Source organism: Cherax quadricarinatus, chromosome 13 (genome assembly GCF_038502225.1).
Source record: "Cherax quadricarinatus isolate ZL_2023a chromosome 13, ASM3850222v1, whole genome shotgun sequence".
NCBI lineage: Eukaryota > Metazoa > Arthropoda > Malacostraca > Decapoda > Parastacidae > Cherax > Cherax quadricarinatus.
The window spans coordinates 3,154,560-3,279,559 of record NC_091304.1 but is presented as its reverse complement, the minus strand read 5'-3'; the positions used below and the strand labels follow the sequence as shown (position 1 = coordinate 3,279,559).

Sequence of the window (125,000 nt, the reverse complement as noted above, 5' to 3'; positions counted from 1 at the left end):
TATTCCACTTGCTGACAACTCTATGACTGAAGAAATACTTCCTAACGTCCCTGTGACTCGTCTGAGTCTTCAGCTTCCAGTTGTGACTCCTTGTCCCTGTGTCCTCTCTCTGGAACATCCTATCTCTGTCCACCTTGTCTATTCCCCGCAGTATATTGTATGTCGTTATCATGTCTCCCCTGACCCTTCTGTCCTCCAGTGTCGTCAGTCCGATTTCCCTTAACCTTTCCTCGTACGACATTCCCTTGAGCTCTGGGACTAGCCTTGTTGCAAACCTTTGTACTTTCTCTAACTTCCTGACGTGCTTGACCAGGTGTGGGTTCCAGACTGGTGCTGCATACTCCAGTATGGGCCTAACATACACAGTGTACAGTGTCTTGAACGATTCCTTATTAAGGTATCGGAACGCTATTCTCAGGTTTGCCAGGCGCCCGTATGCTGCAGCGGTTATTTGGTTGATGTGTGCCTCCGGTGATGTGCTCGGTATTATGGTCACCCCAAGGTCTTTCTCCCTGAGTGAGGTCTGTAGTCTTTGTCCACCTAGCCTATACTCTGTCTGCGGTCTTCTTTGCCCCTCCCCAATCTTCATGACTTTGCATTTGGCTGGATTGAATTCGAGAAGCCAGTTACTGGACCACATGTCCAGCCTGTCCAGGTCTCTTTGCAGTCCTGCCTCATCCTCGTCCGATTTAATTCTTCTCATCAACTTCACGTCATCTGCGAACAGGGACACTTCAGAGTCTATTCCTTCCATCATGTCGTTCACATATATCAAAAATAGCACTGGTCCTAGAACTGACCCCTGTGGGACCCCGCTCGTAACAGGCGCCCACTGTGATACCTCTTCACGTACCATGACTCGTTGCTGCCTCCCTGTCAGATATTCCCTTATCCATTGCAGTGCCCTCCCTTTTACATGCGCCTGATCCTCCAGCTTCTGCACTAATCTCTTGTGGGGAACTGTGTCAAAGGCCCTCCTGCAGTCTAGGAAAACGCAATCTACCCACCCCTCTCTCTCGTGTCTTACTTCTGTTACCTTGTCATAAAACTCCAGGAGGTTTGTGACACAAGATTTGCCTTCCATGAACCCAAGCTGGTTTTCATTTATAATCTTGTTTCTTTCCAGGTGTTCGACCACTCTCCTCCTGATAATCTTCTCCATGACTTTGCACACAATATATGTCAGAGACACAGGTCTGTAGTTTAGTGCCTCGTTTCTGTTTCCTTTCTTAAATATGGGGACTACATTTGCTGTCTTCCATTTCTCAGGTAGTTGCCCAGTTTCAAGGGATGTGTTGAAGATTGTGGTTAGAGGCACGCACAGCATCTCTGCTCCTTCTCTAAGGACCCATGGGGAGATGTTGTCCGGTCCCATCGCCTTTGAGGTGTCAAGGTCACTTAAGAGCTTCTTCACCTCCTCCTCAGTTGTTCGTATGTCATCCAACACTTGTTGGTATATTCCCTCTTGATGTTCCCTTCTGTGCTGTCTTCCCACAGCCCTTCCTGTCTCTACTGTGAAAACTTCCTTAAATCTCCTGTTCAGATCCTCACATACCTCCTGATCATTTCTTGTGAGTTCTCCACCTTCTGTCCTTAATCTGATCACCTGGTCTTTGACTGTTGTCTTCCTCCTGATGTGGCTATACAATAGTTTCGGGTTAGTCTTGATTCTCGATGCTATGTCATTTTCATACTGTCGCTGGGCCTCCCTCCTTACCTGTGCGTACTCATTCCTGGCTCTGCGACTGATCTCCCTATTTTCGTGTGTTCTCTGCCTTCTGTACTTTTTCCATTCTCTATTGCACTTTGTTTTTGCCTCCTTACAAAGTCGGGTAAACCAGGGGCTCGTTCTGGTCTTCCCGTTGTTACTGTTGCCCTTGTGTGTGTGTGTGTGTGTGTGTGTGTGTGTGTGTGTGTGTGTGTGTGTGACTCAACAATCAATATTTGCACCAATAACACATTACAGTTGTGACCGGGTGTGGAAGTGTGAATTGCTCATTACTCTATAATTTGTTCATGATTGTACCCATGTAAAACGTAAGTAACCATTCTTACAGGATTCATTACCATTGTAACTTGTGAGTTCATTACCTTTGTACCTAGTTCAGCTATCAAAACTTTGGGGGCCCAGTCCCTGGACCCATTACGTACCTCTGTAATCTGTAAATACCTTTGTAACTTGTCATGATTGTGACTAGACCTACCTGGAGTTCATTACCTTTGTAAATTGTGAGTTCATTACCTTTGTAAATTGTGAGCTCATTACCTTTGTAAATTGTGAGTTCATTACCTCTGTAACTTGCTCAGCTATCAAAACTTTGGAGTCCAGTCCCTGGTCCAATTATGCATCTCTGTAATCTTTTGACTACCGCCCACAGGATGGGTATGGGGTGCATAATAAACATATTAAACTAACTTAAACTACTATATGGCAAGATGAGCATTGCTATTTAAGCCAAGATCGCAAGTTCTGCCTATTCGGCACGATATATATATATATATATATATATATATATATATATATATATATATATATATATATATATATATATATATATATATATATATATATATATATATATATATATATATATATATATATATATATATATATATATATATATATATATATATATATATATATATATATATATATATATATACATATATAAACATATGCACGCATGTGTGTATGTGGCATAACCTCCCTCACACCTGCACCTGTTATTATATTCGTACAGAAGCGTAGAATCCCTACAAGTCATGCTGCGCCTGGCAAATGGTAGCGAATCAGGTTCGATCCAAGGAAGGGAAAGGTAGCTCCGGTAGCTACTTCACCAAAGCACTCCCCCTCAGAGGGGCCTCACCCTAGCAACACTCCGGATGTATAATATTTAAATAGAGAAAAACCTTCAGCCTGGGGGCCGACCGAGTAATTACTGTGGACTCTAACAACCTGCCACTCCAGCTACTACAAGCCTGCTGCTACAGCCACTACCAACCAGCTGCTCCAGTCACTACCAACCTGCTGCTCCAGTCACTACCAGCCTGCTGCTCCAGTCACTACCAACCTGCTGCTCCAGTCACTACCAACCTGCTGCTCCAGCCACTACCAACCTGCTGCTCCAACCACTACCAACCTGCTGCTCCAGCCACTACCAACCTGCTGCTCCAGCCACTACCAGCCTGCTGCTCCAGTCACTACCAACCTGCTGCTCCAGTCACTACCAACCTGCTGCTCCAGTCACTACCAACCTGCTGCTCCAGCCACTACCAACCTGCTGCTCCAGTCACTACCAACCTGCTGCTCCAGTCACTACCAACCTGCTGCTCCAGTCACTACCAACCTGCTGCTCCAGCCACGACCAACCTGCTGCTCCAGTCACTACCAACCTGCTGCTCCAGCCACTACCAACCTGCTGCTCCAGTCACTACCAACCTGCTGCTCCAGCCACTACCAGCCTGCTGCTCCAGTCACTACCAACCTGCTGCTCCAGTCACTACCAACCTGCTGCTCCAGTCACTACCAACCTGCTGCTCCAGCCACTACCAACCTGCTGCTCCAGTCACTACCAACCTGCTGCTCCAGTCACTACCAACCTGCTGCTCCAGCCACTACCAACCTGCTGCTCCAGCCACTACCAACCTGCTGCTCCAGCCACTACCAACCTGCTGCTCCAGCCACTACCAACCTGCTGCTCCAGTCACTACCAACCTGCTGCTCCAGTCACTACCAACCTGCTGCTCCAGTCACTACCAACCTGCTGCTCCAGTCACTACCAACCTGCTGCTCCAGTCACTACCAACCTGCTGCTCCAGCCACTACCAACCTGCTGCTCCAGCCACTACAAACCTGCTGCTCCAGTCACTACCAACCTGCTGCTCCAGTCACTACCAACCTGCTGCTCCAGTCACTACCAACCTGCTGCTCCAGCCACTACCAACCTGCTGCTCCAGCCACTACCAACCTGCTGCTCCAGCCACTACCAACCTGCTGCTCCAACCACTACCAACCTGCTGCTCCAGTCACTACCAACCTGCTGCTCCAGTCACTACCAACCTGCTGCTACAGCCACTACCAACCTGCTGCTCCAGTCACTACCAACCTGCTGCTCCAGCCACTACCAACCTGCTGCTCCAGCCACTACCAACCTGCTGCTCCAGTCACTACCAACCTGCTGCTACAGCCGCTACCAACCTGCTGCTCCAGCCACTACCAACCTGCTGCTCCAGCCACTACCAACCTGCTGCTCCAGTCACTACCAGCCTGCTGCTCCAGCCACTACCAACCTGCTGCTCCAGTCACTATCAACCTGCTGCTCCAGCCATGACCAGCCTGCTGCTCCAGTCACTACCAACCTGCTGCTCCAGCCACTACCAACCTGCTGCTCCAGTCACTACCAACCTGCTGCTCCAGCCACTACCAAACTGCTGCTCCAGCCATGACCAGCCTGCTACTCCAATCACTACCAGCCTGCTGCTCCAGTCACTACCAGCCTGCTGCTCCAGTCACTATCAACCTGCTGTTCCAACTGCTACCAACCAGCTGCTCCAGCCACTACCAACCTGCTGCTCCAGTCACTACCAACCTGCTGCTCCAGTCACTACCAACCTGCTGCTCCAGTCACTACCAACCTGCTGTTCCAGCCACTACCAACCTGCTGCTCCAGTCACTACCAGCCTGCTGTTCCAGCTACTACCAGCCTGCTGCTCCAGTCACTACCAACCTGCTGCTCCAACCACTACCAACGTGCTGCTCCAGCCACTACCAACCTGCTGCTCCAACCACTACCAACCTGCTGCTCCAGCCACTACCAACCTGCTGCTCCAGCCACTACCAACCTGCTGCTACAGCCACTACCAACCTGCTGCTACAGCCACTACCAACCTGCTGCTACAGCCACTACCAACCTGCTGCTACAGCCACTACCAACCTGCTGCTACAGCCACTACCAACCTGCTGCTACAGCCACTACCAACCTGCTGCTACAGCCACTACCAACCTGCTGCTCCAGCCACTACCAACCTGCTGCTACAGCCACTACCAACCTGCTGCTCCAGTCACTATCAGCCTGCTGTTCCAGCTACTACCAGCCTGCTGCTACAGCCACTACCAACCTGCTGCTACAGCCACTACCAACCTGCTGCTCCAGCCACTACCAACCTGCTGCTCCAACCACTACCAACCTGCTGCTCCAGTCACTACCAACCTGCTGCTCCAGTCACTACCAACCTGCTGCTCCAGCCATGACCAACCTGCTGCTCCAGCCACTACCAACCTGCTGCTCTAGCCATGACCAACCTGCTGCTCCAGCCATGACCAACCTGCTGCTCCAGCCATGACCAACCTGCTGCTCCAACCACTATCAACCTGCTGCTCCAGCCATGACCAACCTGTTGCTCCAGCCACTACCAACCTGCTGCTCCAGCCATGACGAACCTGCTGCTCCAGCCATGACCAACCTGCTGCTCCAGCCATGACCAACCTGCTGCTCCAGCCATGACCAACCTGCTGCTCCAGCCACTACCAACCTGCTGCTCCAGCCATGACCAACCTGCTGCTCCAGCCACTACCAACCTGCTGCTCCAGCCACTACCAACCTGCTGCTCCAACCACTACCAACCTGCTGCTCCAGTCACTACCAACCTGCTGCTCCAGTCACTACCAACCTGCTGCTCCAGTCACTACCAACCTGCTGCTCCAGTCACTACCAACCTGCTGCTCCAGTCACTACCAACCTGCTGCTCCAGTCACTACCAACCTGCTGCTCCAGCCATGACCAACCTGCTGCTCCAGCCACTACCAACCTGCTGCTCCAGCCACTACCAACCTGCTGCTCCAGCCACTACCAACCTGCTGCTCCAGACACTACCAACCTGCTGCTCCAACCACTACCAACCTGCTGCTCCAGTCACTACCAACCTGCTGCTCCAGTCACTACCAACCTGCTGCTCCAGTCACTACCAACCTGCTGCTCCAGTCACTACCAACCTGCTGCTCCAGCCATGACCAACCTGCTGCTACAGCCACTACCAACCTGCTGCTCCAGCCACTACCAACCTGCTGCTACAGCCACTACCAACCTGCTGCTCCAGTCACTACCAGCCTGCTGTTCCAGCTACTACCAGCCTGCTGCTACAGCCACTACCAACCTGCTGCTACAGCCACTACCAACCTGCTGCTCCAGTCACTACCAACCTGCTGCTACAGCCACTACCAACCTGCTGCTACAGCCACTACCAACCTGCTGCTACAGCGACTACCAACCTGCTGCTCCAGCCACCACAAACCTGCTGCTCCAGTCACTACCAACCTGCTGCTCCAACCACTACCAACCTGCTGCTCCAGCCACTACCAACCTGCTGCTCCAGCCACTACCAACCTGCTGCTCCAGTCACTACCAACCTGCTGCTCCAGTTACTACCAACCTGCTGCTCCAGTTACTACCAACATTCTGCTCCAGTCACTACCAACCTGCTGCTCCAGTTACTACCAACCTGCTGCTCCAGTCATTACCAACCTGCTGCTCCAGTCACTACCAACCTGCTGCTCCAGCCATGACCAACCTGCTGCTCCAGCCACTACCAACCTGCTGCTCCAGTCACTACCAACCTGCTGCTCCAGCCATGACCAGCCTGCTGCTCCAGCCACTACCAACCTGCTGCTCCATCCACTACCAACCTGCTGCTCCAGCCACTACCAACCTGCTGCTCCAGTCACTACCAACCTGCTGCTCCAGCCATGACCAACCTGCTGCTCCATCCACTACCAACCTGCTGCTCCAGCCACTACCAACCTGCTGCTCCAGCCACTACCAACCTGCTGCTCCAGCCACTACCAACCTGCTGCTACAGCCACTACCAACCTGCTGCTCCAGCCACTACCAGCCTGCTGCTCCAGTCACTACCAACCTGCTGCTCCAGTCACTACCAACCTGCTGCTCCAGTCACTACCAACCTGTTGCTCCAGTCACTACCAACCTGCTGCTCCAGCCACTACCAGCCTGCTGCTCCAGTCACTACCAACCTGCTGCTCCAGCCACTACCAGCCTGCTGTTCCAGCTACTACCAACCTGCTGTTCCAACCACTACCAACCTGCTGCTCCAGCCACTACCAACCTGCTGCTCCAGTCACTACCAACCTGCTGCTACAGCCACTACCAACCTGCTGCTACAGCCACTACCAACCTGCTGCTCCAGTCACTACCAACCTGCTGCTCCAGTCACTACCAACCTGCTGCTACAGCCACTACCAACCTGCTGCTCCAGCCACTACCAACCTGCTGCTACAGCCACTACCAACCTGCTGCTCCAGTCACTACCAACCTGCTGCTACAGCCACTACCAACCTGCTGCTCCAGCCACTACCAACCTGCTGCTCCAGCCACTACCAACCTGCTGCTCCAGTCACTACCAGCCTGCTGCTCCAGTTACTACCAGCCTGCTGCTACAGCCACTACCAACCTGCTGCTCCAGCCACTACCAACCTGCTGCTACAGCCACTACCAACCTGCTGCTATAGCCACTACCAACCTGCTGCTACAGCCACTACCAACCTGCTGCTCCAGCCACTACCAACCTGCTGCTACAGCCACTACCAACCTGCTGCTCCAGCCACTACCAACCTGCTGCTACAGCCACTACCAACCTGCTGCTCCAGCCACTACCAACCTGCTGCTCCAGTCACTACCAGCCTGCTGCTCCAGTTACTACCAGCCTGCTGCTACAACCACTACCAACCTGCTGCTCCAGTCACTACCAACCTGCTGCTACAGCCACTACCAACCTGCTGCTCCAGCCACTACCAACCTGCTGCTCCAGCCACTACCAACCTGCTGCTCCAGTCACTACCAGCCTGCTGCTCCAGTTACTACCAGCCTGCTGCTACAGCCACTACCAACCTGCTGCTCCAGCCACTACCAACCTGCTGCTACAGCCACTACCAACCTGCTGCTCCAGCCACTACCAACCTGCTGCTACAGCCACTACCAACCTGCTGCTCCAGCCACTACCAACCTGCTGCTACAGCCACTACCAACCTGCTGCTCCAGCCAGTACCAACCTGCTGCTACAGCCACTACCAACCTGCTGCTCCAGCCACTACCAACCTGCTGCTACAGCCACTACCAACCTGCTGCTCCAGCCACTACCAACCTGCTGCTCCAGCCACTACCAGCTACAGCCACTACCAACCTGCTGCTCCAGCCACTACCAACCTGCTGCTACAGCCACTACCAACCTGCTGCTCCAGCCACTACCAACCTGCTGCTCCAGCCACTACCAACCTGCTGCTCCAGTCACTACCAGCCTGCTGCTCCAGTCACTACCAACCTGCTGCTACAGCCACTACCAACCTGCTGTTCCAGCCACTACCAACCTGCTGCTACAGCCACTACCAACCTGCTGCTACAGCCACTACCAACCTGCTGCTCCAGCCACTACCAACCTGCTGTTCCAGCCACTACCAACCTGCTGCTCCAGCCACTACCAACCTGCTGCTCCAGTCACTACCAACCTACTGCTCCAGTCACTACCAACCTGCTGCTCCAGTCACTACCAACCTGCTGCTCCAGCCACTACCAACCTGCTGCTCCAGCCACTACCAACCTGCTGCTACAGCCACTACCAACCTGCTGCTACAGCCACTACCAACCTGCTGCTCCAGTCACTACCAACCTGCTGCTCCAGCCACTACCAACCTGCTGCTCCAGCCACTACCAACCTGCTGCTACAGCCACTACCAACCTGCTGCTCCAATCATGACCAGCCTGCTGCTCCAGCCACTACCAACCTGCTGCTCCAGCCACTACCAACCTGCTGCTCCAGCCACTACCAACCTGCTGCTACAGCCACTACCAACCTGCTGCTCCAGCCACTACCAACCTGCTGCTCCAGCCACTAACAACCTTCTGCTCCTGCCACTACCAACCTGCTGCTCCAGTCACTACCAACCTGCTGCTACAGCCACTACCAACCTGCTGCTACAGCCACTACCAACCTGCTGCTCCAGTCACTACCAACCTGCTGCTACAGCCACTACCAACCTGCTGCTACAGCCACTACCAACCTGCTGTTCCAGCTACTACCAACCTGCTGTTCCAACCACTACCAACCTGCTGCTACAGCCACTACCAACCTGCTGCTACAGCCACTACCAACCTGCTGTTCCAGCTACTACCAACCTGCTGTTCCAACCACTACCAACCTGCTGCTACAGCCACTACCAACCTGCTGCTACAGCCACTACCAACCTGCTGTTCCAGCCACTACCAACCTGCTGTTCCAACCACTACCAACCTGCTGCTACAGCCACTACCAACCTGCTGCTACAGCCACTACCAACCTGCTGCTACAGCCACTACCAACCTGCTGCTCCAGTCACTACCAACCTGCTGCTACAGCCACTACCAACCTGCTGCTACAGCCACTACCAACCTGCTGCTCCAGTCACTACCAACCTGCTGCTCCAGTCACTACCAATCTGCTGCTCCAGTCACTACCAACCTGCTGCTCCAGCCACTACCAACCTGCTGCTACAGCCACTACCAACCTGCTGCTACAGTCACTACCAACCTGCTGCTCCAGTCACTACCAACCTGCTGCTACAGTCACTACCAACCTGCTGCTACAGTCACTACCAACCTGCTGCTCCAGTCACTACCAACCTGCTGCTACAGCCACTACCAACCTGCTGCTACAGTCTCTACCAACCTGCTGCTCCAGTCACTACCAACCTGCTGCTACAGTCTCTACCAACCTGCTGCTCCAGTCACTACCAACCTGCTGCTACAGCCACTACCAACCTGCTGCTCCAGTCACTACCAACCTGCTGCTACAGCCACTACCAACCTGCTGCTCCAGTCACTACCAACCTGCTGCTACAGTCTCTACCAACCTGCTGCTCCAGTCACTACCAACCTGCTGCTCCAGCCACTACCAACCTGCTGCTCCAGTCACTACCAACCTGCTACTCCAGCCACTACCAACCTGCTGCTCCAGTCACTACCAACCTGCTGCTCCAGCCACTACCAACCTGCTACTCCAGCCACTACCAACCTGCTGCTCCACCCACCACCAACCTGCTACTCCAGCCACTACCAACCTGCTGCTCCACCCACCACCAACCTGCTGCTCCAGCCACTACCAACCTGCTGCTCCACCCACCACCAACCTGCTACTCCAGCCACTACCAACCTGCTGCTCCACCCACCACCAACCTGCTGCTCCAGCCACTACCAACCTGCTGCTCCACCCACCACCAACCTGCTACTCCAGCCACTACCAACCTGCTGTTCCACCCACCACCAACCTGCTGCTCCAGCCACTACCAACCTGCTGCTCCACCCACCACCAACCTGCTACTCCAGCCACTACCAACCTGCTGCTCCACCCACCACCAACCTGCTGCTCCAGCCACTACCAACCTGCTGCTCCACCCACCACCAACCTGCTACTCCAGCCACTACCAACCTGCTGCTCCACCCACCACCAACCTGCTGCTCCAGCCACTACCAACCTGCTGCTCCACCCACCACCAACCTGCTACTCCAGCCACTACCAACCTGCTGTTCCACCCACCACCAACCTGCTGCTCCAGCCACTACCAACCTGTTGCTCCACCCATCACCAACCTGCTACTCCAGCCACTACCAACCTGCTGCTCCACCCACCACCAACCTGCTGCTCCAGCCACTACCAACCTGCTGCTCCACCCACCACCAACCTGCTACTCCAGCCACTACCAACCTGCTGCTCCACCCACCACCAACCTGCTGCTCCAGTCACTACGAACCTGCTGCTCCAGTCACTACCAACCTGCTGCTCCACCCACCACCAACCTGCTGCTCCAGTCACTACCAACCTGCTGCTCCACCCACCACCAACCTGCTACTCCAGCCACTACCAACCTGCTGCTCCACCCACCACCAACCTGCTGCTCCAGCCACTACCAACCTGCTGCTCCAGTCACTACCAACCTGCTGCTCCAGCCACTACCAACCTGCTGCTCCAGTCACTACCAACCTGCTGCTACAGCCACTACCAACCTGCTGCTCCAGTCACTACCAACCTGCTGCTCCAGTCACTACCAACCTGCTGCTCCAGCCACTACCAACCTGCTGCTCCAGCCACTACCAACCTGCTGCTCCAGCCACTACCAACCTGCTGCTACCAGCCACTACCACTACACTACCAACCTGCTGCTCCAGTCACTACCAACCTGCTGCTCCAGCCACTACCAACCTGCTGCCACTCCACCTGCTGCTCCAGTCACTACCCACTACCAACCTGCTGCTCCAGCCACTACCAACCTGCTGCTCCAGTCACTACCAACCTGCTGCTCCAGTCACTACCAACCTGCTGCTCCAGTCACTACCAACCTGCTGCTCCAGTCACTACCAACCTGCTGCTCCAGTCACTACCAACCTGCTGCTCCAGCCACTACCAACCTGCTGCTCCAGCCACTACCAACCTGCTGCTCCAGCCACTACCAACCTGCTGCTCCAATCACTACCAACCTGCTGCTCCAGTCACTACCAACCTGCTGCTCCAGTCACTACCAACCTGCTGCTCCAGTCACTACCAACCTGCTGCTCCAGTCACTACCAACCTGCTGCTCCAGCCACTACCAACCTGCTGCTCCAGTCACTACCAACCTGCTGCTCCAGCCACTACCAACCTGCTGCTCCAGTCACTACCAACCTGCTGCTCCAGCCACTACCAACCTTCTCCAGTACTAACATTCTCCACTGCCAACCTTCTCCAGTACTAACATTCTCCACTGCCAACCTTCTCCAGTACTAACATTCTCCACTGCCAACCTTCTCCAGTACTAACATTCTCCACTGCCAACCTTCTCCAGTACTAACATTCTCCACTACCAACCTTCTCCAGTACTAACATTCTCCACTGCCAACCTTCTCCAGTACTAACATTCTCCACTGCCAACCTTCTCCAGTACTAACATTCTTCACTACCAACCTTCTCCAGTACTAACATTCTTCACTACCAACCTTCTCCAGTACTAACATTCTCATCTGCCAACCTTCTCCAGTACTAACATTCTTCACTACCAACCTTCTCCAGTACTAACATTCTTCACTACCAACCTTCTCCAGTACTAACATTCTTCACTACCAACCTTCTCCAGTACTAACATTCTCCACTACCAACCTTCTCCAGTACTAACATTCTTCACTACCAACCTGCTGCTCCAGTCGCTACCAACCTGCTGCTCCAGCCACTACCAACCTGCTGCTCCAGCCACTACCAACCTGCTGCTCCAGTCACTACCAACCTGCTGCTCCAGCCACTACCAACCTGCTGCTCCAGTCACTACCAACCTGCTGCTCCAGCCACTACCAACCTGCTGCTCCAGCCACTACCAACCTGCTGCTCCAGCCACTACCAACCTGCTGCTCCAGTCACTACCAACCTGCTGCTCCAGTCACTACCAACCTGCTGCTCCAGCCACTACCAACCTGCTGCCACTACCAACCTGCTGCTCCCACTACCAACTGCTGCTGCCACTACCAAGTCACTACCACCCTGCTGCTCCAGCCACTACCAACCTGCTGCTCCAGTCACTACCAACCTGCTGCTCCAGTCACTACCAACCTGCTGCTCCAGTCACTACCAACCTGCTGCTCCAGTCACTACCAACCTGCTGCTCCAGCCACTACCAACCTTCTCCAGTACTAACATTCTCCACTGCCAACCTTCTCCAGTACTAACATTCTCCACTACCAACCTTCTCCAGTACTAACATTCTCCACTGCCAACCTTCTCCAGTACTAACATTCTCCACTACCAACCTTCTCCAGTACTAACATTCTCCACTACCAACCTTCTCCAGTACTAACATTCTCCACTGCCAACCTTCTCCAGTACTAACATTCTCCACTACCAACCTTCTCCAGTACTAACATTCTCCACTGCCAACCTTCTCCAGTACTAACATTCTCCACTGCCAACCTTCTCCAGTACTAACATTCTTCACTACCAACCTTCTCCAGTACTAACATTCTTCACTACCAACCTTCTCCAGTACTAACATTCTCCACTACCAACCTTCTCCAGTACTAACATTCTCTAGTACCAAGATTGTCTAGTACCAACATGGTCTAGTACCTACATTCTCCCACACCATCATTCACCGCTACTAACATTCTTCACTACCTATAAATCATTCTTCCGACCATCATTACTTGCGTGAAGTATGACCCCTACATGTTTAACGCTTCCCTCTGAATGTAATAAAAGTAATAATGACGGTAATATACGTACAATATCTTGTCAGTTTACGTCACTGATCAGTTAGTTAGACCAGGATATTATTGACTCTATGTAAACTTCAAATAAGAACGAAAATCTTCGAGTATTTCACTGCTCGACTCGCCTGTACCTGTCAAGACTAGCCTCACCTGTACCTGTCAAGACTAGCTTCACCTGTACCTGTCAAGACTAGCTTCACCTGTACCTGTCAAGACTAGCTTCACCTGTACCTGTCAAGACTAGCTTCACCTGTACCTGTCAAGACTAGCTTCACCTGTACCTGTCAAGACTAGCTTCACCTATACCTGTCAAGACTAGCTTCACCTGGACCTGTCAAGACTAGCTTCACCTGTACCTGTCAAGACTAGCTTCACCTGTACCTGTCAAGATTAGCCTCACCTGTACCTGTCAAGATTAGCCTCACCTGTACTTGTCAAGATCAGCCTCAAATGTACCTGTCAAGATTAGCCTCACCTGTACCTGTCAAGATTAGCCTCACCTTTACCTGTCAAGACAAACTTCAGCTGCACCTGTCAAGACTAGCTTCACCTGTACCTGTCAAGATTAGCCTCACCTGTACCTGTCAAGATTAGCCTCACCTGTACCTGTCAAGATTAGCCTCACCTGTATCTGTCAATATTAGCCTCACCTGTACCTGTCAAGATTAGCCTCACCTGTACCTGTCAAGACAAACTTCAGCTGCACCTGTCAAGACTAGCTTCACCTGCACCTGTCAAGACTAGCTTCACCTGTACCTGTCAAGACTAGCTTCACCTGTACCTGTCAAGACTAGCTTCACCTGTACCTGTCAAGACTAGCTTCACCTGTACCTGTCAAGACTAGCTTCACCTGTACCTGTCAAGATTAGCTTCACCTGTACCTGTCAAGACTAGCTTAACCTGCACCTGTCAAGACTAGCTTCACCTGTACCTGTCAAGACTAGCTTCACCTGTACCTGTCAAGACTAGCTTCACCTGCACCTGTCAAGACTAGCTTCACCTGCACCTGTCAAGACTAGTTTCACCTGGACCTGTTAAGACTAGCTTCACCTGGACCTGTCAAGACTAGCTTCACCTGTACCTGTCAAGACTAGCTTCACCTGTACCTGTCGAGACTAGCTTCACCTGTACCTGTCGAGGCTAGCTTCACCTGTACCTGTCAAGACTAGCTTCACCTGTACCTGTCAAGACTAGCTTCACCTGTACCTGTCAAGACTAGCTTCACCTGCACCTGTCAAGACTAGCTTCACCTGCACCTGTCAAGACTAGCTTCACCTGTACCTGTCAAGACTAGCTTCACCTGTACCTGTCAAGACTAGCTTCACCTGTACCTGTCAAGACTAGCTTCACCTGCACCTGTCAAGACTAGCTTCACCTGCACCTGTCAAGACTAGCTTCACCTGTACCTGTCAAGACTAGCTTCACCTGTACCTGTCAAGACTAGCTTCACCTGTACCTGTCAAGACTAGTTTCACCTGTACCTGTCAAGACTAGTTTCACCTGTACCTGTCAAGACTAGCTTCACCTGCACCTGTCAAGACTAGCTTCATCTGTACCTGTCAAGACTAGCTTCACCTGTACCTGTCAAGACTAGCTTCACCTGCACCTGTCAAGACTAGCTTCACCTGTACCTGTCAAGACTAGCTTCATCTGTACCTGTCAAGACTAGCTTCACCTGTACCTGTCAAGACTAGCTTCACCTGCACCTGTCAAGACTAGCTTCACCTGTTCCTGTCAAGACTAGCTTTACCTGCACCTGTCAAGACTAGCTCCACCTGCACGTATCAAGACTAGCTTAGCCTGTACCTGTCAAGACTAGCTTCACCTGTACCTGTCAAGACTAGCGTCACCTGTACCTGTCAAGACTAGCTTCACCTGTACCTGTCAAGACTAGCTTCACCTGTACCTGTCAAGACTAGCTTCACCTGCACCTGTCAAGACTAGCTTCACCTGCACCTTTCAAGACTAGCTTCACCTGTACCTGTCAAGACTAGCGTCACCTGTACCTGTCAAGACTAGCTTCACCTGTACCTGTCAAGACTAGCTTCACCTGTACCTGTCAAGACTAGCTTCACCTGTACCTGTCAAGACTAGCTTCACCTGTACCTGTCAAGACTAGCTTCACCTGTACCTGTCAAGACTAGCTTCACCTGTACCTGTCAAGACTAGCTTCACCTGCACCTGTCAAGACTAGCTTCACCTGTACCTGTCAAGACTAGCTTCACCTGTACCTGTCAAGACTAGCTTCACCTGGACCTGTCAAGACTAGCTTCACCTGCACCTGCCAAGACTAGCTTCACCTGTACCTGTCAAGACTAGCTTCACCTGTACCTGTCAAGACTAGCTTCACCTGGACCTGTCAAGACTAGCTTCACCTGCACCTGCCAAGACTAGCTTCACCTGTACCTGTCAAGACTAGCTTCACCTGTACCTGTCAAGACTAGCTTCACCTGTACCTGTCAAGACTAGCTTCACCTGGACCTGTCAAGACTAGCTTCACTTGCACCTGCCAAGACTAGCTTCACCTGGACCTGTCAAGACTAGCTTCACCTGCACCTGCCAAGACTAGCTTCACCTGTACCTGTCAAGACTAGCTTCACCTGTACCTGTCAAGACTAGCTTCACCTGCACCTGTCAAGACTAGCTTCACCTGCACCTGTCAAGACTAGCTTCACCTGCACCTGTCAAGACTAGCGTCACCTGTACCTGTCAAGACTAGCTTCACCTGTACCTGTCAAGACTAGCTTCACCTGTACCTGTCAAGACTAGCTTCACCTGCACCTGTCAAGGCTAGCTTCACCTGCACCTGCCAAGACTAGCTTCACCTGCACCTGTCAAGACTAGCTTCACCTGCACCTGCCAAGACTAGCTTCACCTGCACCTGTCAAGACTAGCTTCACCTGCACCTGTCAAGACTAGCTTCACCTGGACCTGTCAAGACTAGCTTCACCTGGACCTGTCAAGACTAGCTTCACCTGTACCTGTCAAGACTAGCTTCACCTGCACCTGCCAAGACTAGCTTCACCTGGACCTGTCAAGACTAGCTTCACCTGCACCTGTCAAGACTAGCTTCACCTGCACCTGTCAAGACTAGCTTCACCTGCACCTGTCAAGACTAGCTTCACCTGCACCTGTCAAGACTAGCTTCACCTGTACCTGTCAAGACTAGCTTCACCTGTACCTGTCAAGACTAGCTTCACCTGTACCTGTCAAGACTAGCTTCACCTGTACCTGTCAAGACTAGCTTCACCTGCACCTGTCAAGACTAGCTTCACCTGCACCTGTCAAGACTAGCTTCACCCTGTCAAGACTAGCTTCACAAGACTGCACCTGTCAAGACTAGCTTCAGACTAGCTTCACCTGCACCTGCCAAGACTAGCTTCACCTGTACCTGTCAAGACTAGCTTCACCTGTACCTGTCAAGACTAGCTTCACCTGACTAGCTTCACCTGCACCTCAAGATTAGCTTCACCTTCACCTGCCAAGACTAGCTTCACCTGTACCTGTCAAGACTAGCTTCACCTGTACCTGTCAAGACTAGCTTCACCTGTACCTGTCAAGACTAGCTTCACCTGCTTCACCACCTGTCAAGACTAGCTTCACCTGCACCTGCCAAGACTAGCTTCACAAGACTGCTTCACCTGCACCTGCCAAGACTAGCTTCACCTGCACCTACCAAGACTAGCTTCACCTGTACCTGTCAAGACTAGCTTCACCTGCACCTGCCAAGACTAGCTTCACCTGGACCTGTCAAGACTAGCTTCACGTGCACCTGTCAAGACTAGCTTCACCTGGACCTGTCAAGACTAGCTTCACCTGGACCTGTCAAGACTAGCTTCACCTGTACCTGTCAAGACTAGCTTCACCTGCACCTGCCAAGACTAGCTTCACCTGCACCTGTCAAGACTAGCTTCACCTGGACCTGTCAAGACTAGCTTCACCTGTACCTGTCAAGACTAGCTTCACCTGTACCTGTCAAGACTAGCTTCACCTGTACCTGTCAAGACTAGCTTCACCTGTACCTGTCAAGACTAGCTTCACCTGGACCTGTCAAGACTAGCTTCACCTGTACCTGTCAAGACTAGCTTCACCTGCACCTGTCAAGACTAGCTTCACCTGCACCTGTCAAGACTAGCTTCACCTGCACCTGCCAAGACTAGCTTCACTTGTACCTGTCAGGACTAGCTTGCACCTGCCAAGACTAGCTTCACAGGACTAGCTTCACCTGTACCTGTCAAGACTAGCTTCAGACCTGTCTAGCTTCACCTGCACCTGCCAAGACTAGCTTCACTTGTACCTGTCAAGACTAGCTTCACCTGTACCTGTCAAGACTAGCTTCACCTGGACCTGTCAAGACTAGCTTCACCTGCACCTGCCAAGACTAGCTTCACCTGTACCTGTCAAGACTAGCTTCACCTGTACCTGTCAAGACTAGCTTCACCTGTACCTGTCAAGACTAGCTTCACCTGGACCTGTCAAGACTAGCTTCACCTGCACCTGCCAAGACTAGCTTCACCTGGACCTGTCAAGACTAGCTTCACCTGCACCTACCAAGACTAGCTTCACCTGTACCTGTCAAGACTAGCTTCACCTGCACCTGCCAAGACTAGCTTCACCTGGACCTGTCAAGACTAGCTTCACGTGCACCTGTCAAGACTAGCTTCACCTGGACCTGTCAAGACTAGCTTCACCTGGACCTGTCAAGACTAGCTTCACCTGTACCTGTCAAGACTAGCTTCACCTGCACCTGTCAAGACTAGCTTCACCTGCACCTGTCAAGACTAGCTTCACCTGCACCTGTCAAGACTAGCTTCACCTGTACCTGTCAAGACTAGCTTCACCTGTACCTGTCAAGACTAGCTTCACCTGCACCTGTCAAGACTAGCTTCACCTGCACCTGTCAAGACTAGCTTCACCTGCACCTGTCAAGACTAGCTTCACCTGCACCTGCCAAGACTAGCTTCAAATGTACCTGTCAAGACTAGCTTCACCTGTACCTGTCAAGACTAGCTTCACCTGGACCTGTCAAGACTAGCTTCACCTGCACCTGCCAAGACTAGCTTCACCTGTACCTGTCAAGACTAGCTTCACCTGTACCTGTCAAGACTAGCTTCACCTGTACCTGTCAAGACTAGCTTCACCTGGACCTGTCAAGACTAGCTTCACTTGCACCTGCCAAGACTAGCTTCACCTGGACCTGTCAAGACTAGCTTCACCTGCACCTGCCAAGACTAGCTTCACCTGTACCTGTCAAGACTAGCTTCACCTGTACCTGTCAAGACTAGCTTCACCTGCACCTGCCAAGACTAGCTTCACCTGTACCTGTCAAGACTAGCTTCACCTGTACCTGTCAAGACTAGCTTCACCTGCACCTGCCAAGACTAGCTTCACCTGCACCTGCCAAGACTAGCTTCACCTGTACCTGTCAAGACTAGCTTCACCTGTACCTGTCAAGACTAGCTTCACCTGTACCTGTCAAGACTAGCTTCACCTGTACCTGCCAAGACTAGCTTCACCTGCACCTGTCAAGACTAGCTTCACCTCCACCTGTCAAGACTAGCTTCACATGCACCTGCCAAGACTAGCTTCACCTGCACCTGTCAAGACTAGCTTCACCTGCACCTGCCAAGACTAGCTTCACCTGCACCTGTCAAGACTAGCTTCACCTGCACCTGCCAAGACTAGCTTCACCTGCACCTGCCAAGACTAGCTTCACCTGCACCTTCCAAGACTAGCTTCACCTGCACCTGCCAAGACTAGCTTCACCTGCACCTGCCAAGACTAGCTTCACCTGCACCTGCCAAGACTAGCTTCACCTGCACCTGCCAAGACTAGCTTCACCTGCACCTGCCAAGACTAGCTTCACCTGTACCTGTCAAGACTAGCTTCACCTGTACCTGTCAAGACTAGCTTCACCTGTACCTGTCAAGACTAGCTTCACCTGTACCTGTCAAGACTAGCTTCACCTGTACCTGTCAAGACTAACTTCACCTGCACCTGCCAAGACTAGCTTCACCTGCACCTGCCAAGACTAGCTTCACCTGCACCTGCCAAGACTAGCTTCACCTGTGCCTGTCAAGACTAGCTTCACCTGCACCTGTCAAGACTAGCTTCACCTGCACGTGCCAAGACTAGCTTCACCTGCACCTGTCAAGACTAGCTTCACCTGCACCTGTCAAGACTAGCTTCACCTGCACCTGCCAAGACTAGCTTCACCTGCACCTGTCAAGACTAGCTTCACCTGCACCTGTCAAGACTAGCTTCACCTGCACCTGCGAAGACTAGCTTCACCTGCACCTGTCAAGACTAGCTTCACCTGCACCTGTCAAGACTAGCTTCACCTGCACCTGTCAAGACTAGCTTCACCTGCACCTGTCAAGACTAGCTTCACCTGCACCTGCCAAGACTAGCTTCACCTGCACCTGTCAAGACTAGCTTCACCTGCACGTGTCAAGACTAGCTTCACCTGCACCTGTCAAGACTAGCTTCACCTGCACCTGTCAAGACTAGCTTCACCTGCACCTGCCAAGACTAGCTTCACCTGCACCTGTCAAGACTAGCTTCACCTGCATCTGCCAAGACTAGCTTCACCTGCACCTGCCAAGACTAGCTTCACCTGCACCTGCCAAGACTAGCTTCACCTGGACCTGTCAAGACTAGCTTCACCTGGACCTGTCAAGACTAGCTTCACCTGCACCTGTCAAGACTAGCTTCACCTGTACCTGTCAAGACTAGCTTCACCTAGTGCACCTGTCAAGACTAGCTTCACCTGCACCTGTCAAGACTAGCTTCACCTGCACCTGCCAAGACTAGCTTCACCTGCACCTGTCAAGACTAGCTTCACCTGCACCTGCCAAGACTAGCTTCACCTGCACCTGTCAAGACTAGCTTCACCTGCACCTGCCAAGACTAGCTTCACCTGCACCTGTCAAGACTAGCTTCACCTGCACCTGTCAAGACTAGCTTCACCTGCACCTGTCAAGACTAGCTTCACCTGCACCTGTCAAGACTAGCTTCACCTGCACCTGTCAAGACTAGCTTCACCTGCACCTGTCAAGACTAGCTTCACCTGCACCTGCCAAGACTAGCTTCACCTGCACCTGTCAAGACTAGCTTCACCTGCACCTGTCAAGACTAGCTTCACCTGCACCTGTCAAGACTAGCTTCACCTGCACCTGTCAAGACTAGCTTCACCTGCACCTGTCAAGACTAGCTTCACCTGCACCTGTCAAGACTAGCTTCACCTGGACCTGTCAAGACTAACTCACCTGCACCTGTCAAGACTAGCTTCACCTGCACCTGCCAAGACAAGACTAGCTTCACCTGCACCTGTCAAGACTAGCTTCACCTGCACCTGCCAAGACTAGCTTCACCTGCACCTGTCAAGACTAGCTTCACCTGCACCTGCCAAGACTAGCTTCACCTGCACCTGTCAAGACTAGCTTCACCTGCACCTGTCAAGACTAGCTTCACCTGCACCTGCCAAGACTAGCTTCACCTGCACCTGTCAAGACTAGCTTCACCTGCACCTGTCAAGACTAGCTTCACCTGCACCTGCCAAGACTAGCTTCACCTGCACCTGTCAAGACTAGCTTCACCTGCACCTGCCAAGACTAGCTTCACCTGCACCTGTCAAGACTAGCTTCACCTGCACCTGCCAAGACTAGCTTCACCTGTACCTGCCAAGACTAGCTTCACCTGCACCTGTCAAGACTAGCTTCACCTGCACCTGTCAAGACTAGCTTCACCTGCACCTGTCAAGACTAGCTTCACCTGCACCTGTCAAGACTAGCTTCACCTGCACCTGTCAAGACTAGCTTCACCTGCACCTGCCAAGACTAGCTTCACCTGCACCTGTCAAGACTAGCTTCACCTGCACCTGCCAAGACTAGCTTCACCTGTACCTGCCAAGACTAGCTTCACCTGCACCTGTCAAGACTAGCTTCACCTGCACCTGTCAAGACTAGCTTCACCTGCACCTGTCAAGACTAGCTTCACCTGCACCTGCCAAGACTAGCTTCACCTGCACCTGTCAAGACTAGCTTCACCTGCACCTGTCAAGACTAGCTTCACCTGCACCTGTCAAGACTAGCTTCACCTGCACCTGTCAAGACTAGCTTCACCTGCACCTGTCAAGACTAGCTTCACCTGCACCTGTCAAGACTAGCTTCACCTGCACCTGTCAAGACTAGCTTCACCTGCACCTGCCAAGACTAGCTTCACCTGCACCTGTCAAGACTAGCTTCACCTGCACCTGTCAAGACTAGCTTCACCTGCACCTGCCAAGACTAGCTTCACCTGCACCTGTCAAGACTAGCTTCACCTGCACCTGTCAAGACTAGCTTCACCTGCACCTGTCAAGACTAGCTTCACCTGCACCTGTCAAGACTAGCTTCACCTGCACCTGTCAAGACTAGCTTCACCTGCACCTGCCAAGACTAGCTTCACCTGCACCTGTCAAGACTAGCTTCACCTGCACCTGTCAAGACTAGCTTCACCTGCACCTGTCAAGACTAGCTTCACCTGCACCTGTCAAGACTAGCTTCACCTGCACCTGTCAAGACTAGCTTCACCTGCACCTGTCAAGACTAGCTTCACCTGCACCTGCCAAGACTAGCTTCACCTGCACCTGTCAAGACTAGCTTCACCTGCACCTGTCAAGACTAGCTTCACCTGCACCTGCCAAGACTAGCTTCACCTGCACCTGTCAAGACTAGCTTCACCTGCACGTGTCAAGACTAGCTTCACCTGCACCTGTCAAGACTAGCTGCACCTTCACCTGCACCTGCCAAGACTAGCTTCACCTGCTTCACCTGTCAAGACTAGCTTCACCTGCACCTGCCAAGACTAGCTTCACCTGCACCTGTCAAGACTAGCTTCACCTGCACCTGACAAGACTAGCTTCACCTGACTACCTGCTGTCAAGACTAGCTTCACCTGCACCTGTCAAGACTAGCTTCACCTGCACCTGACAAGACTAGCTTCACCTGCACCTGCCAAGACTAGCTTCACCTGCACCTGTCAAGACTAGCTTCACCTGCACCTGCCAAGACTAGCTTCACCTGCACCTGTCAAGACTAGCTTCACCTGCACCTGCACCTGTCAAGACTAGCTTCACCTGCACCTGTCAAGACTAGCTTCACCTGCACCTGCCAAGACTAGCTTCACCTGCACCTGTCAAGACTAGCTTCACCTGCACCTGTCAAGACTAGCTTCACCTGCACCTGCCAAGACTAGCTTCACCTGCACCTGCCAAGACTAGCTTCACCTGCACCTGTCAAGACTAGCTTCACCTGCACCTGCCAAGACTAGCTTCACCTGCACCTGTCAAGACTAGCTTCACCTGCACCTGCCAAGACTAGCTTCACCTGCACCTGCCAAGACTAGCTTCACCTGCACCTGTCAAGACTAGCTTCACCTGCACCTGTCAAGACTAGCTTCACCTGGACCTGTCAAGACTAGCTCACCTCACAAGACTAGCTTCACCTGCACCTAGCTTCACCTGTCAAGACTAGCTTCACCTGCACCTGTCAAGACTAGCTTCACCTGCACCTGCCAAGACTAGCTTCACCTGTACCTGCCCTCAAGACTAGCTTCACCTGCACCTGTCAAGACTAGCTTCACCTGCACCTGCACCCAAGACTAGCTTCACCTGCACCTGTCAAGACTAGCTTCACCTGCACCTGCCAAGACTAGCTTCACCTGCACCTGTCAAGACTAGCTTCACCTGCACCTGTCAAGACTAGCTTCACCTGCACCTGTCAAGACTAGCTTCACCTGCACCTGTCAAGACTAGCTTCACCTGCACCTGACAAGACTAGCTTCACCTGCACCTGTCAAGACTAGCTTCACCTGCACAAGACTCACCTGCACCTGCTTCACCTGCACCTGTCAAGACTAGCTTCACCTGCACCTGCCAAGACTAGCTTCACCTGCACCTGCCAAGACTAGCTTCACCTGCACCTGTGCACCTGTCAAGACTAGCTTCACCTGCACCTGCCAAGACTAGCTTCACCTGCACCTGTCAAGACTAGCTTCACCTGCACCTGTCAAGACTAGCTTCACCTGCACCTGCCAAGACTAGCTTCACCTGCACCTGCCAAGACTAGCTTCACCTGCACCTGTCAAGACTAGCTTCACCTGCACCTGCCAAGACTAGCTTCACCTGCACCTGTCAAGACTAGCTTCACCTGCACCTGTCAAGACTAGCTTCACCTGCACCTGTCAAGACTAGCTTCACCTGCACCTGTCAAGACTAGCTTCACCTGCACCTGTCAAGACTAGCTTCACCTGCACCTGCCAAGACTAGCTTCACCTGCACCTGTCAAGACTAGCTTCACCTGGACCTGTCAAGACTAGCTTCACCTGTACCTGTCAAGACTAGCTTCACCTGTACGTGTCAAGACTAGCTTCACCTGTACCTGTCAAGACTAGCTTCACCTGTACGTGTCAAGACTAGCTTCACCTGTACCTGTCAAGACTAGCTTCACCTGTACCTGTCAAGACTAGCTTCACCTGGACCTGTCAAGACTAGCTTCACCTGGACCTGTCAAGACTAGCTTCACCTGGACCTGTCAAGACTAGCTTCACCTGCACCTGTCAAGACTAGCTTCACCTGCACCTGTCAAGACTAGCTTCACCTGGACCTGTCAAGACTAACTCACCTGCACCTGTCAAGACTAGCTTCACCTGTGCCTGTCAAGACTAACTTCACCTGGACCTGTCAAGACTAGCTTCACCTGGACCTGTCAAGACTAGCTTCACCTGCACCTGTCAAGACTAGCTTCACCTGGACCTGTCAAGACTAGCTTCACCTGGGCCGTTCAACACTCACCTCACCTGTTCGTTTTACAAACAATAATCACAGCATTTCACCTGTTCTCAACACAACCACCTGTCCTTGCTACCAGCACAACAACCTGTCCTTGCTACCAGCACAACAACCTGTCCTTGCTACCAGCACAACAACCTGTCCTTGCTACCAGCACAACAACCTGTCCTTGCTACCAGCACAACAACCTGTCCTTGCTACCAGCACAACAACCTGTCCTTGCTACCAGCACAACAACCTGTCCTTGCTACCAGCACAACAACCTGTCCTTGCTACCAGCACAACAACCTGTCCTTGCTACCAGCACAACAACCTGTCCTTGCTACCAGCACAACAACCTGTCCTTGCTACCAGCACAACCACCTGTCCTTGCTACCAGCACAACAACCTGTCCTTGCTACCAGCACAACAACCTGTCCTTGCTACCAGCACAACAACCTGTCCTTGCTACCAGCACAACCACCTGTCCTTGCTACCAGCACAACCACCTGTCCTTACTGCCAGCACAACCACCTGTCCTTGCTACCAGCACAACAACCTGTCCTTGCTACCAGCACAACCACCTGTCCTTGCTACCAGCACAACCACCTGTCCTTACTGCCAGCACAACCACCTGTCCTTGCTACCAGCACAACAACCTGTCCTTGCTACCAGCACAACCACCTGTCCTTGCTACCAGCACAACCACCTGTCCTTACTGCCAGCACAACCACCTGTCCTTGCTACCAGCACAACAACCTGTCCTTGCTACCAGCACAACCACCTGTCCTTGCTACCAGCACAACCACCTGTCCTTGCTACCAGCACAACAACCTGTCCTTACTGCCAGCACAACCACCTGTCCTTGCTACCAGCACAACAACCTGTCCTTACTGCCAGCACAACCACCTGTCCTTGCTACCAGCACAACCACCTGTCCTTACTGCCAGCACAACCACCTGTCCTTGCTACCAGCACAACCACCTGTCCTTACTGCCAGCACAACCACCTGTCCTTGCTACCAGCACAACCACCTGTCCTTGCTACCAGCACAACAACCTGTCCTTGCTACCAGCACAACCACCTGTCCTTACTGCCAGCACAACCACCTGTCCTTGCTACCAGCACAACCACCTGTCCTTACTGCCAGCACAACCACCTGTCCTTGCTCCCCGCCCAACCCCCTGTCCTTGCCAGCACAACCACCTGTCCTTGCTACCAGCAGAACCACCTGTCCTTACTGCCAGCACAACCACCTGTCCTTGCTACCAGCACAACCACCTGTCCTTGCTACCAGCACAACCACCTGTCCTTGCTACCAGCACAACCACCTGTCCTTGCTACCAGCACAACCACCTGTCCTTGCTACCAGCACAACCACCTGTCCTTGCTACCAGCACAACCACCTGTCCTTACTGCCAGCACAACCACCTGTCCTTACTGCCAGCACAACCACCTGTCCTTGCTACCAGCACAACCACCTGTCCTTGCTACCAGCACAACCACCTGTCCTTGCTACCAGCACAACCACCTGTCCTTGCTACCAGCACAACCACCTGTCCTTACTGCCAGCACAACCACCTGTCCTTACTGCCAGCACAACCACCTGTCCTTACTGCCAGCACAACCACCTGTCCTTGCTACCAGCACAACCACCTGTCCTTGCTACCAGCACAACCACCTGTCCTTACTGCCAGCACAACCACCTGTCCTTGCTATCAGCACAACAACCTGTCCTTACTGCCAGCACAACCACCTGTCCTTACCGCCAGCACAACCACCTGTCCTTGCTACCAGCACAACCACCTGTCCTTGCTACCAGCACAACCACCTGTCCTTGCTACCAGCACAACCACCTGTCCTTACTGCCAGCACAACCACCTGTCCTTGCTACCAGCACAACCACCTGTCCTTGCTACCAGCACAACCACCTGTCCTTGCTACCAGCACAACCACCTGTCCTTGTTACCAACACAACCACCTGTCCTTGTTACCAACACAACCACCTGTCCTTGTTACCAACACAACCACCTGTCCTTGTTACCAACACAACCACCTGTCCTTGTTACCAACACAACCACCTGTCCTTGTTACCAACACAACCACCTGTCCTTGTTACCAACACAACCACCTGTCCTTGTTACCAACACAACCACCTGTCCTTGTTACCAACACAACCACCTGTCCTTGTTACCAACACAACCACCTGTCCTTGTTACCAACACAACCACCTGTCCTTGTTACCAACACAACCACCTGTCCTTGTTACCAACACAACCACCTGTCTTTGTTACCAACACAACCACCTGTCCTTGTTACCAACACAACCACCTGTCCTTGTTACCAACACAACCACCTGTCCTTGTTACCAACACAACCACCTGTCCTTGTTACCAACACAACCACCTGTCCTTGTTACCAACACAACCACCTGTCTTTGTTACCAACACAACCACCTGTCCTTGTTACCAACACAACCACCTGTCCTTGTTACCAACACAACCACCTGTCCTTGTTACCAACACAACCACCTGTCCTTGTTACCAACACAACCACCTGGCCTTTGTACCAACACAACCACCTGTCCTTGTTACCAACACAACCACCTGTCCTTGTTACCAACACAACCACCTGTCTTTGTTACCAACACAACCACCTGTCCTTGTTACCAACACAACCACCTGTCCTTGTTACCAACACAACCACCTGTCCTTGTTACCAACACAACCACCTGTCCTTGTTACCAACACAACCACCTGTCCTTGTTACCAACACAACCACCTGTCCTTGTTACCAACACAACCACCTGTCCTTGTTACCAACACAACCACCTGTCCTTGTTACCAACACAACCACCTGTCCTTGTTACCAACACAACCACCTGTCCTTGTTACCAACACAACCACCTGTCCTTGTTACCAACACAACCACCTGTCCTTGTTACCAACACAACCACCTGTCCTTGTTACCAACACAACCACCTGTCCTTGTTACCAACAGAACCACCTGTCCATGTTACCAACAGAACCACCTGTCCTTGCTACCAGCACAACCACCTGTCCTTGTTACCAACACAACCACCTGTCCTTGTTACCAACACAACCACCTGTCCTTGTTACCAACACAACCACCTGTCCTTGTTACCAGCACAACCACCTGTCCTTGTTACCAACACAACCACCTGTCCTTGTTACCAACACAACCACCTGTCCTTGTTACCAACACAACCACCTGTCCTTGTTACCAACACAACCACCTGTCCTTGTTACCAACACAACCACCTGTCCTTGTTACCAACACAACCACCTGTCCTTGTTACCAACACAACCATCTATCCTTGTTACCAACACAACCACCTGTCCTTGTTACCAACACAACCACCTGTCCTTGTTACCAACACAACCACCTGTCCTTGTTACCAACACAACCACCTGTCCTTGTTACCAACACAACCACCTGTCCTTGTTACCAACACAACCACCTGTCCTTGTTACCAACACAACCACCTGTCCTTGTTACCAACACAACCACCTGTCCTTGTTACCAACACAACCACCTGTCCTTGTTACCAACACAACCACCTGTCCTTGTTACCAACACAACCACCTGTCCTTGTTACCAACACAACCACCTGTCCTTGTTACCAACACAACCACCTGTCCTTGTTACCAACACAACCACCTGTCCTTGTTACCAACACAACCACCTGTCTTTGTTACCAACACAACTACCTGTCTTTGTTACCAACACAACCACCTGTCCTTGTTACCAACACAACTACCTGTCCTTGTTACCAACACAACTACCTGTCCTTGTTACCAACACAACCACCTGTCCTTGTTACCAACACAACTACCTGTCCTTGTTACCAACACAACCACCTGTCCTTGTTACCAACACAACTACCTGTCCTTGTTACCAACACAACTACCTGTCCTTGTTACCAACACAACTACCTGTCCTTGTTACCAACACAACTACCTGTCCATGTTACCAACACAACTACCTGTCCTTGTTACCAACACAACTACCTGTCCTTGTTACCAACACAACTACCTGTCCTTGTTACCAACACAACTACCTGTCCATGTTACCAACACAACTACCTGTCCTTGTTACCAACACAACTACCTGTCCTTGTTACCAACACAACTACCTGTCCTTGTTACCAACACAACTACCTGTCCTTGTTACCAACACAACTACCTGTCCTTGTTACCAACACAACCACCTGTCCTTGTTACCAACACAACCACCTGTCCTTGTTACCAACACAACCACCTGTCCTTGTTACCAACACAACCACCTGTCCTTGTTACCAACACAACCACCTGTCCTTGTTTACCATGTTACCAACACAACCACCTGTCCTTGTTACCAACACAACCACCTGTCCTTGTTACCAACACAACCACCTGTCTTTGTTACCAACACAACTACTTCTTTCCAACACAACCACCTGTCCTTGTTACCAACACAACTACCTGTCCTTGTTACCAACACAACCACCTGTCCTTGTTACCAACACAACTACCTGTCCTTGTTACCAACACAACCACCTGTCCTTGTTACCAACACAACCACCTGTCTTTGTTACCAACACAACCACCTGTCCTTGTTACCAACACAACCACCTGTCTTTGTTACCAACACAACCACCTGTCCTTGTTACCAACACAACCACCTGTCCTTGTTACCAACACAACCACCTGTCTTTGTTACCAACACAACCACCTGTCCTTGTTACCAACACAACCACCTGTCCTTGTTACCAACACAACCACCTGTCCATGTTACCAACACAACCACCTGTCCATGTTACCAACACAACCACCTGTCCATGTTACCAACACAACTACCTGACCTTATTGCCAACACAACCACCTGTCCTTGTTACCAACACAACCACCTGTCATTGCTACCAACACAACTACCTGACCTTATTGCCAACATAAGCTTACTCTAGGACCTTTCCTTTTACGTGACCTCTGACCTCGTGGTGGTCACCGCGTGACCAGTCATTGGAAGCTTGTTTTGCCAATCATTTATGTGGTAAATAAATTTATCAAATCTTATTGCCTGGGTAGCGTTAGCCATGTATAAACGTAAGTAACCATTCTTACAGTATTCATTACCTTTGTAACTTGTGAGTTCATTACTTTTGTACCTAGTTCAGCTATCAAAACTTTGGGGGCCCAGTCCCTGGACCCATTACGTACCTCTGTAATCTGTAAGTACTTTTGTAACTTGTCATGATTGTGACCAGACCTACTTGGAGTTCATTACCTTTGTAAATTGTGAATTCATTACCTTTGTAAATTGTGAGTTTATTTCCTTTGTAATTGTTTACCTGGAGTTTACCTGGAGAGAGTTCCAGGAGTCAACGCCCCCGCGGCCCGGTCTGTGACCAGGCCTCCTGGTGGATCAGAGCCTGATCAACCAGGCTGTTACTGCTGGCTGCACGCAATCCAACGTACGAGCCACAGCCCGGCTGGACAGGTACCGACTTTAGGTGCTTATCCATTACCTCTGTAACTTGCTCAGCTATCAAAACTTTGGAGTCCAGTCCCTGGACCCATTATGTACCTCTGTAATCTTTTGACTACCGCCCACAGGATGGGTATGGGGTGCATAATAAACATATTAAACTAACTGGGTAGCGTTGAAAACGGGTTGGGTAAATATTCCGTTAGTGGGATAAGAACATAATTAGGTAACGCGACTCAACAGTGATACATGAACTCTGACCTCTCACGTGGCATCTCACGAGCTTGACCTCAAATGTTCCTGGTTGACTTGTAAGGCGGTGTACCAGTATATGGTTTTGTTTACTTGATGAAGTCCAGCCCTGGATGAAACGTTACGGTAACAGAGATTTTGCAACATAGGGTTTTAAAATATCCTTGGCTGGTGGTGCAATGACTCGTGTAGTCGACAGGTTTCAAAGTTAATTAAACCAACTTAACAACAGTGCCTGTTTTCAAGTGGATACACACTAATGGCAAGCAATAAGACACTTTTGTTTAATGAGTCACTGCATAAGGTCATAGCTAATATTCCCATACAATGTGGATATATTAGCTATAAATTAACTTAAGAGGAAATTGTTGTCAAAGTCACTTTAAGTGCTCAGTCGTATAATATTATATACTGTAACCCGCAGATAAAAAATCCCTCTGCTTTTACAAATGAGTTTTCTTCCAGGACGGGAATGGCTATTTTCAACGTTATATCACAAAGGTTGAGTGGATATGAGGACGTCAGCATGCTAGGAAAAAAAAAATAAAGGAACACAATGCTTGTAGTGAATTACTAATTTGTCAAGCAAGGCAGCACTGCCTGGGTGAAGAAGTGATGTATATTGTGAAGTGCCAGATGCCAAGCAACATTAATGCAATACTCTAATATACTGGATTAATATCTCAGTCGAATGACGGATGCTGACACGTCAGAGAGTGTAACTATTAGAGGCAGAATTCATAATCATAGCATTTGCATACACATTTTACATTCACTTATGTGTATGGTATATATACCAACCTAACATTCTTGTATGCGAGGAGACTGGAGAAAGTTACAGACAAGCTCGTACAGTCTCATATGAATTCAGGCTAGGCACATGTGTGAGTAGCTGGTGTTGGATCAACACCTGTGCACCACAACACCAGTGTTCCAGTATAATGAGGCTACACCTCACCACACTTGTTTCGGTGAATGCTGCACATCCTCTGGAGCAATGCTGTGAATATTTGACACTCACAAACTCTGGTAGGACTATGAGAATATTTTCAAGGTATAATGTGGTTGCAGAATATCTGTTGCACTGTTCAAGAGGTGTAAATTCCTTGAAAGTTCGGCTCCATTTAAGCGTGTGTTTTTGTTCCTTTACGCAGACGCTGCAACTAGAGTACTGTGAGTCAGGAGGAGACTCGTCTCTTAGTAAGCTTTTACTTGTCAGACGTAACGATATCCTAGCCTAATTCTGGCGATTACGTCTTCACCACACACACACACACACACACGCGCGGGGCCAGGAGCTTGGACTCGACCCCTGCAACCTCAACTAGGTGAGTACACCACACACACTTACTAATTTGTTCACTTCTTTTTTCGTTTATCCTTTGCTTCCTGTGCTATTTCCAGGTTCTTATGTCCTCCCTTCCTTTTTTTTTTTTTTTGCCTCTGCATCTGTGTTTAAACTAATGTCTCTGTTTGTCTTTGTTATTTCCGATTTTTTTGTGTGTGTATGAAGTTCTCTGCCTTTGGACACTTTCCAGCAAGATTCGCCTTATCTCATCCACTGATTTTCCTGTCAGTTGTTTCCCACTGCAAGTTCCCTCCCCTTGCAAAGTTGATAAAGTCTGGCTTCTCATGCACTCCACTTACCATTCTTTTCTCTACGTATTTTTACAAAGTACTCCAAGTTCGGTACTGTACTGTAGTGGCTAGCACCCACGGGGTTCTCATATTCTATTTATCTTATGTGAAATGTACCTGTGGTAAGTACTTGGTCCTGTCTTGCTGGCTCATTTCTCTCTCTTTCTTTGGTCATATTCTTAACATTTTTACAAATAGGCACCTCCATCAAAGGTTCTTAATATGAGGAAGGAGCTTGGTATTTCTAGTATCAGTGATAGGATTGTTGAGATTAACACTATACTCGGTATTAAAATGTTAAGAAATGAACCAGACACTGTCACAATGAATCTTACTAAGTGTCTCAAAATACACACAGATCTAAATGGATTGTGAAAACGTGCAATTGCATTAAGTTTTATAACTTGCACGAACTATATCACTGTAGACAACAAGAGCATTTCACCCCTCCATGGAAGATGTGTGCATTTAATATTACATACCTGCAAGTCCCTCCCAAGAAGCTCATTACTAATAATCCCTTCCTTAAACCACTTGTTAAAGCAACTGCTCAAGAAAAAATTTCTCGCCTAGCTGGTAGTAATAAATTATCACAAGTTATATACACTGATGGATCTGCTCTTGTTGCCACCTCCATAGTTAATAACGATAATAAATTTGTTGAACTAGGCATAAGAATTAACAACTGGGCGTCTACATTGCAAACTGAATTGTTTGCAATCCTAATGGCGCTAAAGCTACCTTATGACACTGAGCTTGACTCTATCATCATTACTGATTCTGTGTCATCACTGAAGGCTCTTAACTCATGTAATGACTCCAAACATGCTCATTGGAGAAGCCAGGTATAGATACTCAAAAATCCGGGACAAAGGAATTAATGTACAATTGCTATGGATCCTATCACACACTGGATTACTCCTTCATGATACAGTTGATATGTTAGCCAAGAAGAGTACTCAGAAGGAGAATGTAGAATATAACTTTGGTTATATTATTCCTAATGCTAGACACAGATATCTGTGTCTAGCATTAGGAATAATATTAGGAAAGAAGTAAATAATGAAAATGATAGTTGTGGAAAATTACATTTACCTGGATGAATCTCATTAGATACATACAATTAAATGGTAACAAAGATAATTATTATTCATCAAAGTTACAGAGACAAGTTGGAATTTTTAGGACACCTAGGTCGCAAAAAATGTTCCCCTTCGATACCTACCATAATCTATCTCTCCACAAGTTGCTCAAGACCTATATTAATTGCAAATGAAATGTACATCACCAGGAATTCTGGTAAACATTATTTTAAATTTGTGGACTGTATGTTAAAATTAATAAATGATTACATATACACATTTATATAACAGAAGGAGCTGCTAGAAAAATGACGGGATGGATAATGAGAACCTTCAAAACTAGAGATGCAAAGCCCATGATAACACTCTTCAGGTCACTTGTTCTATCTAGGCTGGAATATTGCTGCACACTAACAGCACCTTTCAAGGCAGGTGAAATTGCTGACCTAGAAAATGTACAGAGAACCTTCACGGCGCGCATAACGGAGATAAAACACCTCAATTACTGGGGGCGCTTGAGGTTCCTAAACCTGTATTCCCTGGAACGCAGGCGGGAGAGATACATGATTATATACACCTGGAAAATCCTAGAGGGACTAGTACCGAACTTGCACACGAAAATCACTCACAACGAAAGCAAAAGACTTGGCAGACGATGTAACATCCCCCCAATGAAAAGCAGGGGTGTCACTAGCACATTAAGAGACCATACAATAAGTGTCAGGGGCCCGAGACTGTTCAACTGCCTCCCAGCATACATAAGGGGGATTACCAACAGACCCCTGGCAGTCTTCAAGCTGGCACTGGACAAGCACCTAAAGTCGGTACCTGACCAGCCGGGCTGTGGCTCGTACGTTGGTTTGCGTGCAGCCAGCAGTAACAGCCTGGTTGATCAGGCTCTGACCCACCAGGAGGCCTGGTCACAGACTGGGCTGCGGGGGCGTTGACTCCCGGAACTCTCTCCAGGTAAACTCCAGGTAACACTCACCAATTTGTCTGGAGATTACTGTGTATCATACTCAAACTCCTCTGTCTAAATATATAGAGAAAACTGGCCAGAATCTCAACATAAATAGACTTATCTGAGGTTCCTGGAGGTGTCCTGTCCATCTGCTTAATGCTCAAATTATGCAGGACTGCACATCCAACAATTTCAGCTCCTATTTGAGAGGTTTTAAGCCCAATATAACCCCTAGAGCGACGAAAATTAAGCACATTACATTAACGTGCCTGTACCACATTAAAAAAAAATTGGCCTCTCCCCCTCCTCGTCAGCGCAGGCGCAAAGCTTCCTTGTCAGTTCACTTCTTTAAAATACACTTTTAATCAGGTTTATTTACACAGCATAATTTTGGGAAATTAATTTCCACAATAGTTATAGGAATGTAGTTAGAAGCCTGAGTAGATCTATAGCCCATTATGATAACATGAACGTAGATAAGAATATTTATGGAGAAACTTACAATGTGAACAGACTGACTGATGTTGTAGTGGCCAGACTTAGGCTTGGTTACAAGTACTACTGGCAGTTTGGGAGACACACAGATGATGATCAAACTAAATGTAAATTATGTGGCCAGGCATATGGTCACTGTCTTGAACACTATGTGTTCAATTGTCCACTTATTGAGAAATACAGAAATAGACAGTATAATATCCTATGTGACATGTCAAGATATCTTATTAATGAAAAAAATATACCAGATATACTAATTAAATTTCCTAAATTTGTTTTAACAGATAAGTGAACTGTAGATATAAATCCATATGTACTATAACTTAAATTGCCAGGCATACCATCTAAAGGGGACAAAAAGATACAAAACATCCAGGCCATGGGAAAACCTGGGTAGCCACAGCCACTCAAGAGGGAGAGGTTTTTTAGTGCCAGGAAGGAAAAAAAACTGGCAGGAAATGGCAGAAATCGTACACCAAATCCAGTCATTCCTGGAGTGGAACCACAGTCGATGGCCTCCACTCCAAACCAACAGATACAGATACTAATGCCGGAAAAAAAATCCCCCCCCCCAGTACCAACAATACCACCAGTCCGATAACATTCTTCTTTGCAAATATACAGGGTCTAAAGCCAGCAACAAACAACAAAATACCTTTCATCCGTGGACTGCTTGCAGAGGCAAAGGCAATGTTCGCGGCTTTCACTGAGACCCACATAAAGGATCACTTGGACAACGAAATATGGATCCCAGGTTACAACCTATACAGATGTGACAGAGTGAACAGGCAAATGGGGGGGGGGGGGGGTTTGGCCTGTACATTGCAGAGTCACTTGTTTGCACAGAACTGCTTAATGCCTCAAATGATGTAGTGGAAGTTTTAGCAGTAAAGGTCGAGAACCAAAACCTAGTCATTGTGGTAGTCTACAAGCCTCCGGATGCAACATCCCAGCAATTCCAGGAACAGCTGTTAAAAATTGACCACTGTCTGGAAAATCTTCCAGCTCCTGCACCCAACATCTTGCTCCTGGGGGATTTCAACTTAAGGCACCTAAAATGGAGGAATATAGCAAATAATATTGTTGCAGTAATAACACCAGGAGGCAGCTCTGATGAAAACTCACACTCACACGAGCTTTTAAATCTCTGCACAAAATTCAATTTAAACCAGCAAATAATAGAGCCTACTAGATTGGAGAATACACTAGACCTCATCTTCACTAACAATGATGATCTGATAAGAAATGTCACCATATCAAAAACAATATACTCAGATCACAACATAATTGAGGTTCAGACACGTATGCGTGGAGCCCCAGACCGACATAATGAGACTAGTCACGAGGGAGCATTCACCAAATTCAACTTCAATAACAAAATCATAAAGTGGGACTAAGTAAACCAAGTCCTAAACGATATAAGCTGGGAAGATATACTAAGCAACACAGACCCCAACTTATGCCTAGAACAGATTAACTCGGTGGCACTCGATGTATGCACAAGGCTTATTCCTCTAAGAAAAAGGAGGAGTAGATGTAAAATAGAAAGAGACAGGCGCTCCTTTTACAGGCGACGGAAAAGAATAACAGAGCGGCTAAAAGAGGTCAATATATCTGAAATGCGTAGGGAGACACTGGTCAGAGAAATAGCAAGCATCGAACTTAAGCTAAAAGAATCCTTTAGGAGTCAGGAATCGCGGGAAGAACTAAAAGCCATAAATGAAATCGAAAGAAACCCAAAGTATTTCTTCTCCTATGCCAAATCAAAATCGAGAACAACGTCCAGTATTGGGCCCCTACTTAAACAAGATGGGTCCTACACAGATGACAGCAAGGAAATGAGTGAGCTACTCAAGTCCCAATATGACTCAGTTTTTAGCAAGCCGCTAACCAGACTGAGAGTCGAAGATCAAAATGAATTTTTTATGAGAGAGCCACAAAATTTGATTAACACAAGCCTATCCGATGTTATCCTGACGCCAAATGACTTCGAACAGGCGATAAATGACATGCCCATGCACTCTGCCCCAGGGCCAGACTCATGGAACTCTGTGTTCATCAAGAACTGCAAGAAGCCCCTATCACGAGCCTTTTCCATCCTATGGAGAGGGAGCATGGACACGGGGGTCGTCCCACAGTTACTAAAAACAACAGACATAGCCCCACTCCACAAAGGGGGCAGTAAAGCAACAGCAAAGAACTACAGACCAATAGCACTAACATCCCATATCATAAAAATCTTTGAAAGGGTCCTAAGAAGCAAGATCACCACCCATCTAGAAACCCATCAGTTACACAACCCAGGGCAACATGGGTTTAGAACAGGTCGCTCCTGTCTGTCTCAACTATTGGATCACTACGACAAGGTCCTAAATGCACTAGAAGACAAAAAGAATGCAGATGTAATATATACAGACTTTGCAAAAGCCTTCGACAAGTGTGACCATGGCGTAATAGCGCACAAAATGCGTGCTAAAGGAATAACAGGAAAAGTCGGTCGATGGATCTATAATTTCCTCACTAACAGAACACAGAGAGTAGTCGTCAACAGAGTAAAGTCCGAGGCAGCTACGGTGAAAAGCTCTGTTCCACAAGGCACAGTACTCGCTCCCATCTTGTTCCTCATCCTCATATCCGACATAGACAAGGATGTCAGCCACAGCACCGTGTCTTCCTTTGCAGATGACACCCGAATCTGCATGACAGTGTCTTCCATTGCAGACACTGCAAGGCTCCAGGCGGACATCAACCAAATCTTTCAGTGGGCTGCAGAAAACAATATGAAGTTCAACGATGAGAAATTTCAATTACTCAGATATGGTAAACATGAGGAAATTAAATCTTCATCAGAGTACAAAACAAATTCTGGCCACAAAATAGAGCGAAACACCAACGTCAAAGACCTGGGAGTGATTATGTCGGAGGATCTCACCTTCAAGGACCATAACATTGTATCAATCGCATCTGCTAGAAAAATGACAGGATGGATAATGAGAACCTTCAAAACTAGGGAGGCCAAGCCCATGATGACACTCTTCAGGTCACTTGTTCTATCTAGGCTGGAATATTGCTGCACACTAACAGCACCTTTCAAGGCAGGTGAAATTGCCGACCTAGAAAATGTACAGAGAACTTTCACGGCGCGCATAACGGAGATAAAACACCTCAATTACTGGGAACGCTTGAGGTTCCTAAACCTGTATTCCCTGGAATGCAGGAGGGAGAGATACATGATTATATACACCTGGAAAATCCTAGAGGGACTAGTACCGAACTTGCACACGAAAATCACTCACTACGAAAGCAAAAGACTTGGCAGACGATGCACCATCCCCCCAATGAAAAGCAGGGGTGTCACTAGCACGTTAAGAGACCATACAATAAGTGTCAGGGGCCCGAGACTGTTCAACTGCCTCCCAGCACACATAAGGGGGATTACCAACAGACCCCTGGCAGTCTTCAAGCTGGCACTGGACAAGCACCTAAAGTCAGTTCCTGATCAGCCGGGCTGTGGCTCGTACGTTGGTTTGCGTGCAGCCAGCAGCAACGGCCTGGTTGATCAGGCTCTGATCCACCAGGAGGCCTGATCACAGACCGGGCCGCGGGGGCGTTGACCCCCGGAACTCTCTCCAGGTAAACTCCAGGTAAACACCTGTTAACCCTTTTGGGGCCTAGTTGTCCTCGGTAGTATAGTGGTAAGTATCCCCGCCTGTCACGCGGGAGACCGGGGTTCGATTCCCAGCCGGGGAGGAAAATGTTTCAGTGGCCCGGTGGCCTGGTGGCTAAAAGCTTCCGCTTCACACACGGAGGGCCCGGGTTCGATTCCCGGCGGGTGGAAACATTTCGACACGTTTCCTTACACCTGTTGTCCTGTTCACCTAGCAGCAAATAGGTACCTGGGTGTTAGTCGACTGGTGTGGGTTGCATCCTGGGGGACAAGATTAAGGACCCCAATGGAAATAAGTTAGACAGTCCTCGATGATGCACTGACTTTCTTGGGTTATCCTGGGTGGCTAACCCTCCAGGGTTAAAAATCCGAACGAAATCTTATCTCTATCTTATCTTATTGTGGAAATTTATTTGGTCCCTAAAGTTCCACAGGACAGATACGACGTACGAAGGGGTCCCAGCATAGCCGTAATGGGAAACTGACCAGGAGGTCTTTGCTGAGCAAAGTGCAGACTGCCTTCGATCCTTTGGGTTTGTTGACACCCATCACCATTCGAGGGAGGATGCTAGTGCAATAGACCTGGGAGCTGAACCTAGGTTGGGACGACCCACTGCCAGAAACGGTCTGCCAGGAGTGGGATCTGGTTAGCAAAGATCTAGCGGAATTGCATGAGTTCACATTCCCCAGGTCCATCGGGTGCACCGGGCGGGATTATGACTTGCACGTCTTCTGTGATGCCTCCTCCAGGGCCTATGGGGCAGTAGCGTATTTGGTGGCCGGGGACCAAGTCAATCTGGTCACCAGTCGTGCGCGGGTGACATCCCTGAAGGATTGCTCGATCCCAAAGCTAGAGCTCACGGCGATGTTGCTGGGAGCAAGACTGGGTAAGTACGTAGAGGAGGTGTTGAGTAATTTGAGGGTGACACACACCTATGTATGGACAGACTCGGAGGTGGCCTTACAGTGGGTCCAGAACGACAGGTCTAAGCTCCCCTATGTCAGGAATCGGGTAAAGGAGATACGGGAACTACAGTCAACGTCAACGATTCTGTACGTGCCTACAGATCAAAACCCAGCCGACCTGATAAGCCGAGGGGTGACACAAAAAGCTGAGTAAAAGCGAGATTTGGTTCAAAGGCCCAGACTGGTTACCGGCAAGGGATTGCTGACCGGAACAGAAATTCAGGGAGACAACCAGCAGCATAGTACACTTTGCGGGGGAACCCGACACTGAATTATTTGACCCCAGGCGCTACTCCTCTTGGAGGAAACTTATAGGAAGCTGCATGACAAGGTAAGCCAAGGTCGACAGTTGTCTCTCGTGGGTCCCAGAGAATATTGGATAAGGCAGTACCAAAGGGAGAGGTTTCCAGGAGTGCTGGAAGTACTGGCGACCAAGCAGCAGGTTATGGGGTCAGGAAGTGTGTCCAACGACGACTCAGGGAACGGTAAATTGGTTCACTCTTTGGGATTGTTCCTAGATCATGCGGGGCTAATAAGATGCAGGGGACGAATACAAAATTCTGAGCTCAGCTATGGGGCCAAACATCCCGTGCTACTGGGAAAGGAGGGATGGGCGTCAGAGCTATTGATACAAGATGCCCATCAGAGGACCTTACATGGGGGTTTGGAGATACCCTCACCTGCCTACGTCAGAATTACTGGGTACTGAAGGGTCGAGCTGCCGTCAAAAGGGTGCTAAAGAGTTGCACGGTCTGCCGGCGGTACGATGGGAGGACCCTACCATACCCAGGTCCACCACCGCTGCCTCAGGAGTGGGTACATAGTGACAGGCCCTTTGAGACTGTGGGAATAGATTATACTGGGGCTATCACATTGAAGAACCCAGGAGACGATAGGGTGGGCCCTCAGAAAGTATATGTCTGCCTGTTTACTTGTGCCACTACTCGAGCTGTGCATTTGGAGTTGGCAGAAGATATGTCAACAGAGACTTTTGTGAAGTTGTTCAGGAGGTTTACAGCCAGATTCTCGTGCCTACGATTGATTATCTCGGACAATGGCACAAGCTTTAGGGCGGCCGATAAGGTTTTCAGGAATCTTAGGGACGAGAACACCTGAAGAGAATAGAGTGCGAGTGGAGGTTCATAGCTCCCAGGGCGCCTTGGCAAGGGGGATTCTATGAATGCCTGATGGGCACAGTCAAAAGGTGCATTCGGAAGGTCTTGCACGGCAGGAGAGTGAGCTTTGATGAACTGAGGACAGTGTTAGTTGAGATAGAGGCAAGAGTCAATAACAGGCCTCTGACCTACATACAAAATGGGATTGACGACCAGGAAGCTCTCACCCCCAATCACATGCTGTTTGGAAGGAGGATTAAGCCCTTCCCTGCAATTTTGAGTCAGTCTTCCAAGGAGCTGGATTATTATGGGCCAGATGGTCCCCCCATCAATGAAGAACTGCATAGGAGTCACAACAGACTGGTGAACATCCTGGACAAATGGAACCAGGTGTGGCGCAGGGATTACTTGACAACCTTGCGGGAACATTTCTATGGTGCCGACCCCGAGGCAAATAAGATGATGCTAAGTGAAGGGGACCTGGTGCTAGTAGAATCCGAGGTGCCCAGGGCATACTGGCCTCTTGGCCTGGTAGTGTCGACCCACCCAGACAAGGCTGGGTGGTTGAGAATGGTGAAGGTGAGAATGAATGGTGTCAAGACTATAAGACCCATCAACAGGCTTTTACCTCTTGAGGTCCACACGGTGGGACTGGGACATGAGAAATTAGACAAGAGGCTGACCAAGCTGAGTGGCTGGACGACCCGTCGAATGGCGCTCAAGTCCAGGGCCCACTGGGAGGGCCTGCGGGAGGCAGACTTGATCTAGACTTAGCGCCTACCTTCGCCGGCGGGAGGATGTGGAAATTTATTTGGTCCCTAAAGTTTCACAGGACAGATACGACGTACGAAGGGGTCCCAGCATAGCTGTAATGGGACGGCTGAGCTGGGTGGCCCTTAAACCCTCCCAAACAAACAGCATTCTCTCTAGTTGGCGGGGATTGTTGGTAAGCTTATTTAATTTATAGATTTACCCTTCAGGGAAGGAGTAGGTAGTTTTACTGGTAGTACACTAATATTAGGATCATTGAGGCAACTGTAGACAATAATAATGTAGACCTAAGACCTTAACATAGGTAGTAATAGGCCGATAATGTAGGCAAACACTAGGATAAGTTAGCTAGGGAGAACTGGCAGCCCTAGTTTGAACGAAGAGACGAGGGTCTGGAAGAGAGACCAGCTCATTCTTCTTAAGACAGACACCAACTGGACAAGACGTGCCGTGATCAGCAGACGGCACCCCCCACGTGTCTTCACATTTGAGACCTGGGGAAATCTGGTAGAGGCACCTCGATGTACCGTAGATGACCTCCGTCAGGCCCATACAGTAAGACAAGACCTCCACTTTATCTCGTAGATTTCTGGCCAGTGTCTGGGGAGATTGTGAGTGAGTTTGATCTGTGGGCCTGTGTTGCAGCTGGCAGAGCATGCCCAGTAAGTACCAGTGTCTCAAGGCAGTCTGGAAGCTAGTGTCCGTGTCTGCATAGTTATACTAGGGGATACATACCCTCTTGGATATAGGAATTTCTGAGGTGCAGGCAGGACACTAATAACGATTGAATATTGCAGGAATTAAGGCTCCCGGTTGCACGTGGTTTCTGAGGGGAAGTCCAGAGGGGCTAAGGCTAAGCTTAGGGAAGTTGAAGATCAGGATATATGCTGCAACACCAAGTAAGTTAGTCCTCTATACGTGCATGCAGGCGAGTTTCTTGCAGCATCAATCATTTGTGAAAATCTGTCCTATAGGCCACTTGTGAGGCTGAGGTGTCGGAGCTCGGAGCTCGGTCGGAGCTAGTTATCTGTTTACATTAATGTTTTATCACTGATTTCATCATTGCTTAGTAGCAGCGCTGTATAGTCCTTGTGGCTTAGCGCTTCTTTTTGATTATAATAATAATAATAATCATTGCTTAGTTAATCTTAAGTTAATTTTAAGCCAGCCCGTAATGCTATGCATAGTATAAGTGGCTTTGGCATACTGCTCATATCTGTATTTTTTTTGCACCTCTGTATGTGTGCACAAATTGGAAATAAATAAATAAATAAATAAAAAGAGTTTGCCAGGATAGGCGACTCACTTTGGAGGCAGTCCACACAAATTTTCACACTTATCTTGCCCGAAATGTCTCGGCATAATAATGGTTATCTTTGTACTTAGCAAATCAAAATTGTAATTACACATTGTAACCTTTACAAAGAAATAAACTTTATTTATTTATTTATTTGGTTCCTAGGCCTTTTGTGTATCTATATGCTCTTGGGCTACCGTCCACAGGTTGGATATGAGGTACACAATAAACTAGCCACTTCGGTGGCAAAATGTAAATATTTTTCACTTATGAATATCAGGTTAGGTGTAGCCTTAACGGTTGGTTAAATGGGCTTTAAACCCAATTAACCAACGGGTTGGTTAGGAATTGGCAGCGCGTGCACAAATCAGGACAAGCTGGCAGCGCGTGTATGGATTCGGACGAGTTAGCTGACGTAAACAAACTTGCTGTACCTACCTGTTTGGTTACTGAACTCAGGTGGGAGTGTGAACGTAGCTCTCTGTTGGGGCTTGGCAAGGGGGTCCACCCGATCTAACTGGACACTTCAAGTTTCTATCTCTATTTACAAAGGAACTTTTGTTACTTTTCTCTCATCTCTCAGCCTTGGGCAAAAAAAAAAAAAAATTCTCGTACCATCAAGAAACTGGGCAGTTTTCGGCCTATGGTGTCAGTGGCCCTGATAAACCCAACAAGGAAGAAAAGTACCTGCCTGTTAATGTGTGCGGGGGTCGAGTCTTGGTCCTGAACGTTATAAAAGGTGATGTGTTCACTTGCTGTCCCTTCAAGGGGTGTTCTTTGTTGGTGGTGAAGTGCTCTTGATTTAAGAATTGGGGAAGATTAGTCCCTTTATTTCCTTGGTTTCAACCATGTGTAATATCCCCACATTGGATGTTTATTACATTAGATGGGATATATAGGGCCTTTGTCTTGGAATTATTAATTCTAGCTTATACGACTACCCTAAATGTTACTCATAAATATGGAATTCTTCTTGTAAAAAAATATACCTTCTTTTGTAACCATGGCAATAATTTCAAGGACCCCAATGGAAATAAGTCTGACTTTTAGGTGTTATCTAAAATAATTTACAGTTACATGTAAGTAAGTTTATTTAGGCACAGGTACACATAAGTACAGTTATCATACATAGTGTAAATCACCTAGGATAACCCCAAAAAAAGTCAGTGACTTACTTTCATTAGGTCCTTTACTTAATTGCTTACTGTGTAAAACAATTATAATAATTTAAAATCGTGTTATGTATCTAAATAAGCCTATTTATTTGGAAATATTCATACTGAAGGAACTCTGGATATTCAACAAGTTTATTTAGGTACAATTTTACACAATTTTTGGATAATTTCAATTGCCCTGCATAGTAACATACATAACTTATTTCCATTGATTGTAAGATAAGATTTTGTTGGGATTTTTAACCCAGGGGAGGGTTAGCCACTCAAGATATTCCAGTAAAGTCGGTATGTCATCAATGACTGTTCTTAGTCCCATTGGGGTTCATTCTCAGCATGAAATCCCAACAGTTGACTAACACCCAGGTACCTACTTAATGCTAGGTGAATAGAGGTAGCAGGTACAATGAAACATAGTAAATGCCAGAGACCAATACCTGGTCCCTCAGTGTGTGAGCTGAGGATGTATGATATGACTTCATGTTTTTATTTCACTGTGATGAGGATTTCTACATATGACAGCAAATTGGTAATGAAAGCAAGGTGGTAATGATAGCAAGGTGGTAATGATAGCAAGGTGGTAAAAACTGCAAATTGTTAAAATTAGCAGCCAATCAGTTCTATAGCAACCAGTTATTAAAATGAAAGAGATCTCACCAACATTACCAAGTTGCTGATTGATTGCCAATATTTTCCTACTGGCAAAGAGTTCTCTCATATTTAAATTTATTTATTTATTTATTTATTTATTTGAACATGATACAGAGAAGTACAAGGAATACAATTTTTAAGTGCAGCATGCCAAAGCCCCTTGTATGCAGGCTTAAAATTAACTTAAGATTAACTAAGCAATGATATATTCAGTGGTACAAAAATTATTGTAAAACAGATAACAATTTAGTACAAATGAGTATTACAAATACAGGTCATATGGTCATTTACTGTGTTGCTCTGTAATCAGTAGAATGGAGTATTCTGTTAAGTAATGAGGTTAAATAGTAAGAGTTTGATTGGGTCACAGGTTGACATTTATGAGATACAATAATGAGATACATATATGAGATTCAGTTTATGAGATACAATTATTCAGTATTTATTTAGTTGTGGGTGAGTAAGTGATTTTTGAGAAGAGACTTGAATTTATAAACAGACAAGTGTTTCTTTTATATTCACAGGTAATGAATTCCAGATTTTAGGGCCTTTTATGTGCATTGAGTTTTTGCATAGCGTGAGATGGACACGAGGAACATCAAAGAGTAAAAACTATTGCTAGGCACAACAGTAACCTAATACAGTATTACCTGACTTAGAGGAAAAAGATTTTGTTCTGAATTTTTAACCCTGGGTAACCTAATATAGCCAAGATGTCGTCAAACTCTGTCTTATTTCCATGGGGATCCTTTAATCCTCTAGCCCAGGATGTGACTCGCACTAGTCACCAAACACCCAAGTAACTTGCTGCTAGGTGAAGAGGGGCAGCAAGTGTAAGGAAACATACCTAACATTTCTGTTTGTCTGAGGATGAAATGCCAGTCCTTCAGTGTATGAGCTAAGGCCACTGACAAGGCGCCATGAACCACACCAAACTTAAAAATAAATTATGCTGTTGGATAACTCTGGGTTATACTTGAACAAATCAAAGAAGCTACCGGTTGGATAACTTGCTGACATCAGTTAATTGATAAGTTTGATTTTGCCAGAAACCACTCCTGAATAAAGTGCAGTGGACCCCGGTTTTCGTCATGCGGAAATCATACAATTCGGATTTCAAGCACTTTTTTTTGGCGAAATTTTCCCCTGGGTTTTGTACATCCGCTCGGAAATCATCCATATAAGATGCATCCACTCACCCGGGACACCGCTTCTAACGTGTACCAGACTCAGTTTGCCTCTGCCTCTCGTTGAGTTAGCAGTACTCCTTGTGTTCATCCATTGTTTTTTGTGCTTGTTTATTGATTGTGACTGTGAAATAAGCCCCCATGGGGCCAAAGAAGGTTCAGAGTGCCTGCTCTTTGGTAAAGAAGGTGAGAAACACGATAGAATTCAAGAGTTGCAAAGTTTTGTGGAGAAATACCACTACCACCCTCTACAAAGGTAGAGGGTGGTAGTGATTGTGGTAGAGGGTGGTAGTGATGGTGGTAGAGGGTGGTAGTGATGGTGGTAGAGGGTGGTAGTGGTGGTAGTGGGTGGTAGTGATGGTGGTAGAGGGTGGTAGTGATGGTGGTAGAGGGTGGTAGTGATGGTGGTAGAGGGTGGTAGTGATGGTGGAGGAGGGTGGTAGTGGTTGTGATGGTGGTAGAGAGTGGTAGTGATGGTGGTAGAGGGTGGTAGTGATGGTGGTAGAGGGTGGTAGTGATGGGGGTAGAGGGTGGTATTGATGGTGGTAGAGGGTGGTAGTGATGACAAACAATCGAAGATATCGAGAAGTTGTTGGTGTGGGTGAACGAAAAACAGTTAGCAGGAGATAGTGTTGTGGAGGCGATAATTTGCTAAAAGGCAAGGCAGTTGCATACAGATATCATAAAGAATATGCCAACAAGAGTCTTCAATAAATGTAAAACTGATTTAAATGTTCATTTATCCATTAAAATTAGTGCTTTATATTTATTTCTCATTGTTTTCTGTATGTAAAACTATAGTTATTCTCTATAAAATGTATTTTTTGTTAATATTTTTGGATGTCTGGAATGGATTAATTAGATTTACATTATTTCTTATGGGAAATATTACTTCGGTTGTCGTCCATTTCGGATTTTGGCTGACCTTCTGGAACAGATTAAGGATGAAAGCTGGGGTATTACTGTATCGTAACTTTTGTATGCTCAAAATCATTTGGCTAAGAGCCTATGTTTTTTTTAGTGTCTTTTAAATTGTAAAAATTAAATAAAAATCTTGCTGTGCTACTATCTTTCAATCAGAGGTGAATATTTATGTAAAGGTTCTGCTTTTTTGCATAGACTGAAACAATTATACATGTTGTGAACATTTAGAATGGTTGTTCCTCTACCTGATGTTCAGGTGTGCTGCATTGGATAATGTGCATATCACTTGGTCAGTCAGAGTTAGCATCATGGGGTCTGAACAGCAACTGGATAGGTGATCACTTGATAACCATCTCAGTGTTTCTAATGTTGGTATTAGAACTCTTCTTCATTAGTCTGTATGTCTTCATTTCATTCTTGAAAATGTATAAAGTATGTCATAAAGTACATGTATGTTGTAATATGTCGGTAAATTCATCTCATAGATTTTTATGTATTCCAGATAACCATGGAGACTACAAGAAAAGAATCGCTATTTTTCTCCTATTTTAAGATCACAGCAGTTGTTGCCCTTTATTGGTAGGTATTACAGCCTCTCCTAACTTAGCAATGTATGTACTCGTTTACTGATGCCTCGGACTTACAACGGGCTCTCTGACCAGTATTTATACCTAAATAATGTATATTAGAGCTGATTTCCTCTATTCTGTTTATTTCAGTATACAGTACACTACTGTATAAACATTTAAAAATATACCAGAAATGTTATAAATGGTGCAAAGATGACATTAAAACAACATCAAAGATGGTTGACACAAGCCCACTACCATTATAGTATGCTCCTCACCTAGCAACGAATTTGTTTAACCATGTGGTTTTAGGAACAAAACTCCGTCATTAAGTGAGGAGAGGCTGTACTCTTCTTTAAAGTGATTTGATGTAATTTATCATTCAGTGGCAAAGGAGTTAATGATGTTGCTGAATATTATTATTTTGCAGTTTATTTTTAAACAGTGAACATGAGCAATTTTATGACTAATTACTGGTCTTATTATATGCCATAGATACATTATTCTTCATGACTTTTTTTTTTTTTTGTATCCATTTCTTCAAAGAATCTCATGATTCTTTCTTTGTTCTTCATGATTAAGTCAAGAGTATAGTTCAACACCATTTGAATTTACATTATCCTCCATCATAAATCCGACATCATTAGGACCTGTAGTGTGCCGGATTGCTGAGGTTGCCGGATTACAGAGTGGTTAGGTTAGAAAACACTTAATAAAATTAACCAACTTGACTTAAAAAAGTTCATTGAACATCGGCAAAAATCGAACATTTCCTCTACTTTAAGCTCAATTTCAAGGTACTTTTCATCATGAAAGCAATCAAAATCATGTCTTATTTCTGTAATATATCTTCCATTCTATCAAATGAGACCCAAAAAACGAGAATACAACCATAAAAACCAAGCGAAAATATACCGCAAAGAGGTGGCTAATGGCTGAGAAGTGAACTCCCTTATTTATCGTCCATCTTTTTTACTTTTGTTGTACATTAAGAAGCATCTTTCCATCATACATTGCCCAAGTTTCAATAAGACAGCCCAACAAACAACTGAGAAAAAAAATATTTACCAAAAATCATATATGGCAAGCCCAAGCCAGGTACTGGAAATAAGTCGCTTTGTCTGCCTTTTTTGGGTTATCCCAGGTTCTCTGTACATACACTGCTATGTATGATAATCTATGTAACTGTATTTGTGTATACCTGAATAAACTTATTTATTTACTTACTTCTAGTCTGTTGACTGAGTACAAGAAACCGCCCATTCATGTATTTCAACCACCCAGTATAGTGGTCAGAAATTGGCAATTTGCCAATTTCACACAAATTTCAACAGATGCCAATTTCAAAATAGGGTCCAGAATAAACAATGCAGACATTCCTGGCACTAAAATAACATTTTCTCTGTTCATTAGTCATGGCTCCAAGCCCCTCTTATATTACTCTTGCTTTCCATTTGGAATTTTTATTCACAAAAAAATAGAAGATTTACTGTTATGCAGACTGCTGCATTATTGTAATAAATGTATAAATATTGTCAACCCATTCTAGACTCCGTATTGGAATTTGGACTGACAGGCAGACAAGTATTGGACGGTGACGTCATTTGTTTACTCTTGAGCTTCGCTAAAGAATAGAACATTTTCTCTACTGTGAGCTCAATTTCAAAGTACTTTTCGTCATGAAAGCAATCAAAATCATATCTATTTCTGTAATATATCTTTCATTCTATCAAATGAGACCGAAAATACGAGAATATAACCATAAAAACTACACAAAAATATACAGCTAAGTGGCCGCTAATGGCTGAGAAGTGAACTCCGCTGTTTATTGTCTGATTTCTTTCATTTTTGGTGTACGTTAAGAAGTATCTTTCCATCATACATTGCCCAAGTTTCAATAAGATAACCCAACAAACAATTGAGAAAATAATAATAATAATATCTATTCACTACACGTATGTACATGTACATGGTATACAGGCCTAGCTGACATCAGTGACATACTACTATATAGAAAGCCACTTGTTATGCAGAGTATTTTAAGCAAATTAGGTCAGTGTCCCAGGATAACACCCACACCAGTTGGCTAACACCCAGGTACCCATTTACTGAAGGGTGAACATAGACAACAGGTGTAAAGAAACACCCCCAATGTTTCTACCCTGGCTGGGAATCGAATATTTACCCAAAATCATTTATGGCTAACCCAAGCCAGGTACTGGAAATAAGCCATGTTGTCTGACTATTTTTGGGTTATCCTAGGTTCTCTACACATATGCTGCTATGTGTGATAATCTGTATAGGGAAAATAACTTTTTTGTTTCAAGTTTATGGTGCAGTACGAGTGTATATCACAGTTAGCCTTGTGCTATACTCTAATAAAAGCCCCCAAGACAGGGATAGGAGAATGAACATAAGAACATAAGAAAGGAGGAACACTGCAGCAGGGCTGTTGGCCCATACTAGGCAGGTCCTTTACAATCCTTCCCACTAACAAAATATTTGCCCAACCCAATTTTCAATGCTACGTAAGTCTCACTCAAATCCAACCCCTCTCAACTCATGTATTTATCTAACCTAAATTTGAAACTACCGACGTTTTAGCTTCAATAACCCTACTAGGTAGACTGTTCCACTCATCAACTACCCTATTTCCAAACCAATACTTTCCTATATCCTTTCGAAATCTAAACTTATCCAATTTGAATCCATTATTGTGGGTTCTTTCTTGAAGTGATATCCTCAAAACCTTATTTATATCCCCTTTGTTAATACCCATCTTCCACTTATACACTTCGATCATGCCTCCCCTCATTCTTCGTCTTACAAGTGAATGTAGTTTAAGAGTCTTCAACCGTTCTTCATATGGAAGATTTCTAATGCTATGTATTAATTTGGTCATTCTATGCTGAATGTTTTCAAGCAAATTTATCCTATGGTATTTGTATACCATATTCTCTTCATACCTCCGTCGAACTGCTCGGTATTATGCCAAATATTATTCATTCCGGAGTATTTAACATGTTTTATGTTATTTATATTGTTTATTATGTCATATTAGATCAATTGTGATAGGCAATAAGTTGTAGTGTTGATATTAGCATAGTAATAAAGCATATTCTCCTGCATCACGAGACTGAGCTCATGGCAACAACAGTGGCTTCAAAGCCAGTGTACTGTGTAGGTGCTTTACACAGCGAGAAGCATTTCTTTTATTCATTGGAACCATGGCTAGGGCTAAAAGTAAGCAGGTTATAACAAATGGAGAAAAAGAAATTAGAATGACTTACGCAGCAAGTAGCGCCACCAAACAGTACCAGCAGGTTGGTGTGGCAACTCTGGAAATTTGAAATTATGCTAGCCAAAATTAGTGCCGGAAAACTGAAGGAACCGAATAACTGATTGCCGGATTTGTGATGGCGGACCTGTATGTATATTCTGTATTCATGGAAGAAACCACAATAAAATGCATGACTGCAAATATGAAAAAAATACGACAGTGAAAAAAGGAAATAAAATCTGAGTGCTTCCATGTGTTTACATGTATCTATCTGAAGATACGATATGTGTCAGCATATGAAAGCGCTCAGGTTTTATTTCTTATTTTCACTGTGGTATTTTTCATATTCTTTATTCATAGTGGTTACATTCTATTTCACATTTGTTTTATTTGTTCTCTTCCATACCCAGTATCTTATTTCATATACAGTATTGAACTGCTCATTAAGATATTAATAGACATGATAATGCACAAGAGTAGTATTCTTCAGAGATTATTTTATTATTTTAATAAATAAATTATCTTTGATACTGAAAGGTATTTAAGATGTGCTGGCTCCTCAGGTGTCCCTTATTTTATGCTATTCATGTAGTCCCAGTCCATGACAGTTGTACTAAGTGCAATCAGGCCATACACACTTAATTCCTCATGAGAATCTCCAATAGGCTTTGTCAGCTGCACCCTTCAGGAAAAGTTCCTTGATGGCAGTGATAGATTTTTGATCCAAGGAATTGATGATAAATTAGACACATGTGCAACTCTTGGGTATCCTTATTGAGGAAACGTTTCGCCACACAGTGGCTTCATCAGTCCATACGTAGGAGAAACTTGAAGAACAGGAGGAGAATGAGGTAATCAGTCCCTCAACCTTGAGTCGATGTGTTCAGTCCATCAATCTTGAATAGAATACGGCATATGAGCGGAGAAGCAGCTTATAAACCGTATGGCAGGAGAGGTGCAGCAGTAATAGGTGGTGTCACATTTGTTCAATGTAGAAGTAGGTCGTGCCCAAGAATTAGGCAAGCGAAGAATTCCTCATTCTCCTCCTGTTCTTCAAGTTTCTCCTACGTATGGACTGATGAAGCCACTGTGTGGCGAAACGTTTCCTCAATAAAGATACCCAAGAGTTGCACATGTGTCTAATTTATCAACATGTCGGTTCTCTGAACCATTCATCTACAAACCTGTCAGACACTGCAACTTCTTGGAATCTTAATACTTAGGAATTCTTCGCTTGCCTAATTCTTGGGCACGACCTACTTCCACATTGAACAAATGTGACACCACCTATTACTGCTGCACCTCTCCTGCCATACGGTTTATAAGCTGCTTCTCCGCTCATATGCCGTATTCTATTCAAGATTGATGGACTGAACACATCGACTCAAGGTTGAGGGACTGATTACCTCATTCTCCTCCTGTTCTTCAAGTTTCTCCTACGTATGGACTGATGAAGCCACTGTGTGGCAAAACGTTTCCTCAATAAAGATACCCAAGAGTTGCACATGTGTCTAATTTATCAACATGTCGGTTCCCTGAACCATTCATCTACGATCCAAGGAATTGTACATACCCTTCCTTGAATCAAACCTGATTACCTTTCATTCTCACAGGTGCTGTGTGACTCCACTGGGTATGAGTTTAACTCTCCCCCATGACTATAATAATAATAATAATTATTATTATTATTATTATTTGTGAACTGCACTGATTGCATATGGTGAAAGTAGAGTAAATCAAATCAACAGAATTATTAATAAAAATAGGACATCACATAGAAGCCAGTCTGCATGAAGCAAGGGACATCTATAATAAATTAGATTATTTTGCAGTTTAACCTTCTTATAAGCTATTGCTAAGAATATTTTATTCTTGTTCATAAAAAAAAGTAGTACAGTAGGACCCCATATCCTTGTGGGATGCATTCCAAGGACCTGCCGTGGATAGTATCCCATGGATAGTAGCGAACCCTATACGTAAGTTGTTTTTCGTTTACATACATACCTATTATAAAGCCTAATTGATAAATTATGCACAATAGGTGGAGAATTATAACTTTCACCATCACTACATTTGCACTTTTAAGCCATTAACCAAAATTAAAATTATTTTTGGGCCACTGTAAACCACGGATAACTGAAACCACAGATAACGGACCCACAGATACAGGGGTCCTACTGTAATTGGTTGTAGTGTAAAAAATAGCATTCCATTATAATCAAATCAATGTTGTTTACAGTGTTGTTGCCAATAAGAAAATGTTCCGTATTTATTCAGTACTGCTGTTTACAGGACAGTGTCCATAACATTGGTATTTGTAAACAAGACACTCCTAGGTGGCTCGTCTATGGGAGACAAAGATGCTCCGTTATTTGTAACTTGGTTCCAGTGCATTGTAACTACTGCTGCGTGCCTGTTCTTCGCATACACCACAAAATTATTTCCTAGTATAATTAATTTCCCTGAAGTTGGAAATATAGAAATACCAAAAGCTAAAAAGGTATGTAAAGTGTTTGATTTGCTTATTTTGTTTACAATTCTGTATTTTCATAAATTTAATTAATAAATGCTATTATAATCCATATTCCTTCCCATATTTTATAATATAAAAATGCAATACTTTATTTTCCAAGAAGATACATTTGTGCTACAAAGATTTATTACATGGAAAAAGTCCATTATTATACATGTCATTTTGGGCATGCCCTTATGAAGTGCTGAAAAGCCCACTCTTTTAGTATTCAGTCATCTGCAAGTGAAGAAACATAAATAATGTACCAGAAAGCACAATAAGGGAAACAGGTAAAAATGAGATTTTTTGTTTCATGCAAATTGACAGTTGTGTGAGAAATAAGGTTATACAGGATAAAAAAGACCAGTGTCTTGGGGAAGGTACAAAAAGGAAAATGTAAGCATGTGACAACCACTTACTCTTTCTGACTGAATTATGAGAGACTCTTAATTAATTAGGGACTACATGTGGAATTAACTGAAAATGAATAGGTAATATGAGACATTTTAAAGGATGTAAGATATCACAAGATGACATTATACATGGGGTTGAGTGGAACAGGAGAATTGCTACATGATGTTTTGAAAGGTGAATGGCCACCATTATAAAAAACTAGCAAGGAGAGCATAAAAAATAAAACTGAAGGGACTAGTGACAAGTGATCAACTACCAGGTAGTTTTTGTGGTCTGTTTCCTCCTGCAAGAGGTGGGGGAAACCAGGCTTGTGTTTGTGCTATCTGCCTTCATTTTTATCACTGTTCTTATCAGATGCTATCCTATGTTCTCTATGGGCTTCTTCTTTACTACAACTTTTAAACTCAGATATAGACTTGAATTTGTTACTCTCAAGCGCTGTGGCCCAGTGCAAGAAGAAACAGGCAGGTTTTTCTTGGTTTTCCCTATATGTTTCATACTGTCCTCACTAGATCATATCATATATAACTTTGACAAAGACTTTCTCTTCACTACTGTACTGTACTAGAGGTTTTTGAGTGCCAGGGGCTTGTGTGAGTGTGTTAGATTAAAGTGAGTGTAGATAAGTGGTTTAAAATACTTGATGTGCTGTTGGAGTGTGAGTTGGGTAACAATTATGTAGGAATAAAGGGAAGCTGATTAGCTGAACTTGAGTTCTGGAGATGGGAAGGGCAGTGCCTGCACTCTAATGGAGGGGTGGAGATTTTGTAGTTGAAGAGTCATCTGAATTTAGATGTCAGCATACTTCTGGCAAGATAGGGATTGAATAAATGATAGTGAATGTGTTTTCTTTTTGAGTCACCCTACCTTGGTGAGAGTTGGCATGATCTTGGATTACTGTTACTTGTGAATTTTTCTTTTATTTGCAGATATTGCCCTTGACTTGTGTGTTTGTGGGAATGATCTCCATGAATAATTTATCCCTCAAGTATATGGGTGTTGCCTTTTATTTTGTAGGACGCTCACTCACCACTATCTTCAACGTCATCTTCACATACATGATTTTGGGTGAATAAATTATTATTGTATTAAGAGTATTTCATTATCTAAAGCACATTTATCTGAAGGTACAGTACCACATTATATAAAGGCATGGAACCTATTGATATTAATGTTCATTTTATCTCCTTTTCAACAGGATTTGACACTGATTCCTTTCTTTATTTGATATGCTATTGTATCTGTAGGGTATGTTAGCTCTTTAATTATAATATTGAAGCAGACAGAACAGTAGCATTTAAAAATGTGTACAGTATTGTATGTCAAAATAAATGTAGAGTATAATTATAGTGGTACCTTGAGTTTCGAACAGCTCCCAACTCAAGCAGTTATGTAAGTGTATTTTTGTAAGTGCTATTGTAAGTGTATTTTTGGGGGTCTGAAATGGACTAATCTAATTTACATTATTCCGTTTGGGAACAAATTCGTTCAGTATTGGCACTTGAACAGCCTTCTGGAACGAATTAAGTTCGTAACTCAAGGTACCACTGTATTTATTACTTTTTTATTTATAGATGTTGGGTGTTTGGCAGTAGAATGCACTTATGAAATATTGTCCCAGATTTAGGTAGGAAATTGGCATATACCTTGTTGTGCTTATTAGGTATAACTTGTGAATTTGGTTTATAGTAATAATTGTTTTGATAAGCAAGCTATTTATGTGAAGTATTTCTTTTCTGTGCTCTGGCATTGCAAAAATAGTGTGAAAATCACAAATTCGTGCAGATGTATATTATTATTCTGAGCACCTCTGCAAAAGCAGTGATAATGTGTGAGTGTGGTGAAAGTGTTGAATGATGATGAAAGTATTTTCTTTTTGGGGATTTTTTTTCTTTTTTGGGTCACCCTGCCTCGGTGGGAGACTGCCGACTTGTTGAAAAAAAAAAAAGTATATTATTAGGGTTAAAATTATACTAACTAAATTTAACAAGGTAAGGTGAAGTTCCTTAGTCCTGGATATGGGAAATACAATGCCTGCACTTTAAAGGAGGGGTTTGGGATATTGGCAGTTTGGAGGGATATGTTGTGTATCTTTATATGTATATGCTTCTAAACTGTTGCATTCTGAGCACCTCTGCAAAAACAGTGATTATGTGTGAGTGAGGTGAAAGTGTTGAATGATGATGAAAGTATTTTCTTTTTGGGGATTTTCTTTCTCTTTGGGTCACCCTGCCTCAGTGGAAGATGACCGACTTGTTAAAAAAAAAAAAATCTAGTTGTAGCTACAGTTAGAGTAAGAGGTAGATGGGACAAGAGGAAAATGGCAATGGTAAGTAAGAAAGAGGTGAAAGTTTATAAACTAAGGGAGGAAGAAGTTAGGGTGAGATATAAGCAACTATTGGTAGAAAGACGGGCTAGTGCAAGTATGGGTAGTGAAGGGGTTGAAGAGGGATGGGATAGTTTTATAAATGCAGTATTAGAATGTGGGGCAAAAGTTTGTGGCTATAGGAGGGTGGGTGCAGGAGGAAAGAGGAGTGAATGGTGGAATGATGAGGGAAAAAGGTAGCTTATAAGAGGTTTTTACAAAGCAGAAGTGATATAAGAAGGGCAGAGTATTTTTTTTTTTTTTTATTTAACAAGTCGGCCGTCTACCACCGAGTCAGGGTGACCCAAAAAGAAAGAAAATCCCCAAAAAGAAAATACTTTCATCATCATTCAACACTCACTTCACTCACACATAATCACTGTTTTTGCAGAGGTGCCCAGAATACAACAGTTTAGAAGCATATACGTACGTATAAAGATACACAACATATCCCTCCAAACTGCTAATATCCCGAACCCCTCCTTTAAGAGTGCAGGCATTGTACTTCCCAATTCCAGGACTCAAGTCCAGCTATATAAAAATAACCGGTTTCCCTGAATCCCTTCACTAAATATTACCCTGCTCACACTCTAACAGATCGTCAGGTCCCAAATACCATTCGTCTCCATTCACTCCTATGGATCATGCTCATGCACGCCTGCTGGAAGTCCAAGCCCCCTCGCCCACAAAACCTCCTAGGTTCTCTACACATATGCTGCTATGTATGATAATTCTATGTAACTGTATTTGTGTATACCTGAATAAACTTACTTACTTACCCTGTCTTCCTTCCCCTACAGATTTAAACACTTTCCATGTCATTCTACTTTGATCCATTCTCTCTAAATGACCAAACCACCTCAACAACCCCTCTTCAGCCCTCTGACTAATACTTTTTTTAGCTCCACACCTTCTCCTAATTTCCACACTCTGAATTTTCTGCATAATATTTTCACCACACATTGCCCTTAGACAGGACATCTCCACTGCCTCCAACCGCCTCCTCGCTGCTGCATTCACAACCCAAGCTTCATACCTGTATAAGAGTGTTGGTACTACTATACTTTCATACATTCCTTTCTTAGCCTCCATAGATAACGTTTTTTGTCTCCACATATACCTCAACGCACCACTCACCTTTTTTCTCTCATCAATTCTATGATTAACCTCATCCTTCATAAATCCATCCGCCGACACATCAACTCCCAAGTATCTGAAAACATTCACTTCTTCCATACTCCTCCTCTCCAATTTGATATCCAATTTTTTCTTTATCTAAATCATTTGATACCCTCATCACCTTACTCTTTTCTATGTTTACTTTCAACTTTCTACCTTTACACACACTCCCAAACTCATCCACTAACCTTTGCAGTTTTTCTTTAGAATCTCCCATAAGCACAGTATCATCAGCAAAAAGCAACTGTGTCAATTCCCATTTTGTATTTGATTCCCCATAATTTAATCCCACCCCTCTCCCGAACACCCTAGCATTTACTTCTTTTACAATCCCATCTATAAATACAGTGGACTCCCGGTTTACGATCAGCTCCCAATGCGACTAGTTAAGTAAGTGTATTTATGTAAGTGCGTTTGTATGTGTATGTTTGGGGGTCTGAAATGGACTAATCTAATTCACAATATTCCTTATGGGAACAAATTCGGTCAGTACTGGCACCTGAACATACTTCTGGAATGAAATAATATCGTAAACCGGGGGTCCACTGTATATTAAACAGCCATGGTGATATTACACATCCCTGTCTAAAACCTACTTTTACCGGGAAGTAGTCTCCCTCTCTTCTACACACCCTAACCTGAGCCTCACTATCCTCATAAAAACTCTTTACAGCATTTAGTAACTTACCACCTATTCCATATACTTGCAACATCTGCCATATTGCTCCACTATCCTCTCTATCATATGCCTTTTCTAAATCCACAAATGCAGTAAAAACTTCCCTACCTTTATCTAAATACTGTTCACATATATGCTTCAATGTAAACACTTGATCTACACATCCCCTTCCCACTCTGAAACCTCCTTGCTCATCCGCAATCCTATATTCTGTCTTACCTCTAATTCTTTCAGTTATAACCCTACTGTACACTTTTCCTGGTATACTCAGTAAACTTCTTTCTTCTTTCTTTCAACAAACCGGCCGTATCCCACCGAGGCAGGGTGGCCCAAAAAGAAAAACAAAAGTTTCTTTTTTTCAATTTAGTAATTTATACAGGAGAAGGGGTTACTAGCCCCTTGCTCCTGGCATTTTAGTCACCTCATACAACACGTATGGCTTACGGAGGAAGAATTCTGCTCCACTTCCCCATGGAGATAAGAGGAAATAAACAAGAACAAGAACTAGAAAGAAAATTGCAGAAAACCCAGAGGGGTGTGTGTATATACAGTGGACCCTCGACTAACGCTATTAATCTGTTCCTGAGAGCTCATCGTTAGTCAGAATAATCGTTAGTCAAGTTAATTTTCCCCTTAAGAAATAATGGAAATCAAATTAATCCGTGCAAGACACCCAAAAGTATTGAAAAAAAAATTTTAACACATGAAATATTAATTTTAATACACACAAACTGAAGAAGACATGCACAGTTACACGACACTTACCTTTATTGAAGATCTGGTGATGATTGATGGGATGGGAAGAGGGGAGTGTGTTGATGGTCTTAGTGTTTAGAAGGGGAATCCCCTTCCATTAGGACTTGAGGTGGCAAGTCCTTTTTCGGGGTTACTTCCCTTCTTCTTTTAATGCCACTAGGACCAGCTTGAGTCACTGGACCTCTGTCGCACAACATATTTGCCCATAGAGGCCTGTACCTCCCGTTCCTTTATGACATTCCTAAAGTGTTTCACAACATTGTCAGTGTCACCGTTAAACACTTGTTCAGGTTTCAGTCCTTCACTGTCTTTGTACTCCTTGAATTCCTGCACATATTTTTCAGCTGCTTTTTGGTCCAAACTGGCAGCCTCACCATGCCTTATCACACTATGTATGCCACTACGATTCTTAAATCTCTCAAACCAACCTTTGCTGGCCTTAAATTCACTCACATCACCACTAGTTGCTGGCATTTTTCTAATTAAATCGTCATGCAGCTTCCTAGCCTTTTCACATATGATCGCTTGAGAGATGCTATCTCCTGCTATCTGTTTTTCGTTTATCCATACCAATAACAGTCTCTCAACATCTTCTATCACTTGCGATCTCAGTTTCGAAAACATAGTTGCACCTTTGGCAAGAACAGCTTCCTTGATTGCCGTTTTCTTGGCCACAATAGTAGCGATGGTTGATTGGGGTTTTGTGTACAGCCTGGCCAGCTCGGAGACATGCACTCCACTTTCATACTTAGCAATGATCTCTTTCGTCATATCCATAGTAATTCTCACCCTTTTTGCTGTAGGGTTGGCACTAGAAGCTTTTTGGGGCCCATGGTGACTTATTTTGCAGGTGCAATCACTAAAAAGGCTGTGATAATATGAAATGTTCCGATTGTATGCTTGGAAGCGACCGCGGTGGCTGGCTGGCTTGTAAACACTGGCCAGAAGTGGACGCGTCTCAGACGGAACGAATAGTGTTGGTCGAGTTTTTTAGCGCTAATCGAGGCAAAATTTTTTTGCGATAAAATGTATCGCTAGTCAGATTTATCATTAATCGATGCGATCGCTGGTCGAGGGCCCACTGTACATGCTTGTACATGTATGTGTAGTGTGACCTGAGTGTAAGTAGAAGTAGCAAGACGTACCTGAAATCTTGCATGTTTATGAGACAGAAAAAAGGACACCAGCAGTCCTACCATCATGTAAAACAACTACAGGCTTTCGTTTTACACTCACTTGGCAGGACGGTAGTACCTCCCTGGGCAGTTGCTGTCTACCAACCTAGTACCTAGGACTTGGTAAATTTCTTCCTCTATAATTTTTACAATCTCTTTCGTCCCCCTTCCCTTTATATAAAGGGGCTATACATGTTCTCCACCAATCCCTAGGTACCTTCCCCTCTTTCATACATTTATTAAACAAAAATGCCAACCACTCCAACACTATATCACCCCCTGCTTTGAACATTTCTGTCATGATCCCGTCAGTTCCAGCTGCTTTACCCCCTTTCATTCTACGTAATGCCTCACACACCTCCCCCACACTAGCATCCTGCTCTTCTTCACTCCTAAAAGATGGTATACCTCCCTGGCCAGTGCATGAAATTACTGTCTCCCTTTCTTCGTCGACATTTAAAAGTTCCTCAAAATATTCTTGCCATCTACCCAAAACCTCCATCTCCCCATCCACTAACTCCCCTACTCTGTTTTTAACTGACGAATCCATTCGTTCCCTAGGCTTTCTTAACTTGTTTATCTCACTCCAAAATTTTTTCTTATTTTCATTAAAATTTCTTGACATTGCTTCTCCCACACTATCATCTGCTCTCCTTTTGCACTCTCTCACCACTCTCTTCACCTTTCTTTTACTCTCCATATACTCTACTCTTCTTATAACACTTCTTTGTAAAAACCTCTCATAATCTAACTTTTTCTACCTTATCACACCCTTTACTTGATCATTCCACCAATCACTCCTCTTTCCTCCTGCACCCACCCTCCTATAACCACAAACTTGTGCCCCACATTCTAATACTGCATTTTAAAAACTATTCCAACCCTCTTCAACCCCCCCACTACTCATACTTGCACCAGCCCACCTTTCTGCCAATATTTGCTTATATCTCACCCGAACTTCCTCCTCCCTAAGTTTATACACTTTCACCTCCCTTTTACTTGTTGTTGCCATTTTCCACTTTTCCCGTCTACATCTTACTCTAACTGTAGCTACAACTAAATAATGATCCGATATATCAGTTACCCCTCTATAAACGTGTGCATCCTGGAGCCTACCCATCAACCTTTTATCCACCAATACATAATCTAACAAACCATTTTCATTATGTGCTATATCATACCTTGTATATTTATTAATCCTGTTCTTCATAAAATATGTATTACTTATTACCTAACCTCTTTCTACACATAGCTCAATTAAAGGCTCCCCATTTTCATTTACCCCTGTCACCCCCACATTTACCTACTACTCCCTCCACAACATATTTGCCCACTTTAGCATTGAAATCCCCAACCACTATTACTCTCACACTTGGTTCAAAACTCCCCATGCATTCACTCAACATTTCCCAAAATCTCTCTCTCTCCTCTACACTTCTATCTTCTCCAGGTGCATATACGCTTACTATAACCCACTTTTCACATCCAACCTTTATTTTACTCCACATAATCCTTGAATTAATACATTTATAGTCCTTCTTTTCCTGCCATAACTTATCCTTCAACATTATTGCTACTCCTTCTTTAGCTCTAACTCTGTTTGAAACCCCTGACCTAATCCCATTTATTCCTCTCCACTGAAACTCTCCCACCCCCTTCAGCTTTGTTCACTTAAAGCCAGGACATCCAGCTTCTAATTCATAATATCCACAATCATCTCTTTCTTATCATTTGCACAACATCCATGCAGATTCAGACTTCCCACTTTGACAGTTTTCTTCTTATTCTTTTTAGTAATTATTACAGGAAAAGGGGGTTACTAGCCCATTGTTCCCGGCATTTTAGTTGACTTTTACAACACGCATGGCTTACGGAGGAAAGATTCTTATTCCACTTCCCCATGGATATAAAAGGAAAAGTGATAAGACCAAGAACTATTAAGATAAAATCAAAGAAAGCTCAGATGAGTGTGTATAAATAAACATGTACATGTATGTGTGGAAATTAGGAGGTGTGGAGTTAATAAAAGTATTAGTCAGAGGGCTGAAGAGGGGTTGTTGAGGTGGTTTGGTCATTTAGAGAGAATGGATCAAAGTAGAATGACATGGAGAGCATTGAAATCTGTAAGGGAAGGGAGGCGGGGTAGGGGTTGTCCTCGAAAAGGTTGGAAGGAAGGGGTAAGGGAGGTTTTGCGGGAGAGGGGCTTGGGCTTCCAGCAGGCGTGAATGAGCATGTTCGATTGGAGTGAATGGAGACGAATTGTATTTGGGACCTGACGATCTGTTGGAGTGTGAGCAGGGTAATATTTAGTGAAGGGATTCAGGGAAACCGGTTATTTTTATATAGCTGGACTTGAGTCCTGGAAATGGGAAGTACAATGCCTGCACTCTAAAGGAGGGGTTCGGGATATTGACGGTTTGGAGGGATATGTTGTGTATCTTTATACGTATGTGCTTCTAAACTGTTGTGTTCTGAGCACCTCTGCAAAAACAGTGATTATGTGTGAGTGAGGTGAAAGAGTTAAATGATGATGAAAGTACAGTGGACCCTCGCCTAACGATGGCATCGCATAACGTTAAATCCGCCTAGCGATACATTTTAACGCAAAAATTTTGCCTCGCCTAGCGCTAAAAAATTTGCTCAATGCGATTCGTCCGAGACGCGTCCACGTACAGCCTGAGCCAGCCTCACTTGTTCCGTGAGTGGCAGTGTTTACAAGCCAGCCTCCGCGGTCACATCCAAGCATACAATCGAAACATTTCGTATTATCACAGCGTTTTTAGTGATTTCACCTGCAAAATAAGTGACCACGGGCCCCAAGAAAGCTTCTAGTGCCAACCCTACAGGAATAAGGGTGAGAATTACTATGGATATGAAGAAAGAGATCATTGCTAAGTATGAAAGTGGAGTGCGTGTCTCCGAGCTGGCCAGGTTGTATAGTAAACCCCAATCAACCATCGCTACTATTGTGGCCAAGAAAACGGCAGTCAAGGAAGCTGTTCTTGCCAAAGGTGCAACTTTGTTTTCGAAACAGATCGCAAGTGATAGAAGATGTTGAGAGACTGTTATTGGTGTAGATAAACGAAAAACAGATAGCAGGAGATAGCATCTCTCAAGCGATCATGTGTGAAAAGGCTAGGAAGTTGCATGAGGATTTAATTAGAAAAATGCCAGCAACTAGTGGTGATGTGAGTAAATTTAAGGCCAGCAAAGGTTGGTTTGAGAGATTTAAGAATCGTAGTGGCATACATAGTGTGATAAGGCATGGTGAGGCTGCCAGTTCGGACCACAAAGCAGCTGAAAAATATGCGCATGAATTCAAGGAATACATAGACAGTGAAGGACTGAAACCTGAACAAGTGTTTAATTGTGACGAAACAGGCCTGTTTTGGAAGAAAATGCCAAGCAGGACCTACATTACTGAGGAGGAAAAGGCACTCCCAGGACATAAGCCTATGAAAGACAGGCTTACTCTGTTGATGTGTGCCAATGCTAGTGGTGATTGCAAAGTGAAGCCTTTATTGGTGTATCACTCTGAAACTCCCAGAGCATTCAGGCAAAAGAATATCCTCAAGGCTAATTTGTGTGTGCTGTGGAGGGAAAACAGTAAGGCATGGGTCACTAGGGACTTTTTCTATGACTGGTTACACCATGCATTTGCCCCCACTGTGAAAAGTTACCTAATTGAAAATAAATTTGACCTTAAGTGCCTCCTGGTATTAGACAATGCTCCTGGTCGTCCTTCAGACATGGCAGAGTGACTTTCTGCAGACATGAGCTTCATTAACGTCAAGTTTTTGCCTCCTAATACCACTCCTCTCCTGCAGCCCATGGACCAGCAGGTCATTGCAAACTTCAAAAAACTGTACACAAAAGCTCTGTTTGAAAGGTGCTTTGTAGTGACCTCAGAAACTCAATTGACTCTAAGAGAGTTTTGGAGAGATCACTTTAATATCCTCAATTGTGTAAACCTTATAGGTAAGGCTTGGGAGGGAGTGACTAAGAGGACCTTGAACTCTGCTTGGAAGAAACTGTGGCCAGAATGTTTAGACAAAAGGGATTTTGAAGGATTTGAGGCTAACCCTGAGAAGCGTATGCCAGTTGAGGAATCAATTGTGGCATTGGGGAAGTCCTTGGGGTTGGAGGTTAGTGGGGAGGATGCAGAAGAGTTGGTGGAGGAGAATGAAGAACTAACCACTGATGAGCTGCTAGATCATCTTCAACAGCAAGAGGCCAGACCTGAGGAAACTGGTTCAGAGGAGGGGAGAGAGAAATTGAAGAAGTTGCCTACTTCAAAGATTAAGGAAATATGTGCAAAGTGGCTTGCAGTGCAAACCTTTATGGATGAAAATCACCCTCACACAGCTATTGCAAGCCGTGCTGGTGACTATTACACTGACAATGTTGTGAAACACTTTAGGAAAGTCATAAAGGAACGAGAGGTACAGGCCTCTATGGACAGATATATTGTGCGACAGAAGTCCAGTGACTCTCAAGCTGGTCCTAGTGGCATTAAAAGAAGAAGGGAAGTAACCCCAGAAAAGGACTTGCTACCTCAAGTCATAATGGAAGGGGATTCCCCTTCTAAACACTAAGACCATCCACACACTCCTCCTCCCATCCCATCAATCATCACCAGATCTTCAATAAAGGTAAGTGTCATGTAACTGTGCATGTCTTCTTCAGTTTGTGTGTATTAAAATTAATATTTCATGTGGTAAAAAATTTTTTTTTTCATACTTTTGGGTGTCTTGCACGGATTAATTTGATTTCCATTATTTCTTATGGGGAAAATTAATTCGCCTAATGATAATTTCGCCTAACGTTGAGCTCTCAGGAACGGATTAATAGCGTTAGGCGAGGGTCCACTGTATTTTCTTTTTGGGGATTTTCTTTCTTTTTGGGTCACCCTGCCTCGGTGGGAGACGGCCGACTTGTTAAAAAAAAAAATGTATGTGTAGTGTGGCCTAAGTGTAAGTAGAAGCAGAGTATATGGAGAGTAAAAGAAAGGTGAAGAGAGTGGTGAGAGAGTGCAAAAGGAGAGCAGATGATAGAGTGGGAGAGACACTGTCAAGAAATTTTGCTGAGAATAAGAAAAAATTTGGAGTGAGATTAACAAGTTAAGAAAGATTAGAGAATGAATGGATTTGTCAGTTAAAAACAGAGTAGGGGAGTTAGTAGATGGGGAGCTGGAGGTATTGGGTAGATGGCTGGAATATTTTAAGGAACTTTTAAGTGCCAATGAAAAAAGGGAGGCAGTAATTTCATTTACTGACCAGGGAGGTATAACATCTTTTAGGAGTGAAGAAGAGCAGGATGTGAATGTGGGGGAGGTGTGTGAGGCATTATGTAGAATGAAAGGGGGTAAAGCAGCTGGAACTGACGGGATCATGACAGAAATGTTAAAAGCAGGGAGAGATATAGTGTTGGAGTGGTTGGTATTTTTGTTTAATAAATGTTTGAAAGAGGGAAAGGTACCTAGGGATTGGCAGAGAGCATGTATAATTCCTTTATATAAAGGGAAGGGGGAGAAAAGAGATTGTAAAAATTATAGAGGAATAAGTTTACTGAGTATACCAGGTAAAGTGTACGGTAGGGTTATTATTGAAAGAATTAGAGGTAAGACAGAGAGCAGGATTGCAGATGAGCAAGGAGGCTTTGAAATGGGTAGGGAATATGTAGGTCAGGTGTTTACATTGAAGCATATACTCTGTGAACATTATTTAGTTAAAGGTAGAGAAGTTTTCATTGCATTTATGGATTTAGAAAAAGCATATGATAGAATAGATAGAGAAGCAGTGTGGCAAATGTTGCAAGTGTATGGAATAAATGCTGTAAGGAGTTTTTATGAAGATAGTGAGGCTCGGGTTAGAGTGTGTAGAAGAGAGGTAGATTATGTACTTCCCAGTAAAAGTAGGTCTTAGACAGGGATGTGTGATCTCACCATGGTTGTTTAACATATGTATTTATAGATGGAGTTGTAAAAGAAGTAAATGCTAAATGCTAGGTTGTTGGGGAGAGGGGTGGGATTAAATTATAGGGAATCAAATACAAAATAGGAGTTGACAGTTTATGAAGGATGAGGTTAATCATAGAATTGATGAAGGAAAAAAGTTGAGTTGTGTGATGAGGTATCTGTGGAAACAAGGAATGTTATCCATGGAGGCAAGGAAGGGAATGTACAAGAGTATAATGGTACCAACACTTATATGGCTGTGAAGCATGGGTTGTAAATGCTGCAGTGAGGAGGTGGCTGGAGGCAGTGGAGATGTGTCTAAGGACAATGTATGTGGTGTAAATATTATGCAGGGAATTCATAGTGTGGAAATTAGGAGGAGGTGTGGAGTTACTAAAAGTATTAAAGGGCTGAAGAGGGGCTGTTAAGGTGGTTTGGTCATTTAGAGAGAATGGAACAAAGTAGAATGACTCGGAGAGTGTATAAATCTGTAAGGGAAGGAAGGCGGGGTAGGGGTTGTCCCCGACAAGGTTGGAGGGAGGGGGTAAAGGAGGTTTTGTGGGTGAGGGGGTTGGACTTCCAGCAAGCATGTGTGAGCGTGTTAGATAGGAGTGAATGGAGACTAATGGTTTTTGGGACCTGATGAGCTGTTGGAGTGTGAGGAGGGTAATATTTTGTGAAGAGATTCAGGGAAACCGGTTAGCCAGACTTGGGTCCTGGAAATGGGAAGTACAATGCTGGCACTTTTAAGAAGGGGTTTGGGATATTGGCAGTTTGGAGGGACATCTAAGCTGTCATATCTGAGTGCCTCTGCAAAGACAATGATTATGTTTACCTGGAGTTTACCTGGAGAGAGAGTTCCGGGGGTCAACACCCCCGCGGCCCGGTCTGTGACCAGGCCTCCTGGTGGATCAGAGCCTGATCAACCAGGCTGTTACTGCTGGCTGCACGCAATCCAACGTATGAGCCACAGCCCGGCTGGTCAGGTACTGACTTTAGGTGCTTGTCCGGTGCCAGCTTGAAGACTGTCAGAGGTCTATTGATAATCCCCCTTATGTATGCTGGGAGGCAGTTGAACAGTCTCGGGCCCCTGACACTTATTGTATTGTCTCTTAACATGCTAGTGACACCCCTGCTTTTCATTGGGGGGATGTTGCATCATTTGCAAAGTCTTTTGCTTTCGTTGTGAGTGATTTTTGTGTGCAAGTTCGGTACTAGTCCCTCTAGGGTTTTCCAGGTGTATATAATCATGTATCTCTCCCGCCTGCATTCCAGGGAATGCAGGTTCAGGAACTTCAAGCGCTCCCAGTAATTGAGGTTTTTTATCTCCGTTATGCGCGCTGTGAAGGTTCTCTACATTTTCTAGGTCAGCAATTTCACCTGCCTTGAAAGGTGCTGTTAGTGTGCAGCAATATTCCAGCCTAGATAGAACAAGCGACCTGAAGAGTGTCATCATGGGCTTGGCCTCCCTAGTTTTGAAGGTTCTCATTATCCATCCTGTCATTTTTCTAGCAGCTGCGATTGATACAGTGTTGTGGGCCTTGAAAGTGAGATCCTCCGACATGATCACTCCCAGGTCTTTGACCTTGGTTTTTCGCTCTATTTTGTGGCTGGAATTTGTTTTGTACTCTGATGAAGTTTTAATTTCCTCGTGTTTACCATATCGAAGTAATTGAAATTTCTCATCGTTGAACTTCATATTGTTTTCTGCAGCCCATTGAAAGATTTGGTTGATGTCCGCCTGGAGCCTTGCAGTGTCTGCAATGGAAGACAGTGTCATGCAGATTCGGGTGTCATCTGCAAAGGAAGACATGGTGCTGTGGCTGACATCCTTGTCTATGTCAGATATGAGGATGAGAAACAAGATGAGAGCAAGTACTGTGCCTTGTGGAACAGAGCTTTTCACTGTAGCTGCCTCAGACTTTACTCTGTTGACTACTACTCTTTGTGTTCTGTTTGTGAGGAAATTATAAATCCATCTTCCAACTTTTCCTGTTATTCCTTTAGCACGCATTTTGTGCGCTATTACGCCATGGTCACACTTGTCGAAGGCTTTTGCAAAGTCTGTGAACATTACATCTGCATTCTTTTTGTCTTCTAGTGCATCTAGGACCTTGTCGTAGCGATCCATTAGTTGAGACAGACAGGAGCGACCTGCTCTAAACCCATGTTGCCCTGGGTTGTGTAATTGATGGGTTTCTAGATGGGTGGCGATCTTGCTTCTTAGGACCCTTTCAAAGATTTTTATGATATGGGATGTTAGTGCTATCGGTCTGTAGTAATTTGCTAATGCTTTACTGTATGTATGAGTAATGATGAAAGTGTTGAATGATGATGAAAGTTTTTTTTCTTTTCGTTTTTTTTTTCTTTTTCGAGTTACCCTGCCTCGGTGGGAAATGGCTGACATGTTAAAAAAAACATATCTGCATAAAAATATACAGCCTCTCCTCACTTAACGACTGAATTCCATTCCAAAGACCACGTCACTAAGCAAGGAGCATACTATAATTGTAGTGGGTTTGTGTCAGCCATCTTTGATATTGTTTTAATGTCACCTTTCCACCATTTATAACATTTTTAATATATTTTTAAATGTTTATACGGTAGTGCACTGTATATTTTAAACAGAATAGAGGAATTCAGCTCTAATATACATTATTTAGCTATGCACACTGGTCAGAGAGCCCGTCGTAAGTTCAAGTCATTGGTAAACAAGTATGTATGTCACTAAGCGAGGAGAGGCTGTATAATACAAAAATTAATAAAAACAAGTTAGTACATTCTTGTGATGATAATAATAATAATAATAATAATAATAATAATAATAATAATAATAATAATAATAATAATTTTTTTTTTTTTTTTTTTTTTCAACAAGTCGGCCGTCTCCCACCGAGGCAGGGTGACCCAAAAAAGAAAGAAAATCCCCAAAAAGAAAATACTTTCATCATCATTCAACACTTTCACCACACTCGCACATTATCACTGTTTTTGCAGAGGTGCTCAGAATACAACAGTCTAGAAGCATACACATATAAAGATACACAACATATCCCTCCAAACTGCCAATATCCCAAACCCCTCCTTTAAAGTGCAGGCATTGTACTTCCCATTTCCAGGACTCAAGTCCGACTATATGAAAATAACCGGTTTCCCTGAATCCCTTCACTAAATATTACCCTGCTCACACTCCAACAGATCGTCAGGTCCCAAGTACCATTCGTCTCCATTCACTCCTATCTAACACGCTCACGCACGCTTGCTGGAAGTCCAAGCCCCTTACCCACAAAACCTCCTTTACCCCCTCTCTCCAACCCTTTCGAGGACGACCCCTACCCCGCCTTCCTTCCCCTATAGATTTATATGCTTTCCATGTCATTCTACTTTGATCCATTCTCTCTAAATGACCAAACCACCTCAACAACCCCTCTTCTGCCCTCTTGCTAATACTTTTATTAACTCCACACCTTCTCCTAATTTCCACACTCCGAATTTTCTGCATAATATTTACACCACACATTGCCCTTAAACAGGACATCTCCACTGCCTCCAACCGTCTCCTCGCTGCTGCATTTACCACCCAAGCTTCACACCCATATAAGAGTGTTGGTACTACTATACTTTCATACATTCCCTTCTTTGCCTCCATAGATAACGTTTTTTGACTCCACATATACCTCAACGCACCACTCACCTTTTTTCCCTCATCAATTCTATGATTAACCTCATCCTTCATAAATCCATCCGCCGACACGTCAACTCCCAAGTATCTGAAAACATTCACTTCTTCCATACTCCTCCTCCCCAATTTGATATCCAATTTTTCTTTATCTAAATCATTTGACACCCTCATCACCTTACTCTTTTCTATGTTCACTTTCAACTTTCTACCTTTACACACATTCCCAAACTCATCCACTAACCTTTGCAATTTTTCTTTAGAATCTCCCATAAGCACAGTATCATCAGCAAAAAGTAACTGTGTCAATTCCCATTTTGAATTTGATTCCCCATAATTTAATCCCACCCCTCTCCCAAACACCCTAGCATTTACTTCCTTAACACTTAATATATTAAACAACCATGGTGACATTACACATCCCTGTCTAAGACCTACTTTTACCGGGAAATAGTCTCCCTCTTTTCTACACACCCTAACCTGAGCCTCACTATCTTCATAAAAACTCTTTACAGCATTTAATAACTTACCACCTATTCCATATACTTGCAACATCTGCCACATTGCTCCTCTATCCACTCTATCATATGCCTTTTCTAAATCCATAAATGCAATAAAAACTTCCCTACCTTTATCTAAATACTGTTCACATATATGCTTCAATGTAAACACTTGATCTACACATCCCCTACCCACTCTGAAACCTCCTTGCTCATCCGCAATCCTACATTCTGTCTTACCTCTAATTCTTTCAATTATAACCCTACCGTACACTTTTCCTGGTATACTCAGTAAGCTTATTCCTCTATAATTTTTACAGTCTCTTTTGTCCCCTTTCCCTTTATATAAAGGGACTATACATGCTCTCCGCCAATCCCTAGGTACCTTCCCCTCTTTCATACATTTATTGAACAAAAGTACCAACCACTCCAACACTATATCCCCCCCTGCTTTTAACATTTCTGTCATGATCCCATCAGTACCAGCTGCTTTACCCCCTTTCATTTTACGTAATGCCTCACGTACCTCCCCCACACTTACATTCTGCTCTTCTTCACTCCTAAAAGATGGTATACCTCCCTGACCAGTGCATGAAATTACTGCCTCTGTTTCTTCCTTAACATTTAAAAGTTCCTCAAAATATTCTCGCCATCTACCTAATACCTCCATCTCCCCATCTACTAACTCCCCTACTCTGTTTTTAACTGACAAATCCATATTTTCCCTTGGCTTTCTTAACTTGTTTAACTCACTCCAAAATTTTTTCTTATTTTCATTAAAATTTCTTGACAGTGCCTCTCCCACTCTATCATCTGCTCTCCTTTTGCACTCTCTCACCACTCTCTTTACCTTTCTTTTACTCTCCATATATTCTGCTCTTCTTATAACACTTCTGCTTTGTAAAAACCTCTCATAAGCTACCTTTTTCTCTTTTATCACACCCTTTACTTCATCATTCCACCAATCACTCCTCTTTCCTCCTGCACCCACCCTCCTATAACCACAAACTTCTGCCCCACATTCTAATACTGCATTTTTAAAACTATTCCAACCCTCTTCAACCCCCCCATTACTCATCTTTGCACTATCCCACCTTTCTGCCAATAGTCGCTTATATCTCGCCCGAACTTCCTCCTCCCTTAGTTTATACACTTTCACCTCCCTCTTACTTGTTGTTGCCACCTTCCTCTTTTCCCATCTACCTCTTACTCTAACTGTAGCTACAACTAAATAATGATCCGATATATCAGTTGCCCCTCTATAAACATGTACATCCTGGAGCCTACCCATCAACCTTTTATCCACCAATACATAATCTAATAAACTACTTTCATTACGTGCTACATCATACCTTGTATATTTATTTATCCTCTTTTTCATAAAATATGTATTACTTATTACCAAATTTCTTTCTACACATAGCTCAATTAAAGGCTCCCCATTTACATTTACCCCTGGCACCCCAAATTTACCTACTACTCCCTCCATAACATTTTTACCCACTTTAGCATTGAAATCCCCAACCACCATTACTCTCACACTTGATTCAAAACTCCCCACGCATTCACTCAACATTTCCCAAAATCTCTCTCTCTCCTCTACACTTCTCTCTTCTCCAGGTGCATACACGCTTATTATAACCCACTTTTCACATCCAATCTTTATTTTACTCCACATAATCCTTGAATTAATACATTTATAGTCCCTCTTTTCCTGCCATAGCTTATCCTTCAACATTATTGCTACTCCTTCTTTAGCTCTAACTCTATTTGAAACCCCTGACCTAATCCCATTTATTCCTCTCCATTGAAACTCTCCCACCCCCTTCAGCTTTGTTTCACTTAAAGCCAGGACATCCAGCTTCTTCTCATTCATAACATCCACAATCATCTCTTTCTTATCATCTGCACAACATCCACGCACATTCAGACTTCCCACTTTGACAATTTTCTTCTTCTTATTCTTCTTATAATAATAATAATAATAATAATAATAATGAAGAGATTCAGGGAAGCCAGTTAGCAGGAGTTGAGTTATGGAAGTGAGAAGTATAATGCCTGCACTCTGAAGGAGAGGTGGGGATATTGCAGTTTGGAGTGGTGTCTGAACTGTAGTACTGGTACACCTTTGGTAAGACAGTGAGTGTGTGAATGATGGTGAAAGTGTTTCTTCTTTTTTGGGTCACCTTGCCTTGGTGAGAGACAGTTGGTGTGTTAAAAAACAGTAATACTGTAATAATAATAATAATACAGAGAGAGAGTTTTACTATTGAAAGGTGTAAAAAGATAAAAAGAAAGAGAGTCAACCTTGTATAATATATATATATACAGTACATATATAAATTTGATGATTGGTTGTACATAGAGGGCAAAGGCTTATACCTGTGAAAGGTTGCAAATAGTAAAGCAAGAATTGAAAACTCACTTATTTATTTTTTTATTATTGGCACACTGGCCGATTCCCACCAAGGCAAGGTGGCCCGAAAAAGAAAAACTTTCACCATCATTCACTCCATCACTGTCTTGCCAGAAGGGTGCTTTACACTACAGTTTTTAAACTGCAACATTAACACCCCTCCTTCAGAGTGCAGGCACTGTACTTCCCATCTCCAGGACTCAAGTCCGGCCTGCCGGTTTCCCTGAATCACTTCATAAATGTTACTTTGCTCACACTCCAACAGCACGTCAAGTATTAAAAACCATTTGTCTCCATTTACTCCTATCAAACACGCTCACGCATGCCCGCTGGAAGTCCAAGCCCCTCGCACACAACCTAATTTACCCCCTCCCTCCAACCTTTCCTAGGCCGACCCCTACCCCGCCTTCCTTCTGCTACAGACTGATACACTCTTGAAGTCATTCTGTTTCGCTCCATTCTCTCTACATGTTCGTACCACCTCAACAACCCTTCCTCAGCCCTCTGGACAACAGTTTTGGCAATCCCGCACCTCCTCATAACTTCCAAACTGTGAATTTTCTGCATTATATTCACACCACACATTGCCCTCAGACATGACATCTCCACTGCCTCCATCCTTCTCCTCGCTGCAACATTCATCGCCCATGCTTCACACCCAAATAACAGCGTTGGTAAAACTATACTCTCATACATTCCCCTCTTTGCCTCCAAGGACAAATTTCTTTGTCTCCACAGACTCCTAAGTACACCGCTCACCCTTTTCCCCTCATCAATTCTATGATTCACCTCATCTTTCATAGACCTATCCGCTGACACGTCCACTCCCAAATATCTGAATACATTCACCTCCTCCATACTCTCTCCCTCCAATCTGATATCTAATCTTTCATCACCTAATCTTTTTGTTATCCTCATAACCTTACTCTTTCCTGTATTCACTTTTAATTTTCTTCTTTTGCACACCCTACCAAATTCATCCACCAATCTCTGCAACTTCTCTTCAGAATCTCCCAAGAGCACAGTGTCATCAGCAAAGAGCAACTGTGACAACTCCCACTTTATGTGTGATTCTTTATCTTTTAACTCCACGCCTCTTGCCAAGACCCTCGCATTTACTTCTCTTACAACCCCATCTATAAATATATTAAACAACCGCAGTGACATCACACATCCTTTTCTAAGGCCTACTTTTACTGGGAAATAATCTCCCTCTTTCCTACATACTCTAACTTGAGCCTCACTATCCCCGTAAAAACTCTTCACTGCTTTTAGTAACCTGCCTCCTAGATAAGATAAGATAAGATTTCGTTCGGATTTTTAACCCCGGAGGGTTAGCCACCCAGGATAACCCAAGAAAGTCAGTGCGTCATCGAGGACTGTCTAACTTATTTCCATTGGGGTCCTTAATCTTGTCCCCCAGGATGCGACCCACACCAGTCGACTAACACCCAGGTACCTATTTGCTGCTAGGTGAACAGGACAACAGGTGTATGGAAACGTGTCGAATGTTTCCACCCGCCGGGAATCGAACCCGGGCCCTCCGTGTGTGAAGCGGGAGCTTTAGCCACCAGGCCACTGGGCCACACACCTATACCATACACCTGCAACATCTGCCACATTGCCCCCCTATCCACCCTGTCATATGCCTTTTCCAAATCCATAAATGCCACAAAAACCTCTTTAGCCTTATCTAAATACTATTCACTTATATGTTTCACTTAAGAGATTAAAATCAAGCTTGTTGTGTGTTCTATTGGTTAATTTGTTCAATCTCTGACATTTTCTGTTTTTATTTTTTATAGGCCAGAAGACATCCATGTCAGCTATATTATGTTGTGGTGTAATCATAGGAGGTTTCTGGCTTGGTGTAGACCAGGAAAATCTTGCAGGTATTTTTCTCATTGTATTTGGTGCTACATTATATTTAATTACTGTACTTCTGAACTGAGGAGTGAATACTCATAAAACTTGAAACTAAATTATACGAATATTTTACTTTGTGATTTTTGGGTGGGGTCTTTCATATCACTTATAGTTGTAAGGTAACTGTTTATTGTAGACCCCCCTAGCTTGTCCTACTGTATGTAGTTCATTCAAGTTATTTATTCTGTACATATTTCATATCTATGCAAATATTTTTAAGCTTCCAGAATGGTTCATCTATTTCCCTCTTTAAGTCATTCTCTTAATGTACTCTATAACTTTTTGTGCTTATTTCTCTAAGTTGATAAATATAATTCATTTTTTCGATTATTTTAAAGGATCGGTTAATATGTTTTCAATTAGCACACCAATTAACGGGAACATAACTAGTGTACCATATGAATTAAAGGTACATTGTACAATTTTTAGTTTGAGCATTGTTCTGCATAAGCACATTAACATTCAGATTTCTTCAGCTGGCTCAATAAAGAATTTAGCAGGGTTGGATGCTCCTGCCTTATCAAACTTTGCTTCATTTTACAAGCTTTGACTTTTACAATTTTGTTTCATTTTCTAGGCTCATTATCTCCCCTGGGAATAATATTTGGACTTCTTTCTGGGGCTTTTGTATCCCTCAATGCGATTTATACCAAAATGGTGAGTATATTAATGTGGTTTGTCCTTTATATCATAATTTTTTTAACTTTCTGTTCAGAAATATTAAAAAAAAAAAACACGCACACGCACACGCGCACACACACACACACGCGCACACACACACACACACACACACACACACACACACACACACACACACACACACACACACACACACACACACACACACACACACACACACACACATACACACACACACAGGAACAAGCACTTTTAAGCTGTAGTACACACGCAAACACACACATACACAGGATTTCATACCGTCTTGTGAACTGACCATCTGAACCTCGCTCCTTCTCTCTCTCTCCCTCTCTTCCTATCCTAGGTAGAGACCTATCTCTCTCTACCTATCTCACTCTTTACCTATATCTCTCTCTCTACCTATCACTCTCTACCTATCTCTCTCTACCTATCTCTCTCTACCTATCTCTCTCTACCTATCTCTCTCTACCTATCTCTCTCTCTCTCTTCCCTCTCCCATCTCTCCCCTCTAACATCTCTTCCCTCTAACACCTCCCCCCCTCTAACATCTCTCCCCCTCTAACATCTCTCCCCTCCCATTATCTCTCCCCTCTCCCTTTTCCCATCTCTCTCCCCTCCTTCCCTCTCTCTCTCCCTAGCCTCTCTCTCCCCACTCCCTCTTCCATCTCCCCCCCTCTTTCCCCCTTCTCCCCCTCTCTCCCCCCTCTCTCTACCCCACTCTTTGCCTTCTCTTTCTCTCTCTCCCTCCCCTCTCCCTCTCTTCTCCCTCTCTCTCTCCCTCTCTCTCTCTCTCCCTCTCTCCCTCTCTCCCTCCCTCCCTCTCTCCCTCTCTCCCTCTCTCCCTCTCTCCCTCTCTCTGTCTCTCCCTCTCTCTGTCTCTCCCTCTCTCTGTCTCTCCCTCTCTCTGTCTCTCCCTCTCTCTGTCTCTCCCTCTCTCTGTCTCTCCCTCTCTCTGTCTCTCCATCTCTCTGTCTCTCCATCTCTCTGTCTCTCCATCTCTCTGTCTCTCCATCTCTCTGTCTCTCCATCTCTCTGTCTCTCCATCTGTCTCTCCATCTCTCTGTCTCTCCATCTGTCTCTCCATCTCTCTGTCTCTCCCTCTCTCTCTCTCTCTCCCTCTCTCTCTCTCTATCTCTCTCTCTTTCTCTCTCTCTCTCTCTCTCTCTCTCTCTCTCTCTCTCTCTCTCTCTCTCTCTCTCTCTCTCCCTCCCTCTCTCTCTCTCTCTCTCTCTCTCTCTCTCTCTCTCTCTCTCTCTCTCTCTCTCTCTCTCTCTCTCTCTCTCTCTCTCTCTCTCTCTCTCTCTCTCTCTCTCTCTCTCTCTCTCTCTCTCTCTCTCTCTCTCTCTATCTCTATCTCTCCCCTCTCTCTACTCTCTCTCTCTCTCTCTCTCTCTCCCCTCTTTATCTCTATCTCATTTCCCCTCTTCCCCATTTTTTTCCCTTCTCACTCTCCCCTCCTTCCCTTCCCTTCCCTTCTCTCTTTCTCCCCCTCTCTCCTCCCTCTCCCCCTCTTTCCCCTCTCTCTCTCTCCTTCTACCTTTCCCTTCTCTCTTCTCTCACAAAAAAAAAAAAAAAAAAATGGTGGGGACTCGCAGGAACCAAGGATCAGATGAAAATGGTTCTGGTAGAGAGGAGTGGGTGGAGGAGCAGTGGAAAAGGATGGAACAAGAGTGGGAGAGAAAATTAGGAGAGCTTTCTGAAAAAATGGAGAAAGAGCTCTCTGTGAAATTGGAAAAGAGGTTGGAGAAGGAGACAAAGAATTGGGAGGCACAAGTCGAAACTGCAGTAGCCAAGATAAGGGTCCTAGAAGTTGAGATAAATAGGCTGAAGCGAGTTACAGGGGCAGTGACCAGAGAAGACACAGCATATGAAGCTGTGAGGCCGAACAGGAAGGAAGGAATTATGAATTATGCTAAGGTCATATCAGCCTGCCAAGGAGTGAAAGGGAAGAACAGCTGGTTGCAGATGGAGAGGGTGATAGATCGAATGCTGAGGCACAACCATGCTATCAAGAGCCACTGGAAAAATCAAGGGAGAAACTGACCACTTACAGGCAGGATCCAGAGTCACAGAGGGTGAGGCAATGGGAGGAGGAGCTGTATAGCCCTTGTGGCTTAGCGCTTCTTTTTGATTATAATAATAATAATGGGAGGAGGAAAGGGCAAAATCAGTGATTATCCATGGGCTTCAGGAGAGAGAGGAAAGGACACACACTGAAAGGCAGCAGGAAGAAAGAAAGGAGATTGAGAAAATCATCACGGAAATAGGTGAAGAGATGGACGAGATTGTAAATTTTCAGAGAATAGGGGGGTACTTGAAGGGGAGAAACCGACCAATCAAGCTGATTCTCAGGATGGAAACAGTGCGGAACAGGATCCTCCAAGAGAAACCACGATTGAAATACTCGGAAGAGTACAAGAGGGTGTTCCTAGACAGAGACAGAACACAATCAGAATGACAGCAGCTGAGGGAGAGGACAAAAAAGCGAAAGGAGCTAGGAAAAGAGACAAGGCTGGAACCAGATGAGGTCAATCAGAGCAGAACAGAACAGCAAGGGCAAGCACACACACAACTATTCTCAGAACCATACAACCTATCACACCATCCCAACACACACTACAATCCATACCCACAGCCTCCACCCAACACGGAGCTATAGAATCCCACAGTATGCTACCAGGTCTCCCACCCTCACAGGCCCCTCAAACCACAGTGTTGGAAAGGAAACTGAAGGTATGGTACACAAACGCTGATGGAATAACAAATAAGTGGGAGGAGTGGCATGAAAGAGTCAAAGAGGCATCACCGGACATCATAGCTCTCACAGAAACCAAGCTTACAGGTATGATAACAGATGCCATCTTTCCAGCGGGATACCAAATCCTGAGGAAAGACAGAGGGAACAGGGGGGGTGGAGGAGTGGCATTGCTGATCAAAAATTGCTGGAATTTTGATGAGCTGGAGAGAGCAGACAGCGGAGAAGAAAGTGATTACATAGCGGGAACGCTTCACTCTGGAGGTCCCAAGGTGGTAATAGCAGTGATGTATAACCCACCACAGAACAGCAGGAGGCCAAGGCAAGAGTACGATGAGAGCAATAGAGCGATGGTTGACACACTGGCTAGAGTGGCCAGAAGAGCTCATGCATGCAGGGCAAAGCTCCTGATCATGGGTGACTTTAACCACAAGGAGATTGATTGGGAGAACTTGGACCCACATGGGGGCCAAGATACATGGAGGGCTAAGATGATGGAGGTTGTACTGGAAAACTTCATGTACCAACACGTAAGGGACACTACAAGAGAGAGAGGAGAGGATGAACCAGCAAGGCTGGACTTAGTATTCACCCTGAGTAGTGCAGATATCGAGGACATCACATATGAAAGACCCCTTGGGGCCAGTGACCATGTGGTTTTGAGCTTTGAATACACAGTAGAGCTACAAGTGGAGGGAGAAGCAGGAAGGCCAGGACGAATGAAGCCAAACTACAAGAAAGGGGACTACACAGGAATGAGGAACTTCCTGAATGGGGTTCAGTGGGACAGAGAACTGGCAGGGAAGCCAGTTAATGAGATGATGGAATGTGTAGCAACAAAATGCAAGGAGGCTGAGGAGAGGTTTGTACCCAAGGGTAACAGGAATAATGAAAAAGCCAGGATGAGCCCATGGTTTACCCAAAGGTGCAGGGAGGCAAAAACCAAGTGTGCTAGGGAATGGAAGAAATATAGAAGGCAAAGGACCCAGGAGAATAAGGAGAGCAGTCGTAGAGCCAGAAACGAATATGCACAGATAAGAAGGGAGGCCCAAAGACAATATGAAAATGACATAGCAGCGAAAGCCAAATCTGACCCGAAACTGTTGTACAGCCACATCAGGAGGAAAGCAACAGTCAAGGACCAGGTAATCAGGCTAAGGAAGGAAGGAGGAGAGACAACAAGAAATGACCATGAAGTATGTGAGGAACTCAACAAGAGATTCAAAGAAGTGTTCACAGAGGAGACAGAAGGGGCTCCAGAAAGACGGAGAGGTGGGGCACACCACCATGTGCTGGACACAGTGTACACAACCGAGGAAGAAGTGAAGAGGCTTCTGAGTGAGCTAGATACCTCAAAGGCAATGGGGCCAGATAACATCTCCCCATGGGTATTGAGAGAGGGAGCAGAGGCGCTATGTGTATCCCTAACAACAATATTCAATACATCTATTGAAACAGGGAGATTGCCTGAGGCATGGAAGACAGCAAATGTAGTCCCAATCTTTAAAAAAGGAGACAGACATGAAGCATTAAACTACAGACCAGTGTCACTGACATGTATAGTATGCAAAATCATGGAGAAGATTATCAGGAGAAGAGTGGTGGAACACCTAGAAAGGAATGATCTCATCAACAGCAGCCAACATGGTTTCAGGGACGGGAAATCCTGTGTCACAAACCTACTGGAGTTCTATGACATGGTGACAGCAGTAAGACAAGAGAGAGAGGGGTGGGTGGATTGCATATTCTTGGACTGCAAGAAGGCGTTTGACACAGTTCCACACAAGAGATTAGTGCAAAAACTGGAGGACCAAGCAGGGATAACAGGGAAGGCACTACAAATGATCAGGGAATACTTGTCAGGAAGACAGCAGCGAGTAATGGTACGTGGCGAGGTGTCACAGTGGGCACCTGTGACCAGCGGGGTCCCACAGGGGTCAGTCCTAGGACCAGTGCTGTTTCTGGTATTTGTGAATGACATGACGGAAGGAATAGACTCTGAGGTGTCCCTGTTTGCAGATGACGTGAAGTTGATGAGAAGAATTCACTCGATCGAAGACCAGGCAGAACTACAAAGGGATCTGGACAGGCTGCAGACCTGGTCCAGCAATTGGCTCCTGGAGTTCAATCCCACCAAGTGCAAAGTCATGAAGCTTGGGGAAGGGCAAAGAAGACCGCAGACGGAGTACAGTCTAGGGGGCCAGAGACTACAAACCTCACTCAAGGAAAAAGATCTTGGGGTGAGTATAACACCAGGCACATCTCCTGAAGCGCACATCAACCAAATAACTGCTGCAGCATATGGGCGCCTAGCAAACCTCAGAACAGCATTCCAACATCTTAATAAGGAATAATTCAGGACCCTGTACACCATGTATGTTAGGCCCATATTGGAGTATGCGGCACCAGTTTGGAACCCACACCTAGCCAAGCACGTAAAGAAACTAGAGAAATTGCAAAGGTTTGCAACAAGACTAGTCCCAGAGCTAAGAGGTATGTCCTACGAGGAGAGGTTAAGGGAAATCAACCTGACGACACTGGAGGACAGGAGAGATAGGGGGGACATGATAACGACATACAAAATACTGAGAGGAATTGACAAGGTGGACAAAGACAGGATGTTCCAGAGATTGGACACAGTAACAAGGGGACTCAGTTGGAAGTTGAAGACACAGATGAATCACAGGGATGTTAGGAAGTATTTCTTCAGCCACAGAGTAGTCAGTAAGTGGAATAGTTTGGGAAGCGATGTAGTGGAGGCAGGATCCATACATAGCTTTAAGCAGAGGTATGATAAAGCTCACGGCTCAGGGAGAGTGACCTAGTAGCTATCAGTGAAGAGGCGGGGCCAGGAGCTTGGACTCGACCCCCGCAACCTCAACTAGGTGAGTACGACTAGGTGAGTACACACACACACACACACACACACACACACACACACACACACACACACACACACACACACACACACACACACACACACACACACACACACACACACACACACACACACACACACACACACACACACTCACACACACTCACACACACACTTACCACGTGCCACTTACCACAATCTTCAACACATCCCTGGAAACTGGGCAACTACCTGAGGTATGGAAGACGGCAAATGTAGTTCCCATTTTTAAAAAAGGAGACAGAAAAGAGGCACTAAACTATAGACCTGTGTCATTGACGTGTATAGTATGCAAAATTATGGAGAAGATTATCAGGAGGAGAGTGGTGGAGCACCTGGAACGGAACAGGAGTATAAATGCCAACCAGCACGGATTCACGGAAGGCAAATCTTGTGTCACAAACCTTCTGGAGTTTTATGATAAAATAACAGAAGTAAGACAAGAGAGAGAGGGGTGGGTTGATTGCATCTTCTTGGACTGCAAGAAGGCCTTTGACACAGTTCCTCACAAGAGATTAGTGCAGAAGCTAGAGCATCAGGCGCATATAACAGGAAGGGCACTGCAATGGATCAGAGAATACCTGACAGGGAGGCAACGAGTCATGGTACGTAATGATGTATCACAGTGGGCACCTGTGACGAGCGGGGTCCCACAGGGGTCGGTCCTAGGACCAGTGCTATTTTTGGAATATGTGAACGACATGACGGAAGGGTTAGACTCAGAAGTGTCCCTGTTTGCAGATGATGTGAAGTTAATGAGGAGAATTAAATCTGATGAGGACCAGGCAGGACTTCAAAGAGACCTGGACAGACTGGACACCTGGTCCAGCAAATGGCTTCTCGAATTTAATCCTGCCAAATGCAAAGTCATGAAGATAGGGGAAGGGCACAGAAGACCACAGACAGAGTATAGGCTAGGTGGCCAAAGACTGCAAACCTCACTCAAGGAGAAAGATCTTGGGGTGAGTATAACACCGAGCATGTCTCCGGAAGCACACATCAATCAGATAACTGCTGCAGCATATGGGCGCCTGGCAAACCTGAGAACAGCATTCCGATACCTTAGTAAGGAATCATTCAAGGCACTGTACACCGTGTATGTCAGGCCCATACTGGAGTATGCAGCACCTGTTTGGAACCCGCACTTGATAAAGCACGTCAAGAAACTAGAGAAAGTACAAAAGTTTGCGACAAGGTTAGTTCCAGAGCTAAGGGGAATGTCCTATGAAGAAAGATTAAGGGAAATCGGCCTGACGACACTGGAGGACAGGAGGGTCAGGGGAGACATGATAACGACATATAAAATACTGCGTGGAATAGACAAGGTGGACAAAGACAGGATGTTCCAGGGAGGGGACACAGAAACAAGAGGCCACAATTGGAAGTTGAAGACACAAATGAGTCAGAGAGATAGTAGGAAGTATTTCTTCAGTCATAGAGTTGTAAGGCAGTGGAATAGCCTAGAAAATGACGTAGTGGAGGCAGGAACCATACACAGTTTTAAGACGAGGTTTGATAAAGCTCATGGAGCGGGGAGAGAGAGGGCCTAGTAGCAACCGGTGAAGAGGCGGGGCCAGGAGCTAGGACTCGACCCCTGCAACCACAAATAGGTGAGTACAAATAGGTGAGTACACACACACACACACACACACACTCACACACACTCACACACACTCACACACACACACACACACACACACACACACACACACACACACACACACACACACTCACACACTCACACACTCACACACTCACACACTCACACACTCACACACTCACACACTCACACACTCACACACTCACACACTCACTCACTCACTCACTCACTCACTCACTCACTCACTCACTCACTCACTCTCTCTCTCTCTCTCTCTCTCTCTCTCTCTCTCTCTCTCTCTCTCTCTCTCTCTCTCTCTCTCTCTCTCTCTCTCTCTCTCTCTCTCTCTCTATATATATATATATATATATATATATATATATATATATATATATATCTTCTTCTTTCTTTCAACATACCAGCCGTATCCCACCGAGGCGGGGTGGCCCAAAAGAAAAAACTAAAGTTTCTCTTTTTAAATTTAGTAATATATACAGGAGAAGGGGTTACTAGCCCCTTGCTCCCGGCATTTTAGTCGCCTCTTACAACACGCATGGCTTACGGAGGAAGAATTCTGTTCCACTTCCCCATGGAGGTAAGAGGAAATAAACAAGAACAAGAACTAGAAAGAAAATAGAAGAAAACCCAGAGGGGTGTGTGTGTGTATATATATGCTTGTACATGTATGTGTAGTGTGACCTAAATGCAAGAAGAAGTAGCAAGACATACCTGAAATCTTGCATATATATATATATATATATATATATATATATATATATATATATATATATATATATATATATATATATATATATATATATATATATATATATATTATTATTATTATTATTATTTTATTATTATTATCACACTGGCCGATTCCCACCAAGGCAGGGTGGCCCGAAAAAGAAAAACTTTCACCATCATTCACTCCATCACTGTCTTGCCAGAAGGGTGCTTTACACTACAGTTTTTAAACTGCAACATTAACACCCCTCCTTCAGAGTGCAGGCACTGTACTTCCCATCTCCAGGACTCAAGTCTGGCCTGCCGGTTTCCCTGAACCCCTTCATAAATGTTACTTTGCTCACACTCCAACAGCATGTCAAGTATTAAAAACCATTTGTCTCCATTCACTCCTATCAAACACTCTCACACATGCCTGCTGGAAGTCCAAGCCCCTTGCACACAAAACCTCCTTTACCCCCTCCCTCCAACCTTTCCTAGGCCGACCCCTACCCCGCCTTCCTTCCACTACAGACTGATACACTCTTGAAGTTACATATAAACATTGCATGTTTTCATATACTATGTAATGTGTTTCTTTGGGCCCATGGTTGCTTATTTTGCAGTTGTACTCGATCAATAACCACAAAAAACAATGGATTATAGCAAAATGTTTGGATGAATGAGCACAAGCTTCCTCACTTGCCCAGAGACAAAGCCAAACTGACTCGCAAGCGGCCCCAGCCGGCGGATGGATGCCTCCCAAATGGCCGATAACCGAATTAATGGCCGATAACCGGGCGCCGAAAAACCGGCTGATAACCAAGTTGGCCGATAACTGAACCAGCCAATAACCGGGGGTCCACTGTACATACATTCTTTTTACTAAAATGTAATAATTATAATGTACTCATATTATCAGACATCTGAATCATTAAAAAATTTTGATTTGAGAAATTGTTCTGTATTGACAGTATACAATAAAATGAAGCTTACAATAAAATATATTTATATAAATGGTACATGCTTATTACCGTCCTTCCTAGTAGAGAAAGTCAAATGTTTTAAGACCTGGTAGAATATAGAAGCTGCAAAAAAATATAAAACTAAATGCATTTTTTCATCACAGGTTCTTCCTACTGTGGATAGTTCCATATGGATGCTGTGCTACTACAACAACTTCATGGCAATTTTCCTCTTCTTGCCTCTTATTGCCATCACTGGAGAAATACCTGCTGTTTTAAGCATAATTAATGAAGGCAGCTTAAAGTATTGGGGCCTAATGACTGTTGGAGGGCTTTTTGGCTTTGCCATGGGATATGTTGCTGGTCTACAAATACAGGTAATGTTTAAATTTTTTATTAATCATATTTTCTGTTTTGGGGGGATGATGGAGATGGCTATTTCTTATCAGTGATACCAGACTGGTACTTGTATATTTATGTGTATTATTACAAATTTTCAGAAATTCCAAAACTACTTATTTAGAATACAGTATAAAAGAGGAGGCGGTTAGGGAAAGATATAAACAGGTATTGGAGGATAGATGGGCTAATGAGAGCATAGGCAATGGGGTCGAAGAGGTATGGGGTAGGTTTAAAAATGTAGTGTTAGAGTGTTCAGCAGAAGTTTGTGGTTACAGGAAAGTGGGTGCGGGAGGGAAGAGGAGCGATTGGTGGAATGATGATGTAAAGAGAGTAGTAAGGGAGAAAAAGTTAGCATATGAGAAGTTTTTACAAAGTAGAAGTGATGCAAGGAGGGAAGAGTATATGGAGAAAAAGAGAGAGGTTAAGAGAGTGGTGAAGCAATGTAAAAAGAGAGCAAATGAGAGAGTGGGTGAGATGTTATCAACAAATTTTGTTGAAAATAAGAAAAAGTTTTGGAGTGAGATTAACAAGTTAAGGAAGCCTAGAGAACAAATGTATTTGTCAGTTAAAAATAGGAGAGGAGAGTTATTAAATGGAGAGTTAGAGGTATTGGGAAGATGGAGGGAATATTTTGAGGAATTGTTAAATGTTGATGAAGATAGGGAAGCTGTGATTTCGTGTATAGGGCAAGGAGGAATAACATCTTGTAGGAGTGAGGAAGAGCCAGTTGTGAGTGTGGGGGAAGTTCATGAGGCAGTAGGTAAAATGAAAGGGGGTTGATGCGATAAAGATAGAAATGTTAAAAGCAGGTGGGGATATAGTTTTGGAGTGGTTGGTGCAATTATTTAATAAATGTATGGAAGAGGGTAAGGTACCTAGGGATTGGCAGAGAGCATGCATAGTTCCTTTGTATAAAGGCAAAGGGGACAAAAGAGAGTGCAAAAATTATAGGGGGATAAGTCTGTTGAGTATACCTGGTAAAGTGTATGGTAGAGTTATTATTGAAAGAATTAAAAGTAAGACTGAGAATAGGATAGCAGATGAACAAGGAGGCTTTAGGAAAGGTAGGGGGTGTGTGGACCAGGTGTTTACAGTGAAACATATAAGTGAACAATATTTAGATAAGGCTAAAGAGGTCTTTGTGGCATTTATGGATTTGGAAAAGGCGTATGACAGGGTGGATAGGGGGGCAATGTGGCAGATGTTGCAGGTGTACGGTGTAGGAGGTAGGTTACTGAAAGCAGTGAAGAGTTTTTACGAGGATAGTGAGGCTCAAGTTAGAGTACATAGGAAAGAGGGAAATTATTTCCCAGTAAAAGTAGGCCTTAGACAAGGATGTGTGATGTCACCGTGGTTGTTTAATATATTTATAGATGGGGTTGTAAGAGAAGTAAATGCGAGGGTCTTGACAAGAGGCGTGGAGTTAAAAGATAAAGAATCACACATAAAGTGGGAGTTGTCACAGTTGCTCTTTGCTGATGACACTGTGCTCTTGGGAGATTCTGAAGAGAAGTTGCAGAGATTGGTGGATGAATTTGGTAGGGTGTGCAAAAGAAGAAAATTAAAAGTGAATACAGGAAAGAGTAAGGTTATGAGGATAACAAAAATATTAGGTGATGAAAGATTGGATATCAGATTGGAGGGAGAGAGTATGGAGGAGGTGAATGTATTCAGATATTTGGGAGTGGACGTGTCAGCGGATGGGTCTATGAAGGATGAGGTGAATCATAGAATTGATGAGGGGAAAAGGGTGAGTGGTGCACTTAGGAGTCTGTGGAGACAAAGAACTTTGTCCTTGGAGGCAAAGAGGGGAATGTATGAGAGTATAGTTTTACCAACACTCTTATATGGGTGTGAAGCATGGGTGATGAATGTTGCAGCGAGGAGAAGGCTGGAGGCAGTGGAGATGTCATGTCTGAGGGCAATGTGTGGTGTGAATATAATGCAGAGAATTCGTAGTTTGGAAGTTAGGAGGAGGTGCGGGATTACCAAAACTGTTGTCCAGAGAGCTGAGGAAGGGTTGTTGAGGTGGTTCGGACATGTAGAGAGAATGGAGCGAAACAGAATGACTTCAAGAGTGTATCAGTCTGTAGTGGAAGGAAGGCGGGGTAGGGGTCGGCCTAGGAAAGGTTGGAGGGAGGGGGTAAAGGAGGTTTTGTGTGCGAGGGGCTTGGACTTCCAGCAGGCGTGCGTGAGCGTGTTTGATAGGAGTGAATGGAGACGAATGGTTTTTAATACTTGACGTGCTGTTGGAGTGTGAGCAAAGTAACATTTATGAAGGGGTTCAGGGAAACCGGCAGGCCGGACTTGAGTCCTGGAGATGGGAAGTACAGTGCCTGCTCTCTGAAGGAGGGGTGTTAATGTTGGAGTTTAAAAACTGTAGTGTAAAGCACCCTTCTGGCAAGACAGTGATGGAGTGAATGATGGTGAAAGTTTTTCTTTTTCGGGCCACCCTGCCTTGGTGGGAAGCGGCCAGTGTGATAATAAAATAATATAATGCAAAATAGAATAAATACATGGAACATTGACACTTGCTGAGGACTGATGGATTACTGATTATAAACTTGTCACCTACAAGTATTCAGAACAACAGATGTTTATAAATTCAGTTGCTGGGGATAAGGAAATTCATTGGTCAAATTAAATGTTTTTCTACTGCATTAAAAATAAAATAACTCTGTTAGTGGCCTTCTTACATGTCACAGGAAAGATTTCATAATGTGCCTCTTTTTTAGTAGCAGTGTGTTTATTGCTTCTAGATATTTTGATCTACTGTGGTTAAAATAAGATCATCTGTGGAGCTAGATCCACCAGGATCTCAGGTCTCCTTGAACTGTATTCCCAAATAAAATGGCATCCTCACAGTGATAGTGTTTTAAATGTGGTGATTTAGATTTTGATTTCACAGGTTGGGGTTTGTAGAAGAGAGTGAGATTATTTTTCAGTAAAAGTAGGTCTTAGACAGGGATGTGTGATGTCACTATAGTTGTTTAACATATTTATAGTTGGGGTGGTGAAAGAAATGAATGATAAGGAGTTAGGAAGAGGTGTGGTATTGATAATTGTGAATCTGGTGTGAAGTGGTAGTTGTCATATTTGCTTTTTGCAGATAAGATTTGTTCATATTTTTAACCATAAGGGTTAGCCACCCAGGATAACCCAATGAAGTAAGAGCATTGTCAGGAACTGTGTTTTATTTTCACTTGGGGTTCTTTAAAACCTGTTTTATTTTCACTTGGGGTTCTTTAAAACCCTTTGACTGTCGCAGGCCCCTTTCTAAAACTGTCACTCTATGTCACAAAATTTTTGGGAAAAAAAAACAATTATTTTTTCTTATGAAATGATAGAGAATCTTTTCCTAATGGTAATGACACCAAAAGTTCATAATTTGGTCGAAAACTCACGGAATTATGCTACCGCGAAGTTAGCAGTCTCGGCGACATATACGTATCAGTGATTTCGCCGACTTTGAGCCCTGTTTTTAGCCAATTCTGTTGTTCCAGTTGACCAAACTCATAGCTATTTCTTTAGAACTCCATTTTATCTATCAGTTGAGTACAAGAAACCGCCCATTTACCAATTTGAACTACCCAATAAAGTGGTCAGAAATTGGCAATTTGGCCAATTTCATGCAAATCAAAAAAGATGCCAATTTCAAAATAGGGTCCAGAATAAACAAGGTAGACATTCTTGGCACTAAAATAACATATCCTCTGTTCATTAGTCACATCTCTAGGCCCCTCTTATATTACTATTGCTTTCTATTTTGATTTTTTATTCATACAAAAAAATACAAAATTTACTGGTATGCAGACTACTGCATTATTTTAAAAATGGTATAAATAATATCAGTGCACTAGTGAAAGAATATTAGACTCCCCAGTTGACGTGTATTGGACGTGTGGTGTGATTTGCTTACTCTTGAACATTGGTAAAAATCGAACATTTCCGCTATTTTGAGCTTAGTTTCAAGGTCGTTTTCATTGTGAAAGTAATGAAAATCATCTCTATTTCTGTAATATGTTTTCCATTTTATCACCTAAGACCATGAAAACAAGAATACAACGATAAATACTATACGAAAATGCACCTCAAAGTCGGCGTTTTAATCCAAAAAAACGATCAGAGTTTTTTTTTTCTCATTACGCACTGTGTGCTGCAGGATTTTTTTTATGTGGTGCACACTGACCACACAGACCCATTCTCTCACATGTGGGCCTACCAGGTTTCTCCTGCTTGATTTGAAGCCGCTAGAATTCATGAGTATATATACATCAGAAACAGTGGCGCGTAAGACGTATTTATACGGCGTAAACAGTCAAAGGCTTAATTTTGTTCCCCCCAGGATGCAACCCAGAACAGTCAGCTAATACCCAGGTACCTACTTACTGCCAGGTCAAGAGAGACAGTAGTTGTAGGGAAACATGCCCAATGGGGATTAAACCATGGACACTCATTCAGTATGTGAAGCAAGTGTGTTGCCAATCAAGGCATAGTTCTTTTGCAAGATTAGAAAGCGAGGTTGCAAAGATTGATAAACGAATTTGGGAGGATGTGTAAAAGAAGGAACGTAAAAGTAAACATAGAAAATGGCAAGGTGATGAGAATATCAAAGAAATATAGGCATTGAGAAATTAGATGTTAGATTGGAGGGAGAGAGTAAGAGGAAGTAAATATGATCAGATATTTGGGAGTGGACTTATTGGCAGATGAAGTGAACCGTAGAATTGGCGAAGGGAAAATGGTGCATGGCGCAGTGAGGCATCTATGGATATAGAGACCTTTATCCATGGAGGCAAAAAGGGAAATGTACCAGAGTATAGTGCTTTATATACAGTTTATACACAGTGGGAGAAATTGCTTTCTATGTTTTCCTGTCATTTTCCTTTACTCAGGATGGGGCTCAAAGTGTTGAAATTTATCAGCCTGAGCTGGCAGTCTTCATTAGAGGTTTTGAATGTTAGGGGATTGGACATGCAACAGGTTTGTGTTCATGCGTTAGATAGGAGTAAGTGGAGGTGAGTGGTTTTAATGATTTGATGCCCTGTTGGAGTGCGAGCAATGTAACATTTATGAAGGGTTTAAGGGAAACTGGTTAGCCAAACTCAAGTTCTAGAGGTGAGAAGTAAAATGCCTGCACCCTGAAGGAAGGATGGGGATGTAATGTCAGCATCCTTCTGTCAAGGCAGTGATTGAATGAGTGACAGTGAAAGTGCCTTCTTCATCAGGTCACCCTTACCTCAGTGGAGATGGACAGATTATTTATAAAAATTATTAATGGTAGCTTTCATCTATTTTATCTTAATAAATAATAAATGTCACATGGTGAATGACAGTTGATGTAAAAAAAAATTCCCAGTGTTATTTACTTAAATTACTCTCACACATAGAAGATTAACAAAGACATAAACTATTTACTCTGTCGTACAGTCTGTGTACACATTTGCAGTTTTTTTTATTGCAGTTTACACTTGATTAAAAACTAATTCCTTCTAATTTTTCAACTTTTTTTTTCTAGGCATCTGAAGTAGGATTTTTCAATTTTTTAAACATTAATTTAACCTAGTTTTTCAGAATTTTGAGCTTTGGTGTAGAATTCCATTCTGTTCAGTATTATATTCTGTAGCACATTTTCAGCATTGCTTTACAGAAACAGGCAACATGAAATAGGTAGAAGGAAGATTAGAAAGATGGTTGTATTATGATTTTTTTTACACAAATCAATTTTACAGGTTAAGAGCTGTTATCCTACTTCAACTCATTTCATAGCTCAGTTCTATCTATGGTATACATGTACTACCACCCTCCAGGATGTGTCAGATACCTACTTACTACTAGGTGAGCAGGGGCAACAGGTGTAAGGTAACATGCCCAACGTTTCCATGTGTATCGGGGATCAAACCACAGACACTCAGTGTGTGTGAGCTGAGTGCACTTGCTAACTGACCTATGGGACTCTCATATTTCTTAACCAGATAACTTGTACCTCAGTTATGATTGCTCGTTATATTATTCCAAAGTTTGATCCTCCATATGCTAATCAAGAGAAGCAATCAACATTATGCCAATAAAATTTGTGCTTTATTATTTTCAGGTTACATCCCCACTCACTCATAATGTCAGTGGAACTGCCAAAGCATGTGCTCAGACAGTGATAGCAACCTGGTGGTACTCTGAGATGAAAGCATTACTCTGGTGGGCCAGCAATTGGGTAGTCCTTGGAGGATCCTTGGCATATACATATGTCAAGCAACGAGAAATGCGAGCTGTGCACAGTACTGCAAAACCACAGCAGTCTGGTAAAGAGAAAATTTGAAAGTCTGGGTTTAAAAAACTAATAAAAAAAGAGGTTTTGATGCTTTTTGACTTTGTGAATGAGCCACAAGATGAGAGTTGCTGATACTGTGGAAGTAGCTAAGACCTGGTGATGTTTCCTCAGATGTACAAACTATATTTGTAAGACCAGACTAGTTATCCTTTTTCTGCTGTTCTCATGGCTTCAACTAAAAAAAGTCACTTGTGTTCACTACTTTTCACAACTGATTAGATTTCATGGTGTGAAATATGCACATTGTTGCACATTTTAATAACGTCTGGTTTGATGTGATGTGCATGTTGTGTGCACATGTGTGTTAATACATGTGTGTGGGTGGGTGAGTAGTTAAAGAAGGAAAGCTTTTTCCATTGTGTTATGTCTTCCATGATTAATATGTGTGTAAAGGTAGAAAGTTGAAAGTGAACATAGATAAGAGTAAGGTGATGAGGGTATCAAATGATTTAGTTTAAGAAAAATTGGATATCACATTGGAGAGAGGGAGTATGGAAGAAGTGAATGTTTTCAGATACTATTTGGGAGTTGATATGTCAGTGGAAGGGTTTATGAAGGATGAGGTTAACCATAGAATTCAAGTACCTTGAATCTTCACTAATAGCTGTTTCTAAATACAATTAAACAAAACAAAGGCAGCTTCACCATCTCTGAAGTCTTAGCAAGAATCCTCCTGAAAACAGTAAACTCTGCCATCACATAGTCTCTCCTGTTAATACTACACAAGCACATTACAGAGAATGAACATTGAAACAGGCCTTCTCTATCCAGCCTCCAATAGAAATATTTGTCTAACCAATTTTTATGTTTCCCAAGTAATAGCTTTTATATCCTTTACTCATGTGCAAGTTAATTGTTCTAACATATTGTATTACTACTACTACTACCACTAGTATTGCACCTCACTCTGAGCCTATATATACCCTCTGTGTCCATGTACTGTTTGTAATGGCTTGACAGCGAAATGTTGCCACAGTAAAATGTCACATTAGTTGCACTTGTGTCCTTTTAAATTAAAAGATCAAAACACAATTCACAATCACAAGCTTGTAGCAGAGAAATTGGACTGGACATGTATGAAGTACAAATGCTCTGATGGTTCGGTGGTGTCGGGGTGGCTGGGGATGGCGGGAGGTTTCCCCAGCTGAACCACAACAAGGCAGCTGCTTGAGGAAAAGGGAAGTTTTTTTTTTTCTTCCCGCAAACTGACCTGTGTTAAATTCATCATACGACGTGTTACGTAAAATTGTGCCTCAATTCTTCAATCGTGCTATACCCAAATCATGCCAAATAAACTCGTGCTAAATGACAGTCTACTGTATTTACTGTTATTATTGTGATGAATGGTTTGAAAAACCAACAAGTTGAAGATTGAGACACTTATGCAACATATGGGAATCTTTATTCAGAAAACGTTTCGCCACACAGTGGCTTCATCAGTCCAATACAAGGAAGAAAGGCTTAAGCATAGGAGGAATTTGAGGTAATCAGTCCCTCAGCCTGGAGTCGATGTGTTCAGTCCATCAATCTTGTAGAATGTCATTCTACAAGAATGTCATTCTACAAGAATGTCATTCTACAAGATTGATGGACTGAACACATCGACTCCAGGCTGAGGGACTGATTACCTCAAATTCCTCCTCTGCTTACGCCTTTCTTCTTTGTATTGGACTGATGAAGCCACTGTGTGGCGAAACGTTTCCTGAATAAAGATTCCCATATGTTGCATAAGTGTCTCAATCTTCAACTGTTATTATTACAACTAGTGTATTTTTGTAAGACAGATAGAGCATGAATATGAAAATCAGAGGTGAGAATAGTGAAGTTGGGTTATGCCTGAAGCAGGTTTGTGGGTAGGGTAGAATAATAAATTATAACAACTTGGAAAGATGTGTAGATAAAAGGTGTTTGTTGTGGTAAGGTCACACAAGATAGAGAAGTGTGTTATGGTAGTAAGGTTGTGCCTGATAGAGGAGTATATGTTATGATGGTAAGGTCATGCATGATAGAAGGGTGTATGTTATGGTGGTAAGGTCATACAATAGAGAAGTGTGTTATGGTGGTAATATCATGCGTGATAGAGGAGTGTATGTTGTGATGATAAGGTCATGCATAATAGAGGAGTGTATATTATGGTGGTAAGGTCACACGAGATAAAGAAAGTGTGTTTTGGTGGTAAGGTAACACAAAATAAAGGAATAGTGTACTATGAAGTTAAAGTTAGGTTTTATTAGTGAATGATGGAAGTGCTGAAGAAATCTAGAGTGAATTTGAGAGTAAGAAGAGGAGAGTGCTGAGCAGGTGGACAGTTAAGGTTAGTTTGTGAGAAACAAGGATATGCATTTGAGCAACCATCAGGAGCTATGAAGCAATTTGCCAGGAGGGCATGAGTGACACTGGCAGTTTGACAGTGCACGTAAAACACTGAAGTCTAGAATTACAGAGACACAGCTGTGTAATATATTGCTAGTGTTTGGTACAGTAGTACAGTATTAGTTAATTGTGAAGATAAGGAAAACTGGGTGCCTAAGCATCTTTTTAGCTTATAAATAGCTTGTGGGTGATTCCTTCACTTCATGAAAGTGAGAAAAGGATGTAATGATGACGATGGCCCAGTGTTTTCTCGTAATAATTTAAAGTCGTATGAGGTTCAGAAATGAGATTGACATAAAAGAATGGGTTCCTTTAATAGACTTTACTAAGAAGTGGCCAGTGAAAATATTACTGACTAGAATTTTCTAGCACCACACCTTATAGTTATTGTTATCCATCTGCTGCTTTGTACATATAGTACAGTGGGCCCTCGACCAACAGCTTTAATCCGTTCCAGAGATCTAGCCTTTAGTCGAATTAGCCTTTAGTCGAATTAATTTTCCCCATAAAAAATAATGGAAATCCAATTAATCCATTCCAGACAGCCAAAAGTATTAAAAAATCTACATGAAATATACATTTCCCTACACAGAAAACAATGAGACATGCCCAATACATACATAAATAAATACTAAAATGACACTTACCATTATTGAAAAGTAATGTTGAGTGATGAGACACTGTTTTTCTTGAGCACTCTAGGATTTTCAGAGTGATACATGAGTAGAGGCTTCACTTTGCAATCCCCACTAGCATTACAACAAAACATGAGAGTTAACCTGTCTTTCATAGGCTTGTGTCCTGGGAGTGCCTTTTCCTCCTGAGTAATGTAGGTCCTGTATGGCATTTTCTTCCAGAACAGGCCTGTTTCATCACAATTAAACACTTGTTGGGGTTGGAATTTTTCAGCTTTGCCATGCCTTATCACACTGTGTATGCCACTACGATTCTTAAATCGTGTGATGAATGGTTTGAAAAACCGACAAGTTGAAGAATGAGACACTTATGCAGCATATGGGAATCTTTATTCAGGAAACATTTTGCCACACAGTGGCTTCATCAGTCCAATACAAAGAGGAAGGTGTAAGGAGAGGAGGAGTATGAGGTAATCAGTCCCTCAGCCTGGAGTCGATGTGTTCAGTCCATCAATGTTGTCCATCATCTACAAGATTGCTGGACTGAACACATCGACTCCAGGCTGAGGGACTGATTACCTCATACTCCTCCTCTCCTTACGCCTTCCTCTTTGTATTGGACTGACGAAGCCACTGTGTGGCGAAACGTTTCCTGAATAAAGATTCCCATATGCTGCATAAGTGTCTCATTCTTCAATTCTTAAATCACTCAAACCAACCTTTGCTGGCCTTAAATTCACCAATATGAGCACTAGATCCAGTCATTTTTTCTTGTTCACCTGGGTGTTACTCGACTGGTGTGGGCTGCATCCTGGAGGACAAGATTAAGGACCCCAATGGAAATAAGTTAGACAGTCCTCGATGACGCACTGACTTTCTTGGGTTATCCTGGGTGGCTAACGCTCTGGGGTTAATTGTTTCTCAGTATTCTCGATAAGCCACACCAACAACAGTCTCTTCATATCATTGAGTAGTACAGCTGACCGTGGTGCAGCAGCAGCCTATGGTGGTGCAGCAACAGCTGATGGTAGTGCAGCAGCAGCAGCTGTAGCTGACAGTGGTGCAGCAGCAGCTGACCGTGGTGCAGCAGCAGCTGACCGTGGTACGATAGTATTTCTCACCCTTTTTACCACAGGGTTAGCACTAGAAGCTTTCTTGGAACCCATGGTGGCTTATTTAGCAGTTAAAAGCACTAAAAACACTGGAATTATACAAAATATATTGCAGGTACACATGGAATCAATCGCAACGGCTTGTAAACATTGGCACACTGGCTATACATCGAGTCTTGGAGTGGCTGGGCCCGCTCAGGCCGCATGCCGTTAGATGAGTTTTTCGTCGTTGGTAGAGCCAATATTTTGATGCCAAAAAGCACCGTTAGTCGAATTTGCCGTTAGTCGATGCTGCCTTTGGTTGAGGGTCCACTGTATTCCTTCAATAATCATCAGATATTTAATAAGTCTCTTCAAAATCATTTGCATTCAAATTACATAAAACTAATTGCCATCTCACTTGATCTAGACAGTTTTTCCTTCCTATGTAAACATATAAGTGACTAAACCTACCCTGGTAAATATTTGTACATATCATTCACTACTGTGTACTCTAGATATACACCATCCTCAATACTATTTCTAATACAGACCTAAAACTCCTTTGATAGTTGTAACAAAACACAACATAGCACAAGAAACAGACATCTCTTTGATATCCCATGAATACAGTATTACTTATAAGTAAAATTGCCTTGTAGACACTGCACAGTGCCCAAGCATATCGAGCAGCCTATATGAAGAAACTAAAACTACAAAAATATTCAGTTTCAAAAGATATGTCAAAAAACAAAGCCCAAAATGTAATGCAAGTGCACAGTGTACAGTACATGTGTATGTTTTTCCCTGTCTGAATAAAAATTAAAATCCATTAGTAATAGATGTGGCTAAGTATGCTAGATATGATCTTGTCTGAAGTTATGTCGCACACTGTGTTGTTTCTCAAATCTTATGAAATGTTTAACTTTATATAGTTTTTAAACTTAAAACAATATTTTTATTTTGCTGTAATGGTTTACGATCACTTACAGTTATCACAAATTTGTAATACTGACCGAATATTAGTCTTAGTTTTAACTCTACACCAAATACTGTGCAGGCATAATTATTACTGTATTATTAATTTTAATTAATGCTAATATTATTATGGTGAGTGGTGCGTATATGTGGAGTCAAAAAACGTTATCTATGGAGGCAAAGAAGAGAATGTATGAAAGTATAGTAGTACCAACACTCTTATAATGGGTATGAAGCTTGGGTTGTGAATGCTGCAGCGAGGAGGCGGTTGGAGGCAGTGGAGATGTCCTCTCTAAGGGCAGTGTGTGGTGTAAATATTATGCAGAAAATTCGGAGTGTGGAAATTAGGAGAAGGTGTGGAGTTAATAAAAGTATTAGTCAGAGGGCTGAAGAGGGGTTGTTGAGGTGGTTTGGTCATTTAGAGAGAATGGATCAAAGTAGAATGACATGGAGAGCATTTAAATCTGTAGGAGAAGGAAGGCGGGGTAGGGGTCGTCCTCAAAAAGGTTGGAAGGAAGGGGTAAGAGAGGTTTTGTGGGCGAGGGGCTTGGATTTCCAGCAGGCGTGCATGAGTGTGTTCGATAGGAGTGAATGGAGACGAATGGTATTTGGGACTTGACGATCTGTTGGAGTGTGAGCAGGGTAATATTTAGTGAAGGGATTCAGGGTAACCGGTTATTTTTATATAGCCGGACTCAAGTCCTGGAAATGGGAAGTACAATGCCTGCACTCTAATGGAGGGGTTTTGGGATATTAGCAGTTTGGAGGGATGTGTTGTGTATCTTTATACGTATATGCTTCTAAACTGTTGTGTTCTGAGCACCTCTACAAAAAAGTGATTATGTGTGAGTGAGGTGAAAGTGTTGAATGATGATGAAAGTATTTTCTTTTTGGGGATTTTCTTTCTTTTTGGGTCACCCTGCCTCGGTGGGAGACAGCCGACTTGTTGGAAAAAAAAAAGAAATTATGGTATTATAAAAAAAATTATTGCTAGGCATTAATTCTTCAACAAATAGTTAGCATCCTCTGGGTTTAACAGAATCCCATAAACAATTGCTGTCCTGCCCAGGTACTGATATTGAATTGCAATAATATATTGCTTGGACACTTATCATTTATCATATTTTATTTCAAGGGTTTGTTAGTAAAATTTTAATTTATGCAAGAATTGTAGTTGCACTTTTTTAAATGTATGATTTTTATATATGTATTCATAAGCAGAAATAGTTAGATGCAAAACAGTAATGTCAATCATAGAATATATTGTATAAAGGTTTATTTTATCAAACAGCTAGAGAATACAGAATTCTTTAAGAGCACCAGCAAGGATTCAACTATCGAAAATCCTGCTTCACAAACAGGATTATGGGGATCAAGCAAGACAGAGATGGATGGGTATATTGCATATACAGTTGTCTCTACAAATTCAAAGGCTTTTTATGTGCAGGTTATAATATCCAACAGTTTTACTGATGAGCAACCTATGAACAGATGAATAAGATACATGCATCACCATGGTATCATTACATTGAAAAGTTTTGCCTGTGTGCCAGGCTCCTTCAGTCAAATGCTGAAGTGACTAATATACTGAAGACAGTTGAAGAAGGGGGTATGAGGTGTTCACTCCTTTCAGATGCCTCCAGATATGGTATTAGTCACCTATATATATGATTGAAGAAGCCTGCTGTGCAGAAAAAAAATTCATATATGGAGATACCATACATGTATTTTCACACGTTATTTTCACTTACTCATCAGTAATTTATACCATTAATATAAAAAAGTTTGTGAGTAGTGTCACTAAGCCATGGGTTTCTTAGCAGTACACATATCTATTTTTTGAGGAATAGCACACAACTCCTAAACTGATAACTAATACATAGATTTGTGATGATGAAATTTGGTATTATTCATTGTTTTAAGTTTTGTAGCTTATGTAGGAACACCTGCACCTAGACTGCATGAAAATCATTGATACAATCTGGGTACAGTCATCCCTACATAAGCCACAAAACTAAAAACCACAAATGCAAAATTACATCTGCATCACAAATCAGATATACGTATTGTACAAGCTCAAGCGATAGGAAGGTACTAGTAACCTCATCATAGGAACATAAAGACATTTCTCACTGCCTCATGAAGTGAATATAAGTAGCAGCCAGGGAAATCTCAAATCTTGTTATCTGTTAGTGGTTCTAGAGATTATCTTCTCACATTCTAGTCTCAGATTGAAATTGTTTTAGAATATGATCTCAAAAGCAAATTAGCTGTTTGCAATGGTGAGAAGATGACCATTAATTTTGGTAAGGCAGACAGGATAAATTAATAATATTGGTGATGGATGGGAAGTCCATATTTTACCTAATGCTATTCAGTCTGTCTCCTTCAAGGGGAAGGGTTCCTTAGTGCTAGTGGAGGGGGCTTTATCTGAGGCATTAGAGCTATGTGCCACATTCTTAGATCAAACCTACTAATTGCTTATAAAATGTTATTAAGGTTTATTAATTTTTCTCGATATCCTGTTATTATCATACACATACACAAAAGTGCAATAAAGCTTACCTTGGTCATGCAGAGGAGTCAGGCTCCAGCCTTTCACCAACTTGTTTAAATATTGAAAGCTCAGAGAGGAGATAATAATGATGATATAAAGCAACATCTGATTTAAAAAAAAAAAGGGGGAAATTTTGTTTCTTCCACATAGATTTTTAGTAAACAAACATGCAGACAAGAAAAGCTATCATAGCTGGCCAAAAATGTTGCAGTCCAGGTTTGATGCTGAAGTATCTGATAAAATCTTCACTTGTTATTCAGTAATATCTGTAGTGTGGGTTGAAAGTATAAGAGCAGAATTCATATAAGATACCAACACGACTCACGAAATCGTAATGACACGATTGCAAACAAACCATACCATGGGCGGGGATAGAACCCACGATCACAGAGTCTCAAAACTCCAGACCGTCGCTTTAGCCACTGGACCAGCTAGCCACAATAAGATTCGTCCAACTAGGTATATTTCTACACCATAGGAAGTTTAGCATAGGCACCACTGTGACCACAAATGCAAGTTTTTACAGACGAATCTCCAGCTAGTGTGGCCGTGACGAACTCTAGCTCAAGTCCCCTCAAAGCCGTTAACATGACTTACGACATTGTAATGACATGATTGCAAACAAACCATACCATGGGTGGGGATAGAACCCGCGATCAGAGTCTCAAAACTCCAGGCCGTCACGTTAGGTAGCCACAATAAGATTCGTCCAACTAGGTATATTTCTACACTACTTCTACTTGCATTTGTGGTCACAGTGGTGCCTATGCTAACCTTCCTATGGTGTAGAAATATACCTAGTTGGACGAATCTAATTGTGGCTAGCTGGTCCAGTGGCTAATGCGACGGTCTGGAGTTTTGAGACTCTCTGATCGCAGGTTCTATCCCTGCCTGTGGTATGGTTTGGTTAAGATACCAACACATTTCAGAAAAACACAATTTCAAATTATTTTACCACCGGAACAAGTTATGGCTATTAAAAAACTCAAGACTTCAAGTATTAACCCTCAAAATATTGCTGGTAACAAAAATACATTTTAAGCTAACTTGTTTTGAGTTCTCTGGTTTATAAATTCCACTTGAGTTGTTGAAGAAAATATTTTCCAGTGAGAACATCATCAGTTAAACGAAAAGTGCATTTTTTGTGCATTTGGTAAATACAGTGGACCCCCGGTTAACGATATTTTTTCACTCCAGAAGTATGTTCAGGTGCCAGTACTGAACGAATTTGTTCCCATAAGGAACATTGTGAAGTAGATTAGTCCATTTCAGACCCCCAAACATACACGTACAAATGCACTTACATAATTACACTTACATAATTGGTCGCATTCGGAGGTGATCGTTATGCGGGGGTCCACTGTACAGTGGACCCCCGCATAACGATCACCTCCGAAGGCGACCAATTATGTAAGTGTATTTATGTAAGTGCGTTTGTACGTGTATGTTTGGGGGTCTGAAATGGACTAATCTACTTCACAATATTCCTTATGGGAACAAATTCGGTCAGTACTGGCACCTGAACATACTTCTGGAGTGAAAAAATATCGTTAACCGGGGGTCCACTGTATTTTGTTACACCCAATTTCCTATTTGATGTAAAGGGGCACAGCCCTTCCTTTTTTCATGATGCCTTATTTTTAAATAACTTAAAATGTGGTAAGTTTAAGTACTTAAAATGTGGTCATTTTAATTAAGACCACTTTTAAAGCCTTAGTCTGGCTGTGATATTGAAAAGCAGAGAGAAGAGGACTTCTCTGTAACCTGAGAATTGACTGTTGGAATCATTGTTTGACATACTGTATGTAATTGCTTGGGTACATGTACCATAAAACTTATCTGTTTTTTTAATACACTGTGCATCCAATTAATTCAGTCTTAGGTGTCAAAGTTTATTTGGTAAGCATTCAATAAAAACTTTTATGAATGTTTAGTTGATTTAGTTGTACATTTAGTTATCATTTATATCTCTTAAAGATTAATTTATGGTATCTGCTTGTTAAACTATGTGTACAATTTATTACTCTTCCTAAAGTTTTAAATTTTTTCAGATTTATCACAGAAAAATGAGGAAGAACTCAAGTGTTAAGATGTGGAGATAGTGTCATCATATGTTCAGTCAGAAGTGCAGCTTGTTCACCTGTCAAGTCATTTTTAGTTTTCTTTCTTTCTTTCAACGCACCAGCCGTATCCCACCGAGGCAGGGTGGCCCAAAAAGAAAAACAAAAGTTTCTCTTTTAACTTCAGTAATGTATACAGGAGAAGGGGTTACTAGCCCCTTGCTCTCAGCATTTTAATACTCTATTGAATTTCCTAGTTGTATAACCATTTTCTGGCAGAAACATATTCTTTTAAGGACAATAGAAACTTTTTTTTTTTTTTTTTTTTCAACAAGTCGGCCGTCTCCCACCGAGGCAGGGTGACCCAAAAAAAAGAAAGAAAATCCCCAAAAAAGAAAATACTTTCATCATCATTCAACACTTTCACCACACTCGCACATTATCACTGTTTTTGCAGAGGTGCTCAGAATACAATAGAAACTTACAGAAGTTTATTTTTTACTTAGCCATATTAATTTGGACATTCATTTTAAATATAAAAACTATGCAAGGAACAAGATGTCAAGATTACAAACAAGTATGAACATATCCAGATTCAGTGTTACTGATATGTAGTGAGTTTTTTGGGGGGTAGGTCATAATAGCATTTTAACCTTTTGAAATTTTGGAAAATAGATAATTCCCATATCACTATCACTCATTCCCCCACGCGTCCCTGAAGAGAGTTCCGGGGGTCAACAACCCCGCGGCCTGGTCTGTGACCAGGCCTCATGGTGGATCAGGGCTTGATCAGCCAGGCTGATACTGCTGGCTGCACGCAATCCAACGTACGAGCCACAGCCCGGGTGGTCAGGTACTGACTTTAGGTGCTTGTCCAGTGCCTGCTTGAAGACAGCCAGGGGTCTATTGGTAATCCCCCATATGTATACTGGGAGGCAGTTGAACAGTCTTGGACCCCTGACACTTATTGTGTTGTCTCTTAACGTGCTAGTGACACCCTTGCTTTTCATTGGGGGTATGTTGCATCGTCTGCCGAGTCTTTTGCTTTCGTAGTGAGTGATTTTCGTGTGCAAGTTCGGTACTAGTCCCTCTAGGATTTTCCAGGTGTATATAATCATGTATCTCTCTCCCGCCTGCATTCCAGGGAGTACAGGTTCAGGAACTTCAAGTGCTCCCAGTAATTGAGGCGTTTTTATCTCCGTTATGTGCGCTGTGAAGGTTCTCTGTACATTTTCTAGGTCAGCAATTTCACCTGCCTTGAAAGGTGCTGTTAGTGTGCAGCAATATTCCAGCCTAGATAGAACAAGCAACCTGAAGAGTGTCATCATGGACTTGGCATCCCTAGTTTTAAAGGTTCTCATTATCCATCCTGTCATTTTTCTAGCAGATGCGATTGATACAATGTTATGGTCCTTGAAAGTGAGATCCTCCGACATGATCACTCCCAGGTCTTTGACGTTGGTTTTTTGCTCTACTTTGTGGCTGGAATTTGTTTTGTACTCTGATGAAGTTTTAATTTCCTCATGTTTACCATATCGGAGTAATTGAAATTTTTCATCGTTGAACTTCATATTGTTTTCTGCAACCCATTGAAATATTTGGTTGATGTCCGCCTGGAGCCTTGTAGTGTCTGCAATGGAAGACACTTTCATGCAGATTCGGGTGTCATCTGCAAAGGAAGACACGGTGCTGTGGCTGACATCCTTGTCTATGTCAGATATGAGGATGAGAAACAAGATTGGAGCAAGCTTTTCACCGTAGCCTCCTCAGACTTTACTCTGTTGACTACTACTCTTAGTGTTCTGTTAGTGAGGAAATTATAGATTCATCTACCAACTTTTGCTGCTATTCCTTTAGCATGCATTTTATGCGCTATAGCACGCATTTTATGCGCTATTACGCCATGGTCACGCTTGTCAAAGGCTTTTGCAAAGTCTGAATATGTTACATCCGCATTCTTTTTGTCTTCTAGTACATCTAGGACCGTGTCGTAGTGATCCAGTAGTTGAGACAGACAGGAGCAACCTGCTCTAAACTCATGCTGCCCTGGGATGTGTAACTGATGGGTATCTAGATGGATGGCGATCTTGCTTCTTAGGACCCTTTCAAAGATTTTTATGATATGGGATGTTAGTGCTATTAGTCTGTAGTTCTTTGCTATTGCTTTACTGCCCCCTTTGTGGAGTGGGGCTATGTCTGTTGTTTTTAGTAACTGTGGGACGACCCCAGTATCCATACTCCCTCTCCATAGGATGGTAAAAGCACATGATAGGGGCTTCTTGCAGTTCTTGATGAACACAGAGTTCCATGAGTCTGGCCCTGGGGCAGAGTGCATGGCCATGTCATTTATCACCTGTTCAGAGTCACTTGGCATCAGGATAACATCAGATAGGCTTATGTTTACCAAATTCTGTGGCTCTCTCATAAAAAATTCATTTGGATCTTCGACTCTCAGTCTGGTTAGCAGCTTGCTAAAATCTGAGTCATATTGGGACTTGAATAGTTCACTCATTTCCTTGCTGTCATCTGTGTAGGACCCATCTTGTTTAAGTAGGGGCCCAGTACTGGATGTCGTTCTCAACTTTGATTTGGCATAAGAAAAGAAATACTTTGGGTTTCTTTCAATTTCATTTATGGCTTTTAGTTCTTCCCGCGATTCCTGACTCCTATAAGATTCCTTTAGCTTTAGTTCGATGTTTGCTATTTCTCTGAGTAGTGTCTCCTTATGCATTTCAGATATATTGGCCTCTTTTAGCTGCTCTGTTATTCTTTTCCGTCGCCTGTAAAGGGAGCGCCTGTCTGTTTCTATTTTACATCTACTCCTTTTTCTTGAAGGAATAAGCCTTGAGCATACATGGAGTGCCACAGAGGTAATCTGTTCTAGGCATAAGTTGGAGTCTGTGTTACTTAGTGTATCTTCCCAGCTTATATCATTTAGGACTTGGTTTACTTGGTCCCACTTTATGTTCTTGTTATTGAAGTTGAATTTGGTGAAGGCTCCCTTGTGACTGATCTCATTTTGTCGGTCTGGGGCTCCGCACATACATGTCTGAACCTTGATTATGTTGTCTCACACCTGTCCAACCCATTCCCATGCTCTTTCTACTAACATACCTCTAATACACCATTCTAACTTGGTTTCACATGTCTCCAGATCCTTTCTCCAACATGCATTCATGCTCCTTAAGGCATGCTCTCTTCTTCACTGTCAGCAATTGGAAGATAGAGGAGGACAGTAGGGAAATAATTCTTGCGTTTGTTTCTCTAGTAAGATATACTGGGATAGGGAATGTGCTATCAGGGACCAGGGATACCTTCATCAGCTGCACTGGCAACTTAATCATATCTGTGTAATTTATTATGATATGGTCATGGAGACAAATTGTTTTTTGGGACTTACTGAGCTGTTGGGGTGTGAGCAGGGTAATATTTTGTGAAGTGATTCAGGGGAACTGGTTAGCCAGACTTGAGTCCTGGACGTGGGAAGTACAATGCCTGCACTTTAAAGGAGGGGTTTGGGATATTTGCTGTTTGGAACGACATCTGAACTGTTGCATCTGAGCTCTTCTGCAAAGACTGATTGTGGGTGAATGATGGTGAAAATGTTTCTTTCTTTTTTGAGTGGGAGATGGCCAGCATGTTAAACATTTTTTTTAAGTTATGGTAATTACTACTTTATGATGATTTAATTATTTTTTCTTCTTTTTTTTTAGTTAGTTTCTTTGTGGTGGTTTTGTAGGTTAGATTAGATAGGAATTGCTGTTCAAATAACCAAGGGTAGATTAAATTAGGTTTGGTAAGATCTGTTGTATGACAAGCTGTGGCTACTAAGCTAGGATAGCTGCTAAGCAGGCCTAATGTTCACTGCATGTTTGTAATTAGGCCTTTCCATGACTGTTCCCTTTGATTTTGTTTATTAACTTTTTCACTGTCTGTCACCATGAACTACGTCATTAAGGTCTGTGTCATGAGCTCAGCTCACTCAGATGCTGTGAGGCTGTTAGTGGTAAATTTTAGCCTAGATATGAAAGAATGGGTTGGTGAGTGTGCCAGTATAAAAAAATTCCTACTTCATGCTGTGTGTGATGGGAAAAACAAAACTGTGAGGTGTGTATAATATAATAATAATATAATATCTTCATTTCTACAAGTACATATACAAGGTATACAGGCCTATCTGACATCAGTGACATACTACTACATATATAGAAAGCCACTTGTTATGCAGAACATTTCAGCAAATTAGGTCAGTTTTGTCCCAGGATGCGACCCACACCAGTTGACTAACTCCCATGTACCCATTTTACTGATGGGGAACATAGACATCTGGTGTAAAGAAACACTCTGGGAATCGAACCCAGACCCTTGCCATGTAAAGCAAGAGCTTTGGCCACCAGGCCACGATATAAAATGGTTTAAAATAGCGATGGTGTTATTGGCTGTTTTTTAGTATCATTCGATAGATTGGAAGAGATACTGCTGCAATAGAGATTTTTGTGATTGGTTTCAGGATTGGAAATAGCTTGAAATTGAGCTCAAAGTAGTGGAAATATTAAATTTTTGCCAATATTCCAGAGGACAGGTAAGGCCACTCTACAACCTCCAGTCTATTTTATGGGTTTTTAATAGGTTTGATTCAATTATTGGGATGCTGTAAACCATGACTAATCCTTTCTGGTTATACTTTATTATATGAGAAATAGAGTAAATCTTCTGTTTTTGTTTGAATAAAAATTCAAAATGGAAGGCAAGTGTAATATAGGAGAAGTCTGGGGACGTGACTAATGAACAGATTAAATGTTGTTTTAGTGACAGGAATGTTTACATTGTTTAGTATGGACTCTATTTACAAATAAGTATTTCTTAATTTTGTATAAAATTGGCCATATTACCGACTTCTGTGCTCAGTCAATAGAACAGAAAGCATACTAGCAAAATAGCTAAGGATTTAGTCAAATGGAACAATGGAATTGGCTTTTAATAGGACTCAAAGTGGACAATTACTGATGCATAAATTGCGCCTAGACCGCTAACTTTACGCCTGTGATTCCATAAATTTTCTGTCAAAGTTTGTACTTTAGGTGTTATTACCTTCAGAAAATGATTCTCTACCACTTCAGAAGAAAAAATATATTTTTTTAAAAAGTGGACACAGAGCAATATTAATTTTGGGGGTCTGGACAGTGAAAGCATTAATGTATATATATATATTTTATGGCATCACTGTATGTCTTGTGTTATTTAGCCTGGTCATTATGGCTAAGTTGTTGTTCTTCATTTCTACCAACACTTTCATGATCACTCACTCCATCACTGTTACCAGAGGCATGCCAATACTACAGTTCAAAACTGCAAATATCCACACCGCTCCTTCAGAGTGCAGGCACTGTACTTCCCACCCCTAGGACTTAGGTCTGGCTAACTGGTTTCCCTGACTCCCTCCATAAATGTTACTTGCTCATTAAGCCATAAAAATTATTTGTCCCCATGCAACCCACACAAGCCTGCTGGAGGCTCAGGCCCCTAGGACTCAAGAACTCCTTTACTCCCTCCCTCCAACCTTTCCTGGAATGATTTCTACCCCTCCTTCCTTCTGCCCTAGATTTGTACACCCTCTTGGTCATCCTTTACTGCTCCATCCTCTCTAAATGCTCAGATCATATCAGCAACCCCTCCTCAGCCCTTGGCATTATAAGAACATAAGAATGGAGGAACACTGCAGAAGGCCTACTGGCCCATGTGAGGCAGGTCCTTATCAAAACGACCTCTACCCAAAGCTACCCAAGAATTAACTCCCGTACCCAATGACACCAATCAAACCCAGCCCCTCCCACTCATATATTTGTCCAGTCTCTTCTTAAAGCTACCCAAGGTCCTAGCCTCTACCACCCCACTGGGAAGACTGTTCCACACATCTACAACTCTGTTAGAAAACCAGTACTTACCTATGTCCTTTCTAAATCTAAATTTATCCAACTTAAATCCATTATTTCTGGTTCTTACCTGGTTCGACACCTTCAGTACTTTATTAATATCTCCCTTGTTTATGCCCGTCATCCACTTATACACTTCAATGATATCTCCCCTCATTCTACGCCTCTCCAGAGAGTGGAGATTTAAGGCTTTAAGTCTATCTTCATACGGGAGGTTCCTTACACAGTAAATCATTTTAGTCATTCTTCTCTTTATGCTCTCTAATGAGTCTATATCCATCCTGTAGTAAGGGGACCAAAACTGAGCAGCATAATCTAAATGAGGCCTCACTAGTGATGTATTTATCCATGTATTTATCCAACCTATATTTGAAACTACCCATAGTTCTAGCCTCAATAACCCAACTAGGTAGACTGTTCCACTCATCAACTACCCTATTTCCAAACCAATACTTTCCTGCATCCCTTCTAAATCTAAACTTGTCCAATTTGAATCCATTACTGCGGATTCTCTCCTGGAGAGATATCCTCAAGACCTTGCTAATTTCCTCCTTATTAATACCCATCTTCCACTTATACACTTCGATCATGTCTCCCCTCATTCTTCGTCTAACAAGTGAATGTAATTTAAGTGTCTTCAATCTTTCTTCATAAGGAAGATTTTTAATGCTATGTATTAATTTAGTCATTCTACGCTGAATGTTTTCTAACAAATTTATGTCCATTCTGTAATATGGAGACCAGAACTGAGCTGCATAATCTAGGTGAGGCCTTACTAATGATGTATAAAGCTGCAGTATAACCTCTGGACTTCTGTTGCTTACACTTCTTGATATGGTATAAACCTTGGTAATAAATACCGACAAGTTGGTTTAGAAAGACACGTAAGCAAACACTATAACATATTTATCAGAAAACGTTTCGGTCCTGGGACCTTGATCACTTCTAACATACAGAGGTAGAAAGACGTGTCTTTCTAAACCAACTTCTTGATATAAATCTCAATAATCTATTTGCCTTATTACACACGCTTAGGCACTGCTGTCTTGGTTTAATTAAGGTTGCTGCTTATCATAACCCCCAAATCTTTCTCGCATTCTATACGGCTAAGTTCAACATTATTAAGCTGGTAGGTGCTAGGGTTATGGAAATAAATGGTATAAAATACTGACACAATGGAAATATAAACACATATGCAGTATAATGTGATCCTTTATTGACTACGTTTCGCCCACACAGTGGGCTTTTTCAAGTCTTCTAATTTCTACACTCCATATTCTTTGCATGATATTCATGAAGTGATAACATGATTAACCAATAAAATTTTCCATGGGTTGTGATACATGTGCCTTCAAATGTATGTTTAAGTGTGTTTTTTAAATTATAGTTGTATCTTTTTATAGTTACAATTGTAGTAGAGCTATGATTGTTGTACAGTATTCCTTTTAATGCTCTGTGCAAATAGTTGCGGCGAACACAACTTCCTCTGAGCTCATTAGTAAAATATGTAATCATCATCATCTCCTCACTTCCTACTTCCTGTCTTTATTACTATTGGTTCTATATATTAATCCTTTTTTCTTACCTTGGAAATTCATTATATTCCATAAGTTTGAGCTCTGTAATTTCAGATTAGTATTTGTTGTGTTATTTTGCATTTCCATTTTTATAATACACTATTGCACGCTATTTAAAAATGGTCTTAGATCATCATACTGTATTTTCCTTTGATATAATCAGTTACATAGTCAGTTTTATTTGTTTTTTCTTTTTCCTCCCTGGAGTCATAATTTGCAATTTACTATACATTATTTCCAGTAGGACATACCCACTTTCATCATGTTTATTATTTCATATTTTCTAGTAAATAATAGGTCAAGCAGAGATGGTATGGTACTGCCTCTGCTGGTCACTTCTTTATTGTATTCAGATGTAAACAAAGGTTTCAGTTACATTTGTTAAATGGTAGGTTGCATACATTTGAAATTATGAGCTTTTGTCTTTGTTTTTTATTTATATAGCAAAAATTTTAATATTATTTGTGTTTTGGACCTTAGTTTCTGTAGCTTTCAGTGTTTATTTTTTTTCAAGTGTTTACCTTATCTTCCTTTTTTTTCTGTTTTATCCCTTTCTCTTATGGATTAGTTTCCCTCAAATACTATGTCACTTACAATGTTTAACTAGTTTCAGTTTGAACTTTTTTTTATAAATTTATTTTTATCTTCTTTTCTTGTGTCCATTTGTTTTTGGTCTGTTTCTCTCTGTACCTTGTTCAGTGAACCAACTGATGGGTGGGATTAGGGTTATTATTCTGCAAGAAAAGCTGCCCTTTTCTTCATCATTTATTGTTTTACCTAAACAACCATCTCTGGAGATGCTGACCTGAAGAAGAAAACATATTCACTTCTTGCCAGAAGTGCGGCCACATCACAGTTCAGATGACTCTCCAACCACAACATCTCCACTCCTTCTCCAGAGTGCAGGCACTTTCCTCCCCACCTCTAGAACTCAGGTCTAGCAAATAATTTTTGCATAATAATTGTTATAATTTCTGTATGTATGTACTCTATTATTTATTTTGGTTCTCTTCGACTTCAGTAAGTTTTAGCAATTTGATATGGTCTTTCAGTCTTCCTTTTCTTTTTTTTTTTTTTTAGTGTATCACTGATTGTTTTGTATCTTTTAGTATTATGAAACTTCAAGCTGTATTGTTTTTTATGTCATTATTTATGATTGTAATACCTTTCAAGTGTTGTGATAAATTTCTTGCAATACATTAACTATTTGCAAAGAAAAGTTGTTAATTTTTCTTATGAAAGTAGGTTGTTACATGTTGATTTTTTTTTCAATGAATAAAAAATTTATTTTTCTGCAATTTTATTTGTTAATTGTTTGGGTCTTGTGATAACTTGTGTGATTACTGTGCATCCCAGAGGTAAAATTCTTTTGTTTCATGAGCTTTGACTCATAATTGTGACAATAATAGTAACAAAAGATTCCAGCAGCACCAATATTAAGAAATATTATCCTTAAAGTTGTTATAAAGTATAATTTTTTATTGTTTGCAGAAAATTCAGCTTCTAAATTCTGCATATATGGTCTAGCCAGATTGCTCTTGTTGCATTATATAAGTTTTATAATTAATGTTTCATTGAATTGTAAGTGCGTTTTCTAGTAAAGGATGCCAACGGAATCAGTATTAATTATTGTGTGAACAATATAAATACAAAATTCTGCACAGTATCAAATTTAAAGCATTGTTTTTTATCACCTGTTTGCAAAGGATCTTAGTTGTTAGTGAATCTGCATGTGAGATGTATCATGTATTTAGTGTGTGCCAGAAAACAAGTTTGGTTATGTAGGTATCTTTAAAACCACTCAGTCAAGTTGAATAAGTTTGATAAAAGACAAGAGCAAAATCTAGAATCTGGAGCTAATTAATTGATTTTTAGCACATTTAACCTGCTTAGTTATGTAATTTGCAAATATTAAAGGTGCTTTTCAAATTCAAAGATGCACCAAAGTCTACATTTATTGAAAATGTTTACCATTTTATATACTAATATGTATTGTAACAGAGTAGACAAGTTTTCTGTAAAACGAAGTTACTCTGTGGGTAATAGGTTAAAAATAAATTTGGGCATTGTGAATACACAGTAGTTTGAGCATTAGTACAATCTATAAGTTTAGAATAGTATGCAGGTTTATCTAATTATTTATGATTTTTTTAAATTGTAACTAAATAATTGAATGTGAGCAGTGATTAATATTGTATCTATAAGCATTAATATCAAAGACTGTAGAGTACTTTAATATTATGACTGACTGTTTGTATTCATATAAAGAATTGAGTGATGCAGGGAGTGTAATGTGAATACAGTAATTGTTTTCTCAACTGATTTTTGTGATGTTTAAATTGCACATGTATTAAATGAATAAATATGTTTTATATCAGAATTTTTAATTACCAATATAGTGTACAGTGGAACCTCGGTTTTCATCTTTAATTCGTTCCAGAGAGTCTGACGAAAACCGAATTTGACGAAAACTGAAGCAATATTTCCCATAAGAAATAATTAAATCCAATTATTCCATTCCAGACACCCAAAAATATTAAAAAAAAATACATTTTATAGAAAATATTAACAAAATATTTTATAGAGGGGTAGGGGTCGTCCTCGAAAGGGTTGGAAAGAGGGGGTAAAGGAGGTTTTGTGGGCTAGGGACTTGGACTTCCAGCAAGCGTGCATGAGCGTGTTAGATAGGAGTGAATGGAGGCGAATGATACTTGGGACCTGACGATCTGTTGGAGTGTGAGCAGGGTAATATTTAGTGAAGGGATCCAGGGAAACCGGTTATTTTCATATAGTCGGACTTGAGTCCTGGAAATGGGAAGTACAATGCCTGCACTTTAAAGGAGGAGTTTGGGATATTGGCAGTTTGGAGGGATATGTTGTGTATCTTTATACGTATATGCTTCTAAACTGTTGTATTCTGAGCACCTCTGCAAAAACAGTGATAATGTGTGAGTGTGGTGAAAGTGTTGAATGATGATGAAAGTATTTTCTTTTTGGGGATTTTCTTTCTTTTTTGGGTCACCTTGCCTCGGTGGGAGACGACCAACTTGTTGAAAAAAAAAAAAATTAAAAAAAAATACATTTTACAGAAAAAATGAGAAATAATTATAGAGCACTAATGAATAAATGGATAAATGAACATTTATATCACTTTTACCTTTTCTGAAGAATCTTGTTGGCGTATGGAAGACGGCGAGGAGAGGAGAGGGAGGAGAGTTTATCTCTACCACCATCACTACCACCCTATACCACCCTATACCACTATCGCTACCACCCTCCACCACTACCCTCTACCACCATCACTACCAAACTCTACCACCATCACTGCCACCCTCTACCACAATCACTACCACCCTCTACCACCATTGAGTTCTATTGTGTTTCTTGCCTTCTTTATCAAAGGGCTGGCACTCGGAACTTTCTATGGCCCCATGGTGGTTTATTTAGCAGTCGCACTGAATAAACAAGCACAAAAATCAATGGGTTATTACGAAATGTTTCGTAAGAATGCGCAAGGTAATGTTCACTCGACGAGAAACAAAGCCAGACTGGCTTAGAATGCGTGCGTGGGATACTTTGTGTGGGCGCGGGCAGACGGACATGTTCGATATGGCAGATGAAAACTGAGGTGATGAAAGAAAACTGGGACTATTTTGACGAAAAAAGTCGTCGAAAACTGAATTCGACGAAAACCAAGGCAAACAAAAACCGAGGTTCCACTGTACAATATTTATCCTGTGCCTTATTGAGAAAGGCAATGTTGTTACTGCATTTAAATATGAATGACCCATACAGATTTAGGACTTTTGTAAAGACAACTACAGTGGTACCCCAAGTTTTGGCCATAATTCGTTCCAGAAGGCTGTTCGAGTGCCATTATCGAACAAATTTGTTCCCATAAGGAATTATGTAAATTAGATTAGTCCGTTTCAGACCCCCAAAAATACACTTATAAAAGCACTTACAATGATACACTTACATAACTGTTCGAGTTGGGAGCTGTACGAAACTCAGGGTACCACTGCAGAAGGAAAGTCAGTGGATAAGATGGAGTACGAAGCTGGAAAGTGCTGAGAGGCAGAACAGAACTTAATACCCAAAAGGCAAATAGGAAATAGCAAAGACAGAAAGCCCTTGGTTTAACCAGAGATGCAGAGAGGCAAAAAAGAGAAGCATAAGAGTATGGAAAAATTATAGGAAGCAAAGGAGAGATGAAAACAGAGAAGAGAGCAGATTAGCCAGAAATGAATATGTATGGGTGAGGAGAGAGACTGAGAGACAATTCGAGAATGACATAGCAGCTAAGGCCAAGTCTGAACCAAAACTGCTTTGCAACCACGTCAGAAGAAAGACAACAGTAAAAGACCAGGCAGTTTCACTCAAGGAGGAAGAAAGAAAGTTTCCAGGAAATGACGAGTAACTCTGTGAAGTGCTGAGCACATAATTCAAAAAGGTTTTCTCAGTAGAAACTAGGGTAATGCCAGAAAGCCTAGGGGAAAAGAGCACACCAACAGGTACTAGATACTGTACACAATATGGGAAGAGGTAAAAATTTTTTGATGGAGCTGGATATATCAGAGGCAGTTTGACCTGACAAGGTGTCACCAGGGATTCTGTGAGAGGGATCAGAAGCATTTTCCAAACCACTATGGTTTAGCGCTTCTTTTTTATTATAATAATAATAATAATAATCCAAACCACTAGCTAAGATCTTTAAGTCAATCATCATTGGATGGTGCCCAAGATCTGAAAGACAGCAAATGTAATACCTATATCTTAGAAAGGAGACAGGAAGCACTGAAGTACAGGCCAGTTTCACTGACATGCATACCTAACAAGGAAATGGACACAGTCAGAAGGGAAGTAGTAGAAAGCCTGGAGAGAAGTGATTTGCACTTCCTGTTGGAATTCTATGATAACAGAAGTGCGACAGGAGAAAGAAAGCTAGGTGGATTGTATTTTGTTAGAGTGCAAGAAGGCATTTGTTACAATATCTACATGAGACCCCCCTCATGGGAGGTTCCTTAACATTGTTGAGGGGCTCTTGATCTAGGGAATTGGATCTGTGCTCTGGTTCCCTGAATTTAGCCTGAATACATTCCATCCCCCACCCCACATGCGCTGTATAATCCTATGGGTTTAGCTCTCCCCCATGATTATAATTATAAAAATCTGCATGAGACTGGGTAAAAACTTAAGGGACATGCAGAATAACAGGAAATGTACTCCAGAGGATCAGAGTGTTCCTCAGAAGAAGGAAGTAAAAAGTGACTGTCAAGGAAGAGACATCAGAATAGGGAAGCATAATCAGTGGTGTTGCAAGAATCAGTATTAGGGGAAGTACTGTTTCTGGTTTATATTAATGATATCCCTGATGAGACTCAGATACATTTCTGTTTGCTGATGATATAACTCTGATGAGAAGAATGAAAACAAAGGACATGGAAAGGCTGCAAATGAATCTGGAAAAACTACAAGATTGGTCAGAGAAGTGATTGCTTGAATTAAACCCCAGCAATTGTAAGGTCATGACAGCACTGTATGATCATTATTGGTTTAGTGCTTGGTTATAATTATAATAATAATAATAATGCAAGGTCATGAAATTGAAAGCGCAGAAGTACACAACAAAGTTAGTCCTGAGTTTAGGACCATGAGCTATGAGGAGAGGCTAATAGAACTGAATCTAATGATATTGGAGGCAAGAAGAACCAGAGGTAGATATGATGATAACATATAAAATACTTAGGGGGACTGATAGGAAACAGGAAGAGGCTGTTTGAGAGGCAAGAAATGGGAATTCTGGGACACAGCAGGAAGTTGAAGACACAGATGAGCCATAGAAATGTCAAAAAGTATTTCTTCAGTCTCAGGGTAGTTGGAAAGTGGAGTGTTACCAGTGAAGAAGGGAGGAAGTCATACATAGCTTTAAAAGCAGGTATGATAAGGCCCATGAGGCTAGAAGGAAGAGAATCAGGCAAGAGGCAAGTTGATAAGTAGGGCCCTGGAGTTAAAATTCGGCCCCTACAGCCACATATAGGCAAGTACGTACACACACACACACACACACACACACACACACACACACACACACAAGAAGGTGGAGAACTCACAAGAAACGATCAAGAGGTATGTGAGGAGCTCAACACGAGATTTAAGGAAGTATTTACAGTAGAGACAGGAAGGACTCTGGGGGGACAGACCAGATGGGGACACCAACAAGGAATACACCAACAAGTGTTGGACGACATACATACAGATGAGGAGGAGGTGAAGAAACTGCTAAGGGACATCGATACCTCAAAGGCAATGGGACTGGACAACATCTCTCCATGGGTCCTTAGAGAGGGAGCAGATATGTTGTGCGTACCACTTACCACAATCTTCAACACATCCCTGGAAACTGGGCAACTACCTGAGGTATGGAAGACGGCAAATGTAGTTCCCATTTTCAAAAAAGGAGACAGAAAAGAGGCACTAAACTATAGACCTGTGTCATTGACGTGTATAGTATGCAAAATTATGGAGAAGATTATCAGGAGGAGAGTGGTGGAGCACCTGGAACGGAACAGGAGTATAAATGCCAACCAGCACGGATTCACGGAAGGCAAATCCTGTGTCACAAACCTTCTGGAGTTTTATGATAAAATAACAGAAGTAAGACAAGAGAGAGAGGGGTGGGTTGATTGCATCTTCTTGGACTGCAAGAAGGCTTTTGACACAGTTCCTCACAAGAGATTAGTGCAGAAGCTAGAGCATCAGGCGCATATAACAGGAAGGGCACTGCAATGGATCAGAGAATACCTGACAGGGAGGCAACAACGAGTCATGGTACGTAATGATGTATCACAGTGGGCACCTGTGACGAGCGGGATCCCACAGGGGTCGGTCCTAGGACCAGTGCTATTTTTGGTATATGTGAACGACATGACGGAAGGGTCAGACTCAGAAGTGTCCCTGTTTGCAGATGATGTGAAGTTAATGAGGAGAATTAAATCTGATGAGGACCAGGCAGGACTTCAAAGAGACCTGGACAGACTGGACACCTGGTCCAGCAAATGGCTTCTCGAATTTAATCCTGCCAAATGCAAAGTCATGAAGATAGGGGAAGGGCACAGAAGACCACAGACAGAGTATAGGCTAGGTGGCCAAAGACTGCAAACCTCACTCAAGGAGAAAGATCTTGGGGTGAGTATAACACCGAGCATGTCTCCGGAAGCACACATCAATCAGATAACTGCTGCAGCATATGGGCGCCTGGCAAACCTGAGAACAGCATTCCGACACCTTAGTAAGGAATCATTCAAGACACTGTACACCGTGTATGTCAGGCCCATACTGGAGTATGCAGCACCTGTTTGGAACCCGCACTTGATAAAGCACGTCAAGAAACTAGAGAAAGTACAAAGGTTTGCAACAAGGTTAGTTCCAGAGCTAAGGGGAATGTCCTATGAAGAAAGATTAAGGGAAATCGGCCTGACGACACTGGAGGACAGGAGGGTCAGGGGAGACATGATAATGACATATAAAATACTGCGTGGAATAGACAAGGTGGACAAGGACAGGATGTTCCAGGGAGGGGACACAGAAACAAGAGGCCACAATTGGAAGTTGAAGACACAAATGAGTCAGAGAGATAGTAGGAAGTATTTCTTCAGTCATAGAGTTGTAAGGCAGTGGAATAGCCTAGAAAATGACGTAGTGGAGGCAGGAACCATACACAGTTTTAAGACGAGGTTTGATAAAGCTCATGGAGCGGGGAGAGAGAGGGTCTAGTAGCAACCGGTGAAGAGGCGGGGCCAGGAGCTAGGACTCGACCCCTGCAACCACAAATAGGTGAGGTGAGTACACACACACACACACACACACACACACACACACACACACACACACACACACACTCACACTCCTGCCAAATGCAAAGTCATGAAGATTGGGGAGGGGCAAAGAAGACCGCAGACAGAGTATTGGCTAGGTGGACAAAGACTACAGACCTCACTCAGGGAGAAGGCCTCGGGGTGACCATAACACCGAACACATCACCGGAGGCACACATTAACCAAATACCTGCTGCCGCATACGGGCGCCTGGCAAACCTGAGAATAGCGTTCTGATACCTTAATAAGGAATCGTTCAAGACACTGTACACTGTGTATGTTAGGCCCATACTGGAGTATGCAGCACCAGTCTGGAACCCACACCTGGTCAAGCACGTCAAGAAGTTAGAGAAAGTACAAAGGTTTGCAACAAGGCTAGTCCCAGAGCTCAGGGGAATGTCGTACGAGGAAAGGTTGAGGGAAATTGGACTGACGACAATGGAGGACAGAAGGGTCAGGGAAGACATGATAACGACATACAAGATACTGCGGGGAATAGACAAGGTGGACAGAGATAGGATGTTCCAGAGAGGGGACACAGGAGCAAGGGGTCACAACTGGAAGCTGAAGACTCAGACGAGTCACAGGGACGTTAGGAAGTATTTCTTCAGTCATAGAGTCGTCAGGAAGTGGAATAGCCTAGCAAGTGAAGTAGTGGAGGCAGGAACCATACATAGTTTTAAGAAGAGGTATGATAAAGCTCAGGAAGCAGAGAGAGAGAGAGAGGACCTAGTAGCGATCAGTGAAGAGGCGGGGCCAGGAGCTGAGCCTCGACCCCATGCAACCACAATTAGGTGAGTACAAGGACACACACACAAGACACACACACAGAGAGATAGTAGGAAGTATTTCTTCAGTCATAGAGTTGTAACAGTGGAATACACACACACACACACGGTGAAGACAGCACATACAAATAGGTGAGTACAAATAGGTGAGTACACACTAGTAGCGACCAGTGAAGAGGCAGGGCCAGGACCTGTGACCCAGCCCCTGCAACCACTAATAGGTGAATACACACACACACACACACACACACACACACACACGCACACAAACATAAATGTGAGGAGCAGCATGAAAGAATTAAGGAGATGTCCCCAGATGTCATAGCACTCACAGAAATGAAACTCGCTGGGATAATAACACATGTAATCTTCCCACCCGAATATCAGATCCTGAGGAAAGATAGAGGGAGCAGAGGCAAAGGAGTTGCACTGTTCATTAAAAACCGATGGGGATTTGAGGAAATGGAAGGAATGGATGAAATGGGCAAAAGGGACTACATAGTAGGTATAATTCAGTCTGTGGGACATAAGGTAGTCATTGCAGTGATGCACAATCTGCCACAGAACTGCAGGAGGCCAAGAGGAGAATATAAAGAGAGCAACAGAGCAATGTTGGACACACTAGCTGAGGTGGCCAGAAGAGCTCACATGGGTAGAGCAAAATTACTAGTTATGGGTGATTTCGATCACAAGGAGATTGATTGGGAAAACCTGGAGCCACATGGGGGTCCCAAAACATGGAGAGCCAAGATAATGGATGTGGTACTAGAAAATTCCATGCATCAACATATTATGGACACTATCAGAGAGAGAGAGAGAGGTGAGGATGATCCAGCAAGACTGGACCTCATATTCACTCTGAGTAGCTCGGACATTGAGGACATCACATATGATAGGCCGCTTGGAGCTAGTGATCACGTGGTAGATCACATAGTAGATCACATAGTAGATCACGTGGTAGATCACATAGTAGAGTTACAGGTGGAGAGGGTAACATGAGTAGGATGGGAAAAGCCAAACTACAAAAGGGGAACTACACAGGCATGGGGAACTTCCTGCAGGCGGTTCAGTGGGAAAGAAAATTGGTAGGGAAATCGGTAAATGAAATTAACTACTTACCATCAAAATGCAAGGAGGCAGAGGACAAGTTTGTTCCCATGGGCAACAGATATAATGAGAAGACCAGAACGAGCCCTTGGTTTACCCAAAGGTGTAGGCAGGGAAAAACTAAGTGTGCTAGAGAATGGATAAGTACAGAAGACAAAGGACCCAGGAAAATAAAGAGAAAAGTCGAAGAGCCAGAAACAAATATGCACAGATAAGGAGGGAGGCCCAGCAACATACGAAACGTTATAGCATCAAAAGTCAAATCTGACCCGAAGCTGTTGTATAGCCACATCAGGAGGAAGACAATAGTCAAGGCTGAGGAAGGAAGGTGGGGGCTCACAAGAAATGACCAAGAAGTATGTGAGGAGTTCGACACGAGATTTAAGGAAGTATTTACTGTGGAGACAGGAAGGACTCCGGGAAGTCAGAACAGGAATGTACACCAATAAGGGATATACCAACAAATGTTGTTGAAATACACACAACCAAGGAGGTGAAGAAGCTGCTAAGTGAACTTGATACCTCAAAGGCGGTGGGACCGGACATCTCTCTGTGGGTCTTAAGAGAGGGAGCAGAGATGCTGTGTGTGGGCGCCTGTGATGAGTGGGGTTCCACAGGATTCAGTCCTAGGACCCATGCTATTTTTGGTATATGTGAATGACATGACGGAAGGGATAAACTCAAAAGTGTGTCTGTTTGCAGATGATGTGAAGATAATGAGGTGAATTAAATCGGATGAGGATCAGGCAGGACTACAAGGAGACCTGGACAGGCTGGAAGCCTGGCTCCTCGAATTTTACCCTGCCAAATGCAAAGTCGTGACGATCGGGGAAGGGCAAAGACCCCATACAGAGTATAGGCTAGGTATCGTTCTGATACCTCAGTAAGGAATCGTTCAAAACTCTGTACACCTTGTACGTCAGGCCCAAACTGGAGTATGCAGCACTAGTTTGAAACCCACACCTGGTCAAGCACATCAATAAATTAGAGAAAGTGCAAAGATTTGTAACAAAACTAGCTCCAGAGCTACGAAAAAAAGTTAAGGGAAATTGGCTTGACAACAATGGAGGACAGGAGGGTTAGGGGAGACATGATAACGACATCCAAAATACTGCGAGGAATTGACAAGGTGGACAGAGAGAGAATGTTCCAGAGAGGGGACACAGAAACAGGGGTCACAATTGGAAGTTGACGACTCATATGTGTCAAAGGGATGTTAAGAAGTATTTCTTTAGCCATAGAGTTGTCAGGAAGTGGAACAGTCTGGCAAGTGACGTAGTGGAGGTAGGAACCATGCATGGTTTTAACTTCAAACGAGGTTTGATAAAACTCATGGAGCAGGGAGAGAGAGAACCTAGAAGCGATCAGTGAAGAGGCGCGGATAGGAGCTATGAATCGACCCCTGCAACCACAAGTAGGTGAGTACACACATACGCGTCAAGAAATTAGAGAAAGTGCAAAGGTTTGCAACAAGACTAGTCCCAGAGCTACGGGGATTGTCCTACGAAGAAAGGTTGAGGGAAATCGGCCTGACGACACTGGAGGCCAGGAGGGCCAGGGGAGACATGATAACGACATATAAAATACTGCGCGGAATAGATGAGGTGGACAAAGACGGGATGTTCCAGAGATGGGACACAGACACAAGAGGTCACAATTGGAAGTTGAAGACTCAAATGAATCAAAGGGATGTTAGGAAGTATTTCTTCAGTCATAGAGTAGTCAAGCCGTGGAATAGCCTAGAAAGTGAAGTAGTGGAGGCGGGAACCATGCATAGTTTTAAGGCGAGGTATGACAAAGCTCATGGAGCAGGGAGATAGAGGACCTAGTAGCAATCAGTGAAGAGGCGGGGCCAGGAGCTATGACTCGACCCCTGCAACCACAAATAGGTGAATACACACACACACACACACACACACACACACACACACACAAATGAGATGAAGAAACTAGGTGAACTAAATACCTCTACGGCGGTGGGTCCAGATAACATCTCTCCTTGGGTGCTGAGAGAGGGAGCAGAGGCAGTGTGTTTACCGCTAACAATAATCTTCAACAAATCTATTAAACTAGGCAAATGAAGTCCCAATTTTTAAGAAAGACAGACAGGCAGAATTAAACCACAGACCAGTGTCACTGACATGTATAATATGTAAAATCACGGAGAAGATTATCAGAAGAGTAGTGGAGCACCTAGGAAAGGAGTGGGCTCATACATGACAACCAGCACAGCTTCAGGGATGGGAAATTCTGTGTCACTAACCTACTAGAGTTCTGCGACAAGGTAACAAGTAAAACAGGAAAGAGAGGGATGGGTAGACTGCATTTTTTTGGACTGTAAGAGGGCTTTCAACACAGTACCGTACAAGAGACTGGTACAAAAGCTAGATGAGCAGGTAGGAATAGCAGGAAAAGCACTGCGTTGGATCAGGGAATACGTAACAGGAAGGAAACGAGTGATGGTACGAGGCGAGGAGTCAGAGTGGGCGTATGTGTCGAGTGGGGTTCCACTCGACACATATATTGCAGAATATGGACACCTGGCAAACCTGTGAATAACATTTCGACATCTAAGATGTCATTCACGACATTGTACACCGTGTACCTCAGGCCCATATTGAAGTATGCAGCACCAGTACGGAACCTATACCTGGTCAAGCACATCGAGAAATTAAAGAAAGTGCAAAAGTTTGCAACAAGATTAGACTCGGTGCTAAGGGGTATGTCCTATGAGGAGAGGTTAAGGGAACTCAATTTGATGACACTAGATAACAGGAGGGACAGGGATGACGACATGATAACGACGTATAAAATACTTAGAGGAATTGACAAGAGCTAGAATGTTTCAGAGATGGGATACAGGAACAAGGGGACACAACTGAGAGTTGAAAACCCAAATGAGTTATAGGGATGTTGGAAGTATTTCCGCTCTATATGACCCTTGTAGGTTTAGCGTTTTTTTATTTTAATAATAAATAATGGAAGTATTTCTTCAGACTTAGAGTCGTCAGGAAGTGGAAAAATCTGAAGAGTAAAGTAGTGGAGGTACGACAAGGCTCTTGGAGCAGGGAGAGAGCAGACCTGGTAGCGACCAGCCAAGAGGCTAGGAGCTGCGACTCGACCCCTGTAACCACATATAGGTAAGTACTCTCTCTCTCCCTTCCTCTCCCCCTCTGGCAGTGGTGGAAACATTGGGCGTGTTTCCTTAAGACACCTACTGGCCCTGTTCACCTAGCAGTAAGTAGGTACCTGGATGTTAGTCGACTGGCGTTGGTCGCATACTGGGGGACAAGATTGAAGGGCTCCAATGGAAATCAGACTGACAGTCCTCGGACACGCTGACTTTACTGGGTCATCCTAGGTGGCTAACCTTGCCCTGGGTTAAAAATCCAGGCAGAGTAATCTGGCAACACTGACCAAGTTGCTAGGTTATGGGTCACGACTGAAGAAACAGTAAGCTTGTTGCTCCGGTAGGAGGCGCTGCTGTAGTGCTGTATGTATTGTTTTGTTTGTGTGTGAGGGGGAGGAGGGCTTTCTGTCTGCTGCTCGTGTGGCTTTCTGCCGGCTGCTCGTGTGGCTTTCTGCCGGCTGCTCGTGTGGCTTTCTGCCGGCTGCTCGTGTGGCTTTCTGCCGGCTGCTCGTGTGGCTTTCTGCCGGCTGCTCGTGTGGCTTTCTGCCGGCTGCTCGTGTGGCTTTCTGCCGGCTGCTCGTGTGGCTTTCTGCCAGCTGCTCGTGTGGCTGTGGATTTCTGCCGGCAGTTTGCAATAACACCTTAGTGTATATCGACGTTCCGTAAGTGGACGATGATGAGTGATTCCGAGAAGTAGTAGTAGAGACGGGAGAAGTATTATTATTATTATTATAATCAAGGGGGAAGCGCTAAACCCGGAGGATTATACAGCGCCTGGGGGGGGGATGTGGAAGGCATTCAGGCTTAATTCGGGGAACTGGAGCACAGATCCAATTCCCTAAATCAAGAGCCCCTCACCTTCCTTGATGTTGGAACCTTCAGGAGAGGGGGAGTAGTCTTCAGGTGCGCACCTTCAGGGGAGGGGGAGTAGTCTTCAGGTGCGCACCTTCAGGGGAGAGGGAGTAGTCTTCAGGTGCGCACCTTCAGGGGAGGGGGAGTAGTCTTCAGGTGCGCACCTTCAGGGGAGGGGGAGTAGTCTTCAGGTGCACACCTTCAGGGGAGGGGGAGTAGTCTTCAGGTGCACACCTTCAGGAGAGGGGGAGTAGTCTTCAGGTGCACACCTTCAGGGGAGGGGGAGTAGTCTTCAGGTGCACACCTTCAGGAGAGGGGGAGTAGTCTTCAGGTGCGCACCTTCAGGAGAGGGGGAGTAGTCTTCAGGTGCGCACCTTCAGGGGAGGGGGAGTAGTCTTCAGGTGCGCACCTTCAGGGGAGAGGGAGTAGTCTTCAGGTGCACACCTTCAGGGGAGGGGGAGTAGTCTTCAGGTGCGCACCTTCAGGGGAGGGGGAGTAGTCTTCAGGTGCGCACCTTCCGGGGAGGGGGAGTAGTCTTCAGGTGCGCACCTTCAGAGGAGGGGGAGTAGTCTTCAGGTGCACACCTTCAGGGGAGGGGGAGTAGTCTTCAGGTGCGCACCTTCAGAGGAGAGGGAGTAGTCTTCAGGTGCGCACCTTCAAGGGAGGGGGAGTAGTCTTCAGGTGCGCACCTTCAGAGGAGAGGGAGTAGTCTTCAGGTGCGCACCTTCAAGGGAGGGGGAGTAGTCTTCAGGTGCGCACCTTCAGGGGAGGGGGAGTAGTCTTCAGGTGCGCACCTTCAGGGGAGGGGGAGTAGTCTTCAGGTGCGCACCTTCAGAGGAGAGGGAGTAGTCTTCAGGTGCGCACCTTCAAGGGAGGGGGAGTAGTCTTCAGGTGCGCACCTTCAAGGGAAGGGGAGTAGTCTTCAGGTGCACACCTTCAGGGGAGGGGGAGTAGTCTTCAGGTGCGCACCTTCAGGGGAGGGGGAGTAGTCTTCAGGTGCGCACCTTCAGGGGAGAGGGAGTAGTCTTCAGGTGCGCACCTTCAAGGGAGGGGAGTAGTCTTCAGGTGCGCACCTTCAAGGGAAGGGGAGTAGCCTTCAGGTGCACACCTTCAGGGGAGGGGGAGTAGTCTTCAGGTGCACACCTTCAGGGGAGGGGGAGTAGTCTTCAGGTGCGCACCTTCAGGGGAGGGGGAGTAGTCTTCAGGTGCGCACCTTCAGGGGAGGGGGAGTAGTCTTCAGGTGCGCACCTTCAGGGGAGGGGGAGTAGTCTTCAGGTGCGCACCTTCAGGGGAGAGGGAGTAGTCTTTAGGTGCACACCTTCAGGGGAGGGGGAGTAGTCTTCATGTGCGCACCTTCAGAGGAGGGGGAGTAGTCTTCAGGTGCGCACCTTCAGGGGAGGGGGAGTAGTCTTCAGGTGCGCACCTTCAGGGGAGGGGGAGTAGTCTTCAGGTGCACACCTTCAGGGGAGGGGGAGTAGTCTTCAGGTGCGCACCTTCAGAGGAGAGGGAGTAGTCTTCAGGTGCCCACCTTCAGGGGAGGGGGAGTAGTCTTCAGGTGAGCACCTTCAGTGGAGTGGGAGTAGTCTTCAGGTGCGCACCTTCAAGGGAGGGGGAGTAGTCTTCAGGTGCGCACCTTCAAGGGAGGGGGAGTAGTCTTCAGGTGCGCACCTTCAAGGGAAGGGGAGTAGTCTTCAGGTGCACACCTTCAGGGGAGGGGGAGTAGTCTTCAGGTGCGCACCTTCAAGGGAGAGGGAGTAGTCTTCAGGTGCGCACCTTCAGGGGAGGGGGAGTAGTCTTCAGGTGCACACCTTCAGGGGAGGGGGAGAAGTCTTCAGGTGCACACCTTCAGGGGAGGGGGAGTAGTCTTCAGGTGCACACCTTCAGGGGAGAGGGAGTAGTCTTCAGGTGCACACCTTCAGGGGAGGGGGAGTAGTCTTCAGGTGCACACCTTCAGGGGAGGGGGAGTAGTCTTCAGGTGCACACTTTCATGGGAGGGGGAGTAGTCTTCAGGTGCACACCTTCAGGAGAGGGGAAGTCTTCAGGTGCGCACCTTCACGGGAGGGGGAGTAGTCTTCAGGTGCGCACCTTCAGGGGAGGGGGAGTAGTCTTCAGGTGCGCACCTTCAGGGGAGAGGGAGTAGTCTTCAGGTGCACACCTTCAGGAGAGGGGGAGTAGTCTTCAGGTGCGCACCTTCAGGGGAGGGGGAGTAGTCTTCAGGTGCACACCTTCAGGGGAGGGGGAGTAGTCTTCAGGTGCACACCTTCAGGGGGGGTCTTCAGGTGCACACCTTCAGGGGAGGGGAGTAGTCTTCAGGTGCACACCTTCAGGGGAGGGGGAGTAGTCTTCAGGTGCACACCTTCAGGGGAGGGGGAGTAGTCTTCAGGTGCACACCTTCAGGGGAGGGGGAGTAGTCTTCAGGTGCACACCTTCAGGGGAGGGGGAGTAGTCTTCAGGTGCACACCTTCAGGGGAGGGGGAGTAGTCTTCAGGTGCACACCTTCAGGGGAGGGGGAGTAGTCTTCAGGTGCACACCCTCCCTATTATTATATAAACTTTGACCAGCAACAATTACACAATACTTTCTCAGGGAAGTGATCAGGACGTGTCTGAAAGTAGAATAAACCAAGTTTATTAACTATCATGATAAACACAGGAGTTTATAGGAAAACATAGGTAAGTAATTTTATTTACGTATACACAAGTACAGTTACAACATAGATTATCATACATAGCAGTATATGTGTACAGAACCCAAGATAACCCAAAAAAGTCAGTGACTTTTCATTGAGGTGGTTTGTCTCGTAATTCGGCAGTATACTACTATTCCTCTTATTATAATAAAAAACAGAAACGCTAAATCTACAAGGGTCATACAGCGCCTCTCCCTCTTTAATTTGTATGCTCTGAAAACTAAAGCCTGGCAAACCGGATAAGGCCGCAGGGGCGTTGACACCAGAAACACTTTCAGGTAAACGTCCTGCTCGCCTCAGTTTTGGGTTGGTCGATCATTACGCTACCAGTTCTATCAGGGTAGGACAGTATGCCGGTCTGTATAGTACATTGGACACAGTTTCCAGTGCTTACGATAAGAATTCAGCCGCCTAAGAAGAGCCTTAGTGAAAAATAGAGAACACATCAGTGAAGCTTAATAAATTTGCTTTGAATTATTTGCGTCGTAAACAACGCATGAATTCCATTGGGACATGTATATAGTATATAGTGCACATTTAAAAATATAAATAAATATTTATATCTCTTGAAGGGGAACTACGAAGACTGGTTCGGCAATGCTGGTGATTGAGGCGATAGTTTATACATACGCGGTTGTGGTTCGCAGTCTTCTCAGTGATTAATTATTCATAACCGTTAGTGTTATATTTTCAAACTTCACATTCCTCCGATTTTCTTGATTATGTACCTATGCCTCGAGCGAAAAGTTACTCGTGGTGTCTAGAATATAACTCCTGATACCTCTCGAATTGTGTCCAGGCTCAGACTAGATCACACGCACGACCCCATGCGCGCATGTTGACAGTGAAGGGGAGCGGTCAATGGGTGGCTGCTGGACTTGATCCCACAAATGGGGTTGTTAGCAAGGAACTCAGGAGGAACAGAGGATACCCAGCGTCGTCTGGTTGTTCATGCATCGGCAAAAACAACGAGTCATATACGTATGTTTGTATATTAGTTTTTTTGCCAATCATGATTCCATGCAATCGCTATGCATACTGGCTTCCCTAACGCTACTTTGTATGCCAACTGCACATCAGTACCATTAACAGACCAAACCACGCAGAGGCACAGATGCTGGAAGGAGGGAGGGCCAGATACCGCTAAGAAAGTAAGGTTAGTCAAGGTTAAACTCGCCATGCCAGACGTCCTCTTACTCTTAGTTAGTTAGAGCGAGATTGCATTGGTTGCAGTATGTTGCTTGCTGGGGAGCATCAGTTGTGGCTCTGAGTGTGTTGGTTATGAACTATGTTGTTCACAGTGCGTGGTCGTCTTCAGAGGACTCTTGTGCTTGCAGAAACACGACAGACCAGGGGAAGTACCAGTTATTAGAAACACACTTTGTTACTAAGACAAGATGTGAATGCAGTAAGTTTTAGTTCGTAAGGTTTATAATTTGATATTTTTAAAGCCTGTCAACGTCATCTGAGTTTACTAAGGCTGAATATTCCATGTATACAAGGCTTAAATAATTTTTAATCTCATTTTACGAATTAAAGATTGACCCGGTATATAACACCTTACATTAAGTTCACTTTTTTTGTCATCCCAAATTAATTTATTTCAACTATACAAAGTTTTTAAACTTTATGTTTTAGAGTTTAATAAAGTTTCAGATTCCTATTATTTGCGTGAATATTTTTCTTTGCAAAGGGATAAGATTTTCTCATCTGGCATCGGATTTTATTTTTACTACAATCATAACAAAGCGCTAAACCCACAAGGGTCATACAGCGCTGCACATCAGATTTTAGTGGATTATGGAAGAATGATATGAAAATATTTATCGATTCGTATATTATGTTGCA

The 125,000-nt window shown here is 43.9% G+C and overlaps 1 protein-coding gene across 2 annotated transcripts; it reads left to right on the top strand.

Annotated features, from left to right (window-relative positions):
* The first annotated feature begins 42,190 nt into the window (after positions 1-42,190).
* nac (GDP-fucose transporter nac) lies at positions 42,191-99,396 on the top strand. Of its 2 annotated transcripts, none has more exons than XM_070084392.1 (9): positions 42,191-42,271; positions 46,249-46,325; positions 51,888-52,095; positions 53,451-53,589; positions 73,032-73,118; positions 73,730-73,809; positions 82,940-83,152; positions 89,272-89,476; positions 99,191-99,370. In XM_070084392.1, exons 2-9 carry the CDS (start codon positions 46,255-46,257, stop codon positions 99,226-99,228), a joined length of 1,041 nt encoding a protein of 346 aa, XP_069940493.1. In that variant the 5' UTR covers positions 42,191-42,271; positions 46,249-46,254; the 3' UTR covers positions 99,229-99,370. The 2 variants fall into 2 exon arrangements, with proteins under 2 accessions (XP_069940493.1, XP_069940492.1); XM_070084391.1 differs by lacking the exon at positions 42,191-42,271 and adding an exon at positions 42,411-42,551 and having other exon boundaries at positions 99,191-99,396.
* Positions 99,397-125,000: the final 25,604 nt, after the last annotated feature.

Excerpts from the sequence above, each read along its gene's own strand:
- nac (XM_070084391.1), top strand. The coding sequence starts at position 46,255 with ATGGAGACTACAAGAAAAGAATCGCTATTTTTCTCCTATTTTAAGATC. Across the intron at positions 73,119-73,729 it reads AGACCAGGAAAATCTTGCAG|GCTCATTATCTCCCCTGGGA; the intron begins GTATTTTTCTCA and ends TTCATTTTCTAG. Across the intron at positions 83,153-89,271 it reads TTGCTGGTCTACAAATACAG|GTTACATCCCCACTCACTCA; the intron begins GTAATGTTTAAA and ends TATTATTTTCAG.